General features: G+C 41.2%; 3 protein-coding genes and 1 pseudogene across 4 annotated transcripts in view; 3 read left to right on the forward strand and 1 right to left on the reverse strand.

Moving 5' to 3' along the window:
* Positions 1-30,646, forward strand: part of CERS6 (ceramide synthase 6) — a 309,729-nt gene extending 279,083 nt beyond the window's left edge. Inside the window, exons 9-11 of one of the 2 annotated variants that reach the window (XM_059394117.1) lie at positions 27,014-27,170; positions 27,704-27,727; positions 30,393-30,646. In XM_059394117.1, the coding sequence (XP_059250100.1) occupies positions 27,014-27,170; positions 27,704-27,727; positions 30,393-30,545 (334 nt within the window). In that variant the 3' untranslated portion in view covers positions 30,546-30,646. The remainder of the gene's footprint in view (positions 1-27,013; positions 27,171-27,703; positions 27,728-30,392) is intronic. The other variant, XM_059394118.1, reaches the window with a different exon arrangement.
* A 23,860-nt stretch (positions 30,647-54,506) lies between these two features.
* NOSTRIN (nitric oxide synthase trafficking) lies at positions 54,507-114,475 on the forward strand. The gene is made up of 16 exons (XM_059394119.1): positions 54,507-54,880; positions 64,935-65,020; positions 77,459-77,542; positions 80,516-80,578; positions 80,814-80,895; positions 83,557-83,619; positions 86,973-87,071; positions 92,815-92,940; positions 99,257-99,355; positions 99,451-99,576; positions 103,516-103,624; positions 104,495-104,583; positions 107,301-107,426; positions 108,252-108,366; positions 109,502-109,591; positions 112,208-114,475. Exons 1-16 carry the CDS (start codon positions 54,854-54,856, stop codon positions 112,312-112,314), a joined length of 1,491 nt encoding a protein of 496 aa, XP_059250102.1. The 5' UTR covers positions 54,507-54,853; the 3' UTR covers positions 112,315-114,475.
* Positions 75,030-76,428, forward strand: LOC132013330 (large ribosomal subunit protein uL4-like; annotated as a pseudogene).
* Positions 114,476-130,212: 15,737 nt separating the features above from the next.
* On the reverse strand, positions 130,213-140,494 carry SPC25 (SPC25 component of NDC80 kinetochore complex). Its single transcript, XM_059392760.1, has 7 exons — positions 140,397-140,494; positions 139,418-139,570; positions 139,258-139,323; positions 136,347-136,493; positions 135,794-135,898; positions 132,310-132,408; positions 130,213-130,548 (listed from the first exon to the last, which is right to left on the reverse strand). The coding sequence occupies exons 2-7, from the start codon at positions 139,554-139,556 to the stop codon at positions 130,424-130,426; spliced, it is 681 nt and encodes a 226-aa protein (XP_059248743.1). The 5' UTR covers positions 139,557-139,570; positions 140,397-140,494; the 3' UTR covers positions 130,213-130,423.
* Positions 140,495-144,179: the final 3,685 nt, after the last annotated feature.

Here is a 144,179-nt window from a genome sequence, read left to right on the forward strand (position 1 = left end):
CATACATGTTCACATAAATACGTAACTATTAAATATTCACCTCACACCTAAAATCGTCTTCATACCATACTTTGAAACCAGAGATCTAGTCAGACATTTATAATTTATTACCATTTTATGTGGGGCCAGAAGCTTTCTCTGAAGGATATCTCAAGTTTCTAGTGCACATGCAATAGAAATCCTTTAGAGAAAGCTTTGAATTAAAGTGTTATGGCATTATGTGAGCCTTCTTCCGGCCCTACATAAAATGGGGCAAATATTTGTGTGAATATGTATGTTTACATGTCACATAAATGTCCTTTTTAAGAATTTTTCAAGAGTGAATAAGATATAAGAATTCTTTTTTTAAAGATTTATTTAGGGGCGCCTGGGTGGCTCAGTGGGTTAAGCCTCTGCCTTTGGCTCAGGTCATGATCCCAGGGTCCTGGAATTGAGCCCCGCATCGGGCTCTCTGCTCAGCAGGGAGCCTGCTTCCTTTCCTCTCTCTCTGCCTGCCTCTCTGCCTACCTGTGATCTCTCTCTATCAAATAAATAAGTAAAATCTTTAAAAAAATAAAAGATTTATTTATTTGAGAGAGAGCCAGCACATAGGCAGGGTGGGGGGGTGGAGACTCTCCCGCAGCTCCCTGCTGAGCACAGAACTTGATGGAGCTGAAATCAAGATCTGGACGTTTAACTGACTGATCTACACAGCTGCCTCAAGATACAATAATTCTTTCAAAATAAAGCGTAAGTAAAAAGAAGTGAATCTACTAAAGAAAACAAGCAAGCAAATGATAATAGTATTATTATGTTAGTTTTTAAGAAATAAGATAAACTTCTTACCCTTAAAGTATAATTTAATTATAAATCCATCCCTTACAATGGAATTGTAATATGATGGACAATTTATATCCATGCAGTAAATACAAAAACAGAATGTGCAGGGTGCTATTGGAAACTAAAGAACATGTGATGGGGCTGGGTTGAGGGGTAATCCCGGAATAGCATTTAGAGACTCAAGATCTTAGGGGCATCTGGGTGGCTCAGTGGGTTAGGCCTCTGCCTTCAGCTTGGGTCATGATCTCAGGGTGCTGGGATCAATTCCTGCATGGGGCTCTCTGCTCAGCAGGGAGCCTGCTTCCTCCTCTCTCTCTGCCTACCTCTCAGCCTACTTGTGATCTCTGTCTACCGAATAACTAAAGAAAAATCTTAAAAACAAACAAACAAACAAACACACACACACACACACACACACACAAAAAAAAAAACCTCAAGGTCTTAGTTAGGTCTGCAAGGAGTATTCCTGCTTTCCTGAGGCTCATAAAAGTAACTCACTTGCTGAAGGTCACAAGAGTATAAATGCAAACTTGAAGCCTGTGCCCTTTTCATTACACAGGGATCATGATTACCTAGCTCTAGGAAGATGTATGCATGTCTGGCGATTTCCCCTGAGTTACTTACCCATAGCAGACACTGCCAATCTGTCTGGGCTTCATTTCCCATTAGGAAGACTGAGTCTCAGGTCAAGTTAAACTGCCCCATGTCTCTAAGAGTCCAGAACCCTGACAGTCTTCTTACTGCCACACTGTACTGCCTCCCAGGAAAAGATAAAACAGAAACACACAGCCATTTCGTACTTACCTGTCCCCTCCCCTAAGTGAACACTCTTCTTCCCCCCTTGAAGCATACCCAGGGCGCCCAGATGCTCGTGATGCGTCTGCTGCTCTAGTGAATGCCGGAGAACTACTGCCAGGGGAAGAGGCAGACAGCTGTCCACAGACCTCTTTGTACCGGTTATGATGTGTGGTTTTATTACTCAATATAGTAAAATATTAACTAGAAGTGTAAAAACATAATGGCTTTTTCTGAAACGATAAAAATTAAGTTAAATGCATTGTAAAAAGTAAGAAGTATCTAAAAACTGCTGTTGGATGAAGTGTTGGTAAGACAACTGTAAAAGAACGAGAGGCAGATCATAAAAATCCAGAGGGCTTCTGCACGCTGATTCCTTCTGTGGCTTTCAGTTTTCTGTTTTAGACTCTCTCATTTGAGAGTGATAGAGAGAAAGAGAGGGAGAGCGCAAGCAGGCGGAGCAGAGGGAGAGGGAGAGAGAGAATCGCAAGCAGACCATCCTCTGACCGTGGAGCCCCACTCGGGGCCCGATCTCACGACCCTGAGATCATGACCTGAGCCGAAAACAAGAGTCCGACGCTTAACTGACTGAGCCACCCAGGCGTCCCAAAGTTTTCCATTTTAAAGAAGCCCAAAGTGGGAATTGTAGACATTGCATTTCAAGGATGGTGAACGCAAGAAAGGTCCACCAGGGAGCCCATATTCAAAAGGAAAATTCTATGTCAAAAAAATTGGTGAATGAAGGTGCATACACACACAAAACACACACACACATACATACACACACATACACCTTTGTGTGTGTGTGTGTATATATATATATATATAGCTTATAGGTACATATGAATCATTGTAATTAGTGTCCTCTTTAAGCTACTTTTTTAATTACTTAAACTGTTACTCCCAGTTGTATCAGGTAATAATGACAAAGCAGTGTATATGAATGTACATGTGCACACATGTGTCGTTGACATGTTCAATGTGCCACTGAACTCACATTGGCCAAGGAAAGCTCTTGGAAAGCTCTTTCCCAAAGTTCTGGAGGTTGTTTTTTAGAAAAGCCTTTGAAATGAGATAATGTGGAAATCATATTGGACTGGCAATTAAGAATCTTGATCAAGTTTTTGTTCTGAGATTTACTTAGTGAGCCTGATCAAATCGCCGCTCTTCTCCCCACTTTTGCTACGGGCACTGTAAGCAAGGATAACAAAGCTTTCCTTGGCCAAGAGAGTCTGTGCATATCAAATGAGAATGCGTGCAAAAGGGCCTTGAAAGGTTTAAAATACTGTATAGCACTGTGCATAGCTTCTTTGAAAAATGGTGGCTCATATGTGCATGAAGACATTAATAGCAGGCTTTCGATGGGGTACTGAGGCAGAGAAGGATTCTTTGAGGGAATAAGGCTTAAGTCAAGAAAAGATCTGACTTTCTGGAATGAAACAGAGAAAATTACAAGTAATTCAGCTGCAGCATTTAATCTGTTAGAGATGAGAATTCTCTCCTGATAGCCAGCATTTTCCTTCCAGGCTTCCATACTGAGATGGCATGCAGGTGACAGCATGAAGGCCATGCCACTAGCTCCTGACCCACCCCATGAGCTCCTTTACCCTTGCCTTGCCTTGCCCAGGGAAGCCATCATTCTCTTACACTACCTTGCCTGTAGTCCTTGTAGGTAAATGTATGGGTCTGACACTATGCGTGAGTGAATTAGTCTAGAATTTGTCTAAAGGGATTATTGGTGGCTGCACCGTGGCTTTCTCTCTTCCGCTATTCTCCTGTTCCCTGTGAAGAGCTATTGCTTCCTGTGTCTGTCTACCTTGACCTCTTCTTGACCTGATAGCATGCCAGCCTCTTAAGAGGCATGAGCAATTGTGACAGAGACCAGACTGAGTAATGGGGTGACAGCATCTTCCATTAGAGCTGTACTCACTATGAATGCTTCTGTAATCCATAAGAGAGCCTGAGGAAAAACACAATGAAAACCTTTCAAGACTGATTCAATTAAGAGCCTCCCAGGAGAGACTGAGCACCAACAATGGAAAATTCAATATTGAGCTCATAGAAAGACACTTCATCTCATAAATGTCTTTTTTTCTCTGATGTATAAGGAAAGAAACTCTGCAGCAACCTTTAGAAAAATGTGGCATTTGGTTTTTGAAAAAGATCTACCTCTTGTAGATTCTCTAATACCAATATTCATAGGAAATTCATTAGCGGAGATGTGCGATTATAAAAGGAATGGCCGCAGTGTCTAAAGCCAATTGTTCGGATGTGCTATTGAAATCCAGCATGAAATTATCTGTGTCTGTAACCCTAGGCAAAGCTGAAAAAGAAGAGAGGCTGTCAGACTTGATCTGGTAGTGTGGTTGCCAGTAGCTCTGTTCTTTACCCTGTATGTGAATAAAGGAATATATAATGTACCTCTTTCCAAAAAACGAATTCAGTATTAAGCAGCATTCAGGGAACAAGCTGTTTTTCTTTGCCCTAGAAGTAGATCATAATAGTTTATCAGCATGTGTACAGTTTACAAAGGGCTTTGAGCTTATAGGAAAATATTCAGTAAGATTCACTTTTGCAGCAGGAGCAAAATAGACTCAACAGGTGGATGTAAATTATCGTTGATGTCTTCAGGTGTCTAAAGGTGTGATAATGGCATTATGGTTAGGTCTTTTAAAAGAGTTTGAAATATTTATAGATTAAATAATATGGTATCTGAGATTAGTTTCAAAATAAGTCAGGATGGGTGAGGGGAAGGAGATATGGATGGAAACATGCCCACCATGAGTCGATCATTGATGTAACTGCTGATGAGTGTGTCTGTAGGTGGTGGATCTTTCTACTGTTTTATTTTTCCTGGGGTATCTATTTAAGTTTTCAGTAATGACAATTAAAAACCAAAATGTGAAATTTTTTGAAATTTATAGACAGGATGAGAGTCTCAGAGTATGAACTGAGTTTGACTTAAGGAAGTTGAGTGTGGAAGTCAGATGACTTCTGCTAAATCATTTGCAAGGGGCTCATTACAGCTGACCAACAAGAGGCATGAATCAGCTTTACTCTGAGATGCCATATTGACAGATGGCGTGAAAATTTTAAATGGCAGATGGTGGTGATTATTAAACAATAAACAATGGCAATTTATCAGGAACCAAACAGAAAATAGCTACTTTTTGTTCTTGGCAATGCATCTTAATTGTCCTTTGTTATGTAACCAGTATTCTAGCAGGCTGGCAGGTGTGCGCTGCTCACACTGGGGAAGTTTAGAAGTACAGCAAGTTTTAAACTCTAGCTTAATTTTAACTATTGTTCCCCAGAATAGAACTTGAGTATATTAAATTAAACAAATACTCCATTGAGGGATGGACTTCCAAGTAAGCATAGTACAGAGCATTTTAACTTAGAATTTGCATCTCAGATGTTTTCATGGGTTATGGGTCAAGGTAAATTTCATAAGTTTCTGACCAAGCATAAATTATCAAAAACTTACCCAGGCTCAGGGCTAACCACCAGGGCTATGAAAATGTATAGGACACCCCTGTCACAAGGAGCATGTGCGCAGTTCTGGTATTGGACAACAAGCTGAAACCGACAGTGGGTGGCCAGAAAGAGTCAACAGAGGTACAGAGTTTTGCCATGGGGCCTCAGGAGAAGTTCTGATTAATCCTGAGAAAGTGATATTTGGGCGGGACCTCAAGGAATAAATAGAGCTGTTCACTTCTCAAAACCAGAGAAGGAAGCAGAACATCAACGAACACAATATGAAATGGAATACAGGGTATTCAGAAAATAGTTTCCAAGGTTAGAGCATATGGTAAAAATTGAGTATATTTTCCTAAATTTACACGCATGCCACAAGATGGGCTCCCTGTGAAAGGCAAGTAAGGTAAGATCTGAGAATATCCAAGTGTCCAAAAGATTCATGTTCTCTAACTCAAGCAAGTTAAGAAAATGGCAGATGGATTCTCCTGCATTTTTAAATTATTTTTTCTTTTGCTCTTATTATTAATTTTGTTTATCTGATTTTTACTTAATTTTATTTTTGCCAAGCACAAATAGTCAAATCCTCATTTTTATAGTATAGAATGCAACGGACTCCACTGTCTTGCAAGATAGGAAGTGATGGGAGAGAATGTGGGAGAAGAGAGGAAATTGCAAGAGCCAACATTTAGAGGGATGTGCTTTAACTCTTCAGGTCCAATTAAAAACCTGATTCTGAGAAGTTCAATTTGGCAAAAGAAAGAGAGAAAGAGGGAAAGATTACTCTTGCGTCCTTTGTCAGGATTTATGCCTATTTGGTGCCTAAGGAGGGAAAATCCCATGGACTTTCAATCATCTACACATTGTTTAAACCATGCAGAGTTGGTTCATCACAACAGGTAAAAATAAATATTGACCAAACATGGTTTGGAGGAAAAAAAAAAAATGGGAAGGAATTGGCTTTACTTTCTTAACTCTTCCTAGGTAGCTTGAAATTTCTAGATGATACAGGTTGCCTTCAGAATTAGAAATATTAAAGCCATTCTATTTATGGAAAAATTCTATTTATCCTACAAATACTTGCAGACTTAGTATTTGCCAAACACTCTGCTAGGCACTGAGACCAATAAGGAAAAGGTAAATATTTCAGTCTCTGCTCTTTTGAAACTTCCAGTCTAGGGAGGCAGATGTCAATCACACCCTTTTGTTGGTATTATGAAGAAATATGGGCTGCTGGGAGGATCTAGCCTACTCTGAGGGTCACAGAATAAATCCCCAAGGGATGAACTTGATGCTGCCATTCAAAGACTGAGTAGGATCTGCTTGACCACTGGGGGGCCGTGCACCTACTTGGGAATTGAGGAAGTATTTCAAAATTGTTCACAGTGGTGGTCTACATTTTTAAGTATGAGTATTCTGGATTATCTAGATGACCACCTCCTGACCAAGTACTGCCACATGACTTCTCTGCTCACATTGTCTTTGTCTGTGGTCATCTTGCAACAAGGTCTGCTGAGGGGACTAGTTGGAAGCTTGTTACAGAGACAGCCTATGTCTCTGGTGGTTTAATATTTCTATTTCTGATGGTGGTTTCCAAGAGAGTAGTAGCAGCAGTGGTAGACAGAAAGAAGTGTGTTCAAATCCTGGCTCGATCGCTCCGTTCGTATGACTGGCTTAAAAACCTAGTCACTCTAACCTCTTCTGCAAGGTTTGGAGATGAAAACAATTTTTTATCTCTGGAGTTTTGAGGGCTAATAATAGGCATAGTAGTGGTGTCGTTTACAGTAGGGATAAGTGTGAGGGGGGAAATAGGAACCTGGTTTTGAAAGTGACTCCTAAATCCCCAGGAGGAGGTGCCAAGGAGGCACACTTCAAAACTGAGCCGGGAAACCAAAGCAGAGAATTGTAAGCGTGGTTTTGACTATGCGCTCATTTGGTTCACTAGAGTAAGGTGGTAACGAGACCAGAGTTTATATAGAAATAAGGGAAGCTGTGATTTCGGGACCACAGCCCCTGGCCCAGGCAGCCACACTTTAAAAGGGATGTCCCTGTCCGTATCCAAAGACTGTGGACGTGACTGTGCGGCAGGAGCCAGGGAGCCGTGGCAAGAGTGTCCTCAGCATCAGCCCCTTGGGGCAGGTGTATGTAAATGACACGGCAGTCCCAGCGGTATACAGTTGGCATCTGAAAACATCTGTCTCCGTGCCATATGTATTTCAGAGGGTGAGCACGTGCTGGGCAGCTCCACAGTTTGGTCTGAGGACCCAACTTCAGGCGGAGGTTTAAGGGAAAAAAATGTGAGCTTTGACTTGCCTGTCATTTGTCTTACTCTGCAGGGGTAGAAACAAATCACAGTGGATAATGATAAAAACGCAGAGCGTTAGCATTTCATTGGCATTGCACTTTTCTTCAATTCTGCCCGGGTTGGTGTTCACTTGAAACAGCTTCCAAAGTCATTTTGTATTAGCCTCAAAGTGAGGTTTCATTCCCTTTATTGCCTAACATTCTAATAATTTTATTTTCAGGGGCCTAATGTCCTCATTCTTTTCTCTGTTGCGTATCTAATGCTTTTGCTAAAACTAAAGTCTTCGCGGTAAATAGGCCAAAAACAATTATCAAGGCACAGTGCACTGAAAAGTTATGCCTCTGGGCATACATATTGCAAGGCAAGCGTGAGGAGCGGTCCTGTTTTGTCTGTGCTTGTAAATCAGCATATCCAGCAGGGATGCTCTAGGCTGCTGAAGGGAGGGGGGCCGGGCCTGCTGCCAGTTTTCTTGGAATGGGAACCAATCAGGCATTCCCCATTCTTGACACCTAGTGTACTGTGGAATTCATAGGTGCCTTGGCAGATCCAAAGCAGGTGAAATGTCCACTATCGTTGCATCCTTAGAGCTCATGCTTTAAAGTAGAAAGCAAGGGAATCTGGGGAAAGTTTCTAAAATGACATAGACACACCTCACAGGACAAGTTCTGGGAAGAAGCCAGGCACAGGAAACCACTGGTACCAGCGCCCTGAGCAGGAACAGCCATGGCCTCTTCCAAGAACAGAAAGAAACTTGGTGGACATGAGGAGGAGGGGTAAAAGTTGAGTTTGGAGAGGTCCAGATCCAGGACTTTTGTGAGTCTTGGGAGGTGTTCAGGATTTTATTCTAATTGGAGTGGTGGTGATGAGTAGGTTTAAAGCAGGATAGAGATTCTGACAGGTGTGATTGTCCCTAAAACCTCTTAACACCACTGCTACAGAGAACTAGGACAGCGTTCTCCTATGACACCTGTCTCCTCAGAATGGTTGCTTATTTGGGACTTTGGCTACCTTTCCAGGTGGACTGATTTTCCCATTTATATCTTATAGGCAAGGAGGGCATAATTCGCCCTCATCTCAGGCTACTTAGGGCGAATCTGACCCTCCCAGTAAGAGAAGTAGGGTCATGACATGGCACCTCTATGTCCTCACGTACTTGCCATTCCAAGGGGGAGTAACTCAAGGAAGGCGAAGAGACTAGCTGGAGCCTAGTATGAGTGGCTTCTCAAAAATTAACATGAAAATCTCCCTTTATCCAGTCTCTTTCAGTGTTTGAAACATAATAAGCCCAGTGATATATCTTGGGCAACGTGGTGATATTGACTAAATCGAAAGGGGAATATCTTTGTCAAGTAAAAATCATTGTGAACATGTTCTCTATAGCAGCATGGACGTTAGGTGACCCGAGTCATCATAACTAGGTGATGAATCACAAACATTGACCAAGGACACTCCATGCTAGATACCTAAAAGGTTGATGAAGTGTGTGCTTAGGACACAAGCAGGGCCATGAACATTTTAAAAATATCAGCAATAATTAACTGATTCCCAAAGCCAAAAAAGAAAAGGAAGTTTTAGGAGTTTTCTTACCTGGTTTTGTGATTGGGAATCATTTTTGATAGAATTCTATGTGGGCAAAGATAAAAGCACCACCATCTTTTATGACTTTGGGCTTTTTCATCCACCCATATAGAAACTCTCCCCACTCTGCATCAGGCTCTGTTTGTTGTCTGAATGAGTGTACAAACTCATGCTCTCTTCAGAGGACAATTCCTAAAAAATCCTGGGAGGTTAAACTTATCCTTTGAAGGATAAGCAAGGAGCTACAAAGAGTGAGGTCCTTGAGTATCTCCAAGTTGGGGTAGTTTGAAACCTCAAACATTGGGAATTCTTATACTCAGGACTCTATCCTCCTTGTTAATTAACACAGGGGAGGAGAACAAAATTTACATTTCATGCATGGCCTGGTAAGTATCATTCAGCCCCACATAATCAGAAATGACCCATAATCATCATGTCTACTGACAGCAAAAATGGATTGTAAAAAGTTACTCAGAATTGTTCATAGGTTAAAAAAAAAAAAAAAAAAACAAGTATAGAAGGGAGATAGAGAACAAAAGAAAAAAAAAAAGCCTCCTGAATTGGTTCCCAAACTTAATTGCACATTGAAGTCATCCAGGAACATATTAAAGATATCAGCTCCCAGGCTCTACCCCAGACCATTGAACTTATTAGTCTCTGGAGGGTGGCCATGGCCATCCGTACTCTTCATACTCCCCGGGGAAGTCAAGTGAGCAGCCAGACTAGGATCTAGCCAGCCTGGAGAGCAGGCTCCTTGAAGTACACAGCACACAGTGGAGAAACCAGGTTTCTGGATTCTACAGATGATGGGGGATTGGTTTTGCTTTGAAAAACCCCATCCCAATTCAAAGCTGATTTTGAGCCTTCTCAGTCAGTGTTCTCCATTGTCCAAACTCTGGAAAATACATACTCCAGAAATCATATGCATGTTTATCCATTAACCAAAAATATCTGTTAAAAAAAAAAAAAGGTATTTGCCAAACACGTGTTGTATGCTTCACCCCAGACTCTTCCCCTTAACGTTGGGGGCCCCCAGACAGTCTTGCACTTGGAAGCTCATCCATCCACCATCAGGTTCCAAGCCTGATCTCAGTCTAAGAAGAACTGAGCACAATAATCTGATAATAATAAGCCTTTCTGGCTTCCTGGGATTTTTCTTCTCAGATTTGTTTTCTCAGTACCATCAGGAATGCCATGCTAAGGATACTGACTCATCAGGACTGAACCCTAAAACCAACAGCTATGGCTCCTGTCCACATTCTACACCATCTGTATACCCTGGGCATTGCTCACGGTGTCCAGCTCTGGTCCTGAAGACTCAGCTTTGCCTCTTCCCCCTCTAACTGTGGAACATAAATAGGTGCTTTTTAACTACCTTGAAAGGATATTTTCTTATATAATCACCTTGAAAAAAAATTTACAAGTGTTTTTTCTAATTATGACAATAATGCATATATTTGTAAAATATAGAAAATGTTTTATTTTAAATCCTAGAATTAGAAGTAGCCAATGTGAATACTTTTGAATATTCTTTTTAATTCCTATTATACATGTGTGTATAAAATGTAGATATATGAAAATTAGGGATCATACTATGTATAATTATAATTATTTTTCACTTTCATTACATTGTTAGGATTTTCCCATTCATCAGATAGAAGACAGGATTTGAATGTATGAATAACATTCCACGATACAGATATACATTTTTAACCATTTATTTGTGGGAGAGTTTTTTGCCATTAAAAACAGTAGTGCATGGACATCCCTGAACTTAAATTTGTTAACTTATTTCTTTAAAGAAATAAGTTAATAATTACAGGAATAAGTTTATGAGGATGAAGAACCATTTGAAAATATACGTAAGGGGTGCCTGGGTGGCTCAGTGGGTTGAGTGTCTGCCTTCAGCTCAGGTCACAATCCTGGAGACTGGGGATCGAGTCCCATATCTTGCTCCCTGCTCAGCGGGGATTCTGCTTCTCTCTCTGCCTCTCACCCCACTCTCATGTTCTCTCTCTTACTCTCTCAAAAAAAATAAATAAATAAAATCTTAAAAAATAAAAATAAAAATATACTTTAGGGGCGCCTGGGTGGCTCAGTCTGTTAAGCATCTGCCTTCAGCTCAGGTCATGATGTCTGGGTCCTGGGATGGAGCCCCTCATCAGGCTCCCTGCTCAGCAGGGAATCTGCTTCTCTCTCTCTCTTTCACTTTCTTTCTCTCTCTCTCTCTCTGCCCCTCCCCACTGCTGGTTTTCTCTCTCAAATAAATAAATAAATAATCTAATAAAAAAAATTCTTTATATGTATAGCCCGATTTTCTAGAAAGAGTTCACCAACTTACATCCCAACTGGCCACATGTGAGTGTTATTTCACTTTAGGTTTAGAAACACAGTGGTTTATCTTCTTTTTTTATACGCATTTGGTGATAGCTTAAGTCTTATCTCTTTTAATAAATGTGTTAGTCTGAATTGTTCCAACTCCTAGCACATCGGAAAAAACACAACGAATACTCGCATACTCACCTGCATCCATCAGCTGTTAGCACCTGCATGGCCTGTGGCATTTCTTTACACACACTGCATTTCTCTGGTATTTGTCGAGTCCCCTGCAAGTAAGCTGCAGACGCCATGACACATCGGCCCCAAAACCTGGCATACTTATATCTTGTTTTAATGCTGTGCGTATTGGATTATAAACACAGTGGAACATTTCACCCATTTTCCTAAGCCATTTGTGTTTGTGTTGCGTTTGCGAGCTGTCTGGTCATGTCCTTTGCCCACTTTTCCCCTGAGGATGTGACACTTGCCTCATCAGCCTCTATGATGTCTTTGAGTGAAAGTTACCTCAGATGTTACCCGAGTGCCCCTTAAACCCTCTGCGGGGGCGGGGGCTAGGCCCTGTACACACAGGGAAGCTTGCTCTGTGATTTAAGGTGTGGCCATGACTATTCTGTTTGGGGGAGCGGAAGCCTCCTTACTCAGTCTGTTGACCGTAAGCACTCTTCCTGATCAGGGACTCTGGGAAGCAGTACTTGAGGGTGAATGGATAAACACGACGAAACACTCAAACTGGCAGGAACACATAGAGTATCTTGTCCTTTCAGTGATGTGATTGTTTTGCCTTTTAGTTGAATTCCACCGCCTTCCACACACACACCCTCTGTATACTGTCTTTTAAGTATTTGAAGATGAGTCTTACCAAATAAAACCACTATGCCTGGGGCCACTACTTTGATACGTTGTTGGCAGCGGGGATTTCTGCAGAAGAACTCTTTGCTCTCCAGCTCCTGAGCCCGCACACCCTCGCAGAGGGGTGGGCCTCTGGAGTCAGACCAGGAGGGCTCCGGGTTGGCTGCATGGTGCCTTCCCTCTCTCCAAGGCAAAGGCTTCACATCGCTTCCCTCCTCGGTGAATTGTCTGAATACGCACCCGCTCTGAGCTTGCCAGCCACCAGGTCCCAGCAGGCCAGTTCCCATCCTGACAATGACGGCGGGGCCGGGAAGGAGCTCTCAGGGGCCAGGCCCTGAGCTTTGCACAGGCACTTCTCTCCCGTGTTCGAAGGCATGACTATTTGTCTTGTGGCTCTCTTTTTATTAGTGTAACATTTAATCCCAGAAATGTGGTGGTATTAAATGTCAGGCTGAGTTTGTGTAAGGCCTAGCCTTCATGCAAGATGCAGACAGGAGTAATGCCTCCGGGGAGCGCTCGCTCCTCCTCTCGGGCTCCCTTCCCCAGCCATCCGCTCCTTCTCCATCGTTCTGCCTTCTCTCCCCTTCTCCACTCTGGCCCGTTTCCCCGGCCCCTCAGGACGTGATCGGGCGGGTGTTGTACCCATGGTTTCCAGGAGCTCTCCCGTATCTCGCAAAATGCATTTGTTCACAAAACCATGAGATAAGAAAGTAACAGAAGGTGAATGCAGAGGCCAGGTGGGTTTCATAGTTGACAGCCGTAGCTCCAAACATACCAACAAACCCATATGGCAGGGACAGAAGTGATCACATGTGCTATTGATGTGTGTTTAAGTTGACCCCTCTACCCTCTCAGGATCCCCCCAAGCATGATAATGAGTGAATCGAGAGAGGTGCCTGGTTTGTTCACATGTAATAAAATGTGACTGTCCCTGGAGTGAACACTGTAAACAACCCCTCCCAGAGAGGGAGGGACTCTGGCCCCGATGGGGTGTCCTTCTCTTCCTTGGCCTCACTCCTCCTCATTACGCCCAGAAAGCAACCTTTCTCCCACTCACACGAAGACCACCAGCCTGAGGGGGCCGGGGGCAGCCGCTGGTGCCCCCACAAATGAGGGCTGCCCATTCCCATCTCCTTGTCCAGAGCTGGAAGCTGGGGCTTTGTGGAGCAAGGCTGCCCCTCTGTGCTCTGAGTGGAGGTGGCTTTCGGGGAAATCCACGTGGCTCTGTGAAAATCTGCCCTCTCTGCCCCAGTTAAGACCTTTAGTGGCTTCTGTTAGCACTTAGCTATCTGTCATCATTCTCCAATGGCTTTCTCAATTTTAACTTAAACTAAATTGATGTATGTGATTCTGTACACATTACAGTTCAATATCTGTTATAGAAATTTTATGGGATCTGAAAAACCACAAAGAAGGGGGGAAAAAAACCCAGTCCCATATTTCTGAGGTAACCGCTATTCGAAATTTGGTATCTTTGTTTCTAACATTTCGTGGGCTTAAAACTACATCTTTTGGGGCGCCTGGGTGGCTCAGTGGTTAAGCCGCTGCCTTTGGCTCAGGTCATGATCTCAGGGTCCTGGGATCGAGTCCCGCATCGGTCTCTGTGCTCAGCAGGGAGCCTGCTTCCTCCTCTCTCTCTCTCTGCCTGCCTCTCTGCCTACTTGTGATCTCTCTCTGTCAAATAAATAAATAAAATCTTAAAAAAAAAAAAAACTACATCTTTTTTCCTTACCAAAATGGGATCATTCTGCACACTGTGTTTTATAGCTTTGCCTTTCTCATTTAACATTGTACCGTAAGCAATTTTTCTATTTCATTAATGTTCTTCTATTACATAATTTTATTGGCTACAGAGTGTTTTATCCTAGGAAAAGGTCATTGTTTATTTATGAGCGCCCTATTTTGGGACATTATTTAGGATCTTCCAAGTAGTGTGCTGTTATAAATAATATTTAACTGAACATCCTTAAAGCTGAATCTTTTCACAAATCCCTAATTACTTCCTTAGGACAAATGTTTGGAAACAGAATCACAGACTCAGGAGATGTGCACGTTTTGATATATATTGTAACCCTACCCAAAAAATACAGAATGCCAATTTGTATTCCACCCCCTGCTCCCAACTAGATTATAAATTCTGTGAAGTACACTAATATAGACCTCCCTCCCGTAGTGGGGGCCAGTACGGGGCATGGAGTACAAACTTAATAAAAATAAAATATTAATTCCCCTTAATTCTCTTGGTTCCTGAATAATTAACCAAGCTTCCCTTGCTACCTTTGCTTGCCACCATGTTATGCAAAAGACGGGTCCCACTCAGCTAAATATCAACGATAGCAGTGACCCTGATCAGAAAACCCGATTACCTCAAAACCGATACTAATGGCCAACATACCTGGTGAGGTCCCAGCAATAAGTATCAGCTTGAAAGAATCTGGGGGCTTTAATATGGATGGGAAGCTTACTGCTTACCATGATACTAATCACCCGTTATTACAAATGAGTTGATTACCTTCCTAAGGAGAACAGGACTCAGGATGTGGCTTAGGATGTGTGATCTGGCATCACAGGTTACCGTCCTAGAACACGGAGCACTGCTGGTTGATAGGGTGTAGACTCTCCAATGTGAGCCAGTCTTGTTTCAATAAATAAATCAGGGCTTTTTCCTCATATGAAAAACCTCATTCTTCCTATTCCTCCTTCTCTCCCACTGCTGCGCACCATTCTGGAGTGCTCGTTTCCATGAGCTACAGCCACTGGGCATTGTTTCTGAAGAGCCGCCATGTTTCTCAAAGATGTTGTTCTCTCCCTTGCTCTTGTTTCTGAGACCCAATGTCCTTTTACCAAGATCTCTGTGGTAGCGTCCTGCCCAGCATCCCCACATACCTTCTCTCTCCTGATGGAAGCCATCAGCCCAAACACAGTTTTTATGAGTTTCTTCCTAAAAGCAAGGCCTTAATCCAGTTCCGCACATCCCCCATCCCCAAATCATCCAAGACATTCCCTTGTTTTCCACTCGAAGTTCAAACTTCTCTTCCCAGCAAGAAAGACCTTCCACTAAATCCTGCCAACTAACGCTCCTTCTCTCACAACTGCCTTTCAGGTACAGTTTAACTATTCATGATTCCTTATGTACACTCTTTGCTTTTTCAAGTTCTAGAAGCCTTTGCTCAAAATAGTCCCTTTGCCCGGAATGTGTGTTATAAGATACTCTGCCCTAACAATCAATGCATTTGTTTTTCTCCTGTGCTTATTTGTAAGCTCTTTGAGTATAGATACTTAATCTCATCCATCTTAAAAATCCTTCTCAGGGATATAGTTGCATGGGTTTGTGAAAGGAGACCCAGGATGTCTGGTTAAATTCAGAGATGTCATTTTTTGGTATTGAACATAAAATAGAGGAATATAGTGATCATGGGGGGTGGGGAAAGGTAAGAATATTGGTTTTGACCCTGGTGTGTGTCCAGTGGCATCCAGTTATAGAGTCTGTGACTCAAGTCTTTCACACAGATTGAAAACTAAAGAGAGCAACATCATACAGCCGGTTGTTGGTAGCTTCCAGCCCTGCTGGCTTGGACAGGAATGTGAGCCAAGGGCTGTGGGTATATTTCCAGGGACAAGTCATGCCTAGCCATGTGTGTCCCTGCTGCCCGGTTCCATGAGGAACAACTGAGGGTGTGCGAGCAAGGAACGGGCACGAAGCTGGCAACCATGACAAGGCTTAGCCTTGTGCTTTCTAAAGAATTCCTAGAGCCCTTGTATTCTGATTAAAATGCCTCAGTGCTGAAAGCTAGGGCTGCCCCCGCTATTTCAGAAGCCTAGAACCAGTATGCAGAGGTTTGACTTTGTAAATACGACTTTCAAACTTTTGAGGCCTGCAGAAGATTCTCAAGGCCTTAAGCCCTTCATCGGTCCCTTCCTAAAGATGAGGTAAGCTATATACATTTTGCCTGGTTTTCTACTTGCTTACTCCTTCTCCCACCACCCCCATATTTCCAGAAGTAAAGCAAAACCAAACCTTTTGTGCTTTCTTGACCTTCGTTGTCTGGTTTTAAATTCAGAGAAACAAATGTGACTCATTTGAGAAGAATGCCTCTATACATGTGGGCTTTCTTATTCATGGAGAAGATAATCAGAAAAAGTAAAATTTTAGGTACATCTAAAAACATAAGAATTTGTATGGGTATTTATGTTAGAGTTTAAAGAACCTTTTGTAATCATCTTATCCAAGGTCTTTATTTTGTAGATGAAAAAAAAAAAAAAAAGACTCCCAACATCGTAGCACCAGTGAATCAAGACTGAACATAGAATCCAGGTGTTCTGACTTACAGTTCAGAGATAATACTCCATGCTGTTCATCCCTTTCTGAGGAAGCACGCTTCCCACCCACACTCCCCAGCTTGTCCATTCTACTGAAGTGAGTCCAATAGTTGACATTATTTCAATTCTTTTTTTAGCCAGAATGCTATGATTATAATAAGTGCTTTTGTTCACCAATTGCCTTGTTCTTGTTCAATGCATATAGTTTCTTATTTGTTATTTTTCTTTCAAACTTTTGAGGCCTGCAGAAGCAAATTTTTCTTATCTAAATCTTTTCATTCACTCCACTAGAGGGTTTTTTTTCCCCCTTTTCCTCCCCCTTCCTCTTATGTGGGGGATAGAGAGCAGTTATTTGCTTGTGTTCCTTGATTTTTCAGCCTCTTCCAACTTCCAACTTCTAACAGCCTCTTACCAGCTCCTATTTACTCTAGGGAGGCAATTCTTTGTTTCATTCTCCAGCCAGTTAACATGGTACATACTGCATACCCTCAACACTGTAGGCCTGTGATACATGTCTCTTTGCAGCAGCATTTCTAAAATTTTCAGAAATATTTCCCAAAGATACATTAAAGATAGAATCCTAGCAGCATTTAAGTAAAAACAGAAAGAGATTTAAAAAAAAAAAAATGTGTTGGTAACACTTCCCAGAGTTGAGGTTATTAGAATCCAGTACAATGTGACTAATTCCATGTATAGAAATGCCACACATCAAATCATGTTTCCACACACACGGATACTAGAAGTGAGATTTCGTACAACCTAGGTAGGAGTCAGAGACTAGGTCCTTCTTTCCTCTCTCCCCCAAGCCCTGTCTCTACCCTCCCTCTCTACCTACAGGCAAGGGGAAGGAGTTGGCATGGCTTAGAGTGGGGAGGAGTAGGTGGCAGTCAGGACCAGGACACCTATAGCAGGGACCATCCTGTAAGCCAGAGTTTTCCAGAGGGTTGGGAAACCAGGCATCAAACACTGAGGGGACCATACAAAAATATGTGGTCCAGAAAGTTAGAAGTAATTATGGTCCGAGTCTCAGAGCTAAGAAGACGTGAGATGTGAGAATAAGGATGTCGGTCAGGAAGGAAGGAGGAGGGAGGATCTCTTTTTCAGGAACAAGATACTCTTTAACTTACCATTTGGACCTGTTAACCAGTAGGTGCCTGCTAGGAGAGAGGGCCCATTTTTCTTAAAGGACCAGAGGATGCATGTCTATTTTTTCTTTAAAAATATACAATTAATACTTGTTCAGTTTTGAGATTTTTTTTTTCAATGGTTTCAGATTAACCTATTATCTGATTCATTACTCTAGGAAAACTTCTTGATAAGGCAGCAAGTTCTCACAACCAGGCTTCTAGGCAGATGAAGGTAGGGCTGATGGGAAGTTCTGATACTTGTGGTACACACACAGTTTCTAAGATAACGCCAACTCTCTTCAAGCTTCTCAACAAAATGGGGAGAGTTGGATCCCTGAATAATTAATATGGAGATTCTCCCTAAGCCAAGACTCTACTGGAACCTTCTCAAGGGATTTTGAAGAGGCAGAAGGACAGCATTTCTCCTTGTCTTGCTAGCCTGCCAGCCCAAACATGATGTCTTCTGATCCTCCCTGTTAGCTCTTTTGGGGTTCAAGGTTTTATGAAAAATACACATCCTCTGTTTGATAAATTTTTTAAAAAGAGAAGGAGAACAAGAGATATATGTTTAAATTAAAAACAGGGTACCTGGGGGCGCCTGAGTGGCTCAGTGGGTTAAGCCTCTGCCTTCAGTTCAGGTCATGATCTCAGGGTCCTGGGATGGAGCCCCGCATTGGGCTCTCTGCTCAGCAGAGAGCCTGCTTCCCCCTCTCTCTCTCTGCCTGCCTCTCTGCCTACTTGTGATCTCTCTGTCAAATAAATTTAAAAATCTTTAAAAAGGAAAAAAAAAAAATCAGGGCACCTGGATGGTACAGTTGGTTGCACGTCTTACTCTTGGGTTTCAGCTCAGGTCATGATCTCGGGCTCCGTGCTTAACGCAGAGTCTGCTTGGGATTCTGTCTCCCCCTCTGCTCCTCAACACATCTCTCTCTCTCTCTCTCTCTCTCTCTCAAATAAATAAGACTTAAAAGCAAAACAAAACACTCCAGTATTGTGACTTTGTATAATTAAATAAGCTTTTGCGATCCTGGTCTCCTGACCAAAAAGGCAGTATCATATCTGACCCACTAACTTTATAGGTTATTCATGAGACTAAATCTAATAAACATGAAAATTCTTGGAACATCTTTCCAGTGGAAGTATTCCTATTATCCAAGCGCTCCTAAATCATTCACTTGACTAGATGGTGACATACCTTACTGATGCTTTTTCACCATTTATCTCTGGAGATGCTCATTTTAAATCTCCACATCGAAATCCCAGCACACAGGCATGCATATGGGGCTGTGTTCTTCATGTCATTCTCCAGGGAAAGTGCAGACCACATCACTAGTGTGGGCTGCGGTCAAGGGAATAACCACAGGCCTAGCACACTGCAGACTCCTCTGACCTAAAGCCCTTCCTGCACAGAGGTTGCTATTTAAAAATCTAATGAGGAAATACGAATGGCCCCAGGTCCTAGCCACTACCTGAAATGGAAAACCAGAATGGGAGATACTCATTCCCAAGAAGCAGGTAACTCCAGCAGCCTGTGTTCCTGTTGTAAACAGCCACCCTGGAAAGGACGTCTTCCCGCAAGGCCACTAGACCTTCCCACTGCACATCCTGCCCGAACCCAGTTGGGTCCCCACAGGATAAGTTCAGTGAACTCTAAGAATGGTCAGGCTTTTCTACTTTCCCTTAGTTGGTTAGACTCAGAAACTTTGAAGGTAAAACAGAATCTCACAACCTAGAGTCCCACTCTCGTATGCATTTGGCCCTTGTTTTCTCTCACTGCTACAAGTACTGTTCAGAGCCCCCAGGGGAAGGGAAATGGGAGAAAACAGCGGGGAGCCCATGGCTAGCAGTCCGAGTCTCCTGCTTCACCTCGGCCTGGGGTGCTTCCCTGTCACTGGTCCTGCAAGGAATGATTCCCTACAAGGAACCTGAGCAAGAAGGTGCCCTTACGGGGAAAGAGTGGACAGGTTTGGGGAAGCTTCAGAGCCTGGTCCATCCTAACCCTGTGGCGGTGGGGTGATAGTTTTAGACTCTTTTAGAAAACTGGAAGGATGGTTTCCTGGAATCTGAGACTCTTAGACGTCTGCCTGTCGAGCAGGCACAAAGTATCTCTCCCCCTTTCTCCCATTTTTAGAGCAAGACCTTTGCTTTTATATCTTGAATATCTCAGATACATGACAGAGTAATAGTGAAAGGCATTATATGATGTCCAGTCAGGAGATCATTCCATCAGGATTTAAAGTTTGAATGGGATGGGCCATGTGGGAAAACCAGTTAAATAAACTAAGTATGTCATTTAAGCAAGAGGGACCTGTTATGGCTAACAGAAAGCAGATGATGGACCCAAGAGGTTAAAAAAGGAGGTTAAAAAAAAAGAGAGAGAGAGAGAGAGAGGAAAAAAAGAGCAGGGAATGACAGGCCATAGGAAACACAAATGTTAAAAGAGCAGGTGTGTCTGTGTACTTTCCCTGTGGTAACATGGCAGTGGTTGGCCGTATGCCCGGGCCAAGGGTGAAAAACTAAGGAAAGATCTGGGGAGCTGAATAAAGACTGTAAGAATAATAGAGCCTGAAGGCCCAGACCAGTAGTGAGGCAGGTTCAAATTCCAGCTGGCCCCCACCTAGATCTGACCTTGACATAGTTATTTATATTCCTTGTGTTTCAGTTTCTTTATCTGTAAAATAGATAAGGGATAGGGATTAAATGAGCCCTTGTAAAGCCTGAGCCCATTTCCTGGCATATAGTTAATACTCAATAAATCCTAGCTAGTACAAGTATTCCCACTATACAGGGATCTCACAGGGATGTTGAAAAGACTAAGTGAAACAGTATGTGTAATATGTATGGCGCAGTGCTCAACACACAGTAGTAGTAAAGAACCGCTATAGAGACCCACGCCAAAGTCCGTCTTAAGGGGCATAAAGGCAACAAAGAGCTGGGCAGAGGGTTGAAAATAAACGTGCTGGAAGCAGGATACATCCTAAAGAACTTGGCCTTGGCTAGAAACGACTCAGATTGGCAGATGAGTAACACAGACATGCAGACCAGCCATGGAGGAGTTGGGAATTCGGGCAGATGGCAAGGGAGCACCAAAGGCTAATTTTCAGAAAAAGAGCTGCCCCAGCCAGGAAGTCCCCACTTACAAGAGTATAAGTGACTGATTCCTAAGTCTGGCTAGGCTCGGACCGAAAACTAAAAATAAATGAATTGACCCCACCATGTCATATCCAGATGGGAATATAGCAATGCTGGTTATGTCCATTGCCAAATGAAAGATGGATGGTTTATCTGTGTTCAACTTTAGCTTCACGTTAGAGAAATTATTTCTCTGTCTGCTATAGACTTCATGAGTCTGTTGTCCAGAATAATTAGGTACCCAAGCTACAAACTACCCAGAGCTATCCTAAAAACCTTGCCAACAAACAATAGTGTCTTACAGGAGCCTGAGCTGCTGGGGGGCTGTCTTGTTAAGAGGAAATTGTAAGTGTGGTTTTAAGCCTTTGCAGCCTTGGCTCCCCAACACTTGACAAGATGACTCTTTAGGCCGGGAGCATTTATTACCTTAGGAAAACCAGGACAGAGAGGGATTACTTATCACAGTGAATTAATTATGAGACTCTTTTTTTTTTCCAAGTGTTAAGTACCCAACATTTCTGTTCAGAATCAATTTTATTTTATTTTTTAAAGATTTATTTATTTGTTTATATATTTGACAGACAGATCACAAGTAGTCAGAGAGGCAGGCAGAGAGAGAGAGAGGAGGAAGCAGGCTCCCCGCTGAGCAGAGAGCCCAATGCGGGGCTCCATCCCAGGACTCTGAGACCATGACCCAAGCCAAAGGCAGAGGCTTTAACCCACCGAGCCATCCAGGCGCCCCTCAGAGTCAATTTTAAATGCTTTTCTATCAGCATCTATTTTAAAAGGAGTAAAACATGCCAACAGATTCTTGGACCGTCTTTAGGTCAAATCTGTGTTTCATTTATGTTTTGGGTAGGTCCAAAGGAAAATATATGCCAGAGAAATGCACATTCATGAAATATACTGAAGTCTGTCTGGGAAAGCAAAACCAAGACCATTCAAAAGCTCTGAAGTAAAGAACACCCTAATTTGGACAAAAAGCAAATTTTACTTTGTAATCTACACTCACTTGCATTATTCAGCTTTGCTCAAAGTGAGACCGTGACCCCGATTCTCCTAGAGAAGCAGTTTTGGCTCTCTTTGGATATTAGACACAGGTCCAGTCATTGTTGTGGATTTTATACAGATCATTCCAGAAACCCCCAACCCAGGGCTCAGATGGAGATCTTTGGTGGGGCTGAAGAGAATGAGTGAGGCAAAGCCTGTGGCCACTTGGTCAGGCCCGGGTTCATCATCAACGTCGACCCATAACTCATCCACAAGATGAGAGTACTCGGGCCTCTGGTCTTTAATATCTCACGCACCGTTATATGGCCCTACCTCTAAATTACTGGAGAATTTTTAAAGTAAGATTAGAGTCAAGAGTGAGCCTATTCTTTAGCCTTACATATCAAAGATAACGAACATTAACTTTGAGTTGTCAGTCATGAGAATGAAGAAATGAAGCATTGGCTACAGCTTTCCCAAATGAGACACAGGGGAGATCTTTCTATACTGTGCTATATTATGAGACTTGCAGAATTCTGAGGCCTGAGATAGCAGATGTCACACTGATGCTTAGAATATAAGTCCTTAAATATTAAAGTCATATTAAAATGAGACTATTGTGCTAAAGAAAAAAAAAAGTTGTAAACTTTCCTTTGGTGTATATATCCCTGGCTCTGGAGAGTCTATACAGTGTTTCTGTGATGATTTAAGATGAAGAATCCATTAAAGCTAAACATGAGCACAGATAAGTATAAGGCATCATCAAGATAAATTCTTGTGATTCATTAAACATCCATTAAAATAACTCATCAAGGCTAATCTGTTCGGGTGGTAAGTGGTGCATCTGCTCATCCCCAGCGAATCGCAGGGAGCTCAGCTCAGCCCTGCAGGCATCCATCTTCATCAGGAATCGTGCAGGAAGACCTAACTGCAGGCTAAGCCTCCTCATTGCATTGTTCAGCAAGATTCTTAGAAAGGGGAGAGTAACCCACAGATGGAGTGATTTGTGTGTGTGTGTGTGTGTGTGTGTGTGTGTGTGCTGGGAGCCACTCTTCAGCAGATGGTTCTGGCAGAACAGACCTATTTGAGCATGTTTTGCACGTGTGTGATGTGCCATCTAGTGGTTGAATGAGCCTAAGTTAATGAAAAGGAAAAGGGTCCTTTGCTGGTCCCTTTCTGGCACCTTTGCAAACTGTCCACCACGTGATTTGAGCAGGAGCAGGAGGTGTGACACTGTAGGCTATCACTTGGGAAGGGAAAAAAAATTCTGTTTTCTTAGAAGCCATGTGTTGAACCCAAATAGTTGTAGGGAGGGGAAGCACTGGTATTATAGTAATTATGGAAGCCAGAGGTTGCAAATTGGTGGCATTTGGCCTGCAGAGTACTTTTCCCATTTTATTTTATTGAGATGTAATTCACCTATATAGTATATTGCACAACTGTTCAGGGTATAGTTTGATACATTTATTTGTAAAGTTTATATAGGTATAATCTGTGTCATTACCACACAGATCAAGACCTGGAATGTTTCCAGCATCCCAGAAGCTTCCCTCTGTCAAGGCTTAGAGATAGCCCCTCTTCACAACTCTGTCACTGTAAATTCACAATAACATCAGGAAAGTAGATACTCCTAACCCTAACCTCCAAGGAAGGATAAAATCCTGTACTCCCCATTTCAACAGTTTGCCCAAAAAGGAACAAGTTTCTCATCAAACACTCTGCAGCGAATCAAAGACCCCCTTCCCTGGGTTTGCTGCTTTTCAGAGTCCAGGTGCCATAATGAGATCTCTCCCCCAGTCTAAATTGTTTTTCTTACCAAGCTTCTCACTGAGAGATAGATCCACTCGGTGCACTGATTGTATTTTCCCAAGTGTCTCTGCAGGCACCCAAGTCAATTTTCAAAGCAATCCCATTTCTCGTGAGCAGTATCTCAGAGGCGCCACGGATTGTCATGGCAAAGCCTATGAATTCTGATGTAGCATTTCAGAAATTAATGCGACTGCCATGTCACCAGTGACTGTATGACACCTGCTCAAATTAAGTCAAGCAAATACTAATGGTGAGAAAGTCTCTCAACCTGTAATCCAGCAAAGGCTAATTTCTAACGAATAGCATAATGCAATCATTGTTGCTATTTCTACAGGACCTCTTTCTGTTCAAAAGAATCTAGATTCCCTTCTGAATGTCCAAACATACAGTATGTCAGGAAGCAGAGCTAGTTCTGAAATAAAATTGATTTATTCCAGACCTGCCTTTGTACATGCCTATTTAATTGATTACGAAACAAACACACAATCAACCAATATGTCTCCTGAGCATGTTACTTCTGGGTGTTTTGTGAGGTGCTGGAGATAGAAAAGCAGAAGACGGATGGGGCCTCCCTCACTGCCCTGGAGTTCGACCTTGTTTAGATTTGCTGGCCTCCGGCTTGCAAACTGACATTTAGAAAGATGGCTATTTCTTGGGATAATAAACAAGGATAAAATACAGGCTTATCTTAATGTGCTCCTCCTTTCAAATAACTTGTATTTTTTTCTAATTATTTGTGATATATTTGGAAAAAACGAAGATTGTAAAGAAGAAAATACAAAATTCTCTAATGCACCAAAAAAAGCCTATAATGGCATTGTTTAATTCTTCTCAAGGCATTATAATTTTCCGTTTTTCTGTGGGGGGGGCATGTAGTTACAATTGCAGTTGGCTTTGAACAACATGGATTGGAACTGCACGGGTCTGCTTATACATGGATTTTTTTTTTCAATAAATACAGTACAGTACTATAAATGAATTTTTCTTATGATTTTCTTAATACTTTTTTTCTCTAGCTAACTTTACTGAAAGAAGACAGTATATAATATATATAACATACAAAATATGTGTTGACTGTTATAGGTAAGGTTTCTGGTCAAGAGTAAGCTATTAGTAGTTAAATTTTTGGCGAGTTGAAAGTTACACATGGAGTTTTGACTACATAGAGGGTTGGTGCCCCTAACCTGTGTTGTTCAAGGGTCAATAGCATTTATTTTATGAAGTTGAGGTGATACTATGTATTTTGTTCTATCATAAGAAACTCTTGAAACCTGTTTAATATTTGAGTGAGTTCATAATTTCTGGAATAAGAATGAAAACTAATTTCTTAACCATTCCCTACTATTGGAAATTTTGATTGTTTGTTGTTTCTAAAACAGTTACAGAGCTTTAATGTTTACGTATTTGAAATGAAGTCTTTGACTTTCTGCCACACTCAAGGCCAGAACTTTCCAGATAGTGTTAAATAATACTGGTGATGCTAGCTGTCTGTGGTTTGTTCCTGATTATAAAGGCAGTAACTGTGGTGTTGTTAAATATGAAGGCAATGTCTGACTTGAGTTGGGTAAAAATCGTATTAAGGAAATCCTTTGAGTTCTAATTTTTAAACATCAACAATGGGGAATTGAACATTACCAACTGTCTTTCAGTGCTATTGAAATAATTAGGTTTGTCCCAGTTTGGCCTATGGGTGTAATACATTATATTAACAGTTTTCCTAATATTGTCCCCTTCCACCAGCATGAATTCTACTATACTGAAGACTAATATACTTGTAATGAATTGTCTAATTTAATTCCATATTACTGATTTTGAGATTTTAACATCCATGTTTATTGTATATTGTTCTTGAGAGACAACTTAGTGTGACAGGATCTAGATATACTCTGTGCATTTCATTCTGGTCTGTAAATGTGGGTTGCTGAAATTAGGGTCAGGGAGCCTGTTTGTGTCTATTATTCACTCTCCCTTTTTCTTTACTTCTTATCCCAACTGCACATTGAGGGTTTTTTTCCCTTTAGTGAATTGACAAAGTACTCCTCTTAACCTCTCTCAAAGCATGCATCGCACTCTTTCATATATTAAAATTTTCTGTCTGTTTTCTGTTCTTACAAAGGGGGTCTTTGTCTTACGAGTTTGCCCCAGGTGGCTGCCCATTCTGCTCTTGATTGTAGGTTACCAAGAGAACTAATTACCTCGAATACTTTTGCCTACCTCATATATACACGATTCGTTATATTCAAGTAATGAAAAAAAATCAATCCAGGTGCCTGGGTGGCTCAGTTGGTTAAGTGTCTGCCTTCGCCTCAGGTCATGATCTCTGGGTCCTGAGATTGAGCCCTGCATCAGTCTCCCTGCTCAGCCCAAGTCTGCTTCTTCCTCTTTCTCTGCCTATCCCCCTGCTTGAGCACTCTCTCTCAAGTAAATAAATAAAAATAAAATATTTTCTTTTTTAAGGATTTTATTTATTGGGAAGCCTCGGTGGCTCAGTCAGTTAAGCAACTGCCTTTGGCTGAGGTAGTGATTCCAAGGTCCCCTACTCTGTGGGGAGCCTGCTTCTCCCTCTGCCTGCTGCCCCCTCTGCTTGTGCTTGCACGAGCCCACCCTCTCTGACAGATTAATAAATAAATAAATAAATAAATAAATAATAAAAATCTTTAATCTATGAGAGAGCACGCACGAGTAGGCAGAACGGCAAGCAGAAGGAGAGGGAGAAGCACGCTACCTGCTGAGCAGGGAGCCCAATGCGGGGGCTCGATGCCAGGGCCCTGGGATCGTGCCATGAGCCAAAGGCAGACGCTTAACCGACTGAGCCAACAGGTGCCCCCAAAATAAAATATTTTTAAAAAATCATTCCAATATTTATCTCAAGCATCATTTCACAATGATATTTTTCAATTGTCAATTCTTTCCCAGAGGAAGGCTTATAAAATTAAGTACATTATAGGGTCTCCCCAACTGGACTGTAAACCACTTGAGGACAGGGATTGGGTCTTAAGTGCATTCTGACCACTGCTGTGCTACGCATAGAGTTTAGACTTATTAACGAGTGTCTCTGGAATTAATTAACCCTTTCTTTCCCCCTTGCACTATAATGTTATCGAATAGTATTCCTCACGCTTACTTAAGGACCAAAAGCAACTTTGAAAACAAAACAGACCTTTTAACAAGTAGTAAGAGAGAGCGTCACAACCAAAAAAATGGGACGGAAATGAGCGGAGGAAATGACAGCAGGCGAAGGAAGAGCTGAAGCACTTGGCTCAAGCTAGAGCTTAAATAATGGATGTTATGACACCAGGGACATCATTACAGCGATGACTCTTCTAAGTACCTGGTCCGACTTCAGACCATCCTTGCAGGGCGGATCTAATTAGTGGGTATTGCTGGCCTTGTGCTTCTGGACGGCAGTTGACGCTCCTTGGAAGGCAGACAGAAAAGTTGTGTTCCATGATTCTTTTCTCTTTTTCCTTAGGGTGTTAAATACCACATTATTTGAAAGCTGGGAGATCGTTGGACCTTACCCTTCCTGGTGGGTTTTTAATCTGCTGCTGCTGCTAATACAAGGCTTGAACTGCTTCTGGTCTTACTTAATTGTAAAAATAGCTTGCAAAGCTATCTCAAAAGGCAAGGTAAGATGAAACTTACTACTTACTGTTTCTGATACGTCCCAGAAAATTGTGTTTTTTGCTTCTTCTTAATCAACAAGAACACTATCATTTTGAACTTTATGAAATCTTATATTTTTTCTTCATAATTTAGCATAAGCTCCTGGAAACACAAACCAAAATTTTGTTTTTCTTCTACTTAGTTAATTTTTTTAAGTTTGTAGCATTGGTTTGCTGATGAATCCCACTGATCTGCATTTATAATTTTAAACTAAATGATATGTTATTTGTCGTGGTCTTTCTTTCCCTCTGTCTCCCATGGTTCTTCTCTGATTAAACTTGTGCTGAACAGAAATTTAATAACTTCTTTCCTTTTATGATGCAGTATGCCCATTTATGATTTTTCCAATAAAACTTAGTTAAATCTCTCTGTTTAAATATGGACTCATGAGGCTGATTCAAATAATGTTTCTTGGGAACAGTGACTTTTCCAGAATGTTCTCTGTGATATTTTCTTACTTTCATTGTTTATTCTCTTCCTTCTGCCACCCTGGAAGGCTGGGAAGTGGAACCCTTTACATGTAAGTTCCTCATACCTCTCTCTCTCCCTCCTTGTTCCGGGTGCCACGTTAGCCTGTTGGAGGGCACTCAGAAAAAATGCTTTTGTTTCCATGCGTCTTGTTCTAGCTAATAAGTTGGCACTGACCCGAAGCTTTCACTGAACTGTGGCTCCCACCAGGTGCAAGGGATACTAGAAACAGCTCAGTGAATAGTGCCCTTTGCAAGAGCTTGCATTCTGCTAAATTTTGCACCATCCAACAGAAGGAGAGGAATTTTTTTCATCAGTGTGTAACATGTTTGCTAAAAAAAAAAAAAAAAAAAAAAAAAAAAACCAGAAATAGACAAAAGTGAAGTAGAAGAAACAAAACTAAATTGGGGAGAGGATCACCATGGACCAGAATGGAGGCCTGAGCGTCAGTTCTTGCCCCAGTCTGCCCTGACCACCTTGTCCTCAGTGAGGTAAACAGAGCTGGCCCCTTCCATGGGACTTGGGACATCTAGTCGCGTACTGTGCAGCCAGTTCTCAGTATCAGCTCTTATATAAATCTAAAATATTTTGATCAATAAAATGTTCAGAGAGAAAGTTCATTTTTCCTCTGTGACCTCTTATTCTTTAAAATGAGCACTTGTAAGCACTGGGTGTTCTACATAAACAATGAATCTTGGAACACTGTGTCAAGAATTAATGGTGTATTGTATGGTGGCCAACATAACACAATAAAAAAAAATGAGCACCTGTATTTCTGTTAAACGCTCCTTTTCCTCCTCTGGATACAAATTACATCAATATGCACAGTGCTGTCCTCATGGTAACAGTAACCAAGGACAGGTGGATCCGATTACTTGTATCCTTACTGCATTGCTCTTTCCAGCAGACACAGTCTTACCAAGAGACGATTATTAATCTCATTGCAGATGCCAGGCTTCAGAATATCTGCCCTTGCTGTTCACCTAGGACAGTTAGATTCATCTTGGCCATGGGTTAAGAATTCTGTTTTTCTATGGGTTACTTTTAGACCTTCTAAATTATTCCTTTCCTTCAAAATGACATAAGCATCATTTTTTTTCCAAATAAAATTAAAAATCATCTAATCCAAGCATGTAAATGTAAATTGATCACTCTCTGAAACTGGAGTTTTCTTTCCTATTACCAGCTTAATTTATGATTAATGGATATCTCAATGTCGTGGGGCTTTACTCTCATGCTGTCTTTGTGACCCATGTTTATTAGGTTCAAGAACCCTAAACAATTCAGTCCTTTTGGTCTTTCAGTATCTAAATAGTCTTGGAGACGGTCCGTGTGCATTCAGTCTAATCTGAGGGGCATTGGAAAGCAGTCCATTTGTACCATTTTTATTTGGTTGTTTCTGGTGAGAAAGGAGCAGCAGTTCTGAGCTCTCACGCGGCCTCTTCCCCACCCACCTAACAGAGATGACGTTGTCCTGAAGCCACAGTGGTTTCTCCAGTGGGCGGCATGGGGGGCACAGGGAGGACGTGATGTGAAAAAGCCCCCAGTTCATTCGGATACACCTCCCAGGAGACTGCCAGCGCACTTCTTAGAGAAAGACAGGCAGCTGGATTTGGGGAAGCTTTGAGGAAGCCAGGCCACCAGGCCTCCAGCTCCCTTTAACCACCCATTGCTCTTTCCAGCAGACACAGTCTTACCAACTTACCAACTTACCACCCGACTCAAAAAACAAGTGAGCAGGGCTCAGTTACTCAGAGGCCCTCAGGCATGGTGGGTAAAAATGCTGACCATAATTTAGACGGATGGAGTAGGAGGTTCAAACTATTTTAATTTTAAAAGCAGTTGAGTGTTTTCTTAATCTCTCCCTAAATTACTTCCTTGCTAGACTATGACTTTGTCCTTTGTAATAGCACATATGCTGGTGCCTGAGCCTGCTATCCTCATTACATAATGAGACTGGGTAGAGGATTGAAGAACTCTGGAATGATGGAAGTCCAGTTGTGATGATCTGGTCAGTAGATTTTCTTTGGGAAATCTACTTTTAAACTAGATTTTTAAAATTTTTAAATTTTTACATTTTTACATTTTTAAAAGATTTTAAAATTAAAATCTAATTTTAAACTAGACCTCACCCAGCAGGTTCCGAAAATGCCTCCTGCCTCCATGAGTTGTTATATAGTATATAAAACAAAATTTCTACTTAATTTTGGCAGACAGGAGAGAAAAATTAAGTCGTAAAATAATATATTACAGAGCCAAACAAGAATGATGCTTTAAATTATCTGAGCCTGTGTATCCCTCCATTAGTGCAGCGAATCCTTTACAAGATTCTCATGGGGAATGTGATGTGTGAGAGTAAATTGATCCATTTGTACCAAATTCCTATAATACCATTCCAATTTTATAATACATCACTTTACCAGTAAGAGTGGGTTTCAGGATCTAGTACATTCTCACTGTGCAAAGGTCCCTTAATGCCTAGGCCCCTGTAATACCTAAACCCACCTACATTCCATTCCTCAATAACTGACTTCCTCACCCAAATTGCATATCTCCCCTGCAGGAGAACTAACTATTACGGCAGTGTACCTATCCTCTTAGATTTTTCACGTTTGCATCTGTTTCCCTTCATGGATGATTACGCGTACTCTTCTGACCATGCCATACCTTGATGATTCCTTAGGAGCTGGTTACACGCACCTTCTTGTATTCCACAGGTGTCCAAGGATGACCGAAGTGATATCGAGTCCAGCTCAGATGAGGAAGACTCCGAACCTCCAGGGAAGAACCCTCACACGGCGACCACCACCAATGGGACCAGCGGTACCAATGGGTACCTCCTGTCTGGGTCTTGCTCTGTGGATGATTAGTTCCTCAAAACTACAAGTCCCGAACAAAGTGAACTGTTTGTTCCTGGAAGTATTTAATAAGTTGCAAATGCAGTTCCTTTCATTATATCTCAGCACCAGAAAAAAAAAAAAATTAGGATTATCAAAGCATTTTGAATAGTGCACTGCCATATGTCCTGTCTGTGAATGAAGAAGAATTACCATTCTCTCTACGTAGGCATGCTGTATGTGATTGACACAAGGGAACAGTATTTGCATTTGTACTGTCTTAGAATATTATTTATATTTCTTTTTTGTTTGTAAATCTGTGGACAAAAGAGGGTTTCCTCATCCCTTTTACTCTCTGGGTTCATGACAGTGAGGGAGATGCTCCATGTGCTTCTACCCCTTTCTATTGCTGTAACTCAGTTGGATAGGAGTCACAGCTTACCTTGTCACTTAGAGCACGCAAAACCCAGTGCAAAATTCTCGTACTGCTCCGAATAGGTTTGCTTTCTTTGTGTTACTGTGCCGGTTTTGAAATTGCCTATATAGCCTCAGTGACCATTTTCCCTGTATAAAGTTTCAGCAGGATGAGCTAGGCTTTTTAATTGCCACTCTTCATGGTCGATTTGCACAGCTCAAATTAAAGACTATGGTTTTTTGAGAACTTTAAAAAATTGTTTTGTATTAAATTGCTATGGAATAGGCATCATTTCTTGTGCACACGGCCAGGATATCCCCAGTGAGTACAGTAGCCAGCTGGAGATGAACTTTGTAGGTTACAGAGGTTTGTGTGTGTTTGTGTTTTTGTTGTTGTTGTTGTTTTTCCCTCTTATGAGGTCAGTGCTCTGGCTCTGAAGGAGGACCTTTGCTTAAGGTCATAGTTAGAGACAATGAAATTGCTCTTACTATTGGGAATTTGTCCCGTGCTCTGAGAATAACAGAAAGAGAAAGCGGATTTTAACCAGATTTCAGCACTACCCCTATAATTGCCACAATCTCCTGTCATGTCATGAAAAAAAAAAAAAAAGAAGCTAAGTATATTTTGGCGCAGCAAAGGAACTTTGAACAGCTGGCAAAGGTCAGCCGTAGCCCAAAGCGCTTTTTTGCAGCCAGCATTCGAGGAAGTGCGCTATCTAGTATTTGATCTTGGTGTTTGGATTTTTCTGAGCAAAATAAAGCCAATGGGAGAAGGACAATTTTACTGTTTGTCTTTTCTCCTTAAATATGACCCAGACTGACTCTCCTGTTGCTAGAAACTGAGCGGTGTTGCACCTGAAGCCCTCTGGTTTGCTTCTTTGAAGACTTGTTCGGTTTCCAGGATTTTTTATTCAAACGGAACTATTTCCAAAAAAAATAATTAAATTCTACTGGACTATGGCAATATCAGCAATGAGAAAGCTGCTGAAAATAAGTTGCTATAGTCTCCTGACACAACAGTGTTATTTATGTATAAATAAGAAAACCATTCACATAAACCAAAGATTTTATCTCTTCCCTTCCAACTTTTAGTAAGGGGGAATAAAAAGGTATTACAAACACTTATTTCATAAACAAAACAAAACAAGAGTCTAACACCGCCATGTAGTAAATAGCATAAATGTGTGAGTTAGGGGATAGTAAAGACCACAGCATCAGAGATACTAAGGAGTGCATGTCCTACAACCATTCACATTCGATTCAAACTTTTGAAAAAATTGAAATAAATCTTTGTGCCCACAATTTGCAATCTCTGAGTTAATAATTAAGATAATGCCCCCAAACAGAAAAAACCTCATGCCGTAATATTAAATCTTTCCCCACCTATATATGAAATAGTCTGTTTCTGATAAGGCCCATAATGATAATTAAAGAGCCTTAGACATATGTCTGCTTGTTTATTGAGAAAACGAAGCAACTAATTCTTCTCATAAAACCTTGTTACTTTATTTCACAAAACAGGGGTATGTTTAGGAGTATAATTTGTGGATGGTTTGGGACCAGTCATAAAACATCAAAATTTCTTGTTAGTCATCTGAACATCTGCTAAAATGCAGATATATAAAATGAAACAGCATATTACAGCTGAAAAATGTTGAGACGGTGCAAGTTTCCTTTCTTATCAACTAAACTATGGGGAAGAAAAGTGAATTGTACCTTGCTGTAGTGTCTGGGGCAAGTCTTCAAAGGGAGAAATAAACCAGAGAACCACCATGTGTTCAAATTCTGGTCATCTAATACTCTACCACAGAAGAATAATTTCAAAAGATTGGCTCATAAATTAATGGTTTGGGGCAGTTGCATGGAAAGACGTAAACCAAGTCTGTCCTTAGCAAAGGCAAATCTAAGCAATTTTTTATTTTTCCCAAAAGTCCCTTGGAAGGAGGACTGAGAACACTCGGAGCTTCAGCGACCAGTGACGTTCACTTAACACAGTCCCCTATGTATCTATAGATTTTTATTTCATTTTGCATTTTAGGGCAAAGAGTTCTTTTTGATTAATCAAAGTGGTGTTTGTAGACCTGTTAAGATGCAAAATAATGTATTTCTTTCTACTCCTTCCCCTTATCATGGTGGCATGATAAGACTGAGAGAGAAAAATATGTGAGATATCTTATCTTCTACTTGTGCCAGGCCATAGCTTTGGAAGTGCGTTTTGTATATGCAGCTGTAGGTTACTGACAGTGTTGTTTCCCATTGATTACCTTAGCCCGTGTTGATAGCTCCTTCCTCCGGGTCATATTCAAACCCTTCCAGGATACCAAGGGGTGTGTAGGAAGAAGTCTAGAAAAAGTAATATTTTATTCTCTAATGCTATATAGCTTTTCTAGATCTCTTAGTGGAGAAAAAAAAGTAGAAAACAAGTAGAATTTGGCCGTGGGTCAATAAATGATATGACAGTGTGTGATCTATGTATGTACATTTATGTTTCTCCAAAACATAAAACCAAAAGAGCACTGACTCATCCTTATCTATATTCTTTTCATAAAAACTATCCACTGTATATAAGAGAAACTTCCCACCTCCCTCTCAACTTCCTGTTCATGCCACTCACCCAGATGAGAGTTGGTAGGATCTTTTCTCTTGCCTCAGGCTAAGATCACAGAGGACCTAAGGTCAGCATATAAGCCAAATGTAGTTCACATTTCCAAATTTAGTGGTACACATGTGGAGAATTGAATAACTGTCAGTATTTTGGATGATTAAGCTGAATGTTGGGGAAAATGCATATAGGTGCTGTTTCACCCCAAGGTTTTGTTTTCATCCAATTCCTGCCGGGCTGCTAGACAGATGGTGTCCTCAGGTACCATCAGATAATGAAACAGGTATCAGAGAATGGTGGGCGAGGAAGAAAGGTAGACTCCCCAAAGAAAGCAAGAAGTTGGATGAGAGAAATCACTCTTTAGTGAGATAAAATCAGACCATGTTTAGCCAAAACGGTGGGTGATCCTCAGAATGTCTCATTCTGTTGCCAACTTGCATTCTGAGTATTTGGTAGAGGTTGGGTTTGAGTGAACTACATGCTTTCACATGAGGCAGGAAGGGCCTGGATCTCCCACTTCTTGTGTTTGAACCTCATCGTTATTTGGGCTGATGTAAAAAAGGAGATTTCAGTTTACCTGAGTCTTTGCAAAAGAGCTCTTCTGAGAAGCCTTTATGGACCCCCATGATTGTTCCCATTCTGTTTTTGTATTGATAGTTATTTTTGTCCCTTTCTCAGAATGTTAATGCCAAAGTTGCCTGAATATTTGAGTGTTTTTTTTTCTTAATTTGAAGCATACAGAATAATTCCAAAGGTGTTAAGAGATTCTGTTTGTTTGTGTATGTGATGATGTCATTAATATCCAGAGAGGCTTCAAGAAATCCTTTGGAAACAAAAGGTTAAATGTTTACATTTCCTGTGATAGTTGAGGTCTTAACGATACTAATTAGCTTACCTTTTTTTTTCTTTGTCTTTGGCTGATTCTGCTCTGTAGATAAATAGTGTCCCTGAAATCTTTAGAACATTCAATTAAGAGAAAACCAAATTAGGTCAAACTCAGCCTGATGAGAAAGTGATGACGAGCCGCTTCAGTTTTTAGGTAACTCGTGTGGGACGAGAAAATGCAGTTAGCTCTGGCTATTACACTTGCTCTCCAGCATATGCTGTTCATGAAAGGAATACCCTCAGTAATCGTAACAGTCCTTGGGGTCATGCATAATGCCGCAGATAGTAATTGGTACTGGTTCACTGTGGCCACAGTAGTTCTTGATGGAAGCCGCCAGAGAAGGACCCTGTGGTCCGCCTTTATGTACACAGTCCCCTCCCTCCCTCTAAGGGACACTCAGTAGACGCCGGGGAGGACTATCCATTTGTTCACTCTGTGCAGTTTTAATGTCTCTCATATATATTCAGAGGGAACTTCGCTGATGCTGGTTTTCATGGAGAAAACTTGATTAGAGGACATAAAGCATTATAAGGAACAATTTGTAAGCTCCGCAGACACAGAAAGGACAACCTGAACCTTTTCCAGGTCTTTGTAACTGAAGTTCAGCCTTGAAGCCTTTGAAAGGAATGGCTTAGCAAAGGGCCACAAGCTAGGACTCCCATCAGCTCAAAGAAATAAAAGTCTCTGCAGCCAGATGGCCTGTCGTTTGGCATCTTCACAAGACCGGGTCTTCTCAAGATTGCCAGGAACTGATGGGAGGGGTCAGTTAGCCCAAGATCTATCTGTTCATCTCATCCACCCACATTCCTCTCAGCCTCCTGGAACTCTTGATAAGAAGAAACCAAAATATTGTCACTTATCTGCCATCAGCTTCCCAACAGACTTTGGATCAGTGGTTGACCACACTTCTTTTCTCCGACTGATTCCATTTTTCTTAAAAAGTATTGGGCCCGTGTAATCGTGTTTTCCTCCAGAGGCTCATGAAAGCTTGGTTTCCTGTTTTGCTGTGTTGCATGGCCTGGAAACCAGGGACCACAGCTGTTGGTATGATTTCTATGTTAAGTGAAAAATTAGACTCAGATCATCTTTTTTTCTCTTGGATCTACAGTAATTTTTCTAAACTGTCGTAAAACTGCCCTTAAAAAATTAGAGGCTTTTAAAGATTAGTTACCAAAGATAAATGAGCTCTATAATAGCAACAGTTCTGTGGCAATTCTGGGAGTTTAACTTAGAGACTCATTGAAGATGGAATACCCCCTCCAAGTCTGATTTCCAAAAGTTTCGTAAAGCCTCTAAGCCTATGATTCTCATCAGCTCTTGGTGTGCCCATAGAATCAGTTACCTCCATAGCCATTTGTGGCCAAGCAAAGGGGGAGAGGGTTCGTTGGGGATTTGATTTTTTTTTTTTCAATTTGCAGTGAGAAATAGGATAGGTGACAAAAGCTTAACTTGTTTTCTTAAGACAATTCAGTGCTTGAGCATCTCTGTCAGAAATGGAATGATGTACTGTTAGCCAATTAGAATTATTTTATGTATTGTTACTGTGTTTTGCTGATTTTTATATGAAAATATAATTATTCATTCTTGATCTCTGGAAGCAATCATTATGAGGATCATTTTACTTTGGAAACACTTTTCATAATAAAGATAAGTATTAGGAGTCAAGTGTCAGTGACATTTTCTCTAAGCGCTCTTGGGCTGCTGTGGGTAATTTGTCTCATCATCCTGGACAGGATTTATTTCAGGACACACATCATCCCTAGTTTCTTGCAAACTTTCCTTAAATCCCAGTTATCATTTTGATTACTGGAAAGGTAGTATTATATTTATATGTCATATATATATATGTCATATATATATATATATATATATATATATATATACACACACACACACACACACACACATATATATAACATACAACATATATCTCTCTATCTTGTCAGGAATTTAGCTAAGCTATTCCATAGTATTGCTGCCCAAGTATCCATTTTGTTTGCAAGGTGCCGTGCAGGGACCCTAAACTGACCCTAGCCTCTCAAACAGATGCACACCCTACAGGGCAGCCCTGAGACTCACAAGCAAATGCAAGTCCCTGATATGACCTCCCCAGTAGCCCCTGTGATCAACAGTCTCCCCTTCCAGCGCCTTGAAGGCCTTATGTTGCCCCTAATAAGACTGCCATGGGGTTTACCAAAATCCCACTCTTTCGCATTGACCCATCCAGCCTTAGCCCAGGAAGCCCAAAGCAATCTACTCACAGATCCTAATGAAGGAATGTGCCCCAAGCCCTGTCCCAGTCTTCAACCTGCTGTCACAACCCTTGTGGTCCTTCGAGGCAAGCCATGTGAATAATAAACCTATTTCAAGTTCTCTTGTGGTCTCTTGCTGAGCTTCAGTTCACCATCTGACACCATGTACTCCACTTAATAAATATTAATTCAACATAGTTAACACATTCGTTATATATATATATATATATATATATTGCACTATCTCTTTGGAAATTAAGATATAAAAGCTTTAATGTTACATTTATGTGTAGTGCTTCTTTCTGGAAAAATATTAAATATTATTTGTAGAGATAAGAGTTCACATAATCAGACTGCACTGATTTTTCCAAATCATGACAAGAAGCTCTTAGGATAAACCATCCAGAGCACAGCACACCCAGACCCATCACTGTCAGCATATGTACAGCTCAAAGGAGCTTGACTGATATGTTCTCTGAGCCCATGCCCTCCTTTGTTAGGGCTTCTTTCCCTCTTTCTCTGCATTTCCTGTGTAACACTGTCTTCCCCGGCTGCTCTTCTGCTCTAAGCTTATGTCATCTAATATCTCCAGAGCCATAAAATAGCACTGATGTTCAACCAGATACCCCACTATCCTCCCACCAGTATTATGGAAAATAAAGCAGATGCCCTATTTAAAAATCTTACAAATACTATAGCCACCCCCAACCACAATCTGATTGCAAGCATGAGTTAACCTAAGAAACTACCAAAATTCCTCCAAGGCAGAGAAAGATAGGCTACAGGCTACTATGCCACTTTGGGAAGCCATGAACTCTTCCAGTTCTGTAAGCAAAGTATCGTCTCGCAATTAGGCATATCATGGCTCAGCATCTCCGGGCCCCTGACTCCTGGGGCTTCCACATCGAGCTTCAGCACATGGTATTTCTGCCCCCGATTCTGCTTCCACCAACCCTGCACTTGCTTCACCAGGAGCAGCAGCCACAGTACCGACAAGAGTGACAGACGGCATGACAGTCAGCCATGTAGGTCAGACACCTGGATCTATCAGGACGCAAGGTGATCCCTCAGAACCAATGACTGTGGTGACCGAAGCCTGAGGGCCACACTCTTGATTCTCCCCAAAGCTGCTGTAGCACGAGGAAACAAAGTTTCTATCATTCATAAACACTGAAGTTAAAAAATTTATATAAAGTTTGTATCTGTCAGGATACAGACTATCTATCTAGACAGGAAACAGAAAGTCATCGTCAGATGATTCCTTTAAAGAAACTTCAAGAAAAAGACTGCTGTCAGAGGAGTGGGCAAGATTAGGAAAGGTAAAGCGCCCAGAGGCCAGCAAGCTTGGGGAGCCGTTAGCACCCTAGGCTGGGACCAGATGCCAATGAGAGAGAGCCTCAGTGCTGTGGGCTGGGGAGCAAAGACGCTGACACCTCTCTCCCTGCTTTCTCATGCCTCCGCCCCCATTGGCTGAACTCAGAAAGTTGTCGGTGGGAACCACAGAAGATGCAGGTGGTAGGGGTCAGTCCCTCACTGGATAGAGCAGAGACCTGATGGGGAGAAAACAGAGGAGCCTGCATCAGGTTGGCGTTCCTGCGTTCCCACCTGCAGCCTGGCACAGAATGGCACACAGCAAATGTTTGTGGGAGAAACAAATGAACCCACTTCCGAGAGCATTGGTAAGATGCGAGCTCTTAGCAGTTAACCTGCCCTCTGTTGAGGAAGCAAGATGAGCGTGAGAAAGCACTTGGTCTCTGGCTCTGAGCTTGGCATTGCTGTTGTGTGTGCTGGGGGCGCAGCTTCTCTCAACACAGCAGCCGAGAGGCGTTGTGGCCGCACTCAAGTTAGAGAAGCCGTCTGTGGTACCAGCCTCCCAGACCCAGGGATAAAGCACATCAGGGGAGGAGGACGGAGGCCTGAGGCTGGAGAAGTGTCTAGAAACAGAGAAGAACTGAGGAGAAGGAGCTGAATTGCCGGAGCACTCATGGAACAGAATCGTGAAAGCTCTAAGCTCTGGTGCTTGTGACTAATTTTTGAAACAATTCTTTACCCAAGAGGCTGGGCTGTTTTTTTAACGTAATGAATGATGAAAATATTTGTATGGCCAAAGATAACTTGAACAACAAAGGCTTGGGTTCCTGACTGCATCATTTGATCACTTAAAAATATTTATAGAGGGCCCACCAGGTGCCAGGAATGGCTATGGCACGGAGGACGGAAGGGTAGAGAATACAGATACGGTTCCTTCTTTCACGGGACAATCTAGGAAGAGAAAGAAAACACAAAACAAAGTGCCGAGTGTTAAGTTGCTGGGTTACTTGAACACCAGCAATTTATTTTCCCCAGTTCTGGAGGCTGGAAGTCCAGTCAGCAGGGTTCATTTCTTCTACAGCCTGTCTTCTTAGCTGGTCTTCTCACTGTGCCATCACACAGTCACTCCTCTGTGCATCTGTCTGTGTCCTAATCCCTTCTTTTAAGAATGGCAGTCATCTTGGATTGGGGCTCCCCCTGAAGGCTTCATTTTACCTTAATCACCTCTTTTTCACCATTGATGAAATTTTTATATTAGTTTCATTTTTTTCCAACAAAAGGGACAAAACAAAGTTTCCAGGGTATTGTAATTTGAAGAATGTTAACATCCTCTATCTTCTGCAATAAATATTGATTCTATGCACTCTATTTCTGGAGCTTTTAGGGATGTGTACGCAGAATGCATCAATGGAAAAGTTACCTAATTATCTCCCTAAAAGCCCTGTCTCCCAATACAGTAACCTCCTGGGATACAGGGGCTAGGACTCAAACATGAATTTTGGGAAACATAAGTCTGCCCATCATACAAGGTAATTTCACACAGTGACGAAGAACAAAAGTGATGAGGAAACAAAGTGATCATATGGTGACCTCCAGGGTTCTTCCGACTCGACGGTCTTTGACACCTCATGGACAGGTGACTTGGGCTGGGATCTGACGGACAGGAGCTGCTCAGGGCAGGATCTTAGGTGGTCACAGACCAGGCAGTGGGGGCCGGAAACACAAAGGCTCTAAGACAGGAATAGACTGGAAGTTTCGAGTTGCAGCAAGAAGGCCAATATGATGAAGCAAGAGAAACAAAGTGGAGAGTGTGGGTGATCACATTCTAAAGTTTAGGAAGGGGCAGATCACGTAGGGCCTGTGTCCCACGGTGAGGAGAGCAAGTGTCAGGGTAAGAGTGATGGGAAACCCTTCAGGGATCAAAGCGGGGGGGGCAGCAGCACAATCTCGTCTGTCGTCCTCTTTGATGAGACAGAAACCATGGCCATCCGAACCATGATGGAGAAAACCACTCCAATTTCGTGTGGGTCAGTGGTGACTTCAGGGCTGTGCTGGGCACTCCATAACCAGGTGGGGTGATGAGCACGTGGAAGAAATAAAGAACGAAGGGCTACTGAGGCTTCAATCCACAGGCAATACACTAAGTCTGGGCAGAGAACGAGAGGTGGAAGCTTTTGCTGCAAAGATGCTAAGACCCGGGACAGGAAGAGCCTCCACGTTTCCTCTGAGGAAAGCAGCTTGAAAAATATGACCGATGGGCCGCCATCAGCCAGGGGAGAGCCTTCGGGAGAGGGCAGACTTCCTGACTGAATGGCGTTCTTTGTTGTTGTTACTTACTGTTCGAACCTTTCTTTGTGTGGTTCCAAGGCCGCTCAGGGCCGGCATATTGATGGATGACTGACATTTCCAAAACACCCCTCTGGGGGAGGCGTGCATCCAGCAACCATCCTTGCTGTTGGTAGGTTTTACCGCTTCTGAGTGAGCCTGCCTGGTTTTGCAGAAGCTGCAAATCAGGGTTTTCTTCATGGGTTTATTTATTTGGGTAAGCCACGGCCAGGCCTTCACCAGCACGCCTCCACCACCTGTCATCCGTAACAGGGATTGTGGCTCGGGAGAGTGAGTGACTTACTTTCTGTCACCCAACTAACAAGTGGTTGAGTTGAGATTTGACCCAGACCTGACTGATTTCAAAACTTAGACCTACCTTTCCAGTACCTTATGCTTCTTCCAATATTTACATTTGTTTCTGAAGACAGCTGCTTTGAGTCCTACTGCATTTCAACTGGCCTTGGCTTTTTCCATATCTACCTGCTTTCATTCTCCTGATAGATCTCAGACTTCCACCCCTGTAGTCTTTATCTCTAGTCCCCATCTTGTTGAGATTAGATTTCAGGGCTCTCAACTACACCAGCAGCCCTTCTTTGGAAAGATCCTCAATAAATCTTCTATGCCAATGACTGAACTCAATTGTCAAAGTTCACTGTCTTGTTCCAGTTCACAAAGCACACACCTCCTTCTCCAACCTCACCCAAGGAGCTTGCACGTGCCAAGGTATAAGCCAGAACACAGGTTTAAAAGGCATCAGTGCAAGCAGTTCAATAATGCAGTGCATTGCAGACTAGAAGGAGAGAAGATATGTAGGTTGTGAAACTAGTTCTTCAGTGGTTTGGATTTTAAGAATGGGCTGGAAATCTCATAGGAAAATATTCCTAGGGGGTGAGTGAGGGATGGGGTACTACAGATGAGGAATGTCTAGGAAATAAAACAGCAGTCACCAGCCCTCCTTTTGGGGAGTCATAGCAGTAAGTTAGATTCATCAGGATTAAACTCTCAGTTCCTATTAATTTTGTTCAACCAGGACGCTAGTAACTACCCAGTCAGCCAGCCAGAAAACAATGTATAGGATGCTAGGCCAGTTGGAGCCATATCACCAAAGATGAGCTCAAAAGGGTCCCTAGAGTCTTTAAAAATAGTGTTCTCTCTCTCTCTGTTGAAGACACTAGACTATTCATAGAACAGAACTCTGACATACTATATACCCACTACCATTTCTTGGTTATTCACTTGTAAGTCATTTCTGAGGAGGTACAAAACAGTGTATACCATGTTAGCTGCAAACACACAGAACCACAGCACTAATGAATTCAATAAAATGCACATCGAAATTAAGTCAGTGTGTGCACTGAGCACAATTCTCCATGAGCCAAGTGTGGGGCATTGTGAGAGATACAAATAAGCCAGAGGCAAAGCTGTGAAGAGAAGGGGCTCTCCATCCAGTTAGAGAGGCTGATCACAAGCAGTGATTATCTTAATAAATCAAGGGGCACTGAAAGAAATGATACTTATTCTGTTATGCAGATCAAAGTCTATGACAAAGGCAAAAGGTTTTTGACAATGATAATTACTCTAAAGACATGACATTATCATTATCATCTTATCAATTCTATTGTTAGGATAGTAATCACAGAAAAGTTCAGAGGAAGGAGAAGTTGTTACAGAATCAGATGAGAAAGACTTCAAGGTGAAAGCCAAGAATGAATTTGGATGAGTCAAGTGGGAAGAGGAAGGACATTGGCGACAGAGGGCATGGTGAGAACCAGGGAACACGGCCATTAGCATTGACTCTGCCTCTTTGTAGCCTGACCACTGATGCCCTTCAGTCTATCCTCATCCCTCTCCACACCTCTTGACCAGGTCCCGAGTCTGTGGTCTCAGACGAGCTGTGCTATGTTACATCTCCAGCACAGTGGCCCCACTCTGCCTCAAAGGCCTTTTACCTCTTTTCTGTAGAGGTAACTCTCATATGGCCTTCAAGATTAACCCAGGATTCCTCCTCCCAGAAAGCCTTAGTTGCTTGGAATGTGGTGCTCTTCCTAGAGAAGAAAAGGGCAACCATTGAACTCCATCAGAGTACTTATCACACTCCCCCTGGCTGGACTGTAAGCAACCTGGGGGCAAAGAACTTGCTTTTTCTATCTGGATCCTTAGCCAACACATTTGCTACATAGTTAGCACTCGATAAATGCTTGTAGAATGGATGTCTGTATTTACAGAAATAAGAGTTTCAGGAAGATAAAGAAGTTTTGGAAGGAAAAAATGAGTTAACGTCTACATTTTGAATTTGAGTTCATGAGCTCGTTCATTTGGAAATACCTACCCAAAATTGGCAAGATGGACTGTAACTAGGTACCATCATTACTTCCATTATTTCAGATCAAGAGCTGGGTGCACGAAGAGAAGTAGAACCTTGCCTTGGGCTCAGATTCAGTAGGCAGCAATACAGATAACTTGGTCAGAGCTCTGGGGCATTTCTCCATTGCCTGCTAAGGCAGAACCTTGGGACATCCCTCCACTAGAGGGGTAGAGGAAAAAGCTAAGTCAGCAAAGAACTCTGAGATAACAAAGATAGGAAGAAATAGAGTGTGTTAATGAGAACTCTCAGCCTCCCTCTGCCTCTTTCTCTCTTCCTTCCCTTCTCTTCCTGGACTGTTCAGTTCCAAAGCTCTCAGATGGGACAAAGCAGAGCGGATGTTTCTGCCAGGTGAGGGACATGTGGTGGCCCAGAGTGGAGTGCTGAAGGCCACATGGGCTTATGCAAGTCTGCAGAGGAGGGTAGTACAGCCCGGAGAATCAGCGTGGGGTGCAGAGGGTGCCCAACATCAGTTATCAAGCCTAGCCGGGATGACGAGGTCATGCCTGTGTGGGAGGCCCCTGGATGGGAAGTCAGAGAATGGAAAGTCAGGGTGGCTGCAGTAGGAGAACGGCTGTATGCAGGGGAATGGAACAACAACTGCAGCCAACTTCTTACTGGTAGGAAAGGGAATTTTATATATGGAGCAGAAGAATATGGAATAAGTATAGTATTGGATTAAAATTATTATAAGCATCCATGTAAAGTCATGGCTTTTGATATGTAGGTAGATATCAATGTAAGTGCAGAGGTAAACATATCTCTGGGTGTATGTGAGTGTATCTCAATACATTCCCAGCTGTCCGCCCGTGACTCCCTGGCCAGCGCAGCGAGGACCCCAGGTTTTGGTTTTTAATCCATCCTAAGTCCTAAGTCCATTTTCCACTAAAAGGTACCAGCCTCCTGAGGAAGTGGCTGAATCTTGGGCTGGGCAGGATAGCACAGGCTGAAAGGGAGGATTTTTTGGAGCCAGGAAACAAGAGAGTGTGCAAAGAATGTTGGGGAAATGGTTTAAGGATGCAAAACCAAGTTGTAGGGCCTCTCACTGGCCAAATCTGAGGCACTTTGTGCACCAAAATGAATCATAGTAATTGATTATAATGCACTGAATAACAAGGGAAACGGAATTCATGTAAATTAACAAATGAATAAACTGAAAGTTTAAACTTTAAACTGAAAGGAACGAGGTATTTGCTTAGTTTCATGGTACCTCCCCCACAAAATATTTATTAACTACAAAGGTGAAAGTAGTCATTTCACAGCCAAGAAGCCTGGCAGACAGCATCCTAATCAAGTAAATGTCATCAGTAATGGGACAAATGAAATCCCGAGTCACTTGATTGGATGCAGTAAGAAAGTGGCATCGCTTCTGTGATACTCCTGCCAAAGATGCATTTATCAGATCTATGCAAATTGAGGGGCATTCTACAAATAATTAATTGGTAATCTTCAAATGTGTCAATGGCATGAAAGTCAACCAAAGACTGAAAACTTCCAGAGCGAAGGGGACACTAAAGAGACATGACAACTGAATGCAAAGCAGGGTTCTGAATTGGATCCTGTTGCTATGGAGAATGTAATTAGGACAATTGGTGGAACTGAGGAGTAGATTGCGGTAATCAATCAATGTTAATTTCCTGCCGTTGATGGTTGTATTGTGGTTTTGTTGAAGAATGTCCTTGCTTGTAGTAAATACACGCTAAATACTAAGATGTAAAAAAAAGAAAAAAATTCTGTGTCCTGAACTTGCAATTTGCCTGTAACTTTGAGATAATTTTTTAAATCAATATCTTTGTTTTCAAAACCCTAATAATATCTCAAGAAATCTTCAAATATTTAGATACAATAAGGACTCTTAAAAAATGAGAATGCCATCTTTAAGTTCCAAGAGCAATAAAGTAATAATACTAAATGCCTCCCTCAGCCTATTAAAGGGAAGTTTAGTGAAAGAAGAAAATGCGTTAGTTAAAACTTCTCAAGAATTCAAAATTGTTTCAGGTACCTGGGTGGCTCATTCAGTGAAGTGGCTGCCTTCAGCTCAGGTCATGATCCTAGGGTCCTGGGATCGAGTCCTGCATCAGGCTCCCTTGCTCAGCAGGGAGTCTGCTTTCCTCTCTACCCTTGTCCCTGCTCGTGATCTCTCTTGCTCTCTCTCTCTCTCTCTCTCTCACTCTCACTCTCAAATAAATAAGCTTTTAAAAATCTTTAAAAAAAAATTCTAAATTGTTTGGTGAGTAGTCATGTTAGTTTTTGCAAGTTTTTGAATTATAGTAGTTGTATTCATCAATGCTTCACAAGTATAATAAATAATCATCTTTAATAATGCCTTGTTATGCCAAAATAAATTAAAATGGTAACAGTAATAATAAACAGTGTTCATTGAACATTTATTACGCATACTCCGCTATGAAGCATGTGATATTTTTACTTTCAGTTTGCATATCAGAAAACCAAAGTGAAAAAGGGTTGGGGAATATCCCCCAGGACACCTGGGTGGCTCAGTCAGTTAAGCGTCTGTCTTCTGCTCAGGATCCTGGGATCGAGTCCCACATTGCTTGGCGGGGAGCCTGCTTCTCCCTCTGCCTCTGCCCCTCTCCCCACTTGTGTACTCTCTCTCTCTCTCTGACAAATAAATAAAAATCTTAAAAAAATAATTTCCCTCAAATAAGCATACTAATGTATAACCAACTTTTGAACCCACATTTTTCACACTCCAAAGCCTAATTATTAATTCCTACTCTCTGCTGCCTCCCAGAGAGGCCATAGGGAAGGGGATTTTAGGGAGGATGCCAGAAGCCTGGACTTGGCTCTAGAGCCTCCCACTCCTTCACTGTTGACTCCCAATCCAACCCATCACTGAGTCCTGCTGGTTCCATTTTAAAGCTCTACCCCTTTCTCTCTGTGTTAGTTAAGGCCTTGCCATTTTTCCCCTGGTTCCTGGCAGCAGGCCCCCTCTCTTTCTGATTCTTAGCTCAGTCTTTTTAAGAGTCTCCGTGCTGTTGTCAGAGCGATTAGTCTACAATGCACACTTGAATATCACAATGTCCTTAAAACTCTATATGGAAAAAGACTCCTATATGGCTCTAATTACCTTTGGGTTAAAGTCAAAACATGGCGCCCGAATCTTTCGCTGTCTAGGCTCTGTATCACTTCAGCCTTACTAACTCTAAGGTCCCATGCCAAGGTCCCCCATGCTGTGTGCTCAAGGAATTCTTGTGGGATTTATAATTCCCCGAATGCACCAACACACACTAACGGACAATATAATATGTGCCCCCCAGCAGGTGTGACCAATTCTCACCTGTGTTTTCCGGCATCTCCCCTTTCCCAGTCGGGATGAGCTCTTCGGAATTCCCATCACATCTCTGTACAGACCTCTTTTATATAATCTATCACAGTATTATGTGTCCTTCCTTCATTGTACTGGGCTCCCTGTAAGAGGGATTCAAATTTATTTGTCGTTGGACACCTCATTATGCCTGGATCGGAGAGGATGCTGTGTGAAAACCCCACTGAATGAGTGAGTGAGTGAGTGAATAATCACCAATGAATTACCAATTGTATAAAATGCTCCGGAGATGCGAAAAGACAGAAAGAGGAATTTTCTGGAGAACCATTTCCGGTTGGGGGAGAAGCTGACTAATGGGTGAAATAACTTGAAGACAGAAGGGGAAGTGTTTCTAAGCACGTACATGGAACTGGTTGGCTGAACCTAAGTTCTGAGTAAACGGGCTTCAAACCTTGTGTGCCCTCAGTCCCAGAGGTATGGGACAGCTTTAACCAATACATCAGTTTCTACGTCCAAATAGATAATGCAGGCACATCATACGAAATTCCAAATGTGTAAAACTCCCTCTGGTCTCCATGTCCATCTCCAGCCCCTCAGCCCCGGGTACAGAAGGCACCACAATAAATAATCACTTGGAGAGCTTTCGTTTTCTTTCTGAGGTTCTATCTTCATACCCTGGCAGTGTTATAGGAAATAACTATAAATTGATGATTTATAACATGGATATATAACCAAAGTGGAAAAGGCAAATAAATCCCACAGGTGACATTTTATTTACATGTGCAAGGCTGTCAAACTCCTATTTTGCTCTGGAGACTAAAGCAGACCTAACCTGGATATTCCGACGTGCATATTTTTTTTTTTTAAAGATTTTATTTATTTATTTGACAGAGATCACAGTAGACAGAGAGGCAGGCAGAGAGAGAGAGGAGGAAGCAGGCTCCCTGCTGAGCAGAGAGCCCGATGCGGGACTCGATCCCAGGACCCTGAGATCATGACCTGAGCCGAAGGCAGTGGCTTAATCCACTGAGCCACCCAGGCTCCCCCCGACGTGCATATTAACTGAAATCTCTAAGACTGGCCCTAGATGAGCTTAGAAAAATGGAAGTAAATGCACATGACTATTAACATAGGTGATCAAATGAAGAGATAACATCATTTGGTTGTAAAATATTCTTCTTGTGCTTTTTTTTTTCAAAGTTAAAGCCATCAATCATTGCTGTAGGATGACTTGATTATTAATTAGTTGTCCATTAGTCTTCATTTCCTATGGCTTATGAGGGAAAAGCAAACGTATGCTAATTTGTCTGAGGCAATTCAGTCTATTTAATTTCATCTTTATTCTCTATTAACGCCTGGAGATTTTAAATTAATATATATGGAACTGGGACACGCACGGTGACAATTCACTTAAGCACATTGAATGCAAGTCTAGTGTGTGTTTACAAAGTCACTTATGACCCTTTGGACTTCAATTTAAAAAGCAGGTTATTCTTTATGAAGCGGAAAGTGGTAAAAAGGCTTATTTTGTGCAGCTTTAAAAACCACAATATAATTAATATGAATCGAGCATAAGAGTTACCTCAGATGCTACAGATCAGGCTGACTGTTGACAATCCCGGTATCCCTGTGTGCCTCTCTGCTCCTGTTACAGCGTAAAACACTCATTAGCGCTTCTAAATGAGAAGGATTTTTTTCCCCAACCTGAGGGTTTAGGCAAAGTTACTTTTTTTTTTTTTTTTTTTTAATGTATGCATTAAGGCAAGGCTTTAGAAATGTATTTTTCAGCTTTGGGAAGATATGGAAATTAGGCACACTAATCACTGTAGCAACCAGAGACTAAAAATAAAAAAGCAATTTAGTCAGAATGAGATTGCTTCTATGCTGCTCCCTGAGGGTGATGGGTAGGAGTGGTGTCATGTCTCATAAATACTGTCCATGGTTCTCAGGGGCCTGACATGGCCACGGAGACGGTATCTGTAGTCTGTCAGCTCAGACAAGGCCTGGAGTCGGCTTCGTCCAGGACTCAGAAATGGGATGGCCCCGGCAAGGTATGTCAGGGTGCTTAGATGTGGTGAGTTGCGGGCAGGCCTCTCTGTCTGACCCCCTGAGCCCTAGAACCCGGCAGTGCGGCCCAGCCCTCCTGCTCACTCTGTCACTGGGGACACAGGCCAGCTGCCCCAAGCCCACGGGCTGTCCCTTTACATCCCTCTTGCTGGGGAAATAGTGAAAATTCTCTTAGACATGCTCAGCAAAGTTTGCAAAACATAGCTCATCTTAGACTCTAGCTTTCTCAAATGTATTCTTAGCATAAGACCCCTCTTTGATTTTATCTTTGGTCCCAAGACTCTTATCTCATCTCTTTCTACCTTTTGAACCAACAAATCTACAAGCAAGTTCTCTTAAGTGGTCCTTGGGGATTCTTTTGATTCCTTCTCAGTTTCCTGTTTGTCAAGGCCATTTTTAATAAGAGTGTCAGAGATTCTCAAGTGCATTTGGGCCATTTCCCATTTTAGAGTTCCTGCCCAGAAGGTCACACTTATCTTCATCCTCAATGTTTTGAACTCTGCTTCCTGAGAACTGAAGATAGAGGTCTGCCCATAAGCAACCTTGCCTGTCTTGTCAATGGAAAGGAACTAGCTAATGAGGTCACTTTTTCAGTAAGGAATCCAGTGAAATGAAAACAAGTATTTATTGAACAGTTCCTTGCTCCAGGCACTTTGTTATAAAGAGGAGGCTGAGGAATGTGGGAGGCAGACCATTAAACTAATAATTTCAATACAATGGAATAAACGAATCGAAAGAGGTATGTGCAATGAATAATGGTAGGCAAAGGTGAGAGTGTAGTGTCTGGAGAAAATGATACTATCTGGACTTTGGAGAGAACGCAAAGTCAGCTAGGTTGACTTTGACTCTACATAAAGGTAGAAGGGACCTGCGTTGTGCAAAGCCTGGAGGTACAAACTAACAAGGCTGGCTGACATCATTTCACTGATCAGTTTTTCCTTTTAAAAAATTAAAGTTAGTGTGACTGTTACTCTCTCTTAAGTGTTATTTGTCTTATTTTGTTTTTAAAGCAAGGTATGCTTGGTTCAGATGTGAATATTATCCAGAAATGTATGCCAAGTAGGAGACTTCCATAGTCTCAACTGTCGGGGTATGCTATTGTCTATCTAGTGTATGTGTGTCCAGATCTTTTTTTCTTATATATGTACCAAACTAGAATCATACGTATTCTTTTGCAACCTGTTTCTACGTCAATATGTGTAAGTAAATATTTTATACTCCATCGTCAATTCTTGGGTATTTTGTATCCCACTGTTTGGGTTGACTGGCAATGTAATGCAGTAACTAAACATGGAAGTGTTAGAGTCAGATGAATCCCAGCTACACCACTACTAACTGCACGACCTTGGGTAAGTCATTTAACCATCCTGTGTAACCAACATGAGTTCTCTTCTTGGTGAGTCATAGAAACTACACCAGGTGAGTTGTCACATAAGGAAATATTATTTTCAGCAAATAAGGAGATCATGGGGCATAACTTCCGAAGCCATGACTCCCAGGCAAGGGTGAATGGGTTCCTATATAAAGGCAGGCATAGGCTGCACGTGCACCTTAAGGCAACATTGTATGTTATACAAACGAGGCTTGCGCTCTTCCTTGGGCAGAGATTTTAGGGTAATAATGAGATAAAGGTCACTGTTGTTCATCCCAGAGGTCACTCCATGGTCCATCTGCACAGGTGCGAATGGGGGGGTTACCTCAAACTGGTCTGGGTGGTCTGAGCCACAAGAGCTCTTCCTTTGGGCAGTTGTTATTGCCTGAGGGGTAGTTTCAGTTTCCCTTTTGGGATGTCCTGCCTGTAGAGTCCTTTGCCTGAAGTAAGAGATAAGCTGGAAAGAAGAGCTTAAGGAAAAATGTGAGACAAGGTGGGTGGGTACAAGCAAGAGAGCAGTAAGGTTAGGTCTCGGGGTTTAGTGACATCTGTGCCCCAGTGACCCTATGTGTATTAGAAAGATGAAAACAATACAGATCTACCTCAAATTATTGTCATGGGGATTAAATAAGTTAGTACTGTAAAGCAGTTAGAATAGCACTGGACAGGTGGTTAAGTCCTCTAAATGTGAGCCCATATTACCATAAAGGATTTAACTGGGTTGTGATACTGTTTAATTAATGTTTATTGAAGTGTAGTTGATACATAATGTTACTTAGATGTACAACATAGTGTGATTCAACAAGTTTATATGATGTGCTATGCTCACCACAAGTATAGATCCTAGCTGTCCCCATACAATGCTATTATAGTACTATTGACATACTCCCTATGCTGTGCCTTTCATTATTCTGCCTCATGCATGTTGTCACTGGAAGCTTGTACCTCCCACTCCCCTTCTCCCACTTTGCCCATCTCCCCACTCTTCTCCTCTGGCCATCATCATCAGCTTGTTCTCTGTATTTATGGGTCTGCTTCAGTCATTTGCTTGTTTGTTCATTTATCTTTTAGATTCCACATATAAGTGAAAGCATATGGTATTTATCTTCTCTGCCTGACTTATTTCATTTAGCCTACCCTCTGTCCATAGTCCGTCCATACTACTGAAAAGGCAAGATCTCATTCTTTTTTATGGCTGAGTAATATTCCATTGCATGTGTGTGTGCATATACATTCACACCACATCTTTATCCATTCATTGATCAATGGATATGGATTGCTTCCATATCTTGGCCATTGTAGATAAAGCTATAATAAGCAGAGGGGTGCATATGTCTTTTTGAATTAGTGTTTTGGTTTGGGTAAAAAGCTAGTATTTACTGAACCATATGGTATTTCTATTTTTAATTTTTTTGAAATTACTGGATCATATGGTATTTCTATTTTACTGGATCATATGGTATTTCTATTTTTAATTTTTTGAGGAATGCCGTACTTTTAATCACAGTGGTTTCATTGGTCCCTAGTGACAGATGTTTGTGCCATTTCCAATTTTTTACATGCTTTGGCATCTTAAAGAAACCTCCAAGGCAAGTTATGAATTGCCCTTAACCTCTATTACATTCAAGCTCCTGTGTCTTTCTGAATTAGCAATACCCAAAAACTGCTTACAAGCACTTAACAAATGTTACTGTGTCATTGACTCCTCTCAGAGGCAGTGGTGAATGGGTTGAGTGGAGTATGGTGAAGTGGCTTTCAGGCTAGACCCAAGGGAGTCCACTGCGAGTTTTCTCTCTGCAGAGATGCCACTCCAGGAATACAAATGCTATGCATAGACAGGGAAAGGAAGCAGGAAGATCGACGTCTGAGACGTCAGTCAATGAGTCAAGTTGGGCACCTGGGCTGGAAAGAAGCCAGAGAAAGCATATAAAAGACAGAGACAAACCTGAAGACAAAGAACTCAAAGGATGCCTTGGGAACCAAACATTTTAGCGTTCCTTCTGTGAGATGCTACACTTCATATAGTTCTCATTTACCTGTAGATAGAGAATGATGTTATTATCAATGCCAGTCAACGACAGGTTGCCCCAAGATAGGCCATTTGACGTGAAGATGATTTTGAGTTAAAAAGTACCCAAAACCCCCACAGATTCAGGAGAAGCTCTTTACCTTCCTCCACTACTGCATAAAAGAATTTAGACAAAGGAGCTGCTTTAGAAAGAGAGCTATCATGATAGTTAACTACATTACAATATAAACTAGGGATGGCAGACAGGGAAGAACCTGAGAGGCCCTATTTGTTCAAAGTCTTCTCCTTGTCCCACTGTCTCTGGGTGGCCTAGCAAGCATTGATTTACCAAACATTTACTCTTTTTTTTTATTCTTCTTGAAAATTCCATTTCTTCTCTTTGAAGACTCACAGTCTTGCCCTCGTCACCTTAGTTCAGAATGACACGTATATCTCATTTTGCCTGATTGTCTTTGGAATTTCCTTATGTGGCCTTCCTGTACATATGCTAGTATTAAATTTGATTTTCTCCTGTTAATTTGTTGCATGTCAATTTGAGTCTTACTGTGGCCAGAAGTACCTTGAAGAGTGCAGGAGTTCTTCCTTCCTCATAATATTAAACTACAAGGCTCTTCTCACTCATGCTCGCACAGGAACTCAGCTCCCTTCTGCCAGTCTCCCTGGACCATATCTGGGAGTCAGGGGAAAGGGGTTCTCGGAGGTGCAAGGACAAATGTACTCATGCCCAGGTGCCTCACAAGTGACAGCCTCTGGTGCTGGAGACACCCTAGAGAGCCCGATTGGCTGTTTGTTCCTCCCCAACCAGCCACCCCAGGGTGAGAGTACTTTGCTATGTTCTTTGGGTCAAAAGGAAGAATGAATCTCCAAGTCTGTGTCTAAAGTCATTAGAGAATTAATTCTTTATTTCTCTCCATAAACTCAGTCTCTGCCAGAGTTCCAAACATGTCCCCTGAGGTTGAACTGGGGCAAGGGAGAGGATGGCAAGTAGCAGCCTTGCCCTCCGTCATCTTTTCTGCCTTATCTTTTTAATCATTCAAGAACAAATATTGACTGACCATTGTAATGAATTTAATGTAAAACTAATCCCGATTCCCTGCCTTCTCTGTATCAGGGGCGAAATCTCCCCCACCTCCATGAATCTGGGCTGGTCTGTGAAAGGTTTTGGTCAGCCGAATGTGGCTGAAGTGATGACGTGTCAATTCCAAGCCTGCACCTCAAGAGGTCTTGGGTGCTTTTACTCACTCTCATCTCCTCACCAGACCCTTTGAACAGCTCTGGTTTGACTACTGGCTGAAGAAAAATCGCCTCAGCCTGCAGCCAACCATCTGCCCAGCAGAACCTCGAAGAGCCGTGCTAGCAAGCCCAGCCAAGATCAACAGTGTGTGTAGATGACCTGCTTTCACATGAGGGATCCTGAGGAGACCTGAAGTACGACCCAGCTAAACCACACACCTGTGAACCAAGGAAAATCTATGCTATTTGAAGCCACTGGGTGTTGTTTGTTACACAGCATCACTGAAAATGGATAACTGATACAAACCTCTTTCTGATCTCCAGAATCAAATTTTTTTCCTTCAGATTCAAACACCTCTCTGAAAAGTTTAACAAATAGCCAAAGTCTAGTTTTCAGGCCAGATTCAGCCCGGATACCCTGCTGCCCTCACAGCCGTCTGTGAGGAGGGTACTGCAGCCACAAGAAGGTATTTTAGTTTAGCAGATGTCAGAAGCCTAAAGGAAAACTAGTCAGCCTGCTGGGAGAGACACACATGAGGACGATGGGGGCAGCAACACCCTACCAATCTTCAATAGGGCCACGAAGATCCCAGTAAGTGTGGTGTGATGGCATATTCTGTGCAAACCAGCAAGGGAGGCCGATCTCCCCACTTTGAACAGAGCTAGAGCTGAAATAAGACCAAGAGCCTTGGAAGTCAGAAGGAAGGCTCTGAGCTGCCCCAGGCCCTCGAACCAAGGCTCCAGCCAAGTTGATCTACAATCTCTGGTGGCCGGGAAGCCGCCCAATGGGTATCCGAATGACATATTAACTTCAGTTTTTAACCTGTCTCTACATGTCTTTCAGAATGCTGAGTGGCCTGATCTGATTCTCACCCCTACTTGCTACTGCTCCATGTTGGAACCCCCAGTGGTAAATGCCCTTGGGAGAAGCTAAGAGGAGAGCGCTGTATGAATGATGATTCCCTGACTATGGAGCACTCTTCTCCATCTGATTGCAAGGCAGCATCTCTTCCCCCCTGACTCCTTCCTCTTCATTCCTTATTTCTAGGGACTTTGAAGGAGCCTGCATACCTAGGGTAGATGAATAGAGTTTGCCTACCCTGAGCAGCTCTGTAATGTGCCACTGGCTTCTCCTGACAGAGGTCCTCTCAGACTGGGGGCCTGCCAGTCATACCAAAGGTGCCCACAGCCCAGCAAATGGCCGCCAAAAGGCAAATGGCCGCTGAAAGGCAATAAGACTTTAGCTGGAAATCTATGGATTGACAACTGGGTGCAGAGAAAGCAATGAATAAGTTTCTGGTAGTGGATTTCTAGTTTACTGTTTACTCTTTTGAGTAATAATATACAAGAAAGTGAGGATGAACATAGGAAAACCCTCCAAACTTTAGTTTGGCCTCTTGGAGGGAGAATGATGGTTCTGAGAATGAGGGTTGAGTTGAGTTAGGCCCTGTGAGGTGGTTAATGTGTCTTGCTCCCCATAGACTTTTCTAGACATTTTCCTACTATGGTCATAGTTCTGTGAGTGTGGTCCTAATTGTTTGGTACCTGGCCCTGGGGTCATTTGATTTGGGGGAAATAGTGACTCCGTGTGTGTGTGTGTGTGTGTGTGTGTGTGTGTGTGTGTGTTAGATAAAGAAGGGGGTTGGGGGCATCAGCGCTCAGGATTGGTCAGTTTGCATATCAAAGTCACTCTCACAGGCAAGTTGTTTGTTATCTCCAGGAATTAGCTAACCCCAGGAGGGGCCGTCCTTCCTTAGGTCTGAAAGGCCCCAACATGCCAGAACGTCATGAAATAAAGAAAATTTTAAAATGTGATAAATACAGTAGGCCAGGAGACTGGGCGTCCTCGGTATCTACCCCGAACACCCGAATTATTGGGACACTTGACGGCTTCTGGGCCTCCTCACAAAGTCAGGCAGTTTAGGACTCAGTATTCTGCCCTCTAAGTGTTTACAGAAGTCATTCTCAACATGTCAGCCCAGCTCTCTTGACCCAGAGCAGTTCTTTGCTTTTTCAGGAAACAAACGGGATGAAAGTGCTGGGCCGGGACTTCCTCCTCAGGGTGTTTGACAGGGACTGACGCACTCTAGGCCCTTTGACTGCGGGAAGTCCAGGACACACCCAGCCTTGATTGTACTTTCTCGAATGCTGAACGCCGGAGCGTAGGTAAAAGGACAGAAGGAAGAACATTCCAACATGAGGGACCCACTGACAGATTGCTCGGTGAGTAGCTCCGTGTGGTTTTGCGCCTGTGGGTGAGAGGGCGGCCTTAGAGGGCTCAGTTTATATATTAATGGGTTTAAGCTTAAGGAATTTGAGACATTCTGAGGATAAACGTGTTTAGACTTTGGACCTGATACAAAAGTCTTATGGCTTTTCTTTGGTTCGATTGCAAACAACCCTTTCTAGCAAATGACAGGGCAGGTTAATAATTGTCATCTTTTATTCTCATATGGTTGGAACAACTTTGAGTGGGTATAGCATCATATTTGCTTACAGATGTGGCTGTTTGGAAAACATTCTGAAGACAGATGCCCAAGGGACCAACATGGTGTGGGGAGCAGCTACCCAGATGCTCAGAACCCGCAGGCAGCTTAGGGCTCTGTGAATGAAGTCGGGGCGGGAGGTTTTGGCATTTTTCTCCACATCCTGTAGAGTCCAGAATTGTAAGGCCTGCAAATGGAAGGACAGGCGCCCCCACCCTGCCTGGCCTCCAGTGATTCTCAGACTGGTCTCCCAACATGTGTGTTTAGTTCTGGGAGTGTTATCAAAAACAGAAGATGGGTCAAGAGTCCGAAGATGGTATGAGGTGGTCAACAGAAAGAGCAGAGATGAAATTTAGGAAATAAGGAGCAATTAAAATAAGACACGTGGCCAGGGGTCGAGGGGGGGTGCTCCTATACTGTGGACATAAAATAATCTAGAATCATCAGGGTGTTAGCTCAGTAAAGGGTGGCAGAAAACCAAGATCGCTCACATCAGAAGCAAGGAGTTGCATTCATCGCTCAAGTATTTTATCAAAAAAACCTTCCTAACAATAACAAACTGTAGAAAAGCAGATAGATGAGGGCTGCAGGAGAGCCATAAGGAAGAGCAGCAGGGGATTACTGGTTACATTTTTGTTTCCACAACGGACAAGCACAGGTTTAAAGACGGTGGAGCTGTCAAGGCGAGCCCACAAAATGAGTTCATGAATCAGAGGGGCTAGAGGAGATGAAGAACATTGACTGGTACTATTAATAACGACCGTGTGATAGCAGGTTCTGTCTACTTTCATTTTTTAAATGCAAAAGTAAATATGTGTCTAACGTAAAAACGAATTCCAACAATATAGTTGTATATAGATTCTAAGATGGAAAATTCTCCCCCTCCGTTTCCTCCTTCCCAATCTTTTCTTCATTGGGAAGCACAGACAATTAAAAAAAAAAAAAAAAAGTCTTTTATCGTTCATGTATTTGCTGTGTATTTTTCTCTCTCTGCATTTGCTCCCTTACCAAAGGTTACCGCCTTTCCTTTCTTCCCACCGATACCCTGATGATGTTTTTGCATGGGGGTGGTTGAGCAAGGCAGGGATGGGGTAAGTGGAGGCAAAAACTCGACAGCAACAGTCACCAAAGAAGAAAGTCAGGACCACATGAAGAGTGAGATAGAAGAGAGAGAAAGTAGGACCAAGTTAAGTTAAGGGAGCAACACAAACACAAACTAGTAGCCTGATGTTCTTTTCAGAGGCTGCCTTCAGATCAGGATCTGGGAGACATGTTTCCTTCTGAGCAGCCCCCCAAGAGAACCTGTCACCACATGTATGGGTCAGCCTCATGCTCCCTGCTTAACGTTCTTAGGGGTTCTTTTCCCTCAGCCGAGCCGTCTCCTCAGGGACTCCCATCTTTATCCACAACCTGAAGTTTTCTCTCTGGGTCCGGTGCCATCGAAGGTAGTCTGGGAGTCAAGAGGAGGCCGATACCCAGCCCTTCGGCCAGAGTTCCCAAATTTTCTAAAGTCATGGAATCTTCATTTAAATTTGCAACTTTCATTTTCAAGGGTTCACATTGATTTCCTGGTGCAGTTTTAGCTTGTGCTTGGGGAATAATGTTGTAAGAAGATAAAGCTTCAGTTTGGCGGCAGAATAAAACAAAGGAATGGACTGCCAATGAAGGCTTCATGAAACACAGGCATGGCTTCATGAGGAAACCAAACAGAACCCAAAGATTTAACCCATCTGCAGAATGTTCCAATCCATCCCTATGGCTGCATGGAACATGATTAATTCATAAAGCCTTAGCTTAACTATAGTTTTAAGCTGATCTGCCCCAGGGGGTCCATGTATGAAAATCAGTGGTTACACGAAATTCCTTGGGAAAAACATGGTCTCTTTGTTTCTACTAATCTAACTGAAATTTTAGAATTTACTTCAGAGGTACCTGGATGGCTCAGTCAGTTAAGCATTTGTCTTTGGCTCAGATAATTGTCCCAGGGTCTTGGGATGTAGCCCTGAGCTGGGTGTCAGGCTCCTTGTTCAGCAGCCCCCCTCGTGCCCCCACCTCATGCCTCCCCATGTCCCCCCCATGCCCTCCCTAATGCTCATGCACCCTCTCTCTCTCTTTCAAATAAAAAGAAAAAATCTTTAGAATTTACTTCAATTCTGAATATAAGCAACAGACTTCGGTACTACCACAATGTCTGTGATTTGTAACCCAAAAAATCATACCTATTTTTATATAATATCACAGGGGTTGCAATTATCTAGAAATATTGTATATATTCCATGTGATTTAGAAATTTAAGTTATTCTGAAGACTTGTTATTTAGTATGTTAATTGAATAACACATGTAATTTTTAAATGCTTTTTTATAATTTTTTTATTTTTTATAAATATATAATATATTTTTATCCCCAGGGGTACAGGTCTGTGAATCACCAGGTTTACACACTTCACAGCACTCACCTTAGCACATACCCTCCCCAATGTCCATAATAAATGTATTTCAATATAATGTTTCTTTTGTAACCCTATGCTATTTTCTTGAATGCATTTTAAAAATATTCTGAGTAAAGTATAGATTTCACAACACACCCAAAAGAACCACAATACCCAAAAATATTTTAAAATCTCTTATTAAGTTCATGCTCCAGTGACCAAGATAGGCTAATAGCTGTCAGTGTCTATGCTCAAATTATTAGTTACCAGGGTAGCACAAAGATGGCCTAAAAGTTGTGTAGGCTTTTAACTAATCTTAAGCATGTCAGAACTTATTTGAGGAAGGTTTTGAAGTTGTTTTTGCAAAGGAACATAATTGGCTCTGGGCCTTGATGTCTCTGAGTTTAGCTTCTATACCTACAAAGAAAGGAAGGAAGAAAGAAAAGGAAAAAAGAAGCTCAGTGAAATTTTCAAATCCAGGTGCAAGGCAGTAGACAGGAATCGAACTATCTCCATATGAAATGATCCAACCATTTTTCTTCAAAATCAGCCCTTCCTGTGAAATAAAACCATGGAAATCATGGGCAGATAATAGGCTGTAACCAAGTTTAGGCTTTTACTCACTCTGCAGTGTCCAGGTAGGAACCTGTCAAAGCAGGCATTTTGGACTCCATATAGTCTGTCCCTTCCCGTAACACCATCAGCTGCTGAAGCAGCACCAGCCAGTCGTTGGGACACCTCTTCCAGCCACCTCACCTGCCAGTCTGGGCGGCTCAGCCTGGGTCATGGGATGTTCACTTGCGCTAAGACAGAAGATAACCGTTACAATGGTCCATGACTTCTGAGGGATTCTGGTGCTTTGCACAGATAAGGAGGCAGATTGGGTCTGACCACATAGATGTCCTGTGGCCCACAGCATCCCTGAGATAGGTGATATGTCCCCCACGTCTCACAGGCCTGTTTCCTCCTCTGGAAAGGAAGAAGAGGAGATATGGAGTGAACTATGCTTTTTAGTGTTCTGTATCTCATAACTTATGATGGTCTGCCGTGGGGATTCCAGATCTCACCTAGATAGTCCATTGGTTAGCGGAGCAGTGGTTTGAAGTATTATCCCCTGTGAATCAGGATTCACAAAAAACAGTACCGTCATGCCTGTCATAGGAAAGACATCAAACAAAAGCTTATTTGATTAAATATAAATGGAATATCACAGTTTATTTGATACTCTGAGGGTATCACTGTCCAAAAACTTTCCATACTGCCATCTAGAATAGAAATGGACTTTTCTAGAATAACAGAATTTAACCTTCATCATTCAAATTGTGGAAAATCAGAAGGAACAGCTAGTCTGGGGTTGATACATTCTGTACTGTTTAGAAGTTATTCCATGATTATTCCATGTGCCCATGACTTTGCTCCATTTTTGGTGACGACAACGTTTATACAACAGAATTTGCTTACAAAAGCTGGGCAGAAATAAGCTTTTTAGACTGAATGGGAAATGCCTGTGTATACCAATTTTCTTGGTGAAGGGAGTTTTTTACGGGCTCAAAAATGTCCCAGATATTCCATCACTAGCCTGAACTTCCTTTATCAGGGAAAAAATACATAACCTTTTTCCTAGTAATTAATGAGCCCAATGAGAGACAGCATGTTAATAAAAATTCCTACGGAGATGTAAGATCAACAGTAGGTTCTTTTCCTGGAATGAGTATTTGGTAAGGGTCAGGTATTTGAAAATTCAGTGGGTGGGGAAAGAACACCAAATATCTACTTTCCATATGATTTTGACTAGAGAAAACATTCTTGTGTAGTTGATAACATTAGGAAGCCATTTGTACTGATCATAACACTTAAAGGTAACTATTACTCTGAATAAACCTAGTGCAATTATACTGATTAGCTATTTATAAATATATTTATTTCTGGTAGTTTCTCTAATTGATTAGCTCACTTAATATTTCTAATCACGGCTCTGCCCTTAACTAATGAAGTTACTTTCAGTTCTTTGGTGCTTAACTATAAAATAAAGGGATTAGACTTTAGTGATTTTCAAGCTGTTGAAAGGTGATGGGGCTAGTGTGTGCTCCATGGAATCCCTCCAGTGGCCTCTCTGGTGGATGAAGTAGGATGCGAAGGAGAGGTGAGATCCAAAGGGATCGAAAGGTGACATTGATCCAAAGCCAAGGTCAAGAGATTTCATCACCTCAAAGTAGACCTGTTCCAAGATTTTCTGAGCTCTCTCTCTGTCTCTCTCTCTCTCTCTCTCTCACACACACACACACACACACACACACGCATGCGCGCGCCACGCACGCACATGCATGACAAGATAGTCCTGGGTTCTGCTTTGATATTTATGCAAGTCTTTTCTTCACAGATTTTGTCTTTAGGTCTGAGTAGATGGTACATGAAGAAAGGTACACAGTGTCTGTTTCGGTCTTTTATTTATCGTTGTCACCTTTATCGCAGGGGAGATCAGGGTTTGTCAGGGAGTGTCAGGTACATTGCATACGGGGTCAAGATAAAGATCCTCTCCCATTGCTGTGATAACAACAGCCTGCGGTCCTCTGATCATCAGGTTAACAACAACAGAATATATTGAGAGGCTTCTGCACTAGCGTGTGCCTGGACATCCTGGAATTTGGTGAATGGGTTATAGGTATACCTGGGACGTGAACCTTGGCAATCCTCAAATTGACAGGATGTGGCTTGGGGGCGCTGCAGAGATCACAGGCCAGTTTCCTCTGCCTCAAACCACTTTGTCCATTTACCGCACACTGTCTCAGTACAACTATCATTTTCTCTTTTTTTATTATTTAGTTTATTAATCTTAAAAATATTTATTTGCTTGAAAGGGAGTGAGCACATAGGGGAGGGGCAGAGGAAGAGGAAGAGAGAGAGTTGTAAGCAGACTGCACGCAGAGCACAGAGTCCAATGGGGGGCTCGATCCTAGGACCCTGAGATCGTGACTTGAGCCAAAACCAAGAGTTGGATGCTTAACTGACTGAGCCACCCAGCCCCCCCTCCCCCAGTGGTGATTTCCTAAGTGTGCCATGATGTGAGAATGTTAGGAAGTAATATAACAGGAAGTTAACTTCCAAAATCTAAAACTGGCAGGCCCAGGGTCAGCTGAAGCATAAGCTATACTTTGAGCGGCCTCTGCTTGAAACTATTGAGTTTGGATGACTGGGGAAGGACAGGGACTCTCCACTTTCTCACAGGATCTCCAATTCCCCCCCAAATCAACTGAGTTTTGAACTGGCCTCCTAGAACTAGTCCACTGGTGAATGTACTTTAAAATAGAATAAGGAACATTTTGATAGCTTGGTAAATAGAAAAATTCTCACCTGGTTCTGCTCATTTCTGCCTTGGCTAGGGGCAAGATTTCCCCTCCAAGCCCGCATCCTCACACATGAGGTCTGAGGTACCCTGTTCTCTCCTAGGACTGCCGGACACAGACTCCTCAGGTGATGGGGCTAGTGTGGGCCCGTCCCCTAGGGACAGCTCAGCTCACAGTCCCTTCCCTGCTCTCCTGGCTCTGCTGATGGTTCTTCTCCCTCCTGCTCTGAAGCCTACCAAATCCTTTAATCCATGGGTCTGCTTTGTCTTCTCCCAGCCCCAGCCCTTGGCCTCATAGGTTTTCAGAGCAGAACTCACTCACTCTGCAAACAGACGTTCTAATCATTCTCTCTTGCACGTGGGCCCCTGGTGTTTGTGTTGGGTCTTTGCTTCTGTTTTGCTATGGGCTGGAGAGCGAGGCAGATAGAACATTACATAAAAAACTCACAATTTAATACTGTGAGACATTTCTAAATAAATCAAATAAGAAAGCTAAAGAACTTATAAAGGAAATCATAAAATTTTATTGAACATAAAATAAGATTTGAACACATGAAAAGACTTACTATGTCCTTGGATGGGAAGTCTAAATACCATAAAAAAAAGCCAATTTCCACAAATTTATATATATATATATGTATATATATATATATACATACATATATATATATATATATGATGCAATTCCAATTAGGATCTCAACAGGGTTTAAAAAATGTAATTAGATAAATCTTCATATGGAAGAAATAGATGCCCAAGTATAGCCAAAGAAATTATGAGAAAGAAAAAACATTTATTTAAAGAGAAATCAGAAGCAAAGTGTTAAATGTCTCTATAACTTAAGTAGTGAGTTCATAATGGGTATCATTTTTATTATCTGTATTATTATTATTTTATGAAACATAAAAATGTTTCATAATTTAAAATAAAAAGTTAAAAGATTGTGTATGAGTTAGAACTATGCTCAGCTGCACATTTCAAATTCTAAAAATAAGAGTGGCCTTAAAAAATTCTATTATTTTATTTCTCTCACACAGAACATAAGTCCAAAAGTAGAGAGCTAAGGGCTTGTGTAGTGGGCCCCAGGACCATCAGGAACCCAGGATCTTTATCTCTTTCTGCTCTACTATCTTAGCACAGGGCGTCTATACTCAATTTTACCTTATGGCATCAGTCATCATTTCTTTCTTTTCTTCAAATTTAAATTCAATTTAATTAACATACAGTGTATTATTAGTTTCAGAGACAGAATTCAGTGATTTATCAGTTGCATACAGCACCCAGAACTCAAGTGCCTTCCTTAATGCCCATCATCCAGTTACCTCATCCCCACACCCACCTCCCCTCCATCAACCCTTAGTTTGTTCCCTATGGTTAAGAGTCTCTTACAGTTTGTCTCCCTCTCTGGTTTCATCTTATTTTACTTTTCCTTCCTTTCCCCTCTGTTCATCTGTTTTGTTTCTTAAATTCCACATATGCGTGAAATCATATGGCATTTGTCTTTCTCTGACCGACTTATTTCATTTAGCATAATCCCCTCTAGTTCCATCCACATCATTGCAAACAACAGCAAAATTTCATTCTTTTTGATGGCTGAGTAGTATTCCATTGTATATGAATACCACATCTTCTTTATCCATTCATCTTGTCCTTGGACACCTGGGTCTTTCCATAGCTTGGCTATTGTGGACATTGCTGCTATGAACATTGCGGGAACCATCGTTTCTTGAAAGTTCAGGTGTCAGGAAAGAAGAGGAAGGAAACTTCACTGAAACCCCACACAAAACTCTCGCCCATGCTGCCTTGAGAAGCATTTAGTCACATGGCTTCCCCTAAGGGAGAGACACTGAGAAATAACTTTATGCCAGGGGCGTGAGCCCTGCTCAACATATACCTGTTTTCTTCTCATGATACTTCTATGTGATTTGTGAGATGTTATTTGGTGATATGGGAAAAAAATAAAAGGCTTAAGGGGAACTTAGTGAAAGTGTTTAGTGAACAGAGGAGCCAATAAAAAAGCTAAACGGTCTTAAAATGTTCCCTAAAACTTTCCCATTGTCCCGGTAAGGGGAGGAAGGAGGACTTATAATATCAGATCATTCCTATGCCAAGTTATTTTTATGGAACTAAAAATGGCTTGATTGCCAAATAGTGATTTTACTCTCATGACTCGGAGGAGAATCATTTCCTCTAGAGAGCCTACACCTAAAACCCACTGTAGGGATGTTTTGCTTGCTCTGCAAAGAGGTTTAAAATCTGTAAATTATTTGCTGCAGTTGTTTTCGGAAAATATATTTCAGCGGCCAATCCTTATTTCAGCTTTTTGGGACAAATTGGAGTATCTGGCCAGCGTGGGCCACATTCCCTGGGTCCAGAGCAGTGGGGGCAGCTGTCTGTGCAGCTTGACCCCCCCCCCCCTCACTCCCACTGCTCACTCATTCAGATGCTGACAGGTGCCTGCAGTCCCATGATTTTGCCAACCTTGCTTTAGGAGTTAACAATGTCTTTGTAAAGAGCTTTGCCCCCTGACCACTGTCCTTGAGCCCAAGGCGGTTTCAATGAAACCTCCTGTGTGTCTACCAAATCCTGCTCTGGCTTTCTGTGCTCAGTTCAGAGGGAAGTGAAACCACTGCATGAAGACAAAGGAATTTAGCATCTATAGAATGATTGTTTTCCTATTGCCTAGGTATTGGTTCTTTCCAGCCCTGAAGGTAGAGACCTGGTCAGGTCATTGCTTTAGGTCCTTTCCTCCTCCATGGCCCCATGTCCTCTGCTGGCTACTCTGCTTGCATCAGACACCGGGTCCTCCCGTGACAACTGAAAGGTGACCTTGGCCCTGAGGATTCATGGATGTGAACCTGCCGGCTGTGTAGTAGGTGCTCAATGAATGAGAGTTCTCAGTGCAGTGCCCAACGGAGCGCTCCTGGAGCACAGAAGACACAGGCTCATCAGATGAGCAGAGCTACAGCACGGCACTTGTTTCATAGAGAACTTTCATCCTCTTCTGTAAAATCTCATTTTTTTTTAAGATTTTATTTATTTATTTAAGAGACTGGGAGCAGGTGGGGCAGAGGGAGAAGCAGACTCCCCGCTGAGCAGGGAGCCCAACTTGGAACTTGATCCCAGGACCCTGGGATCACTACCTGAGCCGAAGGCAGATGCTAAATCAATTTAAAAAATGCAATGAGGTAGCATACCTCCCAGGTGAAAACTCTGAGGGAGGGCTCTGGGGACCGTTCTACCACCCAACTGAGCTACTGTCTGTCAGGAAAACTGCAGAATTCATTCACATTTACTCTGTCCATCTGAACACTTAAAATCTATTGTCATCAGCATCTACTTTTACAAATATGATTTTCAGGAGGACATTGTGGAGTTCTGAATTAAATGACAAAAGCTTTCCCTTGGAAGTCTTATGTCTGGAGGCTAAATTCATATAGAAATGAATTTCTAAAGGTTTATTCCTACATGTATAAAAGTTTGGGACAACAAAAATGTTCAACTCCTTGTTCCAACGTTCTTATTACTAGAATAAATGAGATACAGAGGGACTAGGGAACATATTACTAACTCATTATTCACTTACATCATCATATCTCAGCCCTCCTACGATATTCACTTTAATGAGTTTGGGTTTTGACACCCAGGCATAGTGTTGTGAAGTTTGGGAGGGGGACACAGAAAATGATGACTCAAGATACATACTGCAGAATGTACTCTGAACCATCCTGGGAACAAAAGAAGTGACAGAAAGTTAGACTTCAAAGTCACCCCACTGCTGAGTCGTTGCCTGGGGAGAAACAGACAGACCAGCTTTATTTTTGAAAAGTTCTCCAAGATAGTTCACAGCCAGGCGTAAGAGACTTAATCTTTATTTTAGGAACTCACCCAAAAGGTGTGCATCCCTGTAGCTGCACGATCATTGACAGTGACAATCATCATTGCGGAGCATGCGGAATTCAGAGGAGTTCTATTTTGGACGTGCTCATAACCCGTCTGTGCATCTTTTCTCTTTCAGTATAATAAAGTGTACAAGAACCTAAAGGAGTTTTCTCAAAATGGAGAGAATTTCTGCAAGCAGGTCACATCCATTCTTCAGCAAAGGTACAGAGCGCACGTTTGCAAAAAACGGTTCTTCCTCTTTAGTTGGAGCTAGCGATATGACTGTTGGAGTGATTACAAGCTGTCCTACTTTCCAGAACTCGGTGTTATATTTTGGTACTTGAGAGACTGATTTGAAGAGTGATTCTCCTCTGTTGCACATTTATCACTGGGGTACCATAATAATCAAGAAACAACAGGAAGTAATTCTGCGTGGGAAGGCTCAGTCAAGTCTCTTTTGACTCCTCAGACTGAGTTTATCACCCCCTCCTGAGGCATTCCTTGTGCCTGCATGTCCGCCATTATTGTACTTCCCACACTGATGGCAATTATGAGCTGACATTTCTGTCCCCCCGCTACAGGGGAAGGCTTGTTCATCTTTGCGTCCTGAGCTTTGAGAGTCTGGGCTTTTGACTTCATCAGTAAATGTCTGATGAATGAAAAGCGACCATTTTTCAGTATCACCTGGTCTTTTTTTTTTTTTTTTTTTAAGATTTTATTTGTTTATTTGACAGAGATCACAAGTAGGCAGAGAGGCAGGCAGAGAGACAGAGAGGGAAGCAGGCTTCCTGCTGAACAGAGGCTCAATCCCAGGACCCTGAGACCATGACCCGAGCTGAAGGCAGAGGCTTAACCCACTGAGCCACCCAGGCGCCCAGTATCACCTTGTCTTAAGACTAGATGTGATATGTGTCAAGTTGGTGACTGTGCTAAAATGAGCACCCGGAACTCAGTCAAGAAAGTCACAGAAGTTCCTCTTTTGAGTTGGGCCACTAAGGGTCTCCAAGCCATTTCCCCACATCTAGACAGCTCTATAATAAACAATTCTAAAAAGGGCTCCAGAAGAGACTGCATATTCTTTTAAGGTAACCCTTTCAAATTTAAAATAATTGCAAGTGTAGTAGACATGGGCCAATGGCCGCCTGCGTTAGTAGAACGACAACAGAGGAGAATATTAGCATCATCGGAAACCATACATGAGGCCAAAGAAAGATACAGGAAAGCTCAAACAGGCATTTATTAAAAGAAAAAACAATTTCCCCAAAAGACCCACAAAACAAAAATAGGTTTGTCAAACAGAGTTGAAAGAGAAAAAATTAAATTAAGATGCTTCTGTAGCCAATTGCCTTGATTCTATGAGAGGAACAGGGAGGACCAATCTGAGAGGGAATCCCTTCCGTAAGAATTTTTTTTTTATTTTAAAATTTTTATTTTAAAATTTATTTTATTAATTTCAAAAGAAATTAATAAAATATGGCCAGTTAACCATTATACAAATTCAACCCATTAGCTATATGAGAAAGCACTTCCCTCCTGCAGATCTGGAAGCATCTGTAAATATATTAGCCATGCATATGACCTGGATCAGAAACATCTGGGCTTTGATTATTTTGATGCACCTGTGTTCAAAATTCGTCCCCAGTAGAGACCTATGAAGACAGAAGGCAGGTGGTAAAAAATGCCTCACAAACTGACTCAACAATGAACAGAATAAATCTGAGGCAATCACTGCCCCCAAACTGCCTTATTGCTTTCTCTCTTGAAGTTGCTTCCTCGGGCTACCATCTTTCCTAGACTTAGTCATGCACAAAGCCTTCCACCCACATTGTTCTACAGCGTCAAACAAGCTCCAGTGAAGTAAAAACACTTGGGTAGCTAAGAATATTTTGCTCCATGGTTTTACCTTCTTGTGGAGCAGAATTCAGAATCTGAAGATCTTTTTTTTTTTTAAGATTATTTATTTATTTGATGGAGAGAGAGAGAGAGAGCACAAGCAGGCAGAGCAGCAGAAAGAGGGAGAAGCAGGCTCCCCGCTGACCAGAGAGCCCCACTCGGGACTCAATCCCAGACCCTGGGATCATGGCCTGAGCCAAAGGCAGATGCTTAACCCACTGAGCCACCCAGAGGCCACCTAGAATTTGGAGATCTAAAGAATACTACTGGTTAGCAAAATTACATGCACTTTTCTGGGATAAAAACTACATAGTGTAAATACAAAAGGGGAATCTAACCTGACCAGCAAATTTATGCTAGGTATTAGGTCATTTATGCATTAGATGCATTTTGTAAAGCTAATTAATTAATTAATTTTAAATTTTAGGTAGTCAATATACAGTACAGTATTGATTTCAGGAGTAGAATTCAGTGATTCATCACTTACGTACAACACCCAGTGCTCATCATAAGTGAGCTCCTTAATACCCCTTACCCATCTAGCCCATCCCCTACCCTCCTCCCTCCATCAACCCTCAGTTTGTTCTCTGTTGTTAAGAGTCCCCTGGATTTTTACCGTGTGGCTGGGACCTCTGCCCACCCAATCAAGCCTAACACCTGGAAGCCATCCATGACCCCTTGTTCTATCTCATCTCATGACCACGTCTTCCTCTTTCTCTCTTAACCACCTTTCATACCTGTAGCTTTCTTCTCATTTAATGGCCTCTGTCATTGTTCTGGGGGAAAAAAAAAATCTCTTAACCTAGTAGGTGAGGATGAGGTCACAGTTTCTGAGCATGTGCCTTTGTCCTTTAAATCCAATGTGTGATTGTGTTAAAGTGAACCCTATGACTTTGACATCAGGTATTTTGGGAGCTGCTGTGTGTTTCTGGCTAAGTCAGAGTTGCTGCTACAAACAAAGGGAAACTGAAACCACTAATTGGACAAAAGAAACTAAGCATGACCATGAATTGCAGAATTTCCAGGCAAAATGATGTTTCAATAACAACTGCACTTTTTCATCATCACCAATTAGGCCAAATTGGTAGGCAGCTGAGCTTGGCAGTGCAGCATTTTCTGGACTTAAAGCTTGATTGTGGTGCTGTCTCTTGTAGTCACATGCTAATGTGGACTTGCCCTGCAGAACTACATTGCCAGGGCTTTGTAAGCAAGATGTCTGGAACAGTTGAGTATCCAAGGACAGTAGAGGCCCTATTCTGGTAATGTAAGTGTAATAATAAGAAAATAAACCCTTAATATCTTTCATTTATTTATTCACTCGATCTGTAAGTATTTACTGCATGTATTTTATGGGACTGATACTCTTAGTTCAAAGAAGCCCCATTTGCTCCTTCATGATAACTTTTAGAATGCTGGCCTCTGGATTTGTCTTCAAAATTGTCTATGTCATATCCTTCAATGGAAATGCTTACACTCTGTATTCCAAGAGTACCACTGATTTTCCTGATGGGGTTTCTCATTACTTGTCTATACTCTAAGTACAGGATAGTTTTTGTAAAGGGTACCAGCTTTCTAGGTATTTTTCTAATAAAAGGGAGAGGGATCATTGACTTATATGTAATAAATCTACCCATTTAAGAGGAAAGTATGACCAGCACTCATCTCCAGATGGCTCATGGGAAACGGCTTTTCATTCTTTGTATATCCGTTGCATCTGTTGAGCCACTAGCAGTCACTGTCCCCCTTCATGAGTCCTTGCCATCCCTCCCACCAACTTCACCATCATGGATTTGTGCATGCTGTGTCCTCTATCAGGTAGACGCTTCTTCACCTTGGTTACCAGGCTCCATTCAACGCAGTCTTCACGATTTAGTTATCCCCTCGTGTGAGCCTTCCTGGACTCCAGTCCCATCTCAAAATGGTACCCATCAGAGATGCACAGAACCAGTGCTCGTCTCTGCGCTAGACCCTACTGCCCTATACTGTCGGAGTCTGTTCACTTGCCTGTCTCCTCCACTGGAGGCCGAACTCCTTGAGAGTCTGTGTATCCCAGGGGACCAGCACAGAGCCTGGCACAGAGCAGGCATTCAATAGACGTTCACTGAGTGAATCAATGTGTTAATGTAAGAATGACTTCAGGCACTCAGAACTTTTAAGAAGTTGAAGATAGGCTATTTCTGAGGTGCAGTAAATAAGTGTGTCCAAGAAATTTACTTACATGGTATATAGAATATTCTTTTGAACAAAAGCTAGAAAAGAATGACAAAACCCTGGGAGACACCATTTATCCAGCACAATTTCCAGATCAGGCACTGTTTTAGATTCCTCTTATACTTGTTCTCCTTTACTTTCTTAAAATTCTCACAACTCAATGCACTGTGAACGTACTCTGGTCCATTCCTAATATACAGGTGAGGGTGTGGGAAAGAAGATACAGTTTGATTTCTACCCAGCTCATCGCAGGCTTGGTGTAAGGGCATCTGCCAACTGAGCAGGCAGTTTGAGGCACCACCAGCCGTGGGTGTTCCAATGTGTTCAAAGGCCCTGGTCCAGCTCCCTTCAGAGTCTGGAGGTCCTCTGTGGGAAGGAACATCAGCAGCCATTAAGCCCAGTAGCTTTTCTTTTTTTTTTTTTTTTTTAAGATTTTATTTATTTATTTGACAGAGAGAGAGAGAGAGAAAGTGAGAGAGTGCGAACAAACAGGAATAGTTGCAGGCAGAGGGAGAGGGGGAGAGGGAGTAGCAGGCTCCTTGATGAGCAGGGTGCCTGATGCAGGGCTTGATCCCAGGATCCTGAGATCATGACCTGAGCCAAAGGCAGATGCTTAACCCACTGAGCCACCCAGGCGTCCCAAGCCCAGTAGCTTTTAAACCTGGTAAGACAGAGGTGTATGGGAGTCCTCAGGGACCCCTTCAGGGAGTAAGCAGAAGTTAGATGTGGAGGGCTCAGCTCCCTTGTCACAACCACTCCCGTTATATCCAGAATATAACATTTCTATGAGATGGTGAGATTCTGTATAAAACTTTGTTTTCCAGCTAAAAAGTTTTGAATAGTGCCCTTTTTGTCCATTATACCTGCCTTCCCCCATGACAACACTTCCACCTGACTCCATGGACCTCACTTCGTTCCTGAATGACCAGGCAGGGAGAATGTGAAGTCTAGAGCTAGGGCAGCTGTCACCCGCTCCCTGGGCTGGGAGTGGGTGGGAACTGAGTGGGTGTCCCGAGTCTGGCTCTCCCATTTCAGCTTCTCATACTGTTCTTAGCAGGCAGAATTAAGGCAGTCAATACTGATGAAGTGGGAGTTGTGGGCTAGCCAAAGAGCCCAGCTGCTTGAGTAACAGAGCTTCTATGTAAAAATGTCCTTTAAATGTCCTCTAAATAACTGACTTTTAAAGATAGCCTATTAGTAAGACAGGCTTGTGACTGTCTTTTAAGAGGCAGACTGCTAAGGCTTGGGGACAAGGCCAGCACACCAGCCCCCAAGCTGGAAGCTACTGCTGGTAGAAAATAGGCAACAAGGAATAGGGGTGTTTATGAACAAAGATTTCAGATTACTAAAATGCCTTCTTAACTCAAAATGAAGGGATGGCTCTGTCACCTGCTGTTCCCAAGCTTGAGAAAGCTTTGGTTCAAGTTTAATTAGTCTCTCCTAGACACAAGAGCCAGCTACAGTCTTTTTCTTTTCTTTCTTTTTTTTTTTAAAGAAGATTTTATTTATTTATTTGACAGAGATCACAAGTAGGCAGAGAGAGAGAGAGAGAGAGAGAGAGAGAGAGGGAAGGAAGCAGGCCCTCCGTTGAGCAGAGAGCCCTACGCGGGACTCGATCCCAGGACCCTGAGATCATGACCCGAGCCGAAGGCAGAGGCTTAACCACTGAGCCACCCAGGCACCCCTCTTTTCTTTCTTTTTTTTAAAATCACTTTTGATCATCTTAATTTTAATAGAAAAGGATACACTAAAATGGATGACATGGTCACTTCTATTCTTAAAGTTTAATTTGTGCTCTAACATATGGAATCTGATGCCATATATTTTTCCTCTCTCCTTTCTTTCAGAAGTGTCATTTATTTTAAAATCCAAGACAAATGTTGGTCTTTGTCTTACTGGTTGGTCTTCATTATTACTAATGAAAATTTATTGACCTGCCTCCACGTGCTGAGAGGAAATTATGAGAATATAAGTGGATTAAAACTCAATGCATGCCATTTTCCTGGTTCAGGATCTTTGAGGCTCACTGGAAAGTTGTGAGTCTGAGTTACCCATTGAAGTACATATATATACATCATCAATTTCATATGTGCCAAGACAACTGCTTGGAGAAGAAATCTCAACTATAGGGCTAGAACATTAAGCACCGTGTTTTTAACAAGCTTGTTTCTGATTATTTTAATGAGGTAATGAAATTCTCTGTCTCAGGTTCACTCTGCTCTCTTAACTCCCTTTTCGTGCCAGGAGCCATGATGAAAGCAGCTCCCTTCGAGGACTGAGAAGAAACCAATGGACACAAGGCTGCACATTGCCATCTTTGCCTTGGGAAAACCCTGCTGTCAGTTCATTTCTGTTTAGCAGGAATTCTCAAAGGAGATACAGACACACACACACACACACACACAATTAGACCATCAGCGCAGACGAGCCCACGGCAGTGTCTGTTTCAGTGTATAAATGATCTGACTTGTAAAAGTAAAAGCTGTCTCTCTGCTTGCCATGGCTTCTTAGAGCAATTTTCTCTGAGGAGGAATTTACCCATCAACCCCTGTTAAGATACAGGCCGTGGGCTGCCAGAGCCGAGGAACCTTTCCTTGAGTAGGCAGGGTCACCAGAAAGAGAGCTCGGAGTGTTACACTCCTCTTGTACCCACACCCATCCTTCTGACCCCACTGGCATTGCATTTCCTTCGGACTGGCAGGGTGAGCTGCTGAGGAGTCTGAAATGGTCATTAGGGTTTAAAATGCAAGAGCAGATGTTTGCAACCTGCTTTGCTTGATGAATTTAAATGCCGGGTCTAAAATGTTATAGGGTCACCATCCTGCTGCAGGTGGAGAGGCAGGGACACCGTGTAGTGCTGTGCTGAGAGGCCGTGTCCACCTCTGCCTGGTTTCAGAGAGCTACGCTGGGGACAGCTGATATCATAGCTCCCTCCTTTCTGCTCTCCAGATCTAGGAACATAGCCTAGGACCTGCTTAAGGCAGGGAACTGCCTCCTTCACATCTGGGAACATAGGTTAGGATCACAGCGCCGCTTTCAGCAGAGGCCAGGCCAAGCTCATTTGTCTGTGCTGAGGCTTCTGGGAATCCTTTCTCTGGCTGCTAAGCCGCCTGAAGCCACGGTGATTCAGAACACTGACGGCAAAGGTGAAGTGAGAGGTGGTGTCAGTTTTTTAAAAAGTACTTACCTTTGTCTTCCTCTGCAATTCTCCATCTCCAGCCTCTTCCCCACCGTTCAGAAGCAGGAAACTGGAGTAACCAAGCAGGTGCTTTCTCGAGCCAGACTGCCCGGTTTGTGTCCCAGCTCTGTCCCTTCTTCCTGTGTGAACTCAGACAAGTTAACAGACTAGGCTGTGCATTGGTGTTCCCCTCTGATAAATGGGTAGAGTACGTGTGCCTACCTGATGGGAGTTACCATGGATTAAATGAGGAAATACACCCAAAACACTCAGAATGGTGCCTGGCATGTTGTAAGCGCCCAAGAAATGTTGGATGTCATCTTTCTTTCTTTTTTTTTTTTTTTAATTTTTTAAAAAAGATTTTATTTATTTATTTATTTGTCAGAGAGAGAGAGAGAGAGAGTTCAAGCGCACAGGCAGGCAGAGTGGCAGGTAGAGGTGGAGAGAGAAGCAGGCTCCCTGCCGAGCAAGGAGCCCAATGCGGGACTCGATCCCAGGACCCTGGAATCATGACCTGAGACAAAGGCAGTGGCTTAACCGAGCCACCCAGCCTTCCCGGATGTCATCTTTCATGTGCAGACAGAGCACAGGTCGAGCATCAGCCACATGTCACAAAGGATGACAACGCCTTTGCATATGCAGCGTTTCTCTTTACACACAAGTATCTTAGAAATCAATTAATTAATTGAAACTCTGTAGGCTGGTTTCCTACGGCACTCAAGAGAAGGCCCACAAAAGTACTAGGACTGTGGAGCAAAGGTGACTGGGCTCAACACAGAAATGAGCGATTGCCTCAAAGCCAGCAGGACCCTCCTCCTTTCTGGACACCAGAGCCCAACTTTTTCCCCCAGGTGAATCTGATTAAGTCAACAGTTTAAAGGAAAGCAGCACTTCCTTCTGGCAATTGTCCTCTTTATTTCTGCTTGGCCTCTGGGACTCCTTGTACAGCCTACCAGAACATTCTGAAAGTGAAACCGAATTCAGAGGAAAATCCTATGCCTGTCCTGTTAGAAGCCATTCTGAATTGTTCTGGAGCCGATGGATAAGCAAATTGTGGATTCTTTCCCCCGTACCTCCCATCTCTGTATATTTTGGGGGTGTTCTGAATGTTTAGAGATCCTTGGGGTACATAATAATCAGATTAGAAAAATTGCGATTTAGTAAGAATTTGTTGGGTGCCCAGCACTGAGCTGAGCAGTATGCATGCTTCACTGGATTTCATGCTTTCTGTGCTGCTTCCAAGTCAGAGTGGAATGCTGGAAAAGAAAGTCCTCAAAAGCCCTCCAGGCTAGGACTAGGGTTTGCGTCTCGCTGCCATAAGGGCTAGAAAGCAGTGTATTTTGACGTTAGGGCTGAGCAATGCATCAGGACAGGAATGCATCTAAAGAGTTTAAGCTTTTTGAAGGTGGGAAACAAGAAAAATATAGCAGAGACCAGTTAAAAATTCCAACCAAGATCTGATGGGAAGTCCATTCAGTGATTTATTCATTCAAGACATATGTACTGAGTACCTATTACGTGCCTGGCACTGTTATAGGTCTAGAGCTATAGCAGCGAACAAAGCAAATTCTGGCCCTTGAGGAACTTACATTCTAGGTCTGTTCATAGACTTGTTCCTAGAAATACACAGTAAACACCTGATAAGATAGTGCTACCTTCTAGGACGTAAATACAGCTGTAGGGGGGTAGCTTCTGAGGTAGTGCTGTTTGGGGTTTACTTGAAGGAGATGCCATGTGGTTATGTAGCAGAAGAACTACCCAGCCACAGCATGTGCAAAGGCCCTAAGGCAGGATTGCATTTGGTCACTAAGCAGGAGCATGGGATGACTGGTGGGAGGGGATATCAGAGAGGAGCCAGGTGTCAGATTATGCAGGTCAATCCAGCAATCCATCTTGCTGTCCAGCTCTTCTTAGGCTTGGGTCATTTGTACATTTTAATCACCGTAACACCTCTTGAGGTAGGTCTGATTATTCCCTTTTAGCAGTGCCTAAGGCCATTCGGAAGCTGGGGTTTGGGCTCCTAGAGCGTCTAGGTCCATCAAGGTGATGTTCACTCCCAGCTTGCTGCTGACCAGCATTCTCTCTCTCCATCAACTGGAACATATTCCTAGAGTGCAGAAAATTTTTTTTAATGCAATGAAATAGCTTCATTATTTTAAAATATTTGCCATTGCCATTCCTTATCCTTGGGCAAGTTCTGACTCCAAATGTTGTTTTCTGCACCTAGGTCTTAACATGCATCCTACAGTGGCCTTCTTTCCTGCAAAAAGTGGCAAAAATAACTTAGAATACAGCTATACTAAGAGGGAAAGCTGAATAGAAATTTAGCATAGGCCAATAACCTCTGGATTCCATTTCATAAAATAGAGCGATCATTCTCTGTTTTGTCCATAACACTGAGTCCAAATTCACTGCTCTGAAAAAAATACAGGTATTAAGTTTAGTGACTAGGGAGTTCTGGGATTGTTTTTCAAATGAAGTGAGGTCATAAATAATTCTAAAGATATGTTATAATAAAAATAGAATTCAAAGGCTAAAATATATGCAACAACAACAAAATAAACAAGCCCGTTCTGGTCCTAGTTAAGAAAGAAAACAATACAGATCGAACTTAATTTCCTACACTTTTACTATCTTCAGTGAAAATGAGAAGATGAATAAGAGTATGTTGTTATTTTATCTATAGATGGGCCTGTAAGTAGGACACAGTAAAATCAGTTTAAGATAACGGTGATTCAATCTATTCAAAAGAACCAAGGAGTTTGCTTTTGGAGACATGCCCAGATTCCCTACTGAGTCTTGTCCTGCACACAAAGTAACAGAAATCCATTTTCTAAATCTGGTTTTGTCCACTTCTGTACTTTTCCATTGGGAAGCTCCTTCTTGCTTCTCGTGTAGGAGTCGCTGGGTTGAGGGGAGCATGTCTCCTCTTGCTCTCCTCTCCCTGCCATGATCTGTGCTCGTCCAGTGGCATCAGTGTACTCTGAAAAGGGGGAGTCATCTGGCAAAAATGTCAGTTTGCCTGCTGTGGTCAAGTCTCCCATTCCCTTAGATAGAATGAATTTAGTTTGCGCCAACCAGCGCCAAAACGACAGATGCCCTACGCTGTTAGTGAATGAGTAGATCATCGAACGAGGACTGAGTCTTGGGGCACTGGCAGAGCTGTGGCTTGGATGCCCAGAGTTGGAGGCAGTTGGACTCAACTATTACATCTGTGGTGCTTTTGGAAATATGCGTCGCAGGGTCCTCCTGTTTGCACCGCCTAAAGCCTGGAGCCCTCGGTACCGCAGAGTGAACAAACCTGGAGGCAATATGCCATCTCCTCTGCATGGGTGCCTTGGTCTTACCAGAATTGCTCATGGCTAAAAGTCATCATCTTGAGGAAGTTCCTAAACTCCCTTTGGCGGCTGAAAATAAAGTCTAAGGCTACAAAAAGACCAAGGAGACCTTTTGCTTCTTCAGAAACTTAAGACCTGGAATGCTATTAAAAACAAAGATCTGTGTGGGGCACCTGGGTGGCTCAGTGGGTTAAAGCCTCTGCCTTTAGCTCAGGTCATGATCTCAGGGCCCTGGGATCAAGCCCCACATCGTGTTCTCTGCTCAGTGGGGAACCTGCTTCCCCCTCTCTCTCTGACTGCTTCTTTGCCCACTCGTGATCTCCCTCTGTCAAATAAATAAAACCTTAAAACAAACGAACAAAAACAAAGATCTGTGTATCTCAACAAATGAGAGCTGGAAATGGCAAAATGAGAAACCATCATCATATCCAACATGGGGGACCTCCCGTCATCTATAATGAGGACAACAGTGGAAACATCCCTGGAATTACTCTACTTAATGTAAGCAAACTGAACATTTTGGAACTTAATCCTGGTGGACATGGGGGATGTTTCCACATTTGTACTGAAAGCAATTTCCTCAAGCTGGATGATCTGGATGACACTTGGCATAAGGCTCTCTCCCTCAAGAGGAACTGTCACCTTCCCATGCTCAAGATGCTTGATACACATCTTAGCAGAACCTTGAAAAGCCCAGAGATCCAAAAGCCCTCCAAGCACTATGGAAGAAGATGCATCACAGAGTCCTGAAGAAGAATCCGCTGAAGACCCTGAGAATTCTGTTGATGCTAAACCCATATGCAAAGACCATGTGCCCCAACACCATTCTTGCCAGGCCAGGCGTCACAAACTCTGAATGGGTCAGGTGGCAGCGGTGCTAGAAGCCAAATCAGAATAGAAGGGGGTCCTGTGGTAGGGAAGCCTGTGGTAGGGAAGAAAGGAAGGAGGCTGTTGGTTTTAAGGAGCAGAAGAAGCCTTTGGTGGGGAAAAGGTTGCAAAGATTGCAGTGACAAAGCAACAGCTGAGAAGCCCACAGAAAAGAAAAACCACCATCAAGACAGGAAGCTTGCCGCATAAACCTACTTGTATTTCTTGTGTAAATATTGAGCCATTTTGGACAGCTAATTTTAAATAAAGACCTGATCAAGGGCAGTGAGAAACAAAACAAAACAAAACAAAACAAAACAAAACAAAGAAAGCTACTTCTTGGTTAGCTTCATCATAATTTATCACTTTATTGCCCACTATTATAATCCAGAGCTAATCTGATGGTGTTAATGTCCCAGAGCAAGCAGGAAAGTCTTCTGTTCCTTACTCCATAAATTGGTTGGCTAGGGCTGACATAACAAGGTACCGCAGACTGGGTGTCTTAAAAAACAGCGATGTAGCATCTCATAGTTCTGGAGGCCAGACGTCTGGGATCAAGTTTCACCTGGGTCGGTTCCTTCTAAGTGCGTGAGGAAGAATCTGGTCTATGCTGCTCTCTGGCCTCTGGTGGTTTGCTGCCCATCTTTGGGACTCCTTGGCTTGTAGAGGCATCACCCCAGTGTCTTGTCTTCACTTCCGCATGGCATTCTCCCTGTGTGTGTGTCTCTTTCTATGTCCAAATTTCCTCTTCTTATAAGGACATGGCCATATTGGATCTGGGCCCATTCCAATGACCTCATCTTAGTTTGGCCATCTGAAAAATCCCTATTTCCAAATAAGGCCACATTCATGTGATCTGGGGTTAGGGTTTTAACATCGTGGCAAGATGGGAAGGGCATACAATTCAGTCCATAACACTGGTATGCAAGAAGTTTAAATAAAAAAACTCCCCCTTTGTGGGCTCTTCTAGGAGATCCTTAAGGATTTCACCTAAGGACTGAAGGGGATCCTTAGAGTAAACACATCATCTCTTCCTTGTGTAGACATTGCATTGTCAGCCTGAGCTCTCCTTCACACGTGTGTGTGTGTGTGTGTGTGTGTGTGTGTGTGTGTGTGTATGTGTTTGATATCTGGTCAGAACATCCAATCTACCAACTATCCCTTTGCTAACAGGGCAAACTTGGAGATTAACTATGCCAAAGGACTTCAGAAACTGGTAATCAAACTAAGCAAAACATTACAGAGCACGAAAAAAAAGTAAGTATATGAAACAGGTAAGGTAAAATCATTCATAAGAGTTGTAATAAGTGACATATGTTCGAGGCCAGCTTCCTCTTAGAAATGTGACAGGTGCGCAGCGTTCAGCCTGGCTTATGATTTCTTGGGCACTTACTGTGTGCCAGGCATGGCGTTAAGTACTTCACAGATACTCCCCTTTAAGCCTCTCAACAACCCTTAGCAAGTCTTATTATTGTCCCAGTTACAGACCAGGTCTTGAGGCTTGGAGAGTTTTAAGAAACTTGCCCCAGTGACACAGATAATAAGTGTCAGAACTGGGCTAATCCGGTGTCCTTTTGATTCGTAAGCCCATATTCATAAGAAGCCTCAGTGATGATATGTTCCTTTGGAAGGAGTGCCGTTAAGTTGGAAGGTCTTGGAGTCAAGGAGAGTGAATCCCGCTTTATCTCGACTCCATGACCTCCGACAAGTAACCTGGCCTCCCTGTGCCTTGATTTCCTCCTAAGTTAGATGGAGTACTGATATGAGTTGCCTGGTGCATGGGTGTGCAAGTCTGGACGGGGGAGGTGTAGATTACATGAGATCTTGTATGTGGAGATTAGTTCGTTGGGTCCTGAAAAACTGGTGGTTTGCATTTTCCTTAATCTGTTTTGGAATAAAGTTGATTTTTTTCTTTTGGGGGAGAGAGGAAAGATACTGGATATTCTAAAAGAGGTTATAAAAATGGTCCATTAATGATAATTGGTTACCAAGATTCTTGACCAATGCTTGCAGATGTCACCCCTAGCTGGTAGGTGCACGGCAAAGACCTCTTGGATGGTGAGAGAGAGAGAGGGACAGAAAGAAGCCTTCTGGAGCTCACAATCTTACTTCTTAGAAGGCATCCTCTGTAAAAGCAAATAATGGCCTTGTGACTGTTTGGCTTTGAGCTTGACTTTTAGGAGAGTATTTTAGTAGACTGTGAAGCAGCCGGTATGGCCAAATGGTTGAGTATAGACTTTATTGACACTGCCCAGATTTAAATTCTACCTCTACCCTTTATCAGGTGGGTGAATCAGGGCAATTTATTTTACCTCTCAGTGTGTATTTAAAATGCAAATAGAACCTATCTCATATAATTGCTGTGAGGATTAAATGAGATAATACAAGTAGTGTGTTTAATATCTGGCATGGAGTTCATTATGACTTTGAGTCTAATTACCCCCTAAGGAATGAGAGGGCTAAGGGTGCGGCGGTGTGGGTCTTATGTATTAAAATCCCAGCATCTGGCGTAGATGCTCCCAGAGAGTTGGCATGTCCAGAATGTTCAGTTAACGAAGATTAGCACAATGATATTTAATAATAAACATTAACCAGACTATTACCTATACCCCAAATCTGTGTTGTGTAGGTAACCTGAATTATTTCTATTTTAAGAGACCAATTACCTGAGGGTCGGAGAACTCATGTGATCTTTCTAAGGTCACATAGGAAACAGAGACCCCTCTGAGGCTGAAGTTCTAGGCTTCCAGCTCTGCTGCTCAGTTCCTCTGAGGAGCAAATGTCAGATTCTCTTTTCCAAAGGGTGTCTGAGTTCCTGTTTAAAAAATCAACTCTGGGATACCTGGGTGGCTCAGTCAGTCAAGCATCTGCTTTTGGCTCGGGTCATGATCCCAGGGTCCTGAGATCAAGGCCCACATGGGGCTCCCCACTTGGTGGGAAGCCTGCTTCTCCCTCTTCCACTCCCCCTGCTTGTGTTCCCTCTCTCACTGTGTCTCTTTTTGTCAACTAAATAAGTAAAATCTTAAAAAAAAAAAAAAATCAACTCCATGGAAATTTAATTTACATGGAACAAAAAGCGCCCTCCTTAAGTATATGGTTTGGTCGATTCTGATAGGCATATACTATATCTGTATATAGTGTCTATAGGTGTATACTATATATGTATCTAGTGTATGTAGGTGTATACTATAGATGTAGCCCCACTAAAATAGAAACATAGACATTTTCATCACATCAAAAGATTCTTCATACCTGTTTGCTGTCCTTTCCCCACCTAAGCGACCACTGATCTACTTATTATTGATACAGATTCATTTGGGGCTTTTTTGCAATTTTCTATAACTGGAGGTCTATACTAAGTAGTCTCTAGTCTCTGGCTTTATGCCTGGCTTTGGATATGCAGAAAATCTAGCATCCTCTGGTCTAGCTATGTAATTCTCTGACTATAGGGTGCAGCCTAAGTCACTTGGAGGCAAAACATTGCACCATCCTGATTTCAGCAGGGGCACATATCTGTCCCCACCCCTCCAGCAGAGTCTACACACACTTCTGTCCCTGAGGTTTATGGATCCAATTGAGCTTATCCTTCTGACTTCTGAAGGCCAGTGATATGGGCTGCGGTGAGCTCTCCCCTTTCTGTGGGAAAAAATAGCATCACACTTCTTAACCCCCACCATGTGCCATGAGGGGGAGGGCAGTGCTCTCCTTTTGCTAAATGGAGACACTGCTTGTAAGACGACAAAATGTCTGAGCTGTGGTCTTAAAAACCAGCAGGGAGCAGTAGCTGGACCCCAAACCCAAGAGCAGCATGGGGGACGTCCCAGGGCTCTTGGGTCCTATGCCATTTAACTTTTCTGAGCCTAGCTCGGTGTGCCCACTGGTGAAATGAGGATCCTGAAAAGGTGGTCTTGAGGCCTCTCTCCCCCTACCCAGCCCACAATCTCCCGCCTGTTCTAAATGCCTGCTCACCCTTGGCTACTTTACGTCCCTGATTTTCTACAGACGTGAAATGGAAGATGAAAATTGAAATGGAAAATGACGGAGAAAAGGCTGTCTATGTAATGATTACAGTGCAAATCAATAAATTGGCAGAATTAAATCCCATGGACACAGTGAAATAAGATTAGGAAAATGAGAGCAGTTGTTGAATGCATCAGACGTGAGGCTGTATTGCTCAGACTTTACCGGGAACATGACACCCACTCTTGTGCCCTCCTGTTTTGCCCCCAGCTGTCTCGTCAGTGCCTGGACCTGGGTCTCAGAGGGCATGAAATCAGCGGCAGACCTGCATCAGTGAGTGGTGTTCCCCCTACTCCCCGCTTCCCACTCCCACTCCCCTCTCCACCACTTACCCCAACCCCAGGGGGAAGCATAAAAACTTAAAGTGGGCATGCCATGAAGATCCTGCTTCAAACTTGCCCTGAATAGGCAGACTGGAACACACCGTTTTATTTCCCCAGAAAACAATTTGGAAAGTAGATATAAATCCTAATACTATGCTTGTGTGTCTTTTATGTTCTATTTCTAGAAAACTTGGCAAAGCAATTGAGTTGGAAGCAATAAAACCAACTCATCAAGTCCTGAGTATACATGAAAAGAAGAGAAAATCAGTGAGTCAAATCTCTCTTAAAGCAGGATTTCTGTCTTTGATCCGAGAAATGAAAGGTGATCGAAAATGATGCTAGCTTTCAGGCATCTGTCATTAAAAGAAACAAGAGCTCAAGATCTATGTAGAAAGGTGTTTGCTAAAGCATTGTTTGTCATAGTGAAAAACTAGAAACCTCTTCATCATCCAAAAATAAATTATGGTAAATTCAAGCAATGGAATATTATGCAACCATTAAAATCTTATTACAGAAAAAAATGAATGACATGGAAATTTTTTCACTATATAGTGTGAAATAAAACTGACTGATCTCAATTTTGTAAAGTAAAATATGTATATATGAATAGAAAAAAAAATCTGAAGGAACCTCCCAAAAATGTTAGTAAGAATTATTTCTAGATAGTGGTGTTTGAGGTTATTTTTATCTCATAATTTTTATATTTTTATATTGTATTTTATATTTATTTTATATTTATATATTTTATATATTTATATATTTATTTATATTTATTTATATATTTTATATTTATTTTATATTTTATATTGTATTTCAATGACTAGATATTCCTTCTGTAAACAGAAGAATTATAAACACAATTCTTTTTTTTTTTTTTTTTAAAGATTTTATTTATTTATTTGACAGAGAGAAATCACAAGTAGGCAGAGAGGCAGGCAGAGAGAGAGAGAGAGAGAGAGAGGGAAGCAGGCTCCCTGCCGAGCAGAGAGCCCGATGCGGGACTCGATCCCAGGACCCTGAGATCATGACCTGAGCCGAAGGCAGCGGCTTAACCCACTGAGCCACCCAGGCGCCCATAAACACAATTCTTAAAAAGATTTTTTGTGTGTGTGCTTAACAGTTTGGGATTGGGTAAAGGCAATAATAGAGTCCTCAAATACTCTTAAAATTGGAAAAAGGAAAAAAAAAACCTATATTCTTTCAGGAGCACCTGGTCCTCTTGTCTAGCATATTCTCTGGTCTTCCTGTATCCTTTTCCTTCCAGAAAGGAAGGAAATCTGTGCTTCTTTTTCTTTGTGTATCATACAGTCATTAAGCACTTTAAAATCTATTTTCAGGCGACATAAAGGGGTGTTTAATAAATGCTGCTCAATTCTGATAAGGGTGAGGTCATGATCAGAATTGGTTCAAGGCCAGGTGCAAGTTAGAAGTTCAGAGACAGTCATTGGTGGCCCTTATGAAAGGAAGCGGTGGTGGCTAGGGATGGGTTCAAATGACCACAGCCAGATAAAGGAGGTCCTAAAGGTAGTAAGTTAGTAAGATGGGGGATCTATAAAAACCTGATGGAAGAGAAATGATACAAAGCATTTTTATTCAAATTCATTAAACTGAGTCAGGAAATGGAATTGATGTTTGTGTGGACGTATATGTGTTTTTACCACAGTGGAGGTTCTACTGAGGGCCGGGGTAATGCGGGAAATTTACACAAAAATGATCACTAAGCAATATAATCTTCTACCTTTGCAAACCAACTTAATAAAAACCAAACACCAGTCTATATTTCATTAATTACAAAATATTTTCATACCCCATAATAATATGATAATCACTAGCATTTCTTTAGTACTTACCATAAATTAGGCACAGTGACTCGATCATTATCTTAGTGCTTTGGATAATTAACAGCATGATCCCTGGTCTGATTTCATAGCCTTTATTCAGCATTGCCCCTCCCCACTGCACCCCTACCACCCCAACCCACTCAGTCACAGAAGATAAAAGATGAGAATTCTTTTCTTCAGGGTGCCTGGCTAGCTTAGTTGGTAGAGCATGGGACTCCTGATCTCATCGTCATGAGTTCAAGCCCCACACTGGGTGTGGACCCTAGTTAAAAAAAAGGGGAGAGGGATGAAAATTATTTTTAAAGTGAACTAGTTCCATATTTCACATAGTCAAAAGTGACATCATGCACGAAATTATTTTCATTGTATTTGTTACAATAAATTGTATTCCAAATTTAATGAGCTGAACTAAATAAAAGAACAGCATTGTTAGATCTCAGTGCGATTGAGTCATGGCTGATCTGTGGGCTTGGGAAGAAACATCTATGGTCCAAGAAAAAGAAGTCTTCCCCTTAGTTAAATCTGTTCTCCTTGGGTTGTTGTCTAGACGCATTTGGATCATTACTGTTACCATCCCTTTGGCTGTTCAAGGGCAGAAGAAAAGTTAATTATGATTAAGAATTCAATATCTTTGAAATTGCAACAGTGTTCATTTCGGGGGCAATGAGACACTTGGTAAAATTAGCACTACCAGGACTGTTAGGGATTGTCGACGTGCTAAAGTTTGGACCACATGGAATGATGCTGAGCTAAAGATGTGCTGGGACAGAAAGGGACACCAAACTATCCAAGACCCGCTCCGGGCAGATCACATGCACTGGTGTTTTTACAATTTTTTGTGTAGTTACTTAGTTTATATGCAGAAATAGTTATTTTTACCAAATACATTCAAGCTAAATCCTGTCAAGAGATTTTGACATGGGGAAAAGATAGTTCAGCTGCTCTTCTCAGGATACATGTCCACTGTAGGATCCTGAAATTCCAATGGGTAGTGATAGTGAATATGCCAGAATTCATAAGCCAGCACCATGAATCAACAGAAAGACTGAAAAAAAAAAAAGTCATTTTTCTTTTTTTCTGTTCGCAGCTTGATAACGAAGTTGAAAAGGCAGCAAATCTTGTCATTGGCAACTGGAATCAACAAATCAAGGCAAGTATTCAAATGAATGTCTTTTATGTAAACTCAGTTTTTAGGACTGAACCTTTCTGCTTTTGTACGAATGTGATTCTGTGTTTTTGTGTTAGTATTTCTAGGTGCTAACCGAAGAGAAAAATGTTTCCTCACCTGAATTATTCTATAGATATATCTTTCAACTAAATCAATAGAAGACCAAGGCTCAAAATATGTTTACTAGTTATAGCTAACATAACATTTATCGTGTGCCAAATGCTATATATTTCTATATTCAGTCACTGCAACACACACACACGCACCCCCTCCCCCGCAAAACCAAACCAATGTGGTATATCCTGTTTGACAGATGGGTGGGGAAACTGAGACATAGGGAGGTAAATAATCTTCCTAAAGCTGGTTAATTGTTGAACCGAGAATTGTTACATTGTTGGGTTCCAGAGTCATGGCTCTTACCCATCCCACTACACTGACTGCCTCTCTGTATAATCTGTAGCTTAAGGTAAGTGACAAATACACTCTGAGTTTTGGATATATCATTTGTGGGAGGGCATTCATGATCTCTGTCTCACTAGTGAGAGGAGTACTGTGAGGGGTGAATAGCCATATGTAGGGGGGAATACATATATTGATTCCACAGATGTATATGGTCCACTTCCTGTATTCCACACTCTGCTAGGGCATGATTCCTATTTGTAAGTAATTTAAAATGTAGTTGGCTAGATAACATATGTGCAGGAAACAGTAAATGAATTCTAGGGAGAAGAATTATGATCTGGTGTGAGAATTTAGAGCACATCAATGCAAGTTCTTACGCAGAGAGAATAACAGATGGAACCCATATATATGTAGAGAAGATAATTCTAGAACAATCCAGTTTAGGAGGAATTCAAGTTGAAAGAACTAGAAACCAGTGGAGAGGAAATCTGTTAAGAAAACCCAGGGATCCACTTTGAGAGAACTTGTGGTCCAAAAGCTGAACTCCCTTTTCATCTTCAGAGTATCCGTACCCAAAGAGAACTTTCCCCGGTAGACAGCTGCTAGCAGCAAATAACCAGAGAGATCCCTCAAAAATAGGGAGCTCAACTCAGTCCTCACTGTTGCCTTTGAAGCTCCTGCTGAAATCAAAGATTCCATAAGACCAAAGAAATTAATAGGAAATGTTTGAGGGGCGCCTGGGTGGCTCATTCATTCAGTGTCTGCCTTAGGCTCAGGTCATGATCCCAGGGTCCTGGGATCGAGCCCCATATTGGGTTCCCTGCTCAGTGGGAAGCCTGTTTTCCCTTTTCCCACTCTCCCTACTTGTGTTCCCTCTCTCACTGTCTTTCTCCCTGTCAAATAAAAAAAATAGAATCTTAAAAAAAAGAAATGTTTGAGATAAATGAATTTCTACACCCACTAGTAGTATTGGTAAAAGAATGCTCATGAGAATCACTTTTATAATAAATGTTTAATCAGAGTCCAGTAATTTGGTTTTAGTTTTGCTCTTGATTTTGTGAGATTTCTTAAACAGAATTTGGTTTTTTAATTTTTATTTATTTATATTTTAAGTTGGTTCCACGCCTAGTGTGGAGCCCAGTGTGGGGCTTGAACTCACAACCCTGAGATCAAGACCTGAGCTGAGATCAAGAGTCAGGTGCTTAACTGACTGAGCCACCCAGGCACCCCAAGCAGAATTTGTTTTTAAAAATCCATTCTCTAAATATTCAGCTTTCACAGAAATTCAGAAATTCCAGTATAACGAACCAAAAGAGAGAAACTATACCCAGCAGCCATAATTGCTTTCAAGAAAAAAAAAAAGCATCTTTTATTATTTCCCATTTTCCACCAAGTAATTTTTCTAAATAAAATGATTTTATTTTTTTATGAAGAGTGACAGAGAAATTAGAGAACATAAAATTCCTGAGCTCTAATGATTTTCTCTCCAGTTACAACTGAAGTGTTGCAGCATGTCAGTAATGAAGTGCACTCTATTGGGGAGACAGAAATGGAAGCCTAAAAGGATCCAAAGCTCTTCCCTCATGCTCTCCTTTCTTTGCAGGCATGGGACTAACTGGAGGCAGAGAAAGAGGGTTAGTGAGCATCCTGTTTCCTGAATTCCCTTTTGCCAAGGTTTCAGAGGTTGAGAGACATTTGGAAGGCTTTGCCTCCAATTCCTAAAGAGAGAGGGAACTGAACTTTTTGCTACATTATCTGGTTTTGCAGTCCTTGTGATTTTGACGTGCAAAGTTAAACAGTCTTTCAATCAATCCAGTTCCTGAACAGGCTGAATCCAACTCAAAACAATTTCTGTCTTCTCATTGTATCTCTGGAACATCATCTTTTTTTTTTTTTAAACATTTTATTGGGGCGCCTGGGTGACTCAGTGGGTTAAAGCCTCTGCCTTCAGCTTGGATCATGATCCCAGGGTCCTGGGATCGAGCCCTGCATCAGGCTCTCTGCTCAGCAGGGAGCCTCCTTGTCCTCTCTCTCTGCCTGCCTCTCTGCCTGCTTGTGATCTCTGTCTGTCAAATAAATAAAGAAAATCTTAAAACAAAACAAAACATTTTATTTATTTATTTATTTGTCAGACAGAGATCACAAGTAGGCAGAAAGGCAGGCGGGGGGCTCGGTGGAAGCAGGCTCCCTGCCGAGCAGAGAGCCTGATGTGGGGCTCAATCCCAGGACACTGGGATCATGACCTGAGTTGAAGGCAGAGGCTTTAACCCACTGAGCCACCCAGGTGCCCCTGGAACATCATCTTCTTGGTTGAAACTGTGTAGAATAGGAACTGACCACCTCGATGATAACCCACTTTGAGGTTTGAGGGACCAACAGAGTAGGAGGATGTTGAATGTGCTTCTACCTTCCCAGCCCACCCGCGCTCCTACTCCCCACACCAGTACAGGCCATTTCACAAAATGCCAGGCAAACACCCACCTCTGAAGCCTTTGCATCAGATGCAAAATCGCCCTTTTTCTGTAAGTTTTAAGAGAGCATCTTAAAACAACCTCAGTTGTGGCCCAGGTTGATTTAAAAGAATGATGCAGGTGGTCTTCCATGTCTGCTGTGATGTTCTTATGGTAAAGCTATTCCCTTCATGATGCTAGCTCGAACAATGTTTTGGAGGCTTGGGGGCCTTTGTGATTTGGAGAAATGCATAACCCTCTTGAGTGTACTCAATATAATGAAAAATATCCAGTGGTTTCAGCACAAAATGTTAGCCTCTGTGATATTCCAAGCAGATTTTGAGGTGAGGGCAGAAACGAAGAACTAAAATTACACAATTGTTTAAGCCAGCACCTGAACATGACTTGTTCCAGAACAGAAGAGTTTTTCTCTTGATATCAGTTTCTCATCCCTTTTTGCTTTTTGTATTTTTTTGACTCTAGGCCAAGAAGAAATTAATGGTTAGTACCAAGAAGCATGAGGCACTTTCCCATCTTGTAGAAAGCTCCAAGCAAACTGTGACGAAGAAGGAGAAGCAGAAGGTAACCTGTCATGACCAGCTGTGTGCATGTGGCTTGGAGAGGGTTGAATCTTCTACTCTGAGCTATGAATACAAGAGAACTGGCTGACTTTGTGCTCTGTGTGGGGTTTCTGCAGAGCTGATATGTGGCAGAGCCTGAGAGGGATTCTAAATCATCCCTGGTCCACATATATTTTTAAAAAGGTATTATTGACAGATGATAAATTAGACCAAGGGTCTCCAGATTTTTCCATAGGGACCCTAGTAAATATCTCTCAGTGCAAGTAAGTAAAAACTGTATGTATATATAATGAATTATCATGTACTTTACCAATTTGTGTACCATCTGTAGCACTTTATATGTTATACTAATGTGCTATGAACATTATAAAACACAAAAAAGTACTTGAGGCATGAAATAATATTTTAAGTGATTAGCTAATCATGACGTCTTCACGTGATCACCGAGTGACACTTCCAGGCAAAATTTACACCAGGGCAAGGTTCAGCCTTCACCGTAGTAAATGTAAATTCATATTTCTTGATAATTTTCAACTTTTTGGTTAACTCCTTTTCAGATTTCATCAGACCATCCCAGTTTTTGCCTTTTCCTGTGGGTGATGACACACTCATAACCAGTGGCAGGGGAAGGTGTCAGCTCTGACATTTTCTTGTGGCTTTTTCTTGTGCTTACATCAGTAGTACTAATGTCAGTCTACATCTCAGAAGTCTTTTTGAGACACTTGTTAATTTTGTGTGTGTAACCTAATTAAAGCTAGATGATAAATCTGCAAATCCCCGCTCCCCAGACACATGCGGATGGCCACGCATCTCGGGACACTGAAAGGGAAGACATTTGTGAGGGCCCATATCAGCTTCTTACATTCTAAGATCCCCACTGTCCCTCCAGAACCCATAACTGTCCATGGGTGGGCACCAGTGTCAACTCAGGATGTTAAATCAGAGTAAGCTTGTCTAGGCAGAAAGGAACACAAATAATGTTGGAGATATGCTAGATTATCTCTCACACCTCATACAGTATGGGTTCCAAATTGGAAAGCTCTGAAATAGTCGGTATCTTCCCCAAAAGATGAAGCCTCCCTATGAAAATGCAGGCCGCACCCCCACAACCCAAAACATTCTTAAAAGAAAAAGAAAATTGTCATTGCCAGTAAGGCTGTCATTTCATCTGAAGAAACTATTAGATGAATAACTCAAACTCATTGTTAGCAAGATTTGACAACGTTCTTATTTCTTCACCTGTCAATCTTCCCAGTTTGAAACGATCATTAACAAGTATTGAATAATGAAGCGGGCTTTTGAGGAGGCCAAACCACAGTGTGCCATAATGCTGAGCAGGAGGGCCTGACACAGGCATGGGGAGCCCTCATTAGAAGCTATTCTTTATTGACGTCAAGCAATAACAAAGAGATAAGCGCTGGGCGGCTAAATGGTAGATTTCCTCTTCCTTCCCTCATTAGCAGCTTCCGTGGGAGGTGGAAGCCTGTGGTCTTTCTCTGCCCTCCTCTGCCTGATCCTGTTACCATGGGACCTTGACTCTCATGATATCAAGAACGCTAGCATCTTCATTCTTTATCTGGTAGCTTTTTTTTTTCAGCCCTAAGGCTAAACACCTAAGGCAGCATTCATTCACTGCATTTCACAGAGAACTGCCCATCATCTCCAACCTGAACAGAGTGGGCTCTGACCTGCTCAGCAGTTCTTCCTGTTTTCCCTCTCAGTCCTTGTTCTCAGTAGAGCTGATCTAATCTCCATTCTTCTCACATCTCCATCCTCACTACCCACTCTCAGTGACTGACTATCTTGCCTCCTTCCTAACAGAGTAAATCGAAATCGGCTCAGCCACCTGCTTACTAAAGTCAAATGTGTGGTGGGACAGACCAACTCTTCATCGTGTGCTTGGATTCCCAGCCCATCCTGCCTCTCAGAGATGCTTCTCTTGATTGTTTTCCTTTTGCCTGTATCTTGGACATACCCCTCTCTAATAATTGCTTCTCATCAATCAACATGTCCTTCCCCACCCCATCTTGGGAGAGTAGGAAGAGTCAAGGAGACACCTTGCTAGGCCTCTATTTTTGTTCCTCTCCAGATTTTTATCTTCTTTCCTTCTTTTTATGATAAGATTTATTGTTGAAAGGGTTGTCTGTGCTCTGTCTCCATTTCCTCACCTACCGTTCAGTCCTCAATCCATACCAATCAAGCTTTCCCCATCATTCTATGAAGAGTGTCCCTGCTTGGAAAACATGTCATCCTTGTTGCTAAAGCCAATGTGTACTTTCCAGCTCTTATCGTACTTAACTTCTTGGAAGCATTAAGCATTGTTGACGTCCTCCTTCTAGAAAATTCTCTTAACTTCAGCGACACCTTACTCTTTTGGTTTTTCTTTCTGGTAACTTTTTCTTAAACTCCTTTATGGACTTCTCTCTTTCTGCCTGATCTTTATATATTGCTTTTCCTGATGATTTCTCTCCTGGGACTCATTCTGTTTTATTTGGCATTGTATTTCCAGTGCCCAACATAGTAGTCTCAAAATTGGGTACTCACTAAATAACCCGTGCTCAATAGAAGAAGCCTCAAGGCTTCTTCTACCATATCCAGGCTGATAATACTCGAATTTATGTCTCCAGTCCAACCAGTCTCTGAAATGCCTCTTAGTACCTCAAACTCAACATCCAAGATTGGAACCATCACTTCCCTCTACCAAAAATGTTCTGTTATTCCTGTTTTCTATATCTTTGAATATTACCATGTAACATATCATCATGGTTCTAACCCAAATACTTCTTGAATTTTGCTACTAGTGCTTCCCCCCCAACCCCAACTGCTCTCTCCCAGACCACCATCACCACTACTTGCAGCTCTTTGACAGACTGGTCTCTTGGCTTTCTGTGTTGCCTCCTTCTATCTCTTCCTCATCTGCAAGCCCACCTGACTTTTCTGAAACTCGAATATGAACATATCATTCTCCTTTTAAAGGCCATCAGAGGCTTCCTGGTGACCTCAGCTAAAGTCTGAACTCCTTTATGTGGCCCTAAAGACCCTCCCTGACTTGACCTTTGCCAAGCTTTTCAGTATTATTGTTGTTCTCTCTCAAACAGCATGCTCCAACCTCTCCAAAAATTTTATCGGTATCATGTTATGCTCTTTTATCTCGCTAATTATGACTCCCATTTTAGATTCATTCACACAGTTATTTCTGTGAGTACCCATTGTACACCAAGGCTCAACTTACGTGTCATTTTAATTCCAAGATTAGTTTAGGTACCCCTCTTGGTGCCCCAGTGATACCTAATACTCATATCATTCTGGGATCTATCACATGGGATAGTGTTGGCCCTGTGGGTCTCTGACAGCAGGGGAAGACTGTCTAGTTTACTTTCTAGTCCCAGAGCCTAGCACATGGCACATTGTGGCACTCAGTAGATGTTTGATGAATAAATGAGTGAGATGTTTGTTCCAAGAGAAAGAAAAGAAAAAGCATTCAGTATTTGACAAATTTTATTAAGTTTTCTGAGAATTTCCTTAAATAAGAATATGAAAGTCTACCATTCATCTTTTATATCTATTTGGGGTTATTTGTTGTAAATTTGTTTAACGGAAACTTCTAGTTGATATAGCTAGATAGTGTTGGCTGGTGAATGTGAGCAGTCATCTCAAAAGTGACTTCCTTCTCGTTGCTGGGGGATGTGAGCATTCTCAGTAAGAATCTAAGGATGATGATTTAGCAAAGTATATCCAAGGCACACTTTCAGCTTTTTCACAATGCTGTTATCAGGTTAAAATTCACAAGCTCATGTTTCTACAGATAAATGCGGTTCATTACACTTGATATACAAAACCAGATGTGTCCTGTGTAAGTCATACATCAGAGCTGAGGGACAGCTGAATGGCTAGCATATCAATCAGAATAATTGAGTGGTGTTAATATTCACCACTTTGGATGAATGTTCTTCATTACTAAAACGTTAGTCAAAATGTCCTTAAGCCTAAAGAAGGTCATTTATAAGAGCCTTTGTCTCTGTCCTTGAAACTCCTAGATTGCTTAAGCCAGAGGGATCTTTGGTGCTCCTTGACCTGTGTGTTGAGGACCATTTGTATCAGAATCGCCCTGATGGTAGTGAACTTCAGATTTCCTAGTCCCGTTCTAGAATGGCTGGATCAGTATTGCCACCTGTGGGACCCTGAAAATCTGCAATTTTTCAAGCACTCAGGTCCTTCCTAAACATATTCAAGTGGGAGAACCATTCATGTAATACAATTTCCTTTGTTCCCCAAGATTTGAAATTACTTGTCTGAACATTTTGAGAATCAATTTCAGGGACCCTGGTGCAGAGCGTTTTGTTATCACTTTGATTTTCTAGAAGCCTTCACAATCAGAATGGCCAATTTTGGTGGCTGGCAGGAGGGGGCTGTTTGTGAACTACAGATCACTGGGGAGCAGCATGAGCAGAAAGCACCTGGCAAGCAAGCAGTCCACAGCTTGTAGTGGACGTTGGCCTGCGCCTCAGGCTTTTCACAATGAGCCAGTTCTAAACTTCCGGGCTTGCACAATCTTTGCCTGTCCTCGAAAGAAATGCTGGGGCACAAGAGATGCCTGGATGGCTCAGTCAGTTAAACGTCTGCCATCAGCTCAGGTCATGATCTCAGGGTCCTGGGATCAAGTCCCACATCGGCTCCCTGCTCAGCCAGGAATCTGCCTCTACCTCTGCCTGCTGCTCCCCCTGCTTGTGCGCTCACTCTTTCTCTCTCTCTCTCTCTCTCTCTCTGACAAGTAAATAAATAAGACCTTAAGAAGAAAAAGAGGAAGAAGAAAAGAAATGCTGAGGCACAGAGGATTTACCAAATGAGAGTGTTGGGTCCATAGTCAAAGGAGGGAGACTGATACAAAGCGAAGGTTAAACAAAGCTTTATTTCGTGCCAAGCATCGATAATCAAACTGACCGATCAGGACCGTCTTTTGCAAAGAGGTGACCCCTCCCAGTCTCACAGACAAAACTTTTATAGAATAAAGGCCATGTGGTTGAGCCTGGCCACACACAGGTGGCCAACTGAATTACAATTCACCCTGTAGTAGCTATTTGAACTATCCTATCACTCTGGTCAGAATTGGCACCCAAAAGGCAGGGCCCACATTCTTGGTGGTTAGGGAGGTGCTTTCCTGATTGGACGCCTCCACCTGGCTTGACTCATCCTTGTATTCTGGGCTCTGTTACCTCCCCCTGACCTGACACATCCTAGGATATGGGCTCTGTTATCAGGGGCTGGGCAGTCATACTTTACTGGTTTCCCAGACTTGTTTCTAAGGAAGTTCCTCTGGGGGGGCAGGGTCAATCTAAGTTTACTGCATAAACAACAAAATGGCTCTCTCTGGCTAAGCAGGCCCTTACAAGAGTACAGGAATCATTAGTAGATGACAGTCGAGCTGCGCTTGCTTTCCCCCACCTGTCACTTGGCCTCCTCCTTGATTTGACCAACATGAACACGTCACGTCACACTGAAGGACCTCAGTTTCCTTATGTGAACAATAGAAGGAATCATATCGACAGACCCTTAAGTTTCCTTTCAGCTCTGATATGCCTTTTCTCTGAGAAAGAGCTTTGATTTTGTCATCTGTAGTTACTGCGGCTGACTTTAGCTGGGAGATGAGAACCAGATCGTTGGGTTGCATGTAATCCTTTACCTGGGGTTACCAAGGGCTTTGATAAATGTGTTAAGGAATATGTGGCCCTGACGTTTTCCTTTAGCTCCTCAGTAAACTGAAAAAATCGACGGAGAAGTTGGCAAAAGAAGATGAAAACTACTACCAAAAAAACCTGGCTGGCTGTGCTACCAGACTCAAGTGGGAAAACACACTGGAAAGTTGCTACCAGGTGAGTCCTGTGCTGGCATTTTTCTCTTCTTCCATGGAGCATTGTGAGATGTTGAAAAGGAAGGTCAGATCTACAGTTACAGGACCGGATGAGCTCTGTCCTTGGTGATGATCCTCACTCATACTGTGACATTAGGCAAACCACGTGACTTCCAATCATTTCTATTTCCCCATGGATCCATTAACCAGTGCTTATTTACTGAGGATCGGTGGCCAGCTTCTAACTCTCAGTGGACACAATAGCTCGCAGCTAACTTCAGAAAGTGCTGTCGAAGTGCAGTGTAAATTAAGGCTTGAGAACTTGGTGCTCAGAAGTGAGCTTTAGGCCTGAGAGCTGTTTATACACAATCACTTAATGGAGTTCTTTGTATGTGGGGCTTTGTGTTGGGCCCTGGAGCAATGATTAAAGAGAACCATCTAGCCTGGGAGGTAAAAGTTTAGCAGCAAAGATGTATAAGGAAAGTATTGTGGCAAATCATCTGATGAAACTTAAAAGGTATGAACAAGCAGATCACAAAAGAGAAAATCAAATCACCGATAGATATATGAAAAGATGCTCAATCATTTGGCAAAGATTAGAAAGTGACAACATCGTGTGTTGCCAAAGGAGAATTGCTGGGACACAAGAGTTCTTACACCTCTCCAGTGAGAATTACTTAATAGTATCTAGTAAAACTGAGATGTGCATGTAGTTACAGCACGGCAGTTCCCCTCCTAGGCATATATCTGGTATACATCTGTATACCAAGGGTGATGTGTAACAATGTTTACTGCAGAATTGTTTATAACTGTATGATGAGAAAAAATTGTGCAGAATCCTCATACCTATCAGTAGAGGAATTACTCTCAAAATGTGCTCTAATTTAGAAAGTAGACTAATATCTAGCAATAAATATTAATTAAAACTATATTTAAACACAAATTAGAGGCACCTGGGTGACTCAGTTGGTTAAGTGTCTGCCTTTGGCTCAGGTCATGATCCCAGGATCCTAGGATCGAGTCCGCCTGCTTCTCCCTCTGCCTCTGCCCCTACCCTCCTCTCGAGCTTTCTCTCTAGCTCTCTCCCTCTCTCAAATAAATAAATAAAATCTTAAAACACACACACACACACACACGGGGCGCCTGGGTGGCTCAGTGGGTTAAAGCCTCTGCCTTTGGCTCAGGTCATAATCCCAGGGTCCTGGGATCGAGCCCTACATCAGGCTCTCTGCTCAGTGGAGATCCTGCTTCCCCCCATCCTCTGCCTGCCTCTCTGCCTACTTGTGATGTCTGTCTGTCAAATAAATAAATAAAATCTTAAACACACACACACGCACACACCAGTTAACCACAAAAGCATGATGTTGAAGGAAAGAAACATGCTATTTATACAGTGTGTAAATTAAAGGATTTAAAAAAAAAAAAACCCATGCCCCAACCTACAGTGAGTTTTTATGTGTGTGTTTGTAGACTTACACATATAGACTGCATCTGTGTTGTGTGAGGGAGATGGTGGGAATTGAACTGAGCTGCCATGTACATTGACACAGCTTGTGGACAGCCTGGCAGAGGACAAAACAAACCCAGCCTCAAAAGTTACTCCCACTATGGTCTGTCTGAATAGCTTAGCTCTCTACTTTTTAAATCAACATAAATCTGACCCAGTGAAATAATGTTCAACTCTGAGCGCTAAGAACACGAATGTTTTGGTTTCTTTTTTCTCCACATTTTAAGTTTAAGAAAATGTTTAAAGCGAGATACAGTTGCAAAAATAGGCCATCAAGACGCACTTTGACTAAGCACAATGATGTGGGAACGATACAGGTGCTGCTAGGGACAGACACGGCCCCGAGGACGTTCACTGCGTTACGTTTTGCGTTCATCACAACATCATGAAGAGGATGCCATTTCTTTCCCAATTTATAGTGAAGGAGTGGAGACGTGAAGACACTCGCCCAAGATGGTGACAGGGTTTAACGTAGCAATCTGATGCCACGGGCTTGACCGCTGCTCTCTGCTTCTGCACAGGCAAAATTCGAAGGGCCATATTTAATCTCTCGCTGTTCCACTTTCAAGGTAGGATAGATGCAGAGTTAGGGAGGAGCAGGGAAATTAAGGAGAGAAGAAAACTAGGCCAAAGAGTAGAGGAAATAAGGATAAACCCTTCTTTAATTTACGCCTTCAAACATAGGGTCCTGGGACTTTCCTTGCTTCTGCTCAACAGGTTTTAGATGAAGATGAAAAGAAAGGGCCAAGGATTTAATTTTCAACTTTGTATTAAAGCTTGAAATCAGGTAATGTGATGCCTCCAGTTTCATTTTTGTTTTTCAACATTTCCTTAGCGATTCGGGGTCTCTTCTGATTCCATACAAATTTTTGGATTATTTGCTCCAGCTCTTTGAAGAATACCGGTGGAATTTTGATCGGAATGGCATTAAAAGTATAGATTGCTCTAGGCAGTATAGACATTTTAACAATGTTTATTCTTCCGATCCAAGAGCATGGGATGGTCTCCCATCTTTTTGTGTCTTCTTCAATTTCTTTCATGAGTGTTCTGTAGTTCCTCGAATACAGATCCTTTACCTCTTTGGTTAGGTTTATTCCTAGGTATCTTATGGTTCTTGGTGCTATAGTAAATGGAATCGATTCTCTAATTTCCCATTCTGTATTTGTCCATCTGAAACCTGACTCTCCAACCTGGCCTCTGGTGTTGCCTCACCCTCTGGAACTTCTCAGTGGACCTGTGGCTTTTCCACAGAGGCTGGCTTCCTCGGAAGCCCTGTAAGATTATGGGAGAGAAATTGCTGTTCCCATTCCATCTTCCAGATGCCCTTCAAGGGTTAGGAGAAAAATACTTAACCTCTGGGTCTGCACTCTTCTCACCCTCTACATCACAGGAATGGGGGATAATTATGGCTCCCACCTCGTACGGCCGCCAACATGTCTGATGTAGCCAACATCCAGCTGGCTTTTAAAATGTCTTAGGTATTGCTATTACCAGCTCCCTTCTCAGAGGCTCTTACCAGCTCTCCTTCCTTTTTCTCCGTTTTCTTTTTTCCTGTTAGGGTCCTCCTACACCTCTCCTCCTGACCCACTCCCTTTCACCAGCCCCAACTTTTATATGAAGACATCATAGAAATTATCTTTTTTGTTTATAAAGTCTCCCTGATGGTGACAAGATATACACTTATCTCTGTTTCAAAAGATGACTTTGCAGGCAAACAAAAGCACAGACTTAACTATAGAGAACAAATTGGTGTTGCCAGAGGGGAGGTGAGTGGGGGTGGGGGGGCACGGATATAATAGCCAAAGGGGATTGAGGGGACATTGGTCTTGATGAGCACTGAGTAATATAGAGAATCACTGAGTCATAATATTGTATACCTTATTCTAGGATAACGCTGTATGTTCATTATACTTGAATTTTTAAAAAAATCTCTTTTAACTGGGCTTTAAAAATATTTAAAACTGGGTTTTTTAAAAAATTAGAATCCAAGTCCCATGGAGAATCTGCTCAAAATGAGAATCTCTGTAAGGAAAAGAAAGATTTCCTTTCACCCTTCTTGTATCTTGGTTTATTGTTCCCACCATGCCAGAGGTCAATATCGTGCCCCACCTTGTTTTCAGTTCTCACACTTCCCTCTTACCTCAGTTCCCTTACAGCTACCTTCTCCCTAGAGCCAGCTCAGCCCTGTAAACTCATTGGAGGCTACTTCTGCCAAGTCATCCTTGCCTGGCCCTACTTTTTTCTTCCCTTGGCTTGTATGCATTCCATCTGCACCACCAAGTCACTAACTCACATGTTACACTGTGTGTTCTAGTTCTTCTGTTGTTCACAAACTGAGGAGAAGAATGTTATATTCATGAAGACACATAACAAAAGTGGACTGAACTGCATTAAAGGGGGATTTTATTATAAGTGTGTGAGGTGGAAATGTGACAAGCATTGTTCAGTTTCCTTTTTCCTCTTCCTTCTCCCAGGACCATTCTTCTGTAGAAATGGGGTATAAGAATTCATTTAGACGTCCTATAATGTATCCTCTTACCCCTTCTTACTCTCCAAATTGGATTTACAAGTTCTTTCAGGAAGCCTTCATTGTGCTCGAGTCAGTGTACCAGACGCTAAGAAATGTCAAGTTTCAAGTGAGGTTAGGAAGTAATAAAACCAGTTCTACAAACCATATGTCAATTAGTCTTATTATTCATACTCATTACCATGCTCAAGGTACATTACCTCTCTTCCAAGAACAAAAAATTCAGTTGGTAGAAATAATCTACAATTTATTTTGAAAAATAATAGCCATGCTACTAAGAATTACCAAGAGCCAAATATTTGTTTCCAACAGTAAGTACTCAAGGAATTCTTGTAGAGAGGCATTTGTATAAGTGTCAAGAGCATTAAAGACGTTCACCTTCTCAATATTGTTCCTCATCTGAACCACAATAATCTGAGTGATTATTTTCATAGTTCCCCCAAGGGTGGTAGTGACTGTCTCTCTAGATGGGGGGGGGGGGGGGGGGGGGGGGGCGGGGGCGGGGGGCGGGGGCAGTGGGTGCCTCATATAGCATACAATGGATGCCTCAAGACAGTAGGGCTTGGCTGTCTCCCAGAACCCGTGGTGAAAAACACAATTTTCTTTCTATAAATTCATCTTGAGGAAATAGCTGAAAAACAAACCAATTCCTTTTCAAAATACATTAAAAGCAAAAGGGTGGAAACCATTCAAATGGCTAGCCTTAAGGGGATGACTAAATGAATCAACTACGCTGTATGCAGTCCCACACAGCGGACTCTATTAGATGGTGTTTCTGGAGACAAACAACAGGAGAAACCACTCTTGTACAATGTTAAGTGAAAAAAACGGGATACAAACTTGAATAATTTCCTAGGTAACTAGAAAAATATAATTGTACATACACGCACACCTAGATGGACTGAAATACATCAAAATGCTAATGGGTTAGCTCTGGGTAGAAGAATCATAAATAATTTTGAAATTAGATTTTTTTTGTGGCCCCAGCTAGCGTGCTTGTTAAAATTCTGAATCCTGATCGCCTGCCTAAATGGGATGAATCCGATGCTCTGAATGATTTTAGGAAGGGGTCTAGGTGATGACTGAGCATGCTAAAATTGGAGAGTTCTTGCTCTGGAGAGAATCTGGTATTTCTTTGATCAGTTTTATTCAAGCAATTTAGATGAAAATTAAATCCTTCCAAACTCCTTGAGTAGTACCAACTGGAAGACCAGGACTACAGGACTGAGGAGAATGAATAAAGGATGTGAGTTAGCGTGGGGCTGGGCCCCAACCTGTCTCCAGATCTGCGGTTCCCTGCTAGCTCTGACCACACTCTCATATATGTGCTATTGTAAAAGCACAGGAGGACAGTTCGAGATCCTCCTGAGTATTTTGCTTCTCTACAGTCTTTTTTATACCAAAAGAATAAGATCATAGAGAGCAGTAATTTACTGAGATATGGATTTCACCTTTGCACAGTGGAGTATATCACTGCCTCTTTTCATGAGGAGACATAGATCATTTTAATGATTTCCCTGAAATGTAATTAAAATCTTTTAACCATTACCATCTCCACCAAGAGATACTGGTGATTCTAGTCTCAGTTTGATGCTTGGGGTTCAGCCTGTGTCAAAATAAGGAAACAGTGGCCCACCAGGTTACAAAGTGTTCCTAAAACCTGGCCTAAAATTTCATAATTTCGAAGTTGATCAGACTTCGGGGTTCTGCTCTTGTCAAATAGTCTGAATGTATATTCAAGGTATGGATAAGGATTTTACTGGGCTTCCCATTCCTTCTCTAGAACTCACAGATGCTGGGATGCCTGGGTGGTTCAGTCAGTTAAACTTTTTGGCTCAGGTCGTGATCCCAGGGTCCTGGGATCGAGTCCCACATTGGCTCCTTGCTCAGCGGGGAGCCTTCTGCCTGCCACTCCCCCTACCTTTGTTCTCTCTCTGACAAATAAGTAAAATTTTAAAGTAAAAAAAAAAAAAAAAAACTCACAGATGCTTTTCAAATGATCTCTTTTCTCCCTTTATTATATGAATGCCAATTAACGCACAACATCAGCCTATATACCTTTTGGGCCAAAACAGCCTGCAGAAACTATGTGAGTTAAACCAATCCTAAATGAGGATAAACAGGACACACACCAAATGACATTCCTGTACTGGGAACCTACCCCACGGTGGCCTGGAAATGACATCATCAAAAGGCATAAATTGACCGCTACCGCAGGCTTTCTTGGGGTGTCATTGCCTGGCTGGATGCCTTTAGCTTTGCACAGCAACTGGCTCATCTTCTGTCATTTTCCATCCTTTTCAGAGTATCCTGGAGCTGGAGAAGGAAAGAATTAAGCTTTTATACAATAACTTGAACCAGTACACCCAACATATTTCTGTTTTTGGCCAAACCCTGACCACAGTGAGTAGTCAAGATTTCTCTGTTTCTGATGCACACGGCAAGAATCGGCAGCAAACATTGTTCAGCAACCTGATTCTGCTTTCTTGGCATTGCAGTGCCACACGCAAATTCACTGTGCCGTCAGCAAGATAGATGTGGAAAAAGATACCCAGGCTCTCATGGAAGAAACTGCGGTTTCATCCACAGAAAATAAGTCTGAGTTCCTATTAACCGATTACCTTGTAAGTATGGAAGAGAAGGAAGTTCCCTTGGTGGGGAACCTTGTTCATAGGCTGAGGAACGTATTTGGAAAACACTGGGCGCGGTTGCCAAGGAAATATCTTGTTTTGTGTATGAAAATATTGATTTTTTCATAGTTGATATATATAAAACAAAAAAACGAGGACGTGGTTTACAAGCTGGGCAGTAGAAATATGTCTTTGGTGTCCTCTGAAAGGGAAGAAAGTCAAATGGGATTCTAGACTGAATCTTTATGCTCGGTCTCCTAGAGTAATGCCAGGCAGACGTGTTTTAGGACCTAAAAATAATCACTGTATAGCCTGTCGGTTGTCTGTTGCTGCATAGCAATTACCCCCAAACTTAGCAGGTTAAAACAAGCATTTATTATCTCACAGTTTCTGTGGGCCAGGAATCCAAGTGTGACTTCCGTGGGTGACTCTGAGTCCCTCACAAGGCTGCCATCAAGGACTGCCAGGACTGCAGCCAGGCTAAGGCTTTCCTGGGAAATGACCTGCTTCTGAACTCACCCACATGGCAGATGGCAGGCTTCTGGTCTCCCCCCCTACCTGGTGGCTGCAGATACCAGCTCCTTGCCATGTGGGCTCTCTCCACCTGTGGGGCATTCACAAGAGGCCAGCCTGCTTCACCTGGAAGCTAGTGACCCAAAAGAGACAGAACTAGAGTGTCCAAGAAGGACATAAGCTAATCTCAGAGGTGACATCTCTTCTTATTCTATTTGTCAGAAACAAGTCGATAAGTGCAGCCCCATAGTACAAGGGCAAGTCAGTAAGTGTGCGTGGAGGGGATTGAACAAGGGTAGGACTCCTGGAAGGTGGGGATCATGGTCAACATTCTTCACGGTCCTTGCCTTTGAAAACTTCACACCATATTACGGAAGCCTATTTTGAGGGCATTTGGGTGATTCTGTTATTATATGAAACTTACTAAAAACTGATCAGTGGGCCTGGTCAGAGCCTAGGCACTGCTTTGTTATCTGGGGGGAAATTCTTTGTCTTCTTGGGTCACACCTCAAGGATTTTGTCCTCCGCTCCCCTCTTGTTAGTCTTAATTGTACTGTTCTAGGAACTGATCATTAATTACCACCAGCAGCAGGAAGAACTCCTCTGCTGTATTTCTTCCAGACTTTCAAGGTCCAGATTGAGAAGGGTCATTTCCACCATATGGAGAACTAGCCTACTGGTCATGGCCTCCTATAGGCTTAAAAGTGCAGCTGAATCCAACATCCCAGGAGTCCTGTTCAGGGAACAAGAGGTGAAGGAGGAGGGAAGGCAGTTAGGTTAGGCACGACAGTGGCTCTGACCAGCTCCCCGCCACCCCAAACAGCAGTAAGTGGCCACCCATTTCTTGAGTTAAATCTTTTTTTTTTTCCTACCCTGGAAAAAATTAAGTTAATTAGCAATAGCAATGTCTGTTCCAACCAGAAACAAATGTAGCGATGGGAGTAGAAAGGAAGTTAAAAGCGCTCTTCTAGCACCTGGATAGCTCAGTCGGTAGAGCATGAGACTCTTAAAAGCGCTCTTCTTTTTTTTTTTTCTCCGTCTTGCCAATAGTGTAGGCAACCCCTGAGATGGGAAAATGTACAATAAAATACATGAGTCATTTTCTTATAAAAATGCCCCTATTGACTAAGTAAATAGTAAAATAGGGATCATTCTTCTTAAAAATGTGTTTAGGCTTCTAGCGAGATGTAGGGAGGCAACCATGACAGTTTATCCATAACTGACATGCCCATGGGAATATTTGGTTTCTATGGAATGTCAGTGCACCAGAGCTAATGACTATATATCTCTTGTCTAAGAGAATGGACTGTATCTCCAAATGGGTAAATGGGATTTCCTTGTTATCCTCAAAGTAAAACATGCCCAGAATCTGCTTTTATAGACATTGGCAATAAGCCTAGACTGGTTTATATCTAGTTGCCAAGAAATGTACAGGGACTAAGGTAAGACAGGAGAACAGTCCAAGTGCAGATATAGGGATGACCAGTGTGAAAATACTCGTAAGGTTATTATAAAGGCCGTGCTCAGAAGGTTGCATCTGAAGTTTCAAGTTCCACCTTCAATATTGATCTTTCAAAAGTCTTTGGAAGAGAAGGACGAATTCAAGAAAGTTCAAGGATAGCAGTATACTCTCTCCTTGCGCTGTGCCAGCAGCGATCCACTTCTGGAAATATACTTGTAAACTACAGGCATCCCCAACAGCCCAAATGAAGTCATGGCCTGCCGGGGAGCTGGAGCCAGAGCCAGAATATAATGTGCATTTCTCCAGCGAGGAGGGCCTGACGGGTGGAGTTAGGCACTCTGGTTTGGGGGCTGTTGGGCTGCAGGGTGGGGTGGCGGTGGGCCGGGGTGGGCATTCACAGGAGCAGATGGGAAGGAACACTGGGATTCAGAGATCCTGGGTTTCAAACTGTTCCGTTTGTGTCTTTCTTTATTTCTCTGTCAGAGGGAAAATAAGACCAATCTCACAGGGTTGTTGCAAGGATCACATGTAATAATGATATCTACTTTTATAATATACCATTCACAATATGTAAATAAAATGTCTGTCTCTACCTTATTATTCCTATAAAGGCTATTCTCTGTGTTATAAATCCTCAAGCTTTGTGACAGTCTATCTAAAGCTAATCTTTCCACCAACAGTCAGGATGCTCATTTTTCTCCTTCTGTATCAGCAAAGTCCTGACTCCTCTACTTCTGTGTAAGGATGTTAGTGTCCCCTCAGTCTCCATCTGCTACCCTCCACTTCAGCCACGTCTCCAACCATCCCTGATGTCTTCATTTTTTTTTCATTCAACCCTTGAAATAATAGATGTGAAAGCTCAAATATTGGTAACAGTTTCTCACATTTTATATGACAAAATCCCTTCTTCAGCCCATAAATCTGGCCTAAACTGCCAAGACTACTTTTCCTTCCACTGTGTTTGCTCAAGCAACTGGTCTGTGTATTGTTCCTGATGTATCTCCCGCAGCCTCCATCTGCCCTTTCTTTGTGCCATTTCTCCTGCCCCGAGTACCCTTTGCCCTCCTTCCCCTTGACCGAGAAATCCTGATTAAGTCTTCTTAGCCTCCTTGAAACTTTCATGTCCTGGCGCTCGCTGAATCACGCATTCCTGTCTGCACCACTCATGAGCGAATGTGGCCTTGAATTGCTAGATCTCTTAGTGTTATGCTTCAAGGCCTGACTGAATCATAGACCCATCTGGGAAGAGTTCATACATCCCCAGTAGCCCATACATCCCCAGTAGCCAGCCAGTACAGAGCAGAGCACAACAAACACCGGTTCCACTCCTGACAATGTCCGGGCTCCCAGCAAACGCATCATGCGACATTTGGACCTTGAAAGAACTCTAACTTGAATCAAGATTAATAGGGAGCAGGTGCCTGGGTGGCTCAGTCAGTTAAGTGTCTGTGTTTGACTCAGGTCACGATCCCGGGGTCTGGGATCGAGTCCTGCATCGGGCTCCCTGCTCAGTGGGGAGTCTGCTTCTCCCTCTCCCTCTGCTCCTCTCCCCACTCGTGCTGTCTTCTCTCTCTTTCTCTCAAATAAATAAATAAAATCTCTTTTAGAAAGAAAGATTAACTGGGAGCCGTAAAGTATCCAACAAATAGATTTACTTACCAAGAAACTATGAAATAACTATAGTAAGGCTCTTTCTCCAACGATAATGTGTTCTATTATAGAAAGTGCTCAGCTGTGTACATACAAGTTGTGGATGAAGAAGTTTTCTTATTAAGCAGGTCGAGAACAGATGGAACAATCTAGAAAACCAAAAGTTATCCTGACTTTATTTTTTTTACTCGTTTTCTTCTGTCAAGTTAATATTAAATACATTGTCAGTGAAATTCTCAGGGCAACTGAGAGTAGCAAACCTTACTTTTTCTCCTTCAATTGTTAAGCATCTTTTTTTTTCCCTAAAGGAAGAAGATCTTAACAGTGCAATGAATAAAGAGCGACAAGAGTCTTCATTAAAATCAAAACTGTTGAGACTGCAAAAAGATATTGAAAAAGCCTCAAGAGACCAGGAAGGTGTGTAATTAGATCTGTGAATGGCCCGATCAGGGAAAGTGTTCTTTCTACTCAGGGGTTTCATTCAGAGGTAGGGTGAGTCCACCTTTGCTAACTGGGGCAGGGATCACCTCATTTAAAGATTCATATGTCAGACCTAATTTGTGTGAATCAAGAAAAATGGGAAAGAAGACAGGAGAGCACAAACAGATTGAAAATGACATTTGGGTCTATTTAAGAGCGCTATCCAAGCACTGTGTCTCCAGAAATAATAGCATTGTTTCTGAAGTTGGCTGGAATGAGGGACAGCTTGCTTGCTTTAAAACACCGTAAACCTCCTTGAGCACACGGGTTTAGTTTCCTTGTTTATTTCTTTGTAAACGGTCCTTCTGAATGAGTTAGGGATGTCAGAATGGGAAGCAGCTCTAAAGCGATGCGGGTAATAAAAACAGCCCCGCGCTCGTGATTCTGGTGTGTGGACCTCATTTGATGTGGACCAGAACAACACACTGAAATGTAATCCATGAATCGCTGAATCCAAGAGGGTGAAAAGTTAGAAACTACCACAGTGAGGGAGAGCCCAACACTGCGATAGTTTTGGGAACCGACCACGCACGGGGTCCCCAAGGAGGATTCACCAAGCTCATCTTGCAAAATAACAATCAAGATTCTTTTTAAACACCAGAATTTCTCAACTTTCATTAAATGAGGGTACAGGCCACCCATTCAGTCAAAGTTAGTCACAGCTACAAAGAGAAAGAGCCTCGGCCGCTGGGAAATCGTCCTGGTGTCACTTCTGGGCTCAGGCTCCCCCTGCATGTGCCCCTGTCAGCTGTGTACCCCCCAGGATAGGAAGGACAGCAGTGACTGAGGGGACGGTTTCATTGTCAGGCCTGGAACGCATGCTGAAATCCTACTCCAGGGACGCCGCCTTCTCAGACCCAGAGAGCCAAAAAATCACAGCAGCCTTGATGGATGAGGTAAATATTTGCAGCATCCACGTTCCTAGATTTAATGATGAAAGAGTTATTTTTAGAATGCTGTTTTCTGGGTCCGGTTGACCTCTGCTTGCCTTTCTTTTCTCATGACATAGAACAATCTAGTCAGGGAGCCTCCCTAACAAGCCGTTTAAGGGATCTGGAAAAATTCAACTACTTAGACATGTTTGCTTTAGTGTCCTTCCAGGAAACCAATTGTGCCTAAAATAGAATTCCCCAAAATAGAATAATTCCATCAGGGTCTGGAAACCAGGTGTACATTAACCCCGTTAAGAGACGGGATTAAAAACACAGGGTCTGCATTCAAAAAGGCCTGTATTTGGATCTCGCTCTGCCCTTTCCAGGGACTTGGGACAACTTTACTTTTCTCGGTACCGACCTCAAAGGGTTATTGTGAAGATAAAGTGTGAGCTAGAAAGTGCCAGCACCGTGCACAGAGGAGAGCTGAAATCCTGGTAACTACAAAGAGTTCATTTCCTACTTACCGGTCAGCTAACATCAGGAGCTTCTGAAAATAACCGAAGAACGGAAAGCTTGGCCACAGAGAAGGAAGAGGGGAGTCTGGAGTGTGCAACAAAAACTTCTGAGGAAAAGGGAAAAAAAGTTTAGAGACTGAGGTGGTTTTGAGGGAAGGGGAGGTACTGTCAGGAGAGGGCAGGGAGAGGCATCTCTGGGCTTTTTTGCTGAGGGCCTGCCCCACAGCAGCTCCCGGGTGTTTGTGGGGGGTCATGGGCAATGCCCATGGGCCGCTTCAGAGGTACCCACAGTGAAAGGGAGGCCAGCAATGGCCTGTGGATTTTATGTAGGAGTGAAAATGAACAGATACTATGAGCTATGTGTGCTAGATACAGGTTTTCTGCTGAGACGAGAGAAAGTTGACTGGGATTCGTCTGAGAAAAACTCAGAAAGAGATAGAAAATCTTTAGCCATGTTTTGAAGGAAACAGGCAGCTGGCACGTTGTACGTAGTCTGACTGACTCTTGTGAAAGCCAGGTACCTCATCCCTCTGTTCAAACAGGCAGTTTCGGTCGTTCTCTGGGGAAAGGAGACAGATACAGCCAGGTACAGTTGAATCTGTTTTTTAGCAGAGGCTTCCTTTAGTGGGGGAGCTGTTGTACAGGCCTCACGCTCTCAGAGAAGAGAAAAGCCCTGAATTCTGTTCACTTGGGAGCAGAGGTCTAACACACTTGCTGGGACACTTGGCTGCAGTCCATAGGACATTTTCTGTGACAGTACGAAATGTTTGGTTTACGAATTCTATGCAAAGGCTGTTTACCAAAATAGAGTCCTATGGAGCATTTTGTGATGGTCTGAAGTTGTAAGTTTATTTCTTTGGTGGTTCTTGCATAGAATTTTGTTGTCATCATTACCAGCCTAGGACATGCCCTGAGATATCTGGGTACACGTTGGCCTGATTCACACAGCGGAGGGTGCAAGGTTGGAGAGGGTCCGCCTCCTGAATTCACGGTGTTTATGACGGAGCCAGTACAAACCTTCAAGTATTTGGATGCCAAATACCTTTGTAACTTGGTTACACACCGCTGCATTGGGTGGAGGGAGACTGGGGATATTGGTAGACTTTGTGTTCCCCAGGCAAGGTTTCTTACAGGAGGAAGCTATTTCATTTAAATTCTTCCCAATTCATTATCTCTTGGTCCTTCAAGTGCCATATTTGAAGCAAGAATGTTGGCAAGGCATGTTCTATGAAAAATTTTTGCAGAAATTGAATGTAGAGTAGACATTGCCTTCAGAGGTGGGAAGGAGCACTGCAGAGAGGTGGAAGGAGACTTGCCCTGTGATGTTCTCAGATGCAGACTAGGTCTAATGGTAGATGGTATGTGATGGGTTTCAATTTCACCTTAGGTTAGCCTCCCCGACAATGCAGTGGGTCATTCCCCACTGGTCAGAAGTGTTCAGTCCATGGTTGTGGTCCCCTGGTAAGGAATGCAGGGTTAGGAATCCCCATGCTGGAGGTGTGGAAAAGGGAGGAAATGATGGTGAGGAAGAGATGGGATACGCGGGCTCCTTCCATTGTTTAGTTTCCAGTTATCCTGACTGAACACAGCTTGACCGAGAAGCTATTATGAAGTTTCTAGTTCAAGGTCAAATGGAGAACTAGGCGTATATCTTTAGCTTCACTTATTTGTATACCCAAATAGTCCAAATATTGTTTCCAGTTTCCAGAAATGTTACCGTAAACTTTTTGGGTAATATAAGACCTCACCTCTGTAGGAAAAACAGTAACAGCAGCAGCAACAACAAAACCCACTTCACACCATTTTAGTTGGATCCGATCTGATGCAAGTTCAGTTCTGCTCACAGTACCAAGCACTACGTTCAACGGCTTTTCTTCAAAGACCTCCAAAGCTCTGCCTTCTGCAGTCAACACTTATTCCCTTTCTCACTCCTCAACAGTAAATTGAGTAAAGCTGTCTGTTGGCACAGAACCCTCATGTGTCTAGCTTTCCAGTTTATCCTGTTCATAAGAGTCCGGAATAAGGTGCACTCAGCAACCACGGGTTTCCTTTGAAGTGCTTAAAGGTCCACTTTTTGCTCTCTTTAGCATTTTCTGGGCCTATCTGCATGGACTTCTCTAGACCTCTCTGTCGTCTTGGGAGTTTTCCTGACATCCCTCTACCCACGCAGCTCTGCCTCATTTTCTAGAAATTTACTCACATGTCCAAATGATGTGTCCACAGACCAATTTGAAACTAGACCTTTTGCAAGCAAATGCCTACAAACTGTCATCGGTGTTAGCAGAACTTGAGCAAAGACCTCAACCCAGCCATCCCTGTAGTAACGCCATCTTCAGGTGGAAAGAAAAGGTAAAAACTTAAGAGATGGATTGTAATTTCCTGACGGGGCTTGCTGTAAGGAGTGGCTTCAAGTAGTACTAGGGAGGAAGAGGCTATTATGAATTCTATATGGCATAGATCTCAAATCCCAATTGTGGAATTTTAAGATAAATTTATTTTTATTCCTTTTAGTGCAGTAACAAGAGCTCCTCACAAATGAGTACTTCCTTTGCAGACTAAATATGAGGAGCTAATAACATTTTGGATTCCTTCTTCTTCCTCCTCATATCTTAACTTTATTCTCTGAACAGGCTTTAAGAGTAAAATTTCATATGGACCTAAATTCTGAGGTAGAGGAATGATGGTGAGCGCGTGAAGGCACAGGAGTCGCTCCTCCTTGAAGCTGTTTTCCATTTACTGTCAGAAGGGGGAGCTGTAACTATCTTGTGATAAAGGGCTTGTCTTTCTCTGAGACTCAGGACTCCAAATTGGTCTCAATCACTTCGAGTCCTGGCAATTTCACTTGCGTTAAAGCCGATTAAAGTTGAATGTAAAGTTGAAGTAAAGCTCTGAATGTTATTATTTAACCTGGAGCTGCAGGTCAGAATTGGAAACACGGGCTATAAAACGCTGAAATGGTCTAATTCTGAAAATACTATGGCTTCAGAAACAATTAAGGTTTATAGAAGAGTTTAGAAAAGTATTGAATAACTTATTTATACTCTCCTTCCCAAAATTCAAAGACAAATTCCCGAGGTAAAAAACTGTGGAGGAGTTAAACTTGTCAAAAATATTTTAGATGAATGTGTTGTTAAAATGACTTTTTTTTTTTTTTTTTTTTTACTATCTAAACAGCAACAGACACATAGTTATGTAAAAATATCTCGGCCTTTTCTTATGAAGAGATTAGAGAATGTTGTGAGCAGGACATGTCCTGGTGGGCAGAGAATCCCAATTTCCTCATCTACAGGTAATCCCATGCCCACAATAATTTGGGCCTAGGTTCTGTTGGTAAAGCACATTGTGACATTTACATTTTATTTTCAGGGTCACATGGGCATATATCAGCACACACAAAAAATGCATTTCAGTTAGGACGGATTGATTTGTTAGCATTTGTAGCTCTCTGTGCAGATGTAATCCAAAAATGTGGGAAGGAGTCAAAAAGCGGAGGGTTGGGGGAAAAAATGTATGCCATAAGAAAGGTCCCTTAGATGACTGGCATCCGTGTTATTCAGTTTGCAATTTGCTGTCCATACATTCACCCTGAACCAGTGTGAGAAACTCTGTCTCCACAGTCTCCTCCAAAGGTCCATAAAAATCCTGTCCTTTTTGTGAGAAACATGGTGATCCCAAGACCTACCTCCTCCCTTTATTCAGCTCCTGACCTTAGCTATTTGCCAGCCGGCACCCCCCACCTTTCACCTTTCAACACTCACACGTACAAACTCGAACACATTCTCTCTCTCTCTCTCTCTCTCTCTCACACACACACACACACACATTCACACACACCCACACACGTCATTGTCCCCTCGTTTAACTATAGTTTCCAAACTCAATTCTCCAGTTTCTTGATGAGAAGTTGGCAAAAAAATTCCAGGAAAACCCAGGATGTAATGGTTCACATGGTATAATAAAGACTTCTCATCACTTTAATTTAATACATAATACCAACATTACTTAATTATAAATAATTATTGATTTTATTAATAATATTAATTAGTAATTTTATTATGATATAGTAATATTTAATACATACTACCATATGTATTAGCTAACTGATGTTGGTAAAGAAGTTTATGTGGGGAAAACAATTTTAAATTATCATCTTTATTATTTTTTTCTCCAGACTTATTATGTTCTAAATTATCATACAGCTTTTGATTATATCATATACCTAGTCCGTACACATAGTAGTGTGTCATAAATGGTTACTCTACCAAGGAGTGAATACTATGTGAAATTATAAACTTTCCTCTTGAGAAAATGTCAGCAGATTTCGGCTCTGCACCACACCATTCAACCACTCAAGAGCTTCCCATTCTGTTCCCATCTTGCCTACCGACACAGCATTAGTAATTATAACTGAATCCAACTTTCAGCCTCTGGTGTGGCCCAGCTCGGCAGCGGTCTTTGCAAGGCTTTATATTCTTTTCAAGCCAGACAAGATGATGAATTAAATTTGGAAAAAGGTAAGAATCATTTTCAAATAGTTTGATTGCCTTCCCATGGTGAGATCTTTTACTTGAATAAAACTCCTGTATTGTTTCAACAGCCTTACAAGTTACTACAACATCAAATCAACTCAGGATTATAATCACCCTTTTTGAAAAATAAAGATAAGGCACACCAGAAATAAAAGTCACATAATGAAAATAGCTAATATGTAGTCTGCGTTTACTCAGTGCTAGACATCGCTGTAAGCACATTGTCCATTTAATGTTCATAATAGCCCTTTGAGGTAGGTATTATTTTTTATTCCCATTTTCTTTTAAGAGACGGAGGCATGGAAAGGTTAAGTACTTTGGCTGAAGTTACAGGAAGTGATAGCACTGGCTTTGAACTCAGAAACCCAGAGTCACGCTTCTTATTACAGCCCTAACGGAGTAGAGTGTCAGTAATGGAAAGTTATTGCAAAGGTAGCCCCACCTTTTTCTTTTCAGAAAGGTAAACACACAGGAATGTGAAATGATTTCCTCTCATGGCTTAGGGTAAGTGTGAGTTCTAGAAGCCGGGTCAGAGAACTTCTAGATTAATGTTTCTCCCACTTACCTCTCAGAAAAGTGGTTTATGGCCAATCTAGGAAATGACCCCCTTCTCTGTGTCACAGATTTTTGTTGAACATGGAAAGGTGTGCTGTCATGGGTTACCCTCAACATTAAATAAGAAAAAGTCACTAGCCTCAACTTTCTTTTCTTTTTTTAAAATATTATTTATTTATTTATTTATTTGACAGAGAGATGACAAGTAGGCAGAGAGGCAGGCAGAGAGAGGGGGGAAGCAGTCTCCCTGCTGAGCAGAGAGCCTGATGTGGGGTTTGATCCCAGGACCCCAAGATCACGACCTGAGCAGAAGGCAGAGGCTTTAACCCACTGAGCCACCCAGATGCCCCTACCCTCCACTTTCTTTGTGTGTCCAATTAGCAACCATATTTGGATGTTAAAGCTAAGGCAGAGATCTGGAAATGAAAAGGTGAGTGAGAAAGAGTTGTGTTGTAGTAGAGAGTTTATTACCTACAAGCAGGAAATGGCGCCCCAAACCAACAGGAAGTCATGATGGATTTTGCAGTCACACAACAGGAACACCATGTACTTGCTATTGGTTAATGGGTGCTTCCTTTTCAGACTGCCAGCCAGATTTCTTCCAGGAACTACTTTTCCTTCTAGGTCAGAAATTAAAAAAAGATAAGAAAAAGGGAAATAAAGAGTAGGCCCTCTCCTCCCTTTATCTTAAATCAACACTGCCTTTATTTAAAAGTTGAAAGTGTTCTGGAAGTCACTTTGTTCCTCATCATGTCATCCTAGGGTTACCTACAGCAGTAGGAAATGCTGTATTCCCACTTCCTGTGTGAATAAAAAACACATTTCCCAGATGCCATCTAGACTCCAGGGCCTGGGTTTGAGATCCATAGTCACACAATAAATTGATTCTCTTCTTTGCCTTCAGTTCTGATGGCAGCAAAGTCTACTTACACTTTATATCATAAGTGGATTCCTTAAGTAAACAAAACCATTGGAGGCTTGGGGAAACCGGCAACAAAATTTTAAATTATTTGTTTGAATCTCTGTTAGCAGACTGTGTCGATATGCTGACCTGAGATCTGCTGGCCTGACCGAACTCAGTAGAGGTAGAACTTAGGCTGAGAATGATCTCCTATAAGAAAAGTGATTTATGAGTGAGCTGGGAAGGAAGGGGGTGGACACTCCTTTGCCAAAGAAAGAAAATAACTGGGGAGGAGAATGAATGAAAGATAGACTGAAAAGTTACCTCAGAAGGATGCTCAAGGTAAAGGAGCTCTTAGATCCTGAAGGAAGATGATGTTTCAGCTTTGATGTATAGTCAGCAGCCAGAGTGGAAGGACTTTCTCCCAAGAGAGGGTCTTAGCCAGAGGATTTGAGGCACCAGGTTAAGCTTTAGGGTTCCTAAGATCAGAATAGTGTTTTTTTTTTAAAAGAAAGAGAATTAGAGAAGGGCCATGTGCTTCTTAGCAATTTATGTATTTGATTCATTGCTTTAAAATGTATTGTCTTCAAATTGATATTTTATTAAAGTAATCTACATTGCTGAATGAAGGGGTGTCATGTTTCTGTGCAAAGCTGTGAGTTGAACTTTGGACTATAAAGCTGGCTCATGTAGTGGAGAGAAGCTCTTGCGATCTAAAGAAAAGTCTGGTAGCTGAGACAAACCTTATAGTCACCATACCAGACTTTCTCAGTCACCAAAATGAGAAACCCTTAAAACACAGACATGGACAAAGAGTTTGATGACAGGCCATAGGCTATATCCAGAGTAAGCCATCCAGCACAAGAAGGATGTAGGACCCAACGTGATTCTATTCTTAATGAAACTATCTTATGGCATAATTTGGTTGTCCATTACCAAATTCTTTTTTAATATTCTCTGCATTATGCCTACTTCATACAGAGGTGTTCAATAAATTTTGCTTCATCTGAATCACGTACAGAGAATGATGCTCCCAAGTAACTTCTTGAAAGCAGAATCTCCTTCCAATTGTCTTACCCACTGGGTCTGGGCATATACTTAAATGGCAGAGCACCCTTTGTCTAACTAAATGTGCATTTTCACAGGCGACATTGTGACTATATACAGGAAACAAGAAGAAGGATGGTGGTTTGGTTCTCTGAATGGAAAAAAGGGCCATTTTCCTGCCGCTTACGTGGAGGAGCTCCCTTGAAACACTGGGAACCCCGCTACGCAGGCACAAGACAAGATTCTGAACACACTGCCTTCCTCTGTCAGCCGTCCAGGGCCGTGCAAATAAAGACAAATGTTGTCATCTTTACAAATGGAGAACGGAGTCTTACCTGTGTGTCACCACACGTTATACTCTTGCTTATTTGCTTGAAACAGAGTCAGAAGATGGAGAGCAGAGGGAGGCAGGAAGGAGCTTGGCAGCAACTAGAGTTTTCAAATCCCCAGAGACCCTAGAGATGCCCCAACACAGGGAGAGAGACGGAGCTCAGATGGTTCAGCCACTTGCCTGAACTCACGCAGTTTTCTGGTAGCACCACAGAGATTAGGACTCAGGTGTCCTTTTTGTCTGGGTTATGTGGCAACAGGCCAGAGTAAGCCTGTGGAGGGGTCAGGCAGGGGTTAGGGGGCAAGGAAGAGCAGATTAAGAAGGAGATGAAGAGCTCGGCAGAGCCTGGCAGGTCAGACCCCTGGGAGGGAGACCCAGGTTAGGAGAGGGTCGAATAAAGAGTTGGGAGCTGAGGCCAAGAGGGAGGGTGCTAGAGAAGAGAGGTCTGGCTCCTAAGCAGAGGAAGTCAGTGTAGACAGAATGGAGTTCCATCCTTAGCCAGCAAGCTTCTGAGGAAGTGGCTTCTTAGATACCCCCTGTGCACACCCAGAACTGCTCTTAGAAGCAAGGTCAGGTGTGAGTCAGAGATGGCTTGGGATCTGAGAGCAAGAGTAAAGTGGATAGGAAGCAGGAAGGAGACAGTGCCCGAAATCTCTTGCCTCCTTGTCCCTTTGGAAACTTCATATACCAATTTAGAGATAAGAAATTTGCACTTCCCAAGTAGGTCATTATGAAAGGAACACCCTAAGCAGCTCCTTAATGAAAGGAACCTTAAAAGCTAATGAGATAGAAAGTTCTAGAAACCAACATTTACTGTTAAAATGGAATATTTGCTGCTGCTTCCCCAGATGCCCTTTAATGGGAAAAAATTGGGGCTGAGAGAGGGTAGGACACCAGTTTTTCCCAAGGGGAACATTTTATTTTATTTTATTAAAGATTTTATTTATTTATTACAGACAGAGATCACAAGTGGGCAGAGAGGCAGGCAGAGAGAGAGCCCAATGCGGGGGCTCGATCCCAGGACCCTGAGATCATGACTGGAGCTGAAGGCAGAGGCTTTAACCCACTGAGCCACCCAGGCACCCAGGGGAACATTTTAGAACGAAGAAAAGTGGTATAGCAGCATCTTTTAGAAAAATGACCTAAATCAGCCTGGAGATCACACTCTCCTGAATGGAGGGTTGTAGTGTTGATAGAAGCATCCAGACATGTTTACTCTTGTTCCAAATAGCATGACATTAGAGTAATTAAAATCCATTTCATTACTCTAGTGCCACCTACCTCTTCTTTTTAAATTTATTAAATTTCACACTTTCAAAAAGGAATTTTCCAAACCAAGGTACGTATATTTTTCATACTCTGCACCATTTCACTCCTACAGCAGGATATAACGAACAGATAGAAATATTTATAGATGTAGATACCAGACCTGAAGGAGCTCCAGTAAAATTTGTTATGTGAGACATAACTTATAACCTAGAAGAACAGATCAGAAGTTTTAATGTCATCCTTAATGGTGTACTAATGAAGGCTTTCTACATGTAGAAAGTTGGCTGAATAATAGGCCATTAGACCATGAACAGAAAATTGGAATTTATATTTCTTCTTCATTTTCCTTCTTTCCATTAAGCCCTGATGTATAAAATATTGCGTAGCAATTGACTGCAGTCTACAACGGATCATTTGTGTAGAAAAAGTGATGATAATGGTGGCTGGGCCTGGGAACTCACTGGAAATAATTTTCAAAGAAAGATGCTCCTCTACTTTTGTAAATCTGTTTAACTTTGTGAAAACATAAATGATTTTCCTGTTTCGTAACATTGCTGCAAATTCCTTTTGCGTCTGTGACATATAAATTTTAACATTCAAGAAAATACTATCATCAAACTATACATATAAATATAGTTGGGTAGCACAGATATGTGAATATCTTTTTATTAGGGCAAGAATTTTCTGATTGGACATGTGGGAATGGCATCCCTTACATTTAGATGAAAATTAAATGTATATTGCAAAGATTATTGATGTATATAAGTCTTCCATACAGAATAAAATAATTTTTAATATTAATACTTTTAAACTCTTAATTAGGCTTTCATAATGACATTCCACTGTGCAGTTTCATATGTCAGGAAGTTTTTAACAACATCAACAGCCTGAAATATAAGCAGTCTCTACTGCTTTGATTCTAATGCACTTTTTTTGTTCTAATTCAGGCTGATTACCCACCAGAGCCAGATTTTCACTGAAGACATCAGAAGACCTTATTCTACTTTATCTTCTCTCTAATAGAATACAAGCTTACATATCTATCATACTATCAACCAGAAAGATCTATTCATTTCATTCTTTTTGCATTTTCAATTACCCATAATAATTAACATTTATAATGACAAAAAGCACTTTAATCACTTAAAGTGTCTTCTGATCTATCAAAAAGTAATATAATACCCAGTTTGGGGTAAAGTCAATTTTATTGCATAGTATTATAAGGCTTTAACTGATGAGTAATTTGAGTATAGTGTAACTTTGTTCTTCCCTCCAAAAAGCCCCCACCTCTCCCAAAGTCTTGATGGCCTTGGTAGGTAATCAGCCTGAATTAGAGCAAGAAAAGTGCATTAGAATCAAATACCATATCCTATTGTCCTTTGCAATGTTACACAGAAGAGTGGATAACCCAGGGAAGATAGGTTTCGAGGCGGGACAGAGGGCAAGATAGGTGGTACTGGGACTTGGACCAGGGTTGGGGACAGGGTGGAGAAGAGCAGAAACCTTTTGCAGAGGGAGTGCAGCTACAAGGATAGAGCTACATGGATAGTGTCAGGGATCCCGGGATGCTGTGATCCAGAGTGAGAGCCTCCCACTAGGCAGCACTGGGGGGTGAGAAATCAGCAAGTCAGAGAATCCAGGCTGTGCTTATGCAAATGCAAGCTCAGTTTGGGGAAACTAAGAGAGGACGTGTGGGTGCCTGCTGCTGGGAAAATCTGCCCAAGGGGGAGAGCCCAGTAACCACTCACCTGCAGGGTCATGGGAATAGGAGGAGAGCAGCTTTGGCCTCAGGTTGGAGTAAATAGACCTGCCCAGAATTAAACAGTGAAACACTCTCGGAGGAAGTGTGGGATAAGGAGAAGCTGACCTGGGAGAGGAAGCAAACTACACTGGCTACAGAAAGACCTTGGCTCCAGAGCTGAGGACTAATGCTGGAGATCTGGGGACGCAAAGGGAGTCACACCCAAGAGTGCCTCGAAGGGACTGGGGCCTGCCTTGCCAAGTATTTACCATTTGCCCTGGCAAATGTGTTGCTGATCTCAGTTTCAGCTAGCTTGTAACTTCAGTTTTTTGGTAGCTGGGGCAAATGCCCCAGTGCTTACCCCAGAGATTCCCCAAGGGTAGTAGTGCTAGAGCCAGCAACACTGATGTAATCTTGGATCGAGTTAGAAATGCACATTTTCAGCTCCCACTTCACACTGGTCAAAACTCCAGCTATCTGTGGTTTAGCAGGCGCTCCTGGTGATTCTAATGCAAGTTTAAGTTTGCGAACAACTGCTTACCTGAATGAATCCTGAGACTGGTGTCTAAACAACAGCAGAAACTCCAGAGAAGGAGCATGGTTGAAGGAGAAATATATGCAAGGAGTCAGCTCTAAAAAAGAAATACCCCCTCCTTTGATCCAGCAAGTTTTTTAAAGATGAGTGGTATTGGGGACTTTGTTGAAGAAGTCTTTCCCCAATATAAGGGCTGCTCTACCCAGGGGTCCCTTTTCCTCTTCTTTCTCATATTCACCCTTGGCGCAGAGAAGAAGGAACACTCTGGACTACATTATACTCTCTCAAAAAGAGACTCTTCTCTTTCTCAGCCACTCACTTGATAATCTCATTGGCAAGGAAAGCATGGGATGGGTCATCTCTTGATACTAGAGAACAAGAAGCAAACAGCTTTTCCCTCTCAGTCCATTCCTCTGTGCTCCCTACTCCACCAACCAGGTCTGGAAGTGGATAATCCTCCTTCTAACTTGTGATGGGAAGGTCAATGGTAGCCTCACATGACGCCATCGATGACTATGTCTTTCACCTCATTTCCTCTCATCATGCAGGCATTTTATCATCTCACATCATCACCAGAAGGTGTACAATACAGGAAGATATTTTCAAAGAGAAAGACCATAACTTTTATTCACATACCTTTTATTATGGTATGTTGTTAAAATTGTTTAATTTTATTATTAATTATTTTGTTAATCTCTTACTGTGCCTAATTTATAAATGAATCTTTCTCATAGATACGGTGTATAGCAGGGTCAGTACTAGCTACGGTTTCAGCATCCACTGGAGGTCTTATCCACCCCCATGGATAAGGGGGTGACTACTACATTCTGTCGGTCAAAATGATTAACATTGTTACAGACATTCATTAACAAATTTGGGAAGGGGGAATGCATTTCTTTTGGGTAGATACCTAGAAGTCGAATTGTTAACTGTGTATTTAATTTTTATCCTCCTGTGTTTTTAACTTTAAAAACAATCCTACAAGTTGTTTTCCAAGGTAGCGATGTTATTTTGCATTTCCACCAGGAATGTATGAGAATTCCAGATGCTGTATAGCCTTGTCTGTACTTGATATTATCAGTCTTTTACATTGTAGCCATTCTAGCAGGTGTATTTTAATTTCCCCACAGTTCTAATTCATATTTCCCTAGTGACTAATGATGCTGATCATCTTCCCACGTGCTTGTTGACGATAAATTCACCATTCTCATCCAACTCACTGGCAGATCTTCATGAATAAACATTTCCCAGGTTGTTGCTTGCGTTTGGAATGGTTGCTGCTTACCCATATATAAACTTGCCAGTTTACATATGGTTTCTGTGGGGCAGAATAGCCCGGGCTTCTCACATCACCCTTGTCAAGGGGAGGGTCTTTCAACTAGATTTGGAAGGGTAAATAGAACTTACTATACAGAGTGGTTGGAACATTAAAGATCTATCACTTAAATTCTAGGTCTTAAAGACAAGTCCTTTTCCTCAAAGAGCCCCCAGTCTCAATTTTGTAAGGGCAACAGACCAGTTAAAAAACACAATACACTGTGATAGATTCTATAATAGGGCTACATCAAAAGGAGTATGAGAACATTGAGGAGAAGCATTAATCAGGATGAGGAGGTTGGGGAAAGTCAGCCGAGGAGCATACAATCAAAGGAGGAAGGTGGAGTGAGCCACCGGAAGTTGAGAAAGAAGGCGCTGCACTTCACCACTGGAAAATACACGTGTACGATATTCATCATGCTCTAGGTCACAGAGCAAGCCTCTAGAATTGTATGGAAATTACTAAGAAAAGGATAATTTAAAAGCCATCTGCATTTAGGGAGCATGTACATATGTATGCCTGCATACACTCAAGCACATGGATGTGTGTGCACACACACGTACACATGAACATCTAACTAGGCCATGGTCAACGAAGAAATCTTAATGGAAGTTAGAAAATATTAGAAATAAAAAACAAGAAAGCTACTACATAGTAAAACCTGTAGTTCTAGGAAAGCAGCTTAAAAATGCTATAGGGAAAAGTAGAAAGGCTAAAATGAATGAACTAAACATCCTAATTATGGATTTATAAAAACAACAGCAGAATCAACCCAAAGAAAGAAAAGAAATAACAAGGGAAAAAAAAGAGCAAAAGTTCATGAAACATAAAGCAAAATAAAATACCGAACAAAGCTATGTGTTGGTCCCTTGAAAGGATTAATAAGTTGAACAAACCTCTCAATAAGTTGAGCAAGAGTAAGAGAAAAATGCACAAATAAATGTTTTTTATAAGGAAAAAGTGGACATACTACAACCACAGCAGATATCTAAAAGCTAAAATTATATATTATTAACAACTTTAAACCAATTAATTTGCAAACAAAGCCAGCCCAAAAGACAAATTTCTCAAAAAACATGCATTATCAAAACTCATTCAAAAAATAGAATAATTCAATAATTTAATTACCATTAAAGAAATTCAATGAGTAGTTTAAAAACTTCCTACAAAGAAAACACAAGCCCAGAGAGTTTTATAGGTGAGTTCAAAAATAGTTAATCCCATTGAGACTTTTTCAGGAAATAGAAAAAAAGGAACACACCCAAACTATTTCAAGGGTCTAGGACCTAGGATAAGCTTGAGGCCAAAACCAAGGTTAATATACAAAGAAAAATTATAAGCCAATCTCATTTATGGCTGTAGATATAAAAATTTAAAATAGAATATTCACCAAATCCAACACTATTTAAAAAAAAATTACATATCGTGGCTAAGTTGGATTTATTCCAGGAAGGCACTGTTGATTCAACATTTTTTCAACAATCTATTGATATAAATTAGCATGTTGACAGATTAAAGATGAAAATCTATATAGATGCAGAAAAAACATGATAATATTAACAAACATTCATGTAATTACTTTTGATTAACTGAGAATAGAAGCAAACCTCCTTGGCCTGATCAACAGAAAAGAAACTGGCAAGACTTTAGACGGCATGCTTAAGATCATGTACCATGATGAGACCACATCTTAATTCTCAGATTTTTCCACAATACCATTCTGATGCTTGAAAACAAAACTTTTCACAAAGCAATTTAGAGTATTCAAGATTTAGCATTATAGAGATCACATTCATTTGAATCTCAAATATTTCCTCTTTCCAATTAAAGATCTTTTCCTCAGCTGCTTCCAGCTAGCTGCTGAGAGAAAGGGATAACATGTCTAAACTCTAAACATTGTTCATGTCGTACCACATCATACATTTTTGTACTTCTCACCAGGATATATTTATGATACCAAGAAAGGAACTGATTTTAAATAGCTTATATTTCCTCTAGTTTACTTAAAAAGTGGACTCTATTTCTACTTAGATCAAACCCTTATCTTTATTCAGAAAGAATCTTATTCTTTATTAGCTTGTCATTAAGTCAAGAATTGACTGCAGTGGGGTGCCTGAGTGGTTTGGTCAGTTAAGTGACTGACTTTTGATTTTGGCTCAGGTCATGATCCCAGGGTCCTGGGATACAGCCCTACATCAGGCTCCCTGCTCAGCAAGGACCCTGCTTCTCCCTCTCCTGCTCCCCCTGTTTGTGCTCTGTCTCTGTCAAATAAATAAATAAAATCTTTAAAAAATAAAAAAAATATTAAAGGGGACTCTGAGTACAAAGAAGAGACCAAAAATGATGAAGACAAGAAGAAGGACATGAAAAACATGTGCATGAGTAGCTCACAACCTGAGCCGAAGGCAGGGACTTAACCAACTGAGCCATCCAGGTGCTCCATCTCTCTCTCCTTCCCTCTGCCACTCTCCACACTTGCCCGCTCACTCTCTCTCTCTCTCTCTCTCTCTCTCTCAAATAAGTAAATAAATCTCAAATTGAAAAAAAAAAAAAAACCAATTCCCCGTAGGGCGATCTTTACCATCTAAAAATGGCTGAACATTGTGGCAACACATGCAGGTATTGTTGAACACAACACAGAACTAAATGTCTTTGTACAGAAATTTTCTGAGTTGGAAGAGAAGCAACACTTTGTAATCTTTCTTAGCTGGGAAATTGAAAATTTTAATCCATTAGAACATTTTAACATATTTTGTGCCAATTCTTTTTTTTCCTTAACTTAAACAATTTAGTGATTGAGTTTAATTTTTAAAGATCTTATTGTTCATGTGATTACAAAGTGTGCACTAGGTTAGTCTACTGCTTTTGACTTCCATTTTAATCAATGTAGCTACTCATGCATATATTTTTCATTAAGGAAAATCTCTTCTCTTTTTACCTCATGTTATTATTTCCATATCAGGAAGATTTTAAATGGTTAAAATTATTTAAGTTTTGAAATATACCTTCCTAAATGTAATGTATAAAAAACAGCAAACTTAATGAAATAGCTTGCCTTTCATGTGCATTTTTATTCAAAGTGAAATTTCCATAATGTATGAACTTTATAATTTAAGCTAATGTGTTAACGTCAGTTCCAGAATATTCCTGGGTTGGCACATAGTGACCCTCAAAAATTAAATTCTTTATATTTGAACAGATAAAGACTCATACATAAGTCAATAGCCCTCCATCTGACATTTCCATAAAGACCTGGGGTGATGACTGCAGTCTACAGGCCTAGAAACTGCTCTTAATGAGCCATCCAGCCCCAAAAGGCCAGGTACTCTGCTCATTGTTTCCTCAAGATCTGAAGCTGTTTTATCATCTTAGTGAAGTCATTTCCCAAAGATCCAGACAAATCGTATTCCCCTACTTTCAAGATAGTTTACCTTTTTTTCCTCTTAATCATTATACTTCTATAGAAACACAAAGGCTAAGTTATATTATTGAAGTTCAAGTTTGTCTAGAATCTTTGTTAAGAAATTTATCTTCACATATTTCCCTACACTATAGCACAGAAATGCACAAGGTGTCACCCAGGCAAAGCTCATGGACTAGGTGTCAGATTGCCTCCTAGATTTGAATTCCAGTTCTAATGCTTACCATCTGTGGGACTTGAAGTTACTTAAACTCTCAGTACCTTGGATTCCTTATCTGTAGAACAAGATTATGCATAGTATCCACCTCATAGGCTGATGAGGAAATACAAATGAGTAGATATGAGATATGAGAAGGGCTTATAAGAGTAATGGAGACATAAATGTTTTTTAAAAGTAATACCATTGCTCTAAGGTGGCAGCCCTAACCAAGTCCAATGTTAGAATGAATCAACTTCCCAGCTGAGAAAACATCACTGTAAAGTACCATGGCTTAAGGCTATTTGTTTGGTATGCTAGTAAAGTTCTCTTCATGCATTTGTCTTTGGATCCCAGCAGTAAAGCTGGCTCCTACACTGTCCTTTTGGGACTGGTCTTGTTTCCCAGATCTTGCCCTACCCACGCCCTCAAGTTAGAAGTGAAGCATGGGTGTCCTTGAAGACAAATGGACCATAAGTGGAAGGTACTCATTTCTTCTCTCATCCCCAAGCTTTATTTCTGTAACTTGCCAGTGAAAGGAACCCTTCAGAATTCCTTGCCAAAGCAACCAGCCCATTGTCTTCACTGCATGTTTCAAAACATTATATCATCAAGAATTTGTGGTATGAGACATGGTCTTCCTCTAGTTTCAGCAAATGATAATCTTTCTTTAAATTTGATGTTTATTCCTTGTAGATATATTTCAGGTAGCAATTCAGCAAATGCATACTCACTATAGTAGTTATCTATTTTTTTTATATCAAATATCTAACTTTCCCTTGGAGAACTATAGCATCCCTACTCTTGGCTCTGTTACTGAGGTTAATCTACCTCCACTCCTGGGCTTTGGCAGGGAGCTAGTCTAATCCAAAGCATATACTTTATTTACCCCCTGATCACCAGTGATTAGTTCAGGGATTGGGACAAGCTTAAATTGCTGAGGTCTCACCTTACAGGCAATACAATGGCACTAAATTCATATCTCTCAATAGTTACCCTGAATGTTAATGGGCTAAATGCCCCTGTCAAAAGACACAGGGTATCAGAATGGATAAAAAAACAAAACCCATCTATATGTTACCTCCAAGAAACACATTTTAAGCCCGAAGACACCTCCAGATTTAAAGTGAGGGGGTGGAAAGGAATTTACCATGCTAATGGACATCAGAATAAAGCAGGAGTGGCAATCCTTATAACAGAACAATTAGATTTTAAGCCAAAGACTATAATAAGAGATGAGGAAGTACACTATATCATACTCAAAGGGTCTGTCCAACAAGAAGATCTAACAATTTTAAATATCTATGCCCCCAACGTGGGAGCAGCCAACTATATAAACCAATTAATAACAAAATCAAAGAAACACATAAACAATAATACAATAATAGTAGGGGACTTTAACACTCCCCTCACTGAAATGGACAGATCATCCAAGCAAAAGATCAGCAAGGAAATAAAGGCCTTAAACGACACACTGGACCAGATGGACATCACAGATATATTCAGAACTTTTCATCCCAAAGCAACAGAATACACATTCTTCTCTAGTGCACATGGAACATTCTCCAGAATAGACCACATCCTCGGTCCAGGACTCAACCGGTATCAAAAGATTGGGATCATTCCCTGCATATTTTCAGACCACAATGCTCTAAAGCTAGAACTCCACCACAAAAGGAAGTTTGGAAAGAACCCAAATACATGGAGACTAAACAGCATCCTTCTAAAGAATGAATGGGTCAACTGGGAAATTAAAGAAGAATTGAAAAAAATCATGGAAACAAATGATAATGAAAATACAACGGTTCAAAATCTGTGGGACACAACAAAGGCAGTCCTGAGAGGAAAAGATATAGTGGTACAAGCCTTTCTCAAGAAACAAGAAAGGTCTCAGGTACATAACCTAACCCTACACCTAAAGGAGCTGGAGAAAGAACAAGAAAGAAATCCTAAGCCCAGCAGGAGAAGAGAAATCATAAAGATCAGAGCAGAAATCAATGAAATAGAAACCAAAAAAACAATAGGACAAATCAACGAAACTAGGAGCTGGTTCTTTGAAAGAATTAATAAAATTGATAAACCCCTGGCCCGACTTATCAAAAAGAAAAGAGAAAGGACCCAAATAAATAAAATCATGAATGAAAGAGGAGAGATCACAACTAACACCAAAGAAACACAAACTATTATAAGAACATACTATGAGCAACTCTACGCCAACAAATTTGACAATCTGGAAGAAATGGATGCATTCTTAGAAACATATAAACTACCACAACTGAACCAGGAAGAAATAGAAAGTCTTAACAGACCCATAACCAGTAAGGAGATTGAAACAGTCATCAAAAATCTCCAAACAAACAAAAGCCCAGGGCCAGACGGCTTCCCGAGGGAATTCTACCAAACATTTAAAGAAGAACTAATTCCTATTCTCCTGAAACTGTTCCAAAAAATAGAAATGGAAGGAAAACTTCCAAACTCATTTTATGAGGCCAGCATCACCTTGATCCCAAAACCAGACAAGGATCCCATAAAAAAAGAGAGCTATAGACCAATATCCTTGATGAACACAGATGCGAAAATACTCAACAAAATACTAGCCAATAGGATTCAACAGTACATTAAAAGGATTATTCACCACGACCAAGTGGGATTTATTCCAGGGCTGCAAGGTTGGTTCAACATCCGCAAATCAGTCAATGTGATACAACACATCAATAAAAGAAAGAACAAGAACCATATGATACTCTCAATAGATGCTGAAAAAGCATTTGACAAAGTACAGCATCCCTTCCTGATCAAAACTCTTCAAAGTGTAGGGATAGAGGGCACATACCTCAATATGATCAAAGCCATCTATGAAAAACCCACCGCAAATATCATTCTCAATGGAGAAAAACTGAAAGCTTTTCCGCTAAGGTCAGGAACACGGCAGGGATGTCCATTATCACCACTGCTATTCAACATAGTACTAGAGGTCCTAGCCTCAGCAATCAGACAACAAAAGAAAATGAAAGGCATCCAAATTGGCAAAGAAGAAGTCAAATTATCACTCTTCGCAGATGATATGATACTATATGTGGAAAACCCAAAAGACTCCACTCCAAAACTGCTAGAACTTATACAGGAATTCAGTAAAGTGTCAGGATATAAAATCAATGCACAGAAATCAGTTGCATTTCTCTACACCAACAACAAGACAGAAGAAAGAGAAATTAAGGAGTCAATCCCATTTACAATTGCACCCAAAACCATAAGATACCTAGGAATAAACCTAACCAAAGAGGCACAGAATCTATACTCAGAAAACTATAAAGTACTCATGAAAGAAATTGAGGAAGACACAGAGAAATGGAAAAATGTTCCATGCTCCTGGATTGGAAGAATAAATATTGTGAAAAGTCTATGCTACCTAAAGCAATCTACATTTAATGCAATTCTATCAAAGTACCATCCATCTTTTTCAAAGAAATGGAACAAATAATTCTAAAATTTATATGGAACCAGAAAAGACCTCGAATAGCCAAAGGGATATTGAAAAAGAAAGCCAAAGTTGGTGGCATCACAATTCCGGATTTCAAGCTCTATTACAAAGCTGTCATCATCAAGACAGCATGGTAATGGCACAGAAACAGACACATAGATCAATGGAACCAAATAGAGAGCCCAGAAATAGACCCTCAACTCTACAGTCAACTAATCTTCGACAAAGCAGGAAAGAATGTCCAATGGAAAAAAGACAGCCTCTTCAATAAATAGTGCTGGGAAAATTGGACAGCCACATGCAGAAAAATGAAATTGGACCATTTCCTTACACCACACACAAAAATAGACTCAAAATGGATCAAGGACCTCAATGTGCAAAAGGAATCCATCAAAATCCTTGAGGAGAACACAGGCAGCAACCTCTTCGACCTCAGCTGCAGCAACATCTTCCTAGGAACAACGCCAAAGGCAAGGGAAGCAAGGGCAAAAATGAACTATTGGGTTTTCATCAAAATCAAAAGCTTTTGCACAGCAAAGGAAACAGTTAACAAAATCAAAAGACAACTGACAGAATGGGAGAAGATATTTGCAAACGACATATCAGATAAAGGACTAGTGTCCAGAATCTATAAAGAACTTAGCAAACTCAACACCCAAAGAACAAATAATCCAATCAAGAAATGGGCAGAGGACATGAACAGACATTTCTGCAAAGAAGACATCCAGATGGCCAACACACACATGAAAAAGTGCTCCATATCACTCAGCATCAGGGAAATACAAATCAAAACCACAATGAGATATCACCTCACACCAGTCAGAATGGCTAAAATCAACAAGTCAGGAAATGACAGATGCTGGCGAGGATGCAGAGAAAGGGGAACCCTCCTACACTGTTGGTGGGAATGCAAGCTGGTTCAGCCACTCTGTAAAACAGCATGGAGGTTCCTCAAAATGTTGAAAATAGAACTGCCCTATGACCCAGCAATTGCACTACTGGGTATTTACCCTAAAGATACAAACGTAGTGATCCAAAGGGGCACGTGCACCTGAATGTTTATAGCAGCAATGTCCACAATAGCCAAACTATGGAAAGAACCTAGATGTCCATCAACAGATGAATGGATAAAGAAGAAGTGGTATATATACACAATGGAATACTATGCAGCCATCAAAAGAAATGAAATCTTGCCATTTGGGACAACATGGATGGAACTAGAGCGTATCATGCTTAGCGAAATAAGTCAAGCAGAGAAAGACAACTATCATATGATCTCCCTGATATGAGGAAGTGGTGATGCAACATGGGGGCTTAAGTGGATAGAAGAAGAATCAATGAAACAAGATGGAATTGGGAGGGAGACAAACCATAAGTGACTCTTAATCTCACAAAACAAACTGAGGGTTGCTGGGGGGAGGGGGGTTGGGAGAAGGGGTGGGATTATGGACATTGGGGAGGGTATGTGCTTTGGTGAGTGCTGTGAAGTGTGTAAACCTGGTGATTCACAGACCTGTACCCCTGGGGATAAAAATAGATGTTTATAAAAAATAAAAAATTAAATAAAAAATTGCTGAGGTCTATCATGTAGGGCCTTAACCCAGAAAAACAGCTAAGCAATTGGATCCTACTAATATAATTTGAGCTCCAAATCAAGCTAGGTCCACAAAATAAAAAATTGAGTTTAGATATGATTTTATATATTCATTTAAATGTCAATATATCAACAAATATGAAGATCTGCTTAGGAAAACCGTATTTTTTTGCTCATCGTACTGTCCCTGTTAAAATACTACCTTGGGCCAAGCCCATGACAAAATAGGAGAGGACTTTGTTAGGCACAAGCCCCACATGCCTCTCTGGAAACCAAGGAGCTGACGGGTGCCATTTCCCTCCCCCACTCTTCAGCATAAACACAGAGCCACCTGAGGGAAAGCAAGTCAGCCTGGCCACTGACTACCTAACTTGCTTACACTAAGCCCCCCACCCCACACCATGCTCTGGTGGGACTGCCCTTTTCAGTCAAGCTTGTCTCAGTCCCAATGCAGCAGGCCCCTCCCCCCAGAAGATCAGCACAAACCCCTAACAACACCAGATCTCCCATCCAGAGTTCTGCAGGGCTTCAATTCTCAGTTCTGGTGGAGAGGGGGTCAGGTCTCATTTTGCAAGTAGAGTAGAGCACACCTTGTTAAAACTCACCACAGTCAAGCCAAGGACCAGATACTGCCCACAGTAGTCAAGGAAAACCTCTGCAGACCACTGCCCTAAAGGACAGAGAAGCCAAAACACAACAGTGGAGTGCACACAGCATATAATGTAGATACTCTGTGAAGAACCAGGCCCTGGGCACTACATCACCTATTCTTCATAAGGCCATTCCTTTAGGGGTAGAAGACCTACTGCTTTTCCAGCATACAGAAGAAGGCAGAGACTTAAATCAAATACCAAGATGGAGAGCTTTAACCCAAATGAAAGAAGAAGATAAGGTCATGGCCAGAGACCTAAACAAAACAGGTGTAAGTAACATGCCTGATGAAGAATTTAAAGCAATAATTATAAGGATACTCACTGGGCCTGAGAAAAGAATAGAATACATCAGGGAGACCCTTACCACAGAGATAAAAGAGTTGAAAAAAGAATCGGAGATTAAGAATGTAATAAACGAGATTGGAAACAGGCTTGATGCAATGAACAGCAGGCTGGAAGAAGTAGAGGAATGAATTAGTGGCCTAGGAGACAAAATAATGGAAAATAATAAAGGTGTATAAAAGAGAGAAAGAATTATGCAACATGAGAATAGACTTAGGAAACTCAGTGACTCTATCAAATGTAATAACATTTGTATTAGAGGAGTCCCAGAAGAGAAGGAAACTTGGGCAGAAAATTTATTTCAATAAATAACAGCAGAAAACTTCCCTAATCTGGGGAAGGAAACAGACATTCATATCTAGGAGACACAGAGAATGCCCTTCGAAATCAACAAAAGCAAGCCAACACCTAGACATATTCTAATTAAAATTTCAAAATATAATGACAAAGAAAAAAATCTTAAAAGCAGCAAGACAGAATAATTCCTTAAATTACAAGTGAGAACCCATAAGGGTAGCTGGAGATTTCTCAACAGAAACTTGGCAAGCGAGAAAAGAATGGCATGATATATTCAAAGTGCTGAATGGGAAAATCTGCAGCCAAGAATATTCTATCCAGCAAGGCTATCATTCAGAAAAGGAGAGATAAAGAGTCTCCCAAAGAAAAACTAAAGGAATTCATGACCACTAAACCAGCCCTGCAAGAAATATTAAAGGGGGTAGGGGATGCCTCAGTTGGTTAAATGTCTGCCTTCAGCTCAGGTCATGGTTCCAGGGTCCTGGGATATAGCCCCACATTGGGCTCCCTGCTCAGCAAGGAGCCTGGTTCTCCCTCTCCTGCTCCCTCTGCTTGTGCTCTCTCTCTCTTTCAGTCTGTCAAATAAATAAATAAAAACTTAAAAAATATATATATTAAAGGGGACTCTGAGTATAAAGGAGAGATAAAAAATGATGAAGACAAGAAAGAATCAGAGAAAATCTCCAGAAATAAAATGGCAATAAATTATCTATCAATAATTACTTTGTAAATGGACTAAATGCTCCAATCAAAAGACATAGGATGTCAGAATGGATTTAAAAAAAAGAAAGCCATCTATATGCTGCCCTATAAGAGACTTATTTTAGACCAACAGATACCTGCAGACTGAAAGTGAGGGGGTGGAGAAACATTTATCATACAAATGAAAGTCAAAAGGAAGTTGGAGTAGCAATACCTATATCGGACAACCTAGACTTTTTTGTTCTTGTATTGTTTTTAATCCTGCTTTGGTATTAGGGTAATACTGTCTTCATAGAATAACTTTGAATGTGTTCCCCCTATTCTATTAAATAATAGAAATCTATTAAATAAGATTTTAATAAAGATTTTCTTCTTCCTTTTTTAAATATTTGATAAAATTCACCAGTGGAACTATGTAGTCTTGGACTTATCTGCACTGAGAGATTTTTGCTCCCCACTTCAACTTTCATTCTTGTTATTGGTCTAAGATTTCTCATTTCTTGGATTCAAGATTCATGATTCGATTTTGGTAACTCACGCATTTTTAAGAATTACCTTAAATTTTAAGAATTACCTTTTTTTCCCCTCTAAGTTATCTGATTTGTTAGTATATAGCTGTTTATAGTAATCTGTTATCACACTATGTATTTCTGGGGTACCTGTTGCATTGTTTTCTAGTTTTCATTTTGGTTTTTGAGTCTTTTTTTCCCTTAGTGTAAAGCATTGCCTATTTTTTTTTTTTTTTTTTTAAAACTGGTCATTACTCCCAATGTTATGTCATTGCTTATTCTGATCTCTAGTTATTTCTGATTTTTATTATTTGGTTCCTCTACTAAACTACAGTTGTTTCTTCTTTTTCTAGTTCCTTGGGGTGTAATGTTATTTCAACTTTTTTTCTTAATATAAGCATTTACAGCATAAATTTCACTCTGCTGTCTGATTTTGCTGTACTCGATAGGTTTAGGAAATACTGTTTTCTTTCTCATTTGTTTTGACATATTTTGATTTGCTCTTTATTTGGCCCATTGCTTGTGCATTAGTGTGTTCTATATTTACACATTAATATTAAAAATAAAAATGTAGGTTGTACACACTCCAATCTCTAGGGCAGTTTATTAGCCTTTATCTCTGCAGAAATAATATCAACCAATGATTCCTAAAAGTGGTCTGGACAATAGGATGGATCAGTGTTAACATTCCCACCAACCCACAGCATTCTTCTCAGATAAATTCTACTGCTACATGATAGTGAGCAGAGCTCTGAGCTAAGTCCTAGACAGGAAAGGCAGCTGAGGGGAAGTGCTCTGAAACTCTCTTCCTACTCTAACTAGATAACTGGCTGGAAAAATACCCCTAGACTTCAGGAAGTGGCAGAAGGAAGTAGAGGCATGGAGGCCATTGTTCCATGGCTTTTAGTTGTGCCCAAAATATTCTGAACCAGTATTGTGTTTTTCCATTACAGACAGCATACCTGAATACAACCAACTTCACAAGGAAAGTATAGTGACAAAAATAGAACATTAGAACAAGTTGACATTTGAACTCTAATCTCTATTGAAGACTCCAATATGTCAAACTTATATTCAGACCACAATTAAACAGTATAAATGTTATAAAATGGAAATGCATTGTAAACTTTCTACATTTGGGTTTTCAAAAATATGCCCTTTTTGAGTATCTTAGCAGAATCCTGCCAACCTTCTGAGGTGAAGGTTTGCCCTTCATTTTAACTATAGATTCCTTTTGGTGTGAGAGAAAAGTATTCTTTCCTTTATGAATAATAGTAGATAGTAGTATTTATTTTGCCAAGTACATTTCAAAATTTGCTATCCTTAGGTTGGACCCACATTCCTAATTTTTTTATTACTAGTCTGTGGCCTTAAAAAGCTTGGAGGGGTGCTTGGGTGGCTCAGTCGGATAAGTACCTGCCTTCGGCTGCGGTCACGATCCTAAGGTCTGATCAAGACCCACATCAGGATCCCTGCTACTCTCCCTGCTTGTGCTCTCTTGCTCTCTCTGGCAAATAAATAAATAAAATCTTTTAAAAAAATAAAAAATAAAAAGCTTTGAAACCAATGAGGCACAGTGTCAGTTGTACAAATTCCCATTCCCAGGCTAGCCTTAAATTACCCATGCCTGCCATTTAAAAATATGTATATACACACACATACATACATACATACATATACGTAGTATACTATCTCTCACTTTAGAAAGGACACATTTGACTTTATAAATTTTATTTCTTAAGATTTTAATTAAAATAATTTAAAGAAATATACCACATAGAAATGTTAGAGAAATACAAAAGAATTATAGGCAAATAATGGATAATGAGAATTTCTTTAAAAGAGATACACAATGATAAGAAAAAAAGAGAGAGAGAGATACAATAGGGAAGAAAAATAAACAGTTTTTATATACTATTCATACATTAATTATAAACCATAGCAGTAAAAGCTTTCCGAACATTGGCAAGAAAAGCCGAGAAATTGTTGGTCTTCCTTACATTCTCTTGGAATTCTGTCAGGCACTCAAGATGAGGAGAACTATCTGACACTAGGAGAAAAAAAAAAGATAATTTGAGTGAGGTTTTTTTTATAGAAGAGAAGTGTTTCTAATTTAGATGCTTTCATCTGATTCAAACATTTCAATTCCATTTTACTGAGATGCTTTGAGCACAGAACAATAGATACACTTGATTTTCATATCCTAAACTATCTTTGGACCTCTTTGTTTAATCTCTAAATATTAAAATCTTAAGTACTACAATCTTACTTTAAATGTAAACAGATGGTAGTCAAGGGATTGAGGAGCTTAGTAGTAAAGAACAGAATGCCATTTCCCATCATCTTTCTATACATTATATTTTGACTAAACTATTTTAATAGGTGTGTGTGTTGTTTTTTTAAATGGTTAATCAGTTTTCTCTGTAAACCTTTGGCTTGGCTTTTAGTTTCTGGTCACTACATCAAAAAAGAACAACTTTCAATGCCAGCTTTTAATAACTTATAATTATGGGGAAAATCTAAGCTTTTTAAAGTTTTCATTAGAAAATGTGACTTCTATTCTAAAAGTGGTAATTATAGGGTTTACTAATCGCATGAGACACAAGTCACAAGTAATAGTACAGTTCTCACATGTAGTTGTATAAAATGGTACGTCTTGGGAGCAAGTCTCCAGTGAGGGTGGTCAAAGGAAAGGAATGATCCCGCTTTCTCTCCCAACAATTTGGGAGAGATTTTTCCAAGAAGAAATTCGACGATGCCAGATTTCCAGCTTTGGTTGAGATTGTTTAGGAAACAAGGACCATGACCATGAGGGAAAGATTAGCAAAGAGCACTAGGGTCAAAATCACACTATAGATTCTATTTTAGTACACTATTAAATACTGTGGTACTATGTAGCAAGAGAGAATATACAATTTGGAGAACACTAAAAACCTAGGTATGTGGTTTTTTTAGTTTGCTTTTTAAAATTTAGCTTTCATTGAAAGATATTCACTGAGAGAGAAAAAAAAAATCTGTACATGAATTAGATTCCTAAAATAAAGAAATCCCTGAGAATGAGGACCGAGTCACCAGGGTACATCAGGGAGACAACTCAGCAGTTCTCCTGAGTGCTTATCTGCTGTAAGTGCCTTTAAGCTGAGAACACAGGTCTAATGAGCTGAGAACCATTTTCCTGAACTCCAATAAATGAAAAGTTACTTTAAAGGGGGCATTAGAAGAATAAAAAAGGAGATAAGTATATTTCCATTCTCTTCTTGTCCCCCCTACTATCAATCATATATATTCCCCAGAAATCGATGACCTTCTTTCTGGTCTGCTGGAGAATCAGTAAATGAGCTACATTATCAATGTATGGGATTTTTCAGGAGATGGTAATATTTCTTAAATTGATTTTTGAGAAATAAATGATTACATTCTGATGACTTAGCATTTGCTTTTAAAATCACCTACTTGTATAAATTATAATATTCACATTTACATGGTTATATCCTTTACAGCTTTAGCTTTAAGTTCTTTAAAAGGCTAATTCCCACTTGTGTATGAAGTGCAGTGATCTGTGGTCTTTAAGACTTTTCTGCCACTGAGGCACTGCGCCATCCTGAAGAGAAAGTACATATTAAGGATCCTACATAATAACTGTAAATCACTACTATACTCACAGCCTTTAGAAGACAGTATCCCATGAAGCAAGACTGGCAAAAAAGCACCACCTTGTGGGAATTACTTTCTGTCATATTACTCTGTATGTGGAATCAGAGAACATTTGAGGATGCCACCCTTAAATGCCAATTAAGATAGGAATACATACCTTCATACTCCCTGGCTTCATTTAGGTGGAGGGAAAACATAAATGGGTTCTCAGGATGCTTAGGGTCAATATTAGTGAATATAAACTGTAATTTATCACCTGAAAAGAGAGATTAAATTATTTGGTATGAGAACATTTTATCATGCCAAAGCTTTCCATGGAGATGAGCCTTCTTACCTCTGTCCTTAGTATTTATATGCTAAATACACACACACACACACACACACACACACACACAAGTAAACCAAGCCTCCAAATGTACAAGTTACAAGTTAGTTTTAAATGAACTATAGTTTAAATGATTTTAAAAAGCATGAGTAACGAAAGAAAACAACTGATAAATTGGACTTCATCAAAATTAAAAACTTTTGTCCTTCAAAGGGTACTACCAAGAGAGTAAAAAGATAATCTACAGAATGGGAGAAAATATTTGTAAATCATATCTTTGACATGGATTTAATATACAGGATATATTTTAAAAAACCACAAGTGAACAGCCAAAAGAAAAGCAACCCAATTCAAAAATGGACAAAAGGACTTAAATAGATATTTCTCCAAAGAAGAGATACAAACGGTCAGTAAGCACACGGAAAGATGGTCACCACCACTAATCACTGGGGAAATGCAAACCAAAAACCACAGTGAGCTATCATTTCACACCTACCATTAGAGTTGTAACAAAACAAGAAAAGAAGAGTGTGGATAAAGACATGGAGAAATTAGAACCCTGCTGGTGGGAATAGAAAATGGTGCCTAAGCTGAAGAAAAGTTTGTCAGTTCCTCCAAAAGTTTAAATCGAGAATTACAATAGGACCCAGGGACTCCATTTCAAGGGGTATACTCAAAAGAACTGAAAATAGGGACTCAGGTAACTTTGCCAATGTTTATAGCAGCAGTATTCACAGTAGCCAAAAGGTGATAATAACCATGTGTTCACTGTTACATGACTAGATAAACAAAATACAGTATATACATACAACAGGTCATACAAAAAGTGATGAACTTCTGATATGAATCCAACATGAATGAACCTTAAAAACATGCTAAGTAAAACAATCCAGATGCAAAAGAACAAATACTATATGATTCCACCTATATGAAATACTTGGAATAGGTAAATTTATGGAGACAGGAAATAGATTAGAGCTTATCAGGGGCTGGGGGAGGAGGAATAAGAAATTATTGCTTAATGAGTATATAATTTCTGTCTGCAGTGATGAAACATTCTGGAAATGTGGTGATGGTTACACAGCACTATGAATATAATTAATGTCAACAAACTGTATGATAAAAAGAGTTAAAATGCCAAATTCTAGGTCATATAGTTTTACCACAATAAAAAATGTACTACTGAACAGATTTAATCTGACCTTTTCTACATAGTAATCCAGTCTTAATGTGTTTTCCAAAAGACATCCAAATGCTCCCAAAAGAGTAAATGCCCATTAGAAATTAAAAATGGCAACCACAAAGTAGAAACTCACATACATTTTAATTTTGCTCTACAGCATAATTAGGAAATCTCATTTTTAAAATGGTTTTAATTACAAAAAGTAATACTCAGAAATTTTGAAAAACATTTCTTACATTTGTATTCAAAATGAAATAATTACATTAGTACAAGAGATTTCCTAAAAAATACTTATTTACTTATTTAAGAGAGGGGTGGGGAAGGGGAGAGGGAGAGAGAATCTTAAGCAGACTGCACTGAGCAGGGAGCATGACACCTGTCACGGGGTTTGATCTCACAACCCTGAGATCATGACCTGAGCCATAACCAAGAGTCTGTCACTTAGCTGACTATGCCACCGAGGTGCCCCCCAGTACACCAGATTTTTAAAAGTGTTAATAGTAATGGGAGGGATACATGCCAAAGAGAAAAAAGACTTCCTAAAATAATGAAGGGTTTAATTTGGGTTCTCTTCTTTAAAAAACATTATTTCCTGACTTTGGGGGCTATGAGAAAGTTCTATTTTTAAATCTAAAATAATTTTAAAGCCTTCTTGTTCAAAAAAGCACCTCAGGATGACAGTAAGTCTCCAATGAATCAAAAATTCAGAGTTGAAATTTGTATTTCCCTCTAATCAAAAGGTTCGCATTTTTATTAAAAGCTTATTCCAACAGGTGATGGGCCAGAGAAAAGACTAATAGATATATGAATTGAAAGCCCAGACAAAGAGATATAATTAAGTATACAGAAAAAAGGTTTACCTTTCCAATAATAACCAAAGAAATGCATTTAAAAATAAATGCTCCAATATTTTCTAGTCAACTGCCAAAAAATCAAACACAAACAGACTTTAAAAACTACAACTCTGACAAGAAGACAATGAAGTGGGTACTCTATACATTGTAGAGAGTTGTGCACAAAAGAATTAATATGGCAGGCCTGATGCTGTTATCATTAAGACTCTTAAAAAGGCCTGCTTGCAAGATGGTCGTTGGCTAGTGTGTTGCCCACTGCCCCCCAACCACCCCAGGTTTGAAGAGTCACTAGGAAGACTCATAGGACTCTCCACAGGGTCATACTCAGGGCTATGATTTATTACAGTGAAAGGCTATGGCAAAATCAGCAAAGGGAAAAACATATGAGGTGAAGTCCAGGGAAAACCAGCACAAGCTACACGAGTCTCTGATGGGCTTCCCTGGTAGACAACACTTTACAGGTATTGTCACATTCAGTGCTAAAGGAATTAAGCGCAGTGATTCTGTACTTGATCTTAACTCTGCTGGCTTAAGATTCTTAAAAAATTATGCCTGAAAAAGTGTTTCTTTTAGACTTTGCCCCAGTGCCTTTTTGGGGCTGTTTTTGTTTTTGTTTTTTTTTTGTATCCTCTTGGCAATAAATCTGAGCCATGAATAGGACTATATGCAGAGCCCTATAAGTCCTTCTAGGGAATCACCAAACCAGACAGTGATCTTGGGGACTGCTAACACAATGAACAGTGCTATAAACTGGCATGTACACTACATACAACAGCTATTAAAATATTTACATGCTTTAACCCAATAATGCTTCTCTGGGAATTCCATGGAAATTATACAAAAGAAATGGAGAAGTCTGTATTCATTGTAGTACTTCTAAAACTGAAACACAGGCAGAATCCAAATATTAAGTTAGAAACAAACCTGTATTAAATGAGATAAAAGACTGGCTAAATTAAGACACATTAGTGGAATGAATTATTATACCACGATTTTAAAATTACCATAGGAAGGCTATAGCAAATGGAAAAATGCTAATCATACAATACCAGTAAGAACAAGGAACAATCATGCCAAATATACATTTATTAAAATACCGGATGATAAATAACCAAGGCATCAGTAATGATGTTAAGATGATGAAAAATTTTTTAATTCTTTCCTATTTTCTAAAAAGTTAATAATGCTGTCATTATTTTCTTTGACAGCATTTTTTAAATTCTCTACTTAAGATATACCTTTCTAATCTCTTATGTTTTACTTACATTAATATACATACCATAAATTTTACGAATTTCTAGTCCAAGTCGATCTTTATATAAATCTGCAGATTTCTGTAGTCTTTTCAACCTCTCTTCATTAGCTTTGTTAGCAGCAGAAATAGCTAAGATTAAAAAAAAATACATATATTTGAATATGAAATTTTTTTAGACGAAGAGACTTTACAGCATAAAGAATGTGCCTAATGGTTCCTGGCAGAGAATGTGTGATCAATAACTCTGTTACATGAATTATACTATGCCTTCTCCAGACAAATCTTATTTAGTGAAACGGTCTCCCACTCTGCTTAATTAAGCTCCCATATCAATTGCATTATGGTTCTAGTTTTAAGAGAAATCAAAAGGACCTTTAAGTAAAACAAGAGAAAATAAAGCCCACTTAGCTAACTTCACACGGCTTCCTTGCCGAAATGAGTAGCTGGCTATGCCCGCAAGATATGTTACCCATTTTTAGTAATGAACTGGAGTGAAGGCAGACATACAGAATTGTGAACCATCATCACTCTGAAATTTAGGTTAATGTTTTAAATATGCGTACAACTGGAAACTTACTTTCCTTCTTCTTAGCATATTCCTCCTTAAGATCCTGAATATTTGAGGTCAGTACTTCCAGTTCTTGCTTTTTGTCTTTTATTCTAGCAATCAACCTTAACAAGTTATCTTTTTTTTCTTGAATGACGCTATTCTGCCTGCAGATTTCTGTAAGAAGCACAAAATGTTAGTTAGAATATATATAGTTTGCTCTCCAACATCTATCACAGATAAGGAATACTGACTTTATCATAAGATCAATAATGTTTTAATTGATAAGTGCTTCCTAATGGTTCAAAAATTATAAAAACAGAAAGAAAAAAAAAATCCTATTCTTTTCTATTTGCATTTGAAAATAAAAGACCCTTGCAGCTTTGCTTTTCAAATAAGTATATAAAGTATAAGTATATAAAAACAACCAAAATCTGGACAATGCTTTTACACAGCACTTTGAAGAAACAGTTCATTCTAATGTTATATTAATGATTTTGGAAGATACCAGAAAAACAGAAAGAAGTGTCAGAGGAGAGGGAGGGAGACAGAGAGGAAGGAAGGATGAAAACTCATTTACATTGATACTAAACAAAACATCCAGGAATAATCTAGATCAAGAAGTATGTAGGCCCCATAAGAAAAAAAGGGCAAAACCTGTCTGAGACATGTATTTGATTTGACCTGGATATATGGAAAGACATTTTATGCTTCTAATTATTATAAAGATGTCAATATTTCTCAAATTCATTTTTTTTTAAGATTTTTATTTATTTACTTGACAGACAGAGATCACAAGTAGGCAGAGAGGCAGGCAGAGAGAGCAAGGGAAGCAGGCTCCCCGCTGAGAAGAGAGCCCGATGTGGGGCTCGATCCCAGGACCCTGGAATCATGACCCAAGCCGAAGGCAGAGGCTTAACCCACTGAGTCACCCAGGCGCCCTCCAAATTCATTTCTATATTTAATGCAGTCCCAATGGAATTTGGAGGGAAGGGAAAGGGAAGATCTAGAAAAGTATTATAAAATTTATCTGACGAATACACAGGTGAGAATAGTTAAGGAAATATGGTAAGAAAAATAATGAGGCTAGAGACCTGTCCTATTAAAATTTAACATCTGTGATATCGGCACTTTTAATACAATAGTGGGGTACCAGCTGAAGAAATGACATACAGTTTAAACAAAAACAGCATTCCCAAACAAACACTGGTGGATTTAAGAAATTAATATGAAAAATGAAATATAAAATCAAGTGGTAGATGGTTCCCCAAACTGTGCTGAAATTCAAAATAAATTCCATATTTATTAAATATTTAAATATAAAATGAATTCTTGCAAAACCTAAAAGACGGTATCCGAATATAAAGTTAGTTCTATGGGGAAAAAGATCTTTTGGGGGCACCTGGGTGGCTCAGCTGTTAAGCATCTGCCTTCGGCTCAGGTCATGATCCCAGGGTCTTGAGATCGAGCTCCACATTCAGCTCCCTTCTCAGTAGGAAGCCTATTCTCCCTCTCCCACTCCCCTACTTGTTTCCTCTCTCGCTGTAGATTTAGATTTTTAAAATCTAAAAAAAAAAAAAGAGAGAGAAAGAAAGATCTTTTTATTCAAAGGCAAAAAGAAATCAAAGAGAAAGACATACACTAGCTACATAAAAGTTAATAAATGGGCAAAAAAACCTTACATTTGATTCAAATAAGCATAAAACTCTACTATATGCTAGGAACTTTGTTCAACACCTTATATTTTTATAAATTTACTTCAATTTCACTATAATACATTTTGAAGGTCTAATTTAAAAGAGGAAAAAGCAGTTGGCTGACTTGCTTAAACCTTTATGTGCTAGGATACAATAAATAGTAAGACAAAGATTCAAACTCAGGACTTGATTTCAAAGACCATGCTTTGAGCACTAAATATTCTCCCCCAATTGTTCTTAATCTAAAGAAGACGCAAATATAAATTCCTAAGACAAAAACAGACAAAGGAATAAACAGAAGAAATGTAGACTGCAGATGGTTAATAAATATGAAAGACAATTTAATCTAAATAGTAATCCCAGAAATGCAAATAAAGCAATGACATACCAATTTTCATTTATTATAATGTTTACAAAAATAATAGCTAGTGTTGAGAAGAATGCAAAATATTGGAGTTCTTGTGGCATATTTTTGACATTGCAAAACGAGTCTTTTTTTTTTAATTTTTTATTATTTTTTATTTTTTTATTTTTTTTGCAAAACGAGTCTTAAGAATATTCATGTCCTTTGATTAGTTATTTCATTTTTACAAGTAACCTTAAGAAAACAAGATATGTGAAAGTATTTATACACAAAGAATTGTTTTCAGTATTATTTGCAATGGTGAAAAACTGAAAACATCCTAAATGGCTAATAGGTAAGGCAGCTTAGAAAGTAAACACAGGTAAAAGGCCAGCATATAGCCTACCACGGCAAGAACAACAGGAAAAATATGGAGAAAAACAGTCAAGAGTACTAACCCTACCTCCAAAGAACTGAGGAACTCCAGCTTTTCAAACCCTAGCCTATGATTTCCAATGGGAAAACAAATTCATTTTTCAAATAACTGGCATTTACACATCAGCACAGATGAATCTCAGAAGCATACTGTTGAATTTAAAAAAGGAACAAAATACACACAAAAATGCCATTTATATAACATTCAAAAACACAATACTAAATATTGTGTCCTATAATACTCTATAATGTTACCTTCTGGAAGGTGTGAGAAGAGAAAAGTAGAGGTGCAAAGTTCTATTTCTTAAGCTGAGTTGTAGGTACACAAATGTTTATTAGTTTTATATATGTGTGTGTATAACACACACACACACACACACACACACACAATACATTGTTTTACTGGTATGAGGGATTGCATAAAGAAGTTCAATCTAAAAAAAAATCTCTGTGAACTATAGCTTACGATTTTGATACTCCAAAAACATCTCAACCATTCGTTCTTCTTCCTTTAATTTCACAGACAGCTTTTCTGAAAGAGAAGTTGGAATTGAAGTTTTAATTCAGCTGAAAAAACTAAAAAGCAAGAACAACAAAACAGCATGTTACAAGTTAACCTCCGTTACCTGCACATGCTTTGATGGAGTCTTTGTAGGTATCTCTCAGTCCCACCATCTGACAGGAAGTGTCACTGACACTGCTTTTGAATTTATTCCAAAACTCATTTATGCTTTTATCAAACAGTGCGAGTTCGTCCTCTATCATTTTGGGAAAAAATGCTACAAAACAAATAGAACATCGTATTTCTTATGAGTTACTGAAATCAAACCAGGCTCATCTTCTAATCAATCCTATTTTGGCAGTGTGACCTTTGCTAGAAAATAGTTAGCAGCTTACTTTTGACTCTAGATATTCCCGGGCAGATCAAGCCCCCTGGGCTCAACCACGGTTCAAACTCAAGATTCCAGGAAGGACATCTTTACCTCCTAGGGATCCGTCAGTAGTGTAACTGCACAAGACACTCGCACAGCTCTATGACCTTGGGGAAATGATTCTGACCCCGTTTTCTCACAAGTAAAATTGGTAACTTCTACCCAACTCTGAGCATTTGAATTCCGGCCTGCATGGCCAGGTCCCACACGGACGGCCCCCTCTCCTAGGAGAAGACCCCACAGGAACCCGGCCTCTCCCTCCCTCCAAGGTCAGGAAAAGGAGCGCTCAACAGGCGACGGGAGTGGGAGTTTAGTGGGCTTGGTCCAGGAAAGGTACACGTCAGCCGCACTCTCTGCGCCTTAGGGGCCTCTTTTGTAAAACAAGGTCCGGTAAGGCGGCAAGCTCCCCCAGTTTTCTGTATCGCTAAAACTCTCCCCCAAACCTAAAACCTTCCCGGACGGGCCACAAATCTCTCGTTGGCTGAAACCCGGAACCTGTCAGCCTCACCGCCGCCCACCCCGACGAGTCAACAAACCGAGCATTTCACAGACCTCCTTCCCGAAAATAAATCCCGCGCAGAAACCCACTTTCCCTTAGAGCGACAGGCGGATCCCGAAGCCCTAGATCCCACCTCCCTCATCTTCTCCAGGATGTCGGAGCCCCGCCACCTACCCACAAAAGACCCGAACCAATTCGAGAAAAACCGAGTTTCCAGAACCAAGTCCGGCAGCCGCGCTGACTTTCGTATTTCAAATCTTAGGGCGCCTTGCTCCTCCCGCCCCCGGGGCGTCCATTCGCCTTTGGATTGGCTGATAGCTACGCTTTTCATGAAGGGATTGGTTGATCTAGACCTCCGGTATTCTCGCGAGAGGATAGGGGAGAGTGCATTCTGGGATTTGTAGTTTTTTTCCTGAGACACAGCAGACTCTCTGCTCTGCTTGGTAAAATACTGATTAATAGCTCCCGGAGGGACTTGCCCCAGCACAAGGCATTCATCATTTTCAAATAAAGCCTTCTGCAACAAATTTAAGTATTGAACTTTAATCGAAGTCTGTTGCCAAATACATTCCCCTTTCTGTAAATTTAGAGTTAATTTTAAAAAAATAAATAAATAAAGCTAGGGGCGCCTGGGTGGCTCAGTGGGTTAAAGCCTCTGCCTTCGGCTCAGGTCATGATCCCAGGTGGGATGCAGCCCAGCATCTCGCTCTCCGCTCAGCGGGGAGCCTGCTTCCCTTCCTCTCTCTCTGCCTCCCTCTATGCCTACTTGTGATCTCTATCTGTCAAATAAATACATAAAGTCTTAAAAAAAAAATAAAGCTAATAAAAATACCATTGCTTAATCGGTCTCCTCATTTAATAACTTTTCATTGGAAAGTGATTGGAACATTACTGTTTGTTGGCTTCTAATATGAACATTTTTTTTTAAAGATTGTATTTATTTATTTGACAGACAGAGATCACAAGTAGGCAGAGAGGCAGGCAGAGAGAGAGGAAGAAGCAGGCTCCCCGCTGAGCAGAGAGCCTGATGCGAGGCTTGATCCTAGGACCCTGGGATCATGGCCTGAAGGCAGAGGCTTAACCCACTGAGCCACCCAGGCGCCCCTAATATGAACATTTCTTAAGTCTCTGGTTTTGACCATGTGAAACAGAAACAAAGCGCAGTACCTAGTACTGGTATTACTTGCCCCAGCAGAAACTCAATGACACAAAACTCCTTATTGACAAGTTTCTTGGTATCTACACTCTCTGATAGTCTGTGTTGCAGATAAAAGTGAAAAGAAGCAGGGAAGCCAGAAGTAATTCAAGATTTTTAAACTGTGATATTTGTAAGATAGTGATGCTGTTGGCAGAATGGAAATCATCTTCGTGATTGTTTTGGTGTGCTGAGGGAGGGGTGATGCAGGGAGGCAGAGGCAGGAGAGGATATTGTTGGGAGATCCAAGTGTTAATATTCCTTAGGCATGTTACTTCTTTAGTTAATTCAACAGTGGCTAACTGCTCCAACTCTGTAGTAAGACTGCCTGAGTTTGAAATCCAGGCTCCATCATTTACTAAGTTTGATGTTGAGTAAGTTGCTTGGCCTATAGGACCTTAGTTTCCTCATCTGTAAAGTGAAGGTAACAATAATAATAACACCTTCTTCCTCCATATACCAAATCTGAAGACTAAAAGACGTAATAAATGTAAATACCTTAGAAGAGGTCCCCCTAAGTACTCAAAGTGGTTTCTTGTTTTTATGATTTTATATCCCACCTATTTCCTATGCAATAGACTGTCATATTAAAACACATATTCTTTCTTAGAACAAAATCCAAGTTGGTAAAGAAATAAGAGAAATTCTTGCAATTGAATACTCACTTTAGCTAAGGCAATGCATATGGCTCCCATTACAAGAAAATCACACTACTTGTTAAATTCTGACCTTAAGGAAAGATTCATTCTGCTATGTCTGGAAAAGTATAGAATATATTCCTTCCACTCAATCCAAGTTGAATTAGCTAGTTAGGTGTGGTTATTTAGCATTATCCATTTAATAATTTGCCAATATTGCTCAAATATAACAACTTCAGTTTCAATATAATGGATACTAAACTTCAAACAGTAGTCTGAAAACATTTTTAGTGATTTCTTTAAGCCATTACTATTTCAAGATAATAAATTATTTCCCCAGCTTGGAATAATGTTTGGATCATCTCTTTAATGCATTCCTGATAGAATCTGGTAAAACACAACTGATCTATGAGCAAAATGGAAAAAAAAGTTTATTAGCAAGACTGTGAGATATTCACCACTGACACAAGGCTACAACTATATCTCTTAGACAAAGATGAACATTTTTCAGCTGATTCATTTTTCTGCCTTCTTTAGTGGATTACTCCTGCTAAGTTGACTCCAATTATTACTGGGGGGAAACATCCAGATAGGCCTCAGAATAGATTCTTATGGTTTACAGAAGATCTCTTCTTTTCTACTCTTCCAGCTTCTCTAACAATATTTTGGAAGTCCTACTAGAATGATACATTGCCATCTTGCAGAACTTCAAACTGGAAGGAGCTAGAACTCTAAGAAAATCATCTACGATGTTCCTTGAAGACCAGAAAGAGGCACAAACTATTCAACTGGAATTTTCTAAAGAGGATGAACAAGATATAGGGAAGCTGTACTGGTCATGAACTCCAAGTAAATGAAATTGATTCACTATTTGCATCCTTCTTAAAAAAGCTGAGGATGAAATAAAAAATAGGAAAAGAACACAGAGTAAATACACTTTAAAGAATGAAAATATAAATGGCTTGTATTATGGAATTAAAATTATGATTTTCATCTCTGACCATGGTGTGTTTGTGAAAATACACAAATGATTATAGGCTGAAAGGTCTTTACTACTATTTTCTTTCATTATCATTAAGGATTCAAACACCAACAATAAAACATAGGTTTAAGTAACGTGCTCAGGGGTTCCTGATATTGGGTACTCTATTCCAAGAGCTAATTAAAACCAACAAAATCAGGACAAATCATTATCAACATTTAACACATCACAACATAAGTCAGCTTCCATCCTAGAGACTATTATTAATAATCTAAAACATACAGTTTGCTGTAATAGCTCCTTTCATTTCACAGATATTTATCCAAGGACTTCTAATTTCTCATCATATTTATCTTAAACCAAAATTGTATCTATTGGCATCTCAGAACTTGAGCTGAATGAATAATGGTACTCATTTCTAGGGTTTTCACTGATCCAGATTAGTGAATATAGTACTTAACAAGGTTCATGGAGAGGTGCCAACTGGACCTCCAGCTTGATGAATTATGTACGGGACCTTGGACTGGAGCAGTGGCTTTCCCACTGATGTGCAGACTTTAAGGCAGCCCCTGGGTGTCCATTGTCTTTTGTTCTTTCTCAGGGCTCATCCCCAATCAAGGAATGAAGGAGAAACTTCTGTGTCATTTGTCAAAATGTTCCTCTCTAGAAGAAAAGGTGAATGGTTTCTCTCTATTCCACCAATCATAGCTAGAAACAATCAGTTTTTTCTTTCTGCTCTGCACAGCTTCCTTGACTTTAAAAAGAGAAAAGCAGAAGCTCCCGCATCACAACTCCATACAATACCACCATCATCACTATCATCATACATACCTGCCTTTCATTTCAACCCAACCAGGAGCTTTGGGGTGTCTATATGTGCCCATGTATTGAGAGGGGCACTATAATCCCTGGGATATATGGTCTGTAACCCATGGCAAGGGGTCGGGGGGTGGGTTTAGGTAGTAAGAAGTAGACACCTATTTCCTGTCTGGGTGTTTCTGAGCCATGGTTATAGGAGCCTTGGTCAGATTGACTGAAAACTCCATTGCTCCTTCCCTGAAAACTTGATTCTCTCTCCAATGGATGAAGGATCAAGGGGTACAAGAAGAAAGGTAAGTGCCCTCTATGGCACATATCTTTGC

Source organism: Mustela nigripes, chromosome 3 (assembly GCF_022355385.1).
Source record: "Mustela nigripes isolate SB6536 chromosome 3, MUSNIG.SB6536, whole genome shotgun sequence".
NCBI classification, from domain to species: Eukaryota; Metazoa; Chordata; class Mammalia; order Carnivora; family Mustelidae; genus Mustela; species Mustela nigripes.

What these genes read in the sequence shown, in the direction of transcription:
- NOSTRIN (XM_059394119.1), top strand. Translation starts at nt 54,854, where the DNA reads ATGAGGGACCCACTGACAGATTGCTCG. An exon ending in ATGAAAAGAAGAGAAAATCA is followed by an intron (nt 80,896 to 83,556) that starts GTGAGTCAAATC and finishes TTCTGTTCGCAG; the next exon opens with CTTGATAACGAAGTTGAAAA. An exon ending in TTGGCCAAACCCTGACCACA is followed by an intron (nt 99,356 to 99,450) that starts GTGAGTAGTCAA and finishes TTGGCATTGCAG; the next exon opens with TGCCACACGCAAATTCACTG.
- SPC25 (XM_059392760.1), bottom strand. Translation starts at nt 139,556, where the DNA reads ATGATAGAGGACGAACTCGCACTGTTTGATAAAAGCATAAATGAGTTT. An exon ending in CTCCATCAAAGCATGTGCAG is followed by an intron (nt 139,324 to 139,417) that starts GTAACGGAGGTT and finishes CTTCTCTTTCAG; the next exon opens with AAAAGCTGTCTGTGAAATTA. An exon ending in GTTTTTGGAGTATCAAAATC is followed by an intron (nt 136,494 to 139,257) that starts GTAAGCTATAGT and finishes TGCTTCTTACAG; the next exon opens with AAATCTGCAGGCAGAATAGC.